The sequence below is a fragment of the Vidua macroura genome, chromosome 2 (genome assembly GCF_024509145.1).
Source record: "Vidua macroura isolate BioBank_ID:100142 chromosome 2, ASM2450914v1, whole genome shotgun sequence".
In the NCBI taxonomy this organism is placed as follows: domain Eukaryota; kingdom Metazoa; phylum Chordata; class Aves; order Passeriformes; family Viduidae; genus Vidua; species Vidua macroura.
This window is the reverse complement of record NC_071572.1, coordinates 76,161,740-76,279,413: the sequence shown is the minus strand read 5'-3', so window position 1 is coordinate 76,279,413 and position 117,674 is coordinate 76,161,740. Positions and strand designations below refer to the sequence as shown.

General features: G+C 42.2%; 2 protein-coding genes across 6 annotated transcripts; one reads left to right on the top strand and one right to left on the bottom strand.

The window, feature by feature from the left end:
* Nucleotides 1-1,812: 1,812 nt before the first annotated feature.
* On the bottom strand, nucleotides 1,813-14,175 carry AQP11 (aquaporin 11). 2 transcript variants are annotated; one of them, XM_053970021.1, is made up of 4 exons: nucleotides 13,823-14,175; nucleotides 13,077-13,721; nucleotides 8,857-8,973; nucleotides 1,813-3,192 (listed from the first exon to the last, which is right to left on the bottom strand). In XM_053970021.1, exons 2-4 carry the CDS (start codon nucleotides 13,669-13,671, stop codon nucleotides 3,140-3,142), a joined length of 765 nt encoding a protein of 254 aa, XP_053825996.1. In that variant the 5' UTR covers nucleotides 13,672-13,721; nucleotides 13,823-14,175; the 3' UTR covers nucleotides 1,813-3,139. The 2 variants fall into 2 exon arrangements, with proteins under 2 accessions (XP_053825996.1, XP_053825997.1); XM_053970022.1 differs by having other exon boundaries at nucleotides 13,077-14,175.
* A 25,811-nt stretch (nucleotides 14,176-39,986) lies between these two features.
* On the top strand, nucleotides 39,987-116,131 carry PAK1 (p21 (RAC1) activated kinase 1). Of its 4 annotated transcripts, none has more exons than XM_053970905.1 (16): nucleotides 39,987-40,161; nucleotides 66,670-66,748; nucleotides 82,465-82,675; nucleotides 87,605-87,705; nucleotides 89,111-89,258; nucleotides 90,359-90,396; nucleotides 92,322-92,438; nucleotides 92,752-92,926; nucleotides 95,885-95,948; nucleotides 96,826-96,874; nucleotides 99,114-99,226; nucleotides 104,563-104,680; nucleotides 105,124-105,223; nucleotides 107,018-107,214; nucleotides 108,779-108,916; nucleotides 110,799-116,131. In XM_053970905.1, the coding sequence occupies exons 3-16, from the start codon at nucleotides 82,486-82,488 to the stop codon at nucleotides 110,883-110,885; spliced, it is 1,635 nt and encodes a 544-aa protein (XP_053826880.1). In that variant the 5' UTR covers nucleotides 39,987-40,161; nucleotides 66,670-66,748; nucleotides 82,465-82,485; the 3' UTR covers nucleotides 110,886-116,131. The 4 variants fall into 4 exon arrangements, with proteins under 4 accessions (XP_053826880.1, XP_053826881.1, XP_053826883.1 ...); XM_053970907.1 differs by lacking the exon at nucleotides 39,987-40,161 and adding an exon at nucleotides 76,595-76,624 and having other exon boundaries at nucleotides 66,728-66,748; XM_053970906.1 differs by lacking the exon at nucleotides 66,670-66,748.
* Nucleotides 116,132-117,674: the final 1,543 nt, after the last annotated feature.

Here is a 117,674-nt window from a genome sequence, read left to right as displayed (position 1 = left end):
CACTTTGAAGTTGACCTATGATAGTCTGGGGGGGGTTGGGTGTGAGGTGTTGCTGTGTTGGTATATGAACAGTTTACTGGCCCTACACTCTGCTTACACGTCAGCATGTGATTTGGTTCCAAGGTATGTGCTAATTATAACCACTCTTTGTTGAATATTCGTTAGGAATGCCAGTCAAATTAGGGACGTCTTAACAGAGCTGTGAACCACTGATGTAGCTGAATGAATGAGGTATTCAGCACGTTGTGCAACAAGACATTCTACAGGAATGTCTTTACCAGCCCCTTTGTATACATACAAACGTACTCATGTGAGTGTGTCCATGTTATTGTTAGGGATTCAGAGTTACAAAGGATACAGAGTTGATTTATGCACTGGTGTTTGGAGAATCTTGGCATGGTGAGATTTTGGAACAGGTAAACCTCTTACCGGCACCATAATTGAGGCAAAAGGCTCATTGAATTCTACGTCACCATCCACTGTTGAAGCAGACTGGTGGGGGTTTTTTAGTGTGTGAAAATCCGAGTTGGAATGTGGTGTGTCTGTTGTTTTCCAAGATAAATGGCAGCCTGTTACCTACCCTGGCAGATGAGTAAAGTTAGTTCCAGGGCAGCTGGACTGTTCACAGTTCCTCTCGGCACTCTCACTACATCAGAAGGAGAATTTGTATTGTACTAATGTAGAGCTCCAGGAGCAGACATCTTGTAATGCTTCCAGTTAAATCAATCGAGCAAGATTAACGTAGGTGAGGTGGAAACAAACCTGGATGAATGCTGAAGGTAGCATTGAGAAGTATCTTGTGTGGATTGACAGATTTTATTTTCAATAAAACTTTTTGTGTGTAAGTGTTCTGGACTTCATAAGCATTCATTAGCTCAAATGTAAAATACTCCCTTTGTGCCTGCATTACCAAAACCAGTTAAATTCTTCAGTTCCTATCTTAGGTTTATTTTTCATTATTTCTGCTACTTTTGTTGTTTTTCTTTTGTTTTGCATTAATTTATTCAATTTAAGGCTTGTCTAATTCCTAGTGATTTAAAAGAATATTATATTCTAGTGCCTGTAATAACCTAGATTTGTACCAATTTCTTTTAAACTGTATGTTGTGCCAAAATAAACAAGGCAGACATGGAGAAGTCAGATCTGATTTGACTTCTTCACTTTATGGATTTTGCTCTTGCAGGCCATCAAAAACAATGTGGAAGTAGGGCCTCTAATCTAACAAGTCTTGGCTGCCTGTAGGTTTGTATATCTGTTTTCTCTTACCTGTTTTTATGCTCTGAGGTTTATTTTTGAGACCTTTATCCTGTGGGCTCCATGGCTTCAGAGGAGACATCAAATCATGTAGATTTTGAAAGACTTGTTTCCATAAGAAATGATCTGATAAAGTGGGGGGAAAAATTTATTAGGTATGGATCACTTTAAAAGGAGGTAAAAGAGATAAAAAAGCAGTAAAGGAAGAAAGGGAAGGTAGAAACCCCCAAAAGGATCTGTTTTAGAAGCAGAACAAGGTATAAAAATATGTATTTTTTCAGAGGATCACATATTTTCAGGGTCAGTGTGCTGGTGTATGGTCCTTGCTATGGAGAGTTTTAACAAGGCCAATTTTCCTTTGGTAGATGTATTAGCACTACAGTTGAAGAACTGCTGAATGATAACCTAGCTGTTCCAGTTCTCTTCAGCATATTAGCAGGCTAATTTTTTTATTATTAATAACTGAATACAGGGTCATGGATAGGACTCTTGTATATAAAGCATGTTAATATAATTGATTTAATTTTGCAATATAATCATACAGATACCTTGGAAAAATAAAATGAGAAAAGATTTTATTGCAACAAGGAAGAAATTACATGGAAATATTTACTTCCCAAACTCTTCCAAAAAAGATAGCTAACAATAGTAGCTGTTAAAGACTTCATCAGTTTACTGTGAGAACCCCCCCCATCTGATTCCTTTTCTCTTAAAATATGGTTTGTAGGGTGACTTGGATGATGAGGTGAGGGACATGATACTGAGATCTTTGTAGAATTTGTTAACCATCTCTCCTTTCAAACCAAGTAACCATAAAAAGAAAAACTGAATTTACTCTTAAATTTCAGAAATACATTTTGGCATGTTTAAAAATTAAGCTGCAGCCAGAAGAAGAAACCTCGGGCTATAAACAGAACTTCAGAGGGTAGTACCCATCAGTGGTGTTTGCCTCAGCTGAGGTTATAAAGGGCATGCTTGTGTGTGTAGCTTTCCTGTAGGTTTTTATCTCTGTTATTTATTCTCCTGTATTGCAGATTCATTTGTTTTTTAAAGAAGTTGGTAATAGCTACATAAAATCAAGGACAAATTGATTACTGCATGATTCATCCCTATATACCATGTCTATGTGAAGAGGCAGCAGTAATTGCTGATAAAAAGTCGAGGGTTTTTGCCTAAAATACCATTTGATGTGTGTGTCTACAGAATGTTATGGTATTTTATTACTGCTTTTCCAACCAAGGTAAACATTCAACAGTCTCCAATGGGACAGGATGTGACAGAGCCTTCCTGGAAGGAAGTGAGGGATTACTTACCTGCACTCAGGTATTAAAATTATCATTATTAAAAGAATCTTGGTCATACAGGCTTTTAATTTTGGTGTAGGGTGCCTCTAGAACAGAGCTGTGGAGACTTTTCTAGGGAGTAGTGTAGCCTTTCTTCCTCTCAGAGGTAGGTATATGGCAAGTAGGAATATGGTAATGTCAGTATAAGAAATCTTCAGCTTCCTTTTTGCAAGTGCCTTCAATGGGAAGAAATCCAATAAAATCAAACCTTGAAAGGACGGGATATTTCTCTAAAATGATTTTTGCATGCTAATAAAGGTCAGCAAATGGCACTTATGGCTAAAGTGACAAATTTGTGTTTTAACAGTCCTTCACATTCATATGGCTTAACTAAAAATGGTGGGAGATATTCCCAAAATCCCAATCACATTTACAAAATAATTATTTGAATACAAAATGGTAAGTCAAATATTTCAAACATGAAATCTGAAAATACAGCATAAAGATGGCACAGAAGTCTGTCAACAGTTCTCTGAAAGCTTTATGTCTGCAGATGTTGAAAATATTTTTTAATGTGCTCCCAGATTTCTGGATTTGAGGTCTCAAGATTTCCGAGGAAAGATTTCATCCCATATAAAAGCCACGAGTATTGTACCTGAAATGAGAAGTTACAGAAAGGACCTTTATTTAAATGAGTTTGAGAAGGACACAGTACTGGTATGGAAAATAAACATTACATTCAAGTATTTGAGTCTCTAACACAATACAGCAGTACCTTTTGGAAAGGAAGCTTCAACAGGCCGTGCAAGTGCACCCTGTGAGATAATCTTGTTTTTCCTAGTGCAGTTAATGCTTTGATCTGTGTAAGCCAAGCCAAAGGCAGAGAGTTTGTCTGGGTGAATCCAACACCTTCCTTTTCCTAATCAGGGCTGCTTGCTTTGTGGCTGGATGTATAAATGACTGAACCAGCAGCTTAACTTTCATCCCTCACCCGAGTTTGTTAGCTGTGCCTGTTTTGCTAACCACATCGTTTTTAGGCGCTGCCAAGTGGCTGTGGGATAGTGGGTGTTTTTTTGTAGATCATTCTGATTAAGGGTTTATTCTGAAGCTAAAAAAATGGTAGTTAGATATAGTGTATAATTCTCATAAAGAAACTTCTATCTCAAGTTGGAAGGGACCCATAAGGATCACTGAGTCTGAAGGGCATCCAGATAGTTTATTTCCTGCAGTTAAAAAAAATCAGTTCATTCTTTCAGAGATGAAGAGGATCCTGCTTGAGGGTGTTCCCCACACATAAGCTTGTATTTATGAAACTTCTCAGATCACAAAAAAAAAAGCTTATTAAAAGGGATTCTGTTTAGTCCAGTCTGCCACTTAGTGCAGGACTTTGCTTATGCTGGATGGGTCAGTGAGACTTTCCCTGGCTGAGTCCCAAAAATCTCCATGCTGGAGACTGTAGCATTTCTCCAGGAAACTAATTTCAGTGCTGCTGCACCCTTCCTTCTGAATGTTTGCCTGGAGTGTAAGCTGAACTTCCCGTGCCCCAGTCTGTGGCCTTGCTGTTACTTGTTGACAAACAGAATGGGTAATCTCTGTTATCCTTGTAACTACTCTTGAAATAATGCTTGACTGTCCTTAAAACATGCTTTCATCTTATTTTTGCAGCCTAAACAAGTCTGGTTCCCTCAGCCTGCCCCCTTAGATCAGGTACTCTAAGCCCTTCATTGTCTCTGTGGTCCTCCACTGCCTGGATCCTGTTTTTTGACACATTGCTTTTGAACTGGGGGACTCCAAATCACCCATGTTCCAGATGTCACCTCACAGGCACTGACTAGAAGGAGGCAATAATACACCACCATACTCTGTATGATATTGGCCACCAGCCACGTGTCAGCCCATTGATTGTGACAGTTTGAGGTCAGTGGTTTAGCCAACCTTTATTCCATCTAACAGTCTTTTTGTGTAACCCCACTTTGAACCAAGAACGCTGTGGGAGGTGGTCTCAAAAACCTTCCTGAAGTGAAGGTACACTTCATCCCTGCTCCTTTGTTATTCCCAATGCATTCATCACAGAAGGCCGCCAAGCTGGTCAAGCATGGATTGCCCTCACTAAGTCTGTGCTGACTGTTCCTGTGTTCGTGTTGTCTACATGGTTGGAAATGGATTCCAAGACTAAATAATCCACCATCTTCCCACTGGCTGAAGTGAGACCAACTAGCTTGTAGTTCCCTGGCTTCCCTCTCCTCCTTCTTAAAAGCAGATGTACTATTAGTACATTTCCCATTGGCAGGAGCCTCCTCCAACTGCTGTAATTTCTCATAAATTAAGGACAATTCCAACATTGGCCACCTCTACCTTAATTTCTTGGTAAATCCCACTAGAGTCAATGGATTCACAATCACACATGTTGTTCCTATTTACTGTTCCCTATTTATTGCTTCCTTTCCAAAACCTTACTGATTTACATAGAGGTTTGGGAGCAAATTTTACTTGGGAAGACTGAGTGGTACCTCAGCCTTTTCCATGCCACCCCTCACACTAGGTTGTCTCCCCCATCCACCGATGGATCTGCATTTTCTCTGGACTTTTTTTGTGATTAGTATATTTGTAACTCTGCATGTTCCTTCTCTTAGTTCCAGTTGAGCTCTAACCTTCCTGTCTTTGTTTCCAAGTACCTGTGCAAAGCTCTTATACTACTCCTTTGCTGCCTTTTCCAGTTTCAGCTTCTTACATGTTCTCCTTTGTTGTAGGGAAGCTCTTTGTCTAGCCAGCAGGGAAAGGCTTTTTGTACAAATTCCCAGTCTAACACTATGTGACAGATTCCTTCTGCACATCTGAATCTATTACTGAGCTCTCATGAGCTTTTTCTAAAAATCACCTTTTCCCATTTATAGCAGTTTCCAAGGGAATTACTACTGACTTAGCAATTCCCTAAATAAGCAGAATTTTGTTTTGAAGTCCAAAGTCTGGACAGCTCTGCTATTTACCTTCCCAGTCTTCCTCTGCACCCTGAACTGTTGAGAACTACAACCCAAGTGGCCACATTCAGGACCCATTCTTGTCTGTAGGCAGGTCAAGTTCAGCGTTAGCACTCACTGGCCCATTAGGATTTGAATTAGACATAATTACTGACAGTTTCTAGGAACTTAATGGATTGCATCCACTCATTGCGTAACAGTTTTTGCTCTGTCAGATGATGTCTGTGGAGCTGAAAACCCCTATGAGAACCAGGATCTGGGAATAGGAGTAGTTTGTTTCCCAGTTGTTTGTTGAAAACCCTCCTCTGCTTCCAACTTCCTGAGATACTGAACACTTCACTAGACACAGACTTGGAATTCTTGTTTCTTTGCTTAAGTGTTCTGAACTTGCTGGCAGCCTCTCCTCTGAGCAGAAAGGTCAAAGTCTCACCTACTGCCTTCTCCCTTGCTTACCTCCTCCATTTACATCTACTGCTAAGTGAACTGGATGGTCTTTAATGCCCTCACTCAACAATACAATTCTATGATATGCTAAGCTGGCACCTGTCCAGGAAAGAGCATTTCATTTTATTGACCTCATAACTGTCTTGTCACCAGCTCTTCCATTCATAGCTGCCATCTCCCTGGTACTGAAAGAGCAGCATTAGCTCAGTCCCCATCATTACTGATGGTATAATCATGCCTGGACAACTAACATTAATTCCTTTGGCAGTAAAACAGAAACCATCTTTGTTCCACTGGTACTTAGTCTGCATTCACAGTGCAGAACTTAGGCCTGCCTGTGTTAAGTTATTAACATTTGCTGGCATCTATGTTTATTGCAGGAATCCAGAGTTTAATGCTGCTGGAGAATCACCTTCATCAGAACATCAGTGAAGCCATTTTGAAAAACAAGTAATTAACTACAGTTTCAAGATTAAATTCCTGAAAGATCTTAAGCCACCAGTAGATTTTTTTATCCTAAAAGAAAACTTAAATTTCATCCTTGTCTTGTGAAAGTGATAATCAATCTTCCTCTTCTTCCAATTGTCCTTTGCTTACAGCCAGATCAGGATTCAGCTGTATTCTGAACGCTCTCCATATCCTTGCCCTCATGGATTTTTGCCACAGCCATAAATGAGAATACATTGCACTTTCCACTGGCAATTTTCAGTTTCATGATCTGTTAGTCCATGGTTCTACTGTGAGGTAGTTACTATAGCAAGACATTAAAAAACCCTTCTGAAAGAATTTCCAAAAGTAAGAACAACTAATTTAACCATCTGAGAGGCTGATGCTGGAAGAAGTAAGACATCAGATCAGCATATCATTGTGACTCTGCCAGTTTCTAGGAAGTCTGAAACAGCATTTCTGCCGACAAATGGATTCTGAAAGTAATTTTTACAATTTAAAATATCCCTTCCCTCATCACCTACTTTCATGATTCTGTTTAGAGGGTCTTTCTACAAGAATTTATCATAATAACAGGTCATTTTCCTAGATGCCTCATCATTTTGTCCAATCATGAAAGAAAACATTATATTCCTATTATTTTCTTATTTTCAAAAAGTGTCAGAAAAAAATCACTTCATGTTAAAATTTGTAGATTTGCACTCTTGTATTCATCAATTCAGTATTCAAATACAGCAATCTCCTACTTGTACCTCAGACACTACATTTGTTTTGAACTCTTGATTTATAAGGTCTCTTAAATGTATCCATGAAACATCCTCACTCTGTAATGAGATATATTACCACCAATAGATTACGCAGTCCTTCAGGTGATCCACAGACCTGAGATCTGTCACTAAATGTTGGCTACAGTAGTGATCCTGTGCAAGAAGTGATGTGTCCTGAGTACTCACATCTTTACAACTGCTCAGTCTGGAGGAGTTCCTTTCCCTCATAAATCAAGAGACAGCATTCAATGTATTTTGTGTGTATATTCTAGATGTTAACTAATGACAAACCACTGTTTATGAATTTTCCTAGAAAGGTAACATTGCTCCCTAACCATATTCTAAGTTCCTCAAGTCGAGGGTACATTTTGGTTAACAACTGTTGATTTTCTTACATCAAAAATCACCTGAGGTTTGCTGCAAAGCGATTCTGCAGGACACATCATGGCATGTAAGTAGAACATGGGGTTTCAGAATGCCTCCTGTTTCTTTAAATCACTTGCCAAAAGATTAAATCTCATATACTTACAACCTGGGAAATCTTTAAATGGTTATGAGGTTGAAATCAGTTAATGAAAGCTAAAGCTGAATTGTGAGAAATATTATGTGGTCTGTCAGGACCCAAGCAATGATGATCAGCTTTGCCTATGACATTTCATTAATTACTCACTGAACAATTATCAAGCTTACTGTATTATTCAGTCATCCTGTTTAGAGATCTAATTCAACAAGATTATATTAAAGTGAATTTTAGTTAGGTTTAAACTTTCATCTTTGTTTTTGGCTGACTGAGAGTCAAGGCAAGTAGAACATGCACAGACATGAACTCAAGAAAAGGAAGTTTTTGGTCATAACAGGATCCCTTTCCAGTGTTTCCTGTGTATATTTTACATCCTGTTCTGCCTTCATCACTGTTGTACCTTCTAATAGGATTAACAGTCATGAAAGAACTTGGGATTAGTAGACTGCTTCCTTATATACCCTAAGCAGAAAGCTCAAGATCTGTAGGGACCAACTGTAAACAAACAACAGCATGAAGTATCACATGAAGTCAAAATCAATAGCTTCCAAATTAAACCATGAGTTAGGAAAAACCTAGTTGCTAATGCTTCTTATTCTTAAAGAGCAGACTGTCCAACAGTGACTAGGGGAAAAACAGAATGAGAACGGCAAAGTTTAGACACTATGGGGATAAAAGATTTGATATCATAAAAGTGGTAATTGAGAAAGCGTATTTAAGGCACTTGTCCCAACACCTGTGAGTAGGGTTTTTTTTTTTAATTTATCATCCCCATGTTTTTGTAAACTGCCATAAAACAAGACAGACACTGTGTGGTAACCAGTATGTTTATCTTTTTGAAGTTAATCAGGCTGATACTTAATTTCAAGTAAGGACCACATGATCTTTAAAGGTCCTTCCCAATCCAAATAATTCTATATTTCACTAAACAGTGCTGCAGACATTCTACATAGATCATTAAAAAAGGCAAAAAATACACAGCCTGCATTTGCAAAACAAAACCACAATTCTGAATGCTTTCAACACATACATTATAATTTACTATTTTCTGGATTTATTTAATCCAGAGTCAAACACTCTCAAATAAAGTACACTTAAATCTTGATTTATAAACCATGTACTAAATAACACTTTCTCAAACACATAAAGTATTAAGAACTTACCTAAGCATGGTGCTAGCCAATATACTAGTGAGTAACTCAAAAATTTGTCATAGAAACAATCTGCATGTAATGAAAAAGCCAGTGCTGGGTTAAATATTGCTCCTGTGAGATTTCCACCTGCAATAAGAGGTAAACATCATGAAATCAAACCATCTTTTAAAATATTTACTTTAAATTCAAATGCACCATACTACAAGAAATCTACACCCTGCAATAAAATGAATTAACAGAAACAGTTTGAAGAGGTAAAACTCTTCTGAAGTTGATGACTTCTGGATGACTCAGTAAACAGTTTAACTGTTTTGTCAAAGGCTTTAAAACATGTGAAGGGTAAGCTATAACTTCCTTTATCTCTTTCTAGCAAATAATCATTAAAGAGACAGGTCTGGCTAATGCTGAATGTTTCTATTGATAAAACTAGAAGCTAATTCCGTATCATGATTTTAGAGGAGACAGAAATTACATAAGCCATTACATTATAGCCTTGTGTCACATGAAACACATATGCAAGATAAAAGAAAAAACTGTCAAGTAGTGTTCTTGCTAAGCTGACCTCTGTACTTTCTTATAAGAATACCAGAATTATTATATCAATGTACAGAATTTTAGGATTTTCAGATGGTATATGAACTGTGGGAAAATTCTACATGTTGTTCAAAGAAAACAGAAGCAAGTGCCACTCCACTCTCTTGTAGAAGGAAGCCAAGCATCTTTCCTTGCCTCTGATTTCAGACGTAAATGAAGTTGCCTAAACATTTTCTAAATAACAAGATCCAAACACATTACACTGGGGACTAAACTGTAATCACACTGCAGATGAACCTGGAGCTACGCGTGTTTAATTCTGACATACGTTGTTCCTCTCACTGCAATTCTGCAGAAAAAGCATTACTCATAGCTTAATTACCTGTATTCCTGTACTGTTAGCTACTAACCACCCCATACCTGTTTTATCTATTAACCTACTACCATAAAATATTCTATAATTGCATCTGTATAATTCCTTACAGTTTATTCTTGACTTCTCCCCAAATAAGCTTGTATGAGCTTTGAATTTACCCTTTGTACAAATACGCTGCTGCTGTAATCCTCATTTGCTATGACTGTGCAATCATTTATCCAAAGTTTTAGTAAGGTCTTCGTCATTCTTTTCTTCTGTATTTCTCTTTCTATTATTATTATCTTCTCTTTCTATTATTATTACCTTCTCTTATTACTTTTTTACTATTAATACAGTTCAGGAAAATTTTAATCTTTGACTACTCAGTTTACTGTGGTTTTACACTTGTTCTCAAGAACAAGTCAGATTTACAGTCTGTTTTTCTGCACACTGACATATTAGCAATGTCCATGGTTGCCAGGAAGCTCAGCTACAATAATTTACTTTGCTTTAATCTGTTTATGACTCCACTGCTTCTGCTGTTATGTCCACAAACATACAGTTGAAAGCAGAATTTCACTCTCAGGATGCAGCTGATGAACATTAAGCATTAGACAGTCTTAGCTGCTGTATTTCTTCAATATTCATTACTAATAACTACTGGAATATCAACCATAGACCTGGGGCACCACTATAATCTTACTTAAAATTATTCACTTAGCACCTCAGTCTGTGTACCAGAAAAGACAAATTATTTTATGGCAGAAGAAGTGTAATCTCTTTGATGGTGTGGTGCATAAAAACTTTAAAAGGGGAAGTAATGCCACACAGCGCATGAGAAAGTAATTTTACCTTTTTGCCTTTATTAAAGACCAAAATTAGGAAGAAACTCAGAATTAAAAATATGTATGTCATTTTGTACCATGATGCATTAGGTTCAGAAAAATAACCAATTTCATATGATTCTGACCTAACTGTAATGCTGCCTGTAAATGAAAAAGCCCTCAAAAGATGGGGTTTTTAACCTCTAAATACGTACTTTCCCAAAGAAATTACACAAAAATATTCTTTACTATCCTGTATATGGTCTGCATCCTTAGCTAATGAATCATTATTAAGGGTAATATGTAAAGACATAATTTTCTTTTTTTTTGTCTGTATTTAGTAGAAAAAAGAGTGTAGCAGTATTGGAGTTTCTGTGTACAGTATGTACTACTATCAAAATTTGGTTTGTTTAGGACTAAATGTAAAAAAAAAATCCTATTTTTTTTAATATTTTAAAGTATAAGAAAAACTAAAGTAACAGCTTGTCATTTTGAAACAACAATATAACCTGATGTTATTTGTTGGAGTATGGTGCATGGCAGACCTGTAAACAGGTGCAGATTTCCTGAGAAAGATCCAGTCCAGCTAAATTATGCATCTGTCTGTCTTCACAGCCTGCAGATGAGAGCCCACCCTGCTGGAGGCCACTGTTTGTGACGCCTGATTTGTAAGTGACTCTCCCTACTGCGTGTAAGCAGCAGAGGTGGGACAGACATGGCTAGGGCTCTGCCGTGACATCCACAGGATATACGGGGTATGTGCAGCAGGCATCGTCCATGGCCACTTTACTAGGCTCCTCGTTACTGCCCCAGCCATGACAGGATCTGAAAACCTGTATCTTTTTATAGTAGATAAGTAGACTGTAGTTTAAAAGAAATGCAAAGAAACATGACCAGGTAGCACAGGGTGTTGTGCACATGATGCAAAGGATGCCCGAGGTTTCCTCGAAGTGCATGCAGATCGATTGCACTGAGGAGTCCCAATAAGTCCAAGTTTATGGCATAGAAGGGCACTTGATACATTCAGCCTTCATGTGGAATACTTAGCCTTCTCCTGGTAGGAAAGATAGGAAGCTGTCCAATGACACTGGGAGTGAATTCTTTGTATGAATTAGCTAAAAGAAAGGCTGTGTGACACGTGTTATTTTATATGACTGTTTGCTAAGCTGGAGAAGAATGTTAGGAATCAAGAATCCAGATTTCTATGCTTGTAGAAGAGGGAGGAGGATATTTGGCTACACTTCCACCAAGCAACTCAGAAATACATTTAATGTCCTCAAATGCACTGACACCTTGCTTCTGCTTTTAGAAAGTAGTTCAAATTGCTAAGTTAATTCTCAAAACTCCCCAGCGACTTTTATCTTTTAGGTATTAGCTAATTTCAGCTAAAGATAATGAGTAAAGATTTTTACATTACTACATCTGAAAATGTGACTGTACACTGTTCTGGATGCTATTATGTTAAATAGCAGTAATACAGCTAAGTCTTTAGGACAAGGCATCAATGAAATCCTGGATGTTTGCAGGTAAGAGAAGTGATCTCCCCCTCTTTCAAAGGGATTTGGTAATTCCCTAGATGACTTTTTCTGTGGTGGGGGCAGTAGCAAGAGTTCTGTAATTGTCTCTTTCACTTCTCCAAGCTACACAATCTCCTTGCTAGTAGGAGTAGGACTCCCAGCAGGGTAGTCCTCAAGTGACCTAACAACTCTTGTCACTTCGGTGGGGACAGGAGGGAACATCAACAGTCAGAAGAAAAGAGTTCAGACCAGCTCCCCTCACCTCTCCCTTCCCATTGGTCCAGAGGGGATGCACAGGTGACAGCATCTCAGCTCTGGGAAGCATGAGGTGACAATCAGGTAGTGAAAGGCAGGGATATGGACACACATGGCATTACAGACAAGGGAGGCTCTAATAAAACATGCACCTATTTTTTTTCCTCTTCTTTTTGCATTTGGTCTCATGAGGTATTATTTCTGTATGCATTCCACAAATAACCATTCCTACTTCTGATTTAAGGAAGTAGTTAAATAAACTGCATTGATACAAATTATGCAATATTTAAATGCAGAGCTTCCATATTACCTACCAGTCTGTACCCTGCTCTTGCACAATCAGCACTTTCTCCTGATGCAGCCAGCGGTGCTCTCCCAATGTCACTTAGTAATCAGAGCATATAGTATGAAATCTCTCATGCTGTATAAATAGTTGGATTATGAAACAATCCTTCACTGAGATATTTTAACACTTAACCACATGTACTTGCAGACCTGACATCACTTTAACTGTGTAACTCATTTCATTCTTAACCCCATACCTGCCTGGAATGCAACCAGGCAAACTTTATATAAATGCCAAATGAACTTTGCATATGTAGGACGATACAAAAAGAAATCATCAAGGAAAGTGTAATTTAAGAAAAAGCATTTTGCGTCTTAACACTTCTAAGAAAACAGTAAGAACCCCTTCCGTTACAAGTTTATTGCAGGAACAGAAGAAGAAAAAGTAAAAAGACTAACCTGCATACACGAGCATGGTGATGAGAAGAGCAATTAAATGGACTCTGTATTTGGGATTAACGCTTTCGGCTTGCAGGACGGCCAGCTGGAAAACGACAGAAAAGAGCAGTTCTATGCAGAACGCCTGCATCTCTGTAGTCTGCATGGGGCTGCTGCAGCCCTGTGAGAGTGCTCCAAGATGTGGCTCTGCCATCTCCAGGCTCCAGATAAAGTGCATGAACACTCTGGCGAGCACTGCAGCCATGAACTGAGCGGCGATCTTGAGTCCCCCCATCCTGAGCGACGTCCCGCCGCCCCACACGGGCTGCAGGGTCCCGCAGGGATTGCATGTGCTGCCGGCGAGGGTCAGGCCGTGCAGGACGGTGAAGCCGTAGGTGAGGGTGAGGGCGGTGTGCGGCTTCGGCTCCACGTTGCCGAGCAGGCTGAGCTCGTTCGTGCAGGCGCAAATCTGGAAGGTGCTGAACATCTCCACAAGGAAAGCGAAGAGGAGCGGGCGGGAGCGCAGCCGGCGCCGAGCCAGCCTTCGGCACAGCCCCACGGTCACCACGACGCCGGACATCAGCAGCAGGGAGCTCCCGACCCCACCGACAGCCATGCCCGGAGCTTCACAGGCCCGAGGGCTCGCGGAAGGTCCAGCCCCACCACCTGCGGGGAGAAAGCAAGCAGCAGAGGGAGGGAAAATGCCCCCGCTTTCCCTTGGAAGTAGGAACCAGCTTCTGTTGGCACCTGCCAGGAGCCTGACTCACCCTCCGCTCGGCGGAGCAAAGGGCAGGGGTGAGGGCAGGGGGATCCCGCTTCCTGCCAGGGCACGGGTTAGGACAGGGAAGCTCTTTCCCAGCGGTGGAAAAGCACGGCAGGGGAACGGGGGCAAGGGGGCTCTGCTGCCTCCTCAGCCCCTCCGCCGCGGGACGGACCGGGCTCCCTTGCCCCCTCAGCCTGCCGGAGGGCAGGGAGCGGAGGGAGGGCCTCGGCTCCCGGCCGCGGGGGAACGGGAGGGGAGCCGCTTTCCCCGGCGGGATCGGCGTTGCGGTGTGTCCGTGGCCGCGGGAGCGGTTCCAGCCCCAGCGCGGAGCCGGGCACGGGCTCGGCCGCGCCGCCCCCTCCGGCGGGCGCTGCGCACCGCGCATGCGGGCGGGGCGCGCGGGGCGCTGAGGGAGCGGCCGGGCGGGCAGGGGGAGCTCGGCGGGGCCGGCGCCGGCAGCGCCGGAGGACACGGCCCCGGCTGTCCGCGGGGATCATCCCTCGCCCCGCGGTTTGTAGCGAGCTCGAGAGAGAAACATTGGTTATTTATTTAGAGTTGCGCAAGCCTGCGTGCTCGACGGTGTTCAGCAAAAGGAGAACGCCAACTATCAGAACTTTTTTTTACTATTTACACATTGTAGCACACACGGGAATTACAGAATCACAGAAACAATTAGGTTAGAAAAGACCTCTAACATGACATGAATTCCAGCCTGTGACTGAACACCCCCATGTCAATAGACCATGGCACTGAGTGCCACATCCAGTCTTTCCTTAAACACCTCCAGGAACGGTGACTCCACCACCTCCCTGGGCATTCCAATGTCTAATTACCCCTTCTGTGAAGAAATTCTTCCTAATGTCCAGCCTAAACTTCCCTTGACACAGCTATGCCCTCTCATCCTCTCACTTAGTTACCTGGAAGAAGAGACCGACCCCCACCTGGTCTTCTTTCAGGGAGCTATAGAGAGATAACCCCCCCCGCCCCCAACCTCCTCTTTTCCAGACTAAGCACCTCCAACGCCTTCAGCCACTCCTCATAAGATTTGTTCACCGACTACAAGCTGCATAGTTCTCTTATTTATTAGTACTCTATCTTCTATTGGTTAATGATTCTCTCACTTCTCATGCTAATTAGTCTGCATGCTGAGTGTGTATCTTTTTTTTGTGAGTTGGTGGTGAGGATCTCGCCCTGCCAGAATTACATTTTACCCAGTTGGAGCTGATTCAGCACAGTTACTGAGTTGTCTTTATAGTTTCTTCCTTATCTTGTGAGTTCTGCTAAATGTCCTTGTGGCCCATAAATTCTGTGTTGTGTCCATTATCAGCAGTACATCCTTCTTCCCAAAGCTCCCCCTAGGTCTGAAGTCATGGAAACATGTTAAACTCTAAACCTTTACGAGGCAATTTTACTGACAATTAATTTGTGTTTCTAACACCTGGGCATCACTTAGCGCTTGTTGGCTACTCTTGTTTCATGGATAAAATCTCCCTTCTTGTTGATCAGGCTTGAAATATACAAAGATCAAACATTAAGGAACATCATTTCTTAAGAAAAATTTTACATTTACCACATTTTGTAACAAGAGGGTGTTTCTCTGCTGTATTTTTGGGAACCTGGTGGTGGAAAAAGCAGGTGCACAGATTGATTCAGCCTCTTCCTCCCACTTGCTTGCTGGTAGAAGGGTGTTTGACAGAGTGCCCGGAGGAAGCAGGTGCTGATTCTCAGGCTTCTCCAGTGGAAGCAATGCTAAAAATAGGCATCAGCCTCATTCTGCTGAATGTGGTAACATTGGCATTCATAGCAGGGCCCAAATGGCATCAAGACTGTCCTGGGAGAATAGGCATGGGCTCCTTTAGGATAATTCTTTGGGCCTGGTAACTAAGATGGGTAAGCCCAGCATGAGGTAATTGGGAAATGCTTCCTGTCCCTGTTAGGCTGGGGCTGAGTTTTCCTGCAGTCTCTCCCTGCAATGCTATTTTACAGTATTTGGAATGGATTGTACCTCTTGCCAGAGTGTTTTTCTGGTGGTAAAAGAGAAAAAAATGCCCGAGCTCTGAGCACGTGAATGGTTGTGCCATGTGCCATTGGGCATACTGATTTAGTTTTCACCCTACTAAAACAAAATTATATGTGTCTTGTGGTGCTTCTTCCTACTTTTCCTCCTCTCTTTTACTGACTGGCAATGTGTTTTTAGGAGCGTCCAAAAACTGATTTTATGAACTGTAAAACTGAAGCGCTGCAAGCAGCAGTAAACACTGTGCTGCTATTCAATGCACCTGCAAGGAGGGGCAAATGCTGAACGTTTTTCCAGGATTCCAATATCCAGTAGTTTTGCCACAAGGTGGCATCAATGACAGTGTATCAGACCTCGCAGGAATGACTTTTGCCCGATCAAGGTCCGCAAGGAGGCAATACACAAATCTATTACTTTCAAGCAAAACAGCCAGCTTTTAGTTGAAGGTCAACCTACCAAAAAGATCAAAGTTGAAACATACAGAATTGTTTCTCTAGAAGAGAGTGACATGACAAGCTCTTCCTCATTTCCTGAAATGTAGAACCATTGAGACATCTGGGCTTAAGAAGTCTGGTGATAAAAAAGTATTTGGAAGGTGCATTTGGCTTTGAGAAATAGGGTTGTTTTTAACCGGAGAGGGGAAACACAGCAGTTGAACAATGATGATATAAAGAGAGGAAAGGAGAGAATGACAGAGCAGTTAGTATTTGGCTTTTACTGTTTGTACAAGATTAGACGTCAAAAAAACCTGAGTGAGGCAAGGCAGGAGACACGACTGTGTTGTCATTACATAAGTCTCAAAACACCTCCATGAAAACTATGCATTGAAACAACTGCTTTTCCAGCAATGATGTTCTGTAGATGTGATGTGGAAGAAAAACACCCCGGTCTCTTGGACAGTTACTTGTGTGTATGACCAGTCATGAATTTGTCATTTTAAAACAGACTAATAAGATATTTGATTTACCAGCACGGTCTCGAGGTGGATTACTGGAGTGTGGATTGGAATTGATAGTGTCTTTTAGTTATCTGTACGGCCAGCTGTGAATATTTTACTTCCTGGTGTACATATAACTATTTTTTGACCACTAGAGGGTAGTGCCATCCCAAACAATTGCTTTTGGTGTGCTCCTGTAGGAGCTTTATTTTGTATTTTGCCACAAGGAGATGAGAATAGTAGATCTCCTGTGTATAAGTTCAAGCCCTTAATTTTTTAATTTGTAAAAATGAGTGTTCAAGCCTGAAATGTCTCTTAAAATTCACTTTACAACATACAGTTTTTTGGTACTGAATTAGTTAGGCTTCATCAGTTTCTTCTTCTTGGTGGCATTGGTGGCTCTGTCTCATTCCAGGCTGTCCTTGTATATGCTCTCTCCTCCCTCAACAGGATTCCCTCATGCTCCTGCCTGCTCTGTACCAGGACATATATAATTTCCCTCTTGTCTGATTTGTCCCATTTTCTTTTCTCCTCATTTCAGAATCCCTCCACATCCTTTTCTTCCATGTTCCCTTCCATGCAAATCAGTCTTTGTATTTTCCTTCCTATTTGTTTGTATTCCTCCTTTCCTTCTTTGCCCAAGCCCTTGTATTACCTTTTTTTTCTGTGTGCAGTTAACTGTTCTTAGCTGTGTGTATGGTTTCAGCCCCTTTCCTTCCTAAAATTCCCTCATCTACTTTCTTTTTCTATGGCAGGCTGAGTCATTCAGAGGGTATCAACATGCCAAGAATTCTTGGATGGGTTTTGCAGGGGTGAAATTGGGCATTATCATGCTGGAAAATGCTGGCAAATGCTTCCATCCACATTAATGTTAATGAATAATTGCAGAGGAGCTGAATCTGTAGGTAAAATAACAATAAACCAGGGAATCTGTGTGCCCTGTTTTCTCTGTTGTGGTTCAGCTGGTTTCTCCCAAAATTAGTCTGACATTTAAAGGTGCATTGGAAATACAGAGAGTAAAAGTAGTCATAATGCCTCCAAACAGAAAATCCTTGTTGAGCAGGCCCTGGCAAGCTCAGGCACAGCTTCAGCACAGCATTTCTTAGCAAGCAGCTGTGGAGGTTTGGGACATTTCCCCTTTCTGGCTACTTTTCACAGCAGTTGGATGCCAGAGGCAGGATTTGCACCAGAGGGCAGCTCTGGTGTGCAGAGAGAGATCCCAGTGCATGTAGGGAAGAGCCGGGGATCACAGCAGCAGGGGAATTGTTCTGTACACAGGAGTCTGAGCTCTTAGACAATACACCTGGGAGCCTTTGATTTCAGGGCAAGAAATGCCACTGCCTGTGAGGGCTCTTGCCACAAGGACTTGGTGAGAGTATTGTGTGGAAATTATAGAGACTCTTTAAAGCTCTGCTGATACCAGCAAATTAAACAGCATCGGGGATGTTCCTGAGCACCAATCTCAGCTGTTTCTACTGATTCTCATAATCCTTACATGGTTTTAGCCTGGGCCAATGAGTATCCCAAAATATTCCAGGGTGTGGGTTAGGGGATACATTACAAATAGGCAGACTGTGCTTTCATGGACTTTCTGAAGCTTTCATAGGCTGGACATTGGATGCCCTGTGCCAGCTGACTGCAGGGGCAGAGACTGGTCCCATACTTGTTTAATTTACTATTGTGAGTGTAATCACAGTGACTAGGCCTGGCCACTGGACTGAAAATCTGTTTTTGCAAACCCTGTTTTGTTTAGACACCAGGAACTGAGGGGACCTTGCTTCCATCTGTTTCCTTACTTTGCCTCCAAAGGTTACTGCCTCATACAAAAGGGCCATAAGGTTTATTTGCTCTTCAGTCATGACTGGCCACCTTGTACCTCTACCACTGACTTAGCAGACCACTGATTTTCGTTTTCTGATCATGCTGATGGCTTTGATGGGGAGGACTTTTATTTTTTTTCCTGTAAGTGTAACATGCAATGTTATTTTATGAGGTGAATCATGGACAAAGGAAATCTCTAAATCACCTGTTCATAATCTCTGAGGTAACAAGACATATACAAATGAATATAGATAAAATCATTACTTGGGAATGCCCTGACTCATATGCAGGACCTTGAACTTGGCTTTGTTGAACTTCATGAGGTTTGCAAGGGCCCACTAAATCCACTCTAATAAAAAAGGATAAAAGTTTAAAAAGCTAAAGGCAGAGGAGAAGCTTCACATTTTTAGGGGCTCTTGTTTATCAAGGCTCCTTTTCTTTTTTTGTTTGTTTTTCCAACCCCTCTTCTGGATTATGTAATATAAAATAATCCTTAGCTTTGCCTTTCTTAAGTGTTGCTGTTACGTGCCATAGCCCATTCATGATAGTGAAGTGACACTTCACTATCAAAAATTGTAGTGTGCAGTCCTTCATCTTTTGTTCCCATCATGTTGCTTTCCATCTGTTTGAAGCTTGTTCCAGAATCAAACTGCTTGACTTAAAACAAGATCCTGTATTGAACAGGGAGTCCATCAAGTGAATGCTTGTTGTCTCAATATGTCTGCTGCACCCATCTTTCAAAAGAATTTTTAAGTTGCTTATGAACATACTTTATTTGATTGTATGAGGTAACATAGAACCATATTTTAAGAACTGTAAATGCTGAAAAAACAGTAGAAGGCTCTGAGCTGAAATGACTAATTTTCAAGTATGTTTAGGACTACAATCTCCAAAAGAACCAACTGAAATCTCTGCTTCTATTTAATATGCATAGTGCCATAGATCAACAAAAATTGTCATTGTTTTGCTTTCTTTCTACCTGTGTTTGTTTCCAGGAAAAAAAATGTGTAAGTGCAAAACACAATGTTCTGCTGAACTTGTAAAGAACGATCCATTACTGAATTGTGTTTGCTCTCACTAATATTTAGCTTTCTCTCTATGAAGTACCATGAAAACCAACAAATAAATTACCACTGTGATTTAGAGTAGCTCCAATTAATATTTTTGTACCAATACAGTTTCTAGGGTCTGTATTGTCTCATGTAGCACTAAAATATATTTAGCATGTCTTTGTGTTTTGCAAGGCTGGGTTAGAGGCTTGAAATCCAGCAGTCTTTTTAGCACACTGTCTTTACACTCTTTGGAAACTTTTCAACCTGGTTCACACTCAATATTGTCTTTCTCCTTCATGTATCTGGGTTGTGGGTGGCATTCACTGTACTGTGTGTGCAGGAGGGCTTGTGCTAGTAGTGCTCCCTTTTGCACTTGTTACCAAAGCACCTTGAATCCGAGTTTGATTGTAGGTAAATTGTGTATTCAAGAGTAAATCATCTCTCTGTATGATGTTGGTGCACACCTGCCAAGTGTCCTTCTGAACCAGTAATCAGACATCACATTCCCTCAGCATGTATGAAAGCATTTATCAAAAAAGGTGTTAGCAAGCGTGCCAGAAATGTCTTTGTGGGAAAGAAATGAGTTCTTTTGTTCTCCCTCTCTCAGTTGTTACTGATAATGACTCGTGTTGCTTACAGCCCTGAAAGTACAATAGCAGTAGTTCAGAAAGCAAAAGGGAGCTCTGCTATTCTTTATGAACAGGTGATGAGAGATTTTGAGAGGAGGCAGCCTATCTTAGAAGGATTTGAACCAGACAGCTGCAGCAGCAAGCTTGACCAAAGGTGAGTGGAGAACCAGATATAAAGGGAAAGATCACAACTTTTAGTTGGCTCTGATGTTGTCTGCCTCTGGTCTGCCAAAGGAAAGATTGTGGAACTGTGGAAAAAGAGCATGACTGATTTATGCCTGTTTTTATGCTTGCACCTTCACCTTGAGCTGTATCATGCCCATGTCCGTTGTGGTTTCCTTCAGAGAGAGCATTTTGTAAGTTTGTCTTTGTTGGAATTCCTGTGCATTTGTTCACTGTCTGTTCATGATTCCATGAAGCTGAAACAAAGGAGAACTTCAGTATCAGACAGGAAGATCATTTTGAGTAAGTGACTAGTGAAGTTGTTGCTTCTAGTACTAGGAGACATCTCATGCTTGTTTATCATTGCATTCACGTATTTGCTTTGAATGTTTAATAAGAAAGTTTAATAAAGTTTAACACAACTGTGTTTCTTTCAATTCACTCAAGCAGATATAGTATTTTTTTCTATGGGGGATTATTTTGTTTTCTTATATTTTATATTTCAATCCATGTATTTTTTTGCAATGCAAGAAGAAGTGTTGAGTGGTATTCCTTCTATAAAGAAGTCATAATTCTTTTGTGAGAGATGAGGTAATCTGGTAGCAAAGCATGCATGCTAGTCAAGAGATGTGCAGTCTAATCCTTATTGCATAACCATGTGCTGTGGACTTGTTTTGAATCCAGCTGAGCCTGTCTGCAGCCTTCTACTTGTCAACTGTCACTGTCAACACTTGGGTGTATGGATCATCATTGCCAAGTGGCATGTAGTCACATCTCAGATGGGATCTCAATCCCTCATGTAATATAATTAATTAGAAATAACAGTGATCTTGGAATATTACATGAGCATTAAAAAGTGTGTTTCACAGCACTATTACAAGATGCAGTGAAACATTGCTCATTTTACTGGGCATTAAATCAACAGATTGTTAAATGCCTTGTCTAAGATGACAGGAAGGCTGTGGATTATGTGGAGCCTCTTGACTCCCAGGTTTTAAACTTGATCACAAAATCAAAGTATAGGCACCCTTGACAGATACTCCTTCCAGCCACTTCAAATTATTGGTAAACACAAGAACTGTGACACCTGAAGGGTGTAACAGAGTTCCTGTGTGTAGAGCACACAATCTTCCCCAGGGGACTGGCTATGATTTTGTTGGGTTTTCTTTATATTCAACTGCTCCTACTGCGGTGTTCTGGGCCTACAAAGAGAGCAATGGGTTTGCTATGCGCTGTGGACATGCTGGGCTCAATCTGAATCAACTGGAGCTTTGAAAGTTTTCATGAGGGTAAGATGAGGGCACTGAGTATCAAGAGACCCTTTTTCCTCAGTAAGATGTTAGACATCATACTTCAAGACAGATAGTAAGACATAACTTGAAGGATAACACTGAGACAGCAGATCTTAGAAACAAGTATTGTGTTGAGGCTGCTGCTTCTCAGTTATTCTACCTTTCTATGAGTTTTAACCTGTTGAAAGGTGCCACATTGAAGTCTCTCAAGCCTGAACGTCCATGTCAGCTAGGGTCAGATTCAGCCAGTGCATAACCACAGACAACTGCTAATTTTCTGTAATGCCACTGGTTTCCCAGAATTGAAAAAGCTTTTGTTATAAACACCCATTTTCTCCCACCTTCTTTGATTTCTAGCCTGCAGGATTTCAAAAAACAATTCAATATGTGACTGAAATGAGTTTCCAGAGTTCTTTGGGAAAAATAGTCCTGAGAACCATGAACAGATGCCTTTCTTCTTGGTGGATAGCGTTTCTGAAATTCACAGGTGAAATTGTTTCATTTTAGTTACCATATTATTGAGGAATTGGACTGAAGTGCCATAACAATTCCCAGTCCACCTAGGGGCCAAGTAAGCATGAAAAATTACACTTTTAAAGTTTATAGAAAAAGTAACAACTGTGCTAACTGCTTAGATAACCACTTAGATCTAATAAAGAGAAATGTCAAGAGAACAGTGATACAATACAAACAAAAACCTATAAAAGCAATAAATCAACAATATTTTCAGGGCTAATTTTCAGGCAAGACAAAATTTGCTAATTAAATTTAGCAATGACATAAAATTGAAAGACAAAATCACAACAAAGAAGAACTGGAACATCATGTAGGAGGGCTGCATAACCTTGAGGACTGGAGTAATAGAAGTCATATGGTCATGTACTGGGGACTAAGGAAAAAAAATCTGATAGAAGACAGGAGATTTGCAGAAAGAGTAGAGGTAAAACATCTGGATTCAGTTACCAGCTGCCAGTGTACTGTGGACAAGCTGTAAGATGTTCCTAGATGAAGGCAAATCTTGAAATGTCTCTTGTTGCTGTTTCGGAATACATGGAAGAAGCTAAAGCTCCACAGAGAGATGACCTGTTCAATGTAAGAAACAATATTGATACAGGAACAAATGGAAAGATGTGTGAAATGTGAAGTAGGTGATCGTTGCTAAGCCAGAAACCAAATACATTTATTTTCATCTTTGATTCCCATGCTTCTAGTCACAGAGAACACAAATTCAAGATTCAAAGATTCCTTTCCAGTCATGTTATCAGTTACATTCTGAGAATCACAGCTGAAAAATGTGCATGCTCATTTACTGTCAGTAGTACTTCTCCTTCCTAAAATACAACAACCTCCAAAAAATCTGGGAAGTAATCTTAAAGAAAAGCCAAAGTCAAGTTACCAATTGCATCAGGGTTCATTAGGCTGTGCCAGAGCACCACTGACCCTACATAGTTTGTCTAAAAAACAAGCATAAACAGGAAGATGGGTTTTAATTAAGCTGAGGATCAAAAAGAGGATTTCAGTAATGCAATGTCTCTCCCAGTCTGCTCTCAGCAGAATCTTCAGCCCAATCTCTGAAAAGTGAAATTGGACCCAAATCGGACAGGGGAAAACTGACTTGCATGTAAGAACAAAACTGAAACTGAAGGTCAGGAAAGTGAGAAAGACATATGTTTACTTTCACAAGTAAATGTACCTTAAAAAGACAGAACCTGACCCTTTCTTAATGAGCTAGGGCTTAAAACAAATCTTGGTTCTGTAGGATTCTGCATCAGTGTTTGCAAACATGCTCACTCCAGACCAATTCCATAATCTCCAGCTGGTAAACCACCAATAACAAGGATAATAAATGCTTAATATTTCAAGACACAGACTTATAATGAACCAGGGAACTAGACTTGGTAATACTACATGGAAATTGAATCCTACTGGTTCTAATGAAAAGGGAGCATGGAGGAAAAAAAAAAAGATAGCCTTTTGTACACTAAAGGATGCAATGCATTTAAAACAAAACATATTCAAAACATAATAATTTACTGCATGGATCCCATTGGGTGAAGCATTTAATAAGAATGTGTGAAAACCTAATTCCCTCAGTGTTTACAATCTGAGATAAATCTAATGAACTGATGTTAAGAGTCAGTAGACCATAACATTGCAAATTTCTTCAGAAATGTGACTGATATCTTACCAGGGTAATCACAGCTCATATGGAGACCACAAAAAAGCATAACTTGCAAAAAAATAGTCAATTTCCTTTAATGACTTGTAATTGGGCCTCTGTTTGAGACTACCTATTTAGTTTTAATTAGCTCTGATGCTTTTCAGCCACGGGTCTGTTTTGGACTGACTCATTCCTACCTCCCCCTGAAATTTCAGCCAGAGATGTTTACAGCTTCCTAGTATGAAAAGGGAAGAATAAAAGAATAAATTGTTTTTCAGTGTTAAAATATCTTGGAAGTCCAGATGCTTTTGTGGTGTAGTTTTTTTGTTACTTGTTTGATTTTGGCAATTTTTTTTTTTTTTTTTTTTTTTTTTTTTTTTTTTTTTTTGTTTGGCAAGAGGGTGGGCTATGTGTCAGGTCTGCACTTCTTGTGCCTGTGAAAATTGACCTAAATTTGGCCAAGTCAGGAGCCTTTAAAAAAGAATCTCGCTTCTAATGTTCTGAGGAGTTGTGCTAAACTTCAACAGTGAAATGAAACAGTGGGTGGGAGAATGACAGAGGCTGGACGAAAAGATGGGAGAGAGGGGACATAAACAGGAAACTAGGACTGGCCTTATGAAGGTGTTGGATTGGCTGTGGGGGAGTAGAGAAAGATTTACCTAAACAGTTTGATGTGCGTGGGGACAAATATATTGGACAAACAAAACAGAAATGACAGGATGTATGGGAAGTGAGAAACTGAGACTGAGCAAGAGATATTCCCTATAGGACTGGAGAGATTAACTCCTCCATCTTTTAGGATATTATAAAAATAAGAAAAAACTGCTGAGGTGATGAAAATTATAGAATAAAGTAATATTTTTCCTCTTCAGCTTTGGCCAGATTACAGTGAATGACTTTGGAACATGCAAGAAATTGGGGAAAAAAAGGAATTGAGCTGCTGTTGTTTTAAAAGGTGGATTACTGACATATCTATGAGATATCTAAATTATGGTTTTGTAAGTTCATTGTGGTAAGCTCTGTATTTCCAAAGGAGACTCAGCTTACTTAAGACTCAGATTGCATAAACTTGGTGCCTAAAGACAAATTACATCAATCTCCTCTTGAGTAAGTGTTCTTTTTTGAACTAAATGAGGAAGCTGGGACCTGTGGAAAAACAGCACCAACTCAGGTAATTAAAATCCACCATAAGGAATATATGCTAAGGGCAATAATTAAGGTGGTGCACCTGACATTCACTGTGGCATTTTGCAGCCTTCAAATGCTTAGATTTGCAAATTTCATGAGTGTTCTTTCAGCCTCCTTTTTGTGTGTTTAATTAACATTGTATATTGTTTGTATAGAGGTAGAGCCTGGAAGCCCTAGGCAAGGATTCCAAGGCTTTGCAGTCACAACACAGAAGAGCTGTCAGAAGCCCAGATTTTTCAGTTACTACTGTCTTGGGCTACATTTGAAAAACTGAGATGTATGAGCTTTGGCTGGGAACACAAATAGCAGTGTGTAGTCCACTAGCACACCTGATTTGTCCACTAGCACACCTGATTTGTCTTAGACCGTGTGCTTTTTTGAACTGGAGACATGTTCTTTTTGCACAATCTTTGCTGACCTTTGTTACTACCTTAGAACTCTAAATTCTGTGCTGATAAAGATGGTTAGTAATAATTTGTAGCATAAAACATTTTAAAATCCTTACGCCTCGCTGCTTAGAGCTCCCCAGCTGGATGTTTCAGGCTGAGTGCTGTTAACAAACAATAGAGATTGTAATTTTGTTTTGTTGTAAGTGCTTGTGGTTTTGAAGACATCCATTCTTCTCCTTCTCACAGAGCTCAAAGTGACTTGGGCATGCAGTGGTGACTGTGAAAGATTCTGGCTTCTATGCATTTCTTACAGTATTAGATAAGCTGCTTGGTTTTGTAGCATGTAAACCAAGCAGAATTGTCTTCCCTGAAAATGCTTCAGTGAGTGTCACTCCTTGCCTCAGGCAGGCAGGCAAGCCGTCAGGGACAGTCTGTCTGTCTTGTTCTTCATCCAGCAGTCCCCTCTGACTGGGCTGTGGGAATTGGGCCTTCTCAGGTCAGGGAACTTGTCTGAGGAGCTCAGTCCCTCTGGATGTCAGCTGTAGTTCTGCTCCAGCTTTCTTCTGGTCTCCTGGTGCAGATCTTGGAGGTCAGTGCATTCTATGGCAGCTCTGTCTCACCCTTCTTCTTTAAAATTATTTGGTATGTTTAATACAGGGAGGTTTTGTGATACACTTTGCTTTCTGCAGCATTCTAGAAGCCTGGATAAAAGATTTTATGAAAAGAAAAAATAGAAAACAGTAGGCTAAATATGTTGTGATTTGATTGTATGGAAGTCTGTAGACTTACACCTGGAGGGACTCTGGTCTAATATGTGTGGCAAACGTGTGACTGACAGGAGAATTTGGCTCAGATTGAAGGCATGTGGATGAACTGCAGGATCAAAACTTTCCATTCCAATTGGAATAATAAGGAAAGTCATTTTATGTGCTCAGACAAACTTTGGTTTCATCAGCTGCCTTCTTTTGATCTTCAGTAAGTACCAGTGATCATCCTTTGTATGATTACTTTGTTAGACAAGGGAGAAGTGCTGGTGTAGATGTTCCTAATGACATCCCTCTCTGCCACAGAAGGTGACACCACAGCAAACAAAAATAATGGGCATAGCTAACAAAACAGTTCCCTTGCAATCAAAGTGTAAATAACACTTTGACATTATGACTTCATTGCTATATAACACTTTCTTTGGAATTGCATTGCAAGCAAAAAGGCAAATTACTTTAAAGAAACCCCAAATTTCTGTGGAGCAGAGGTCTCAAGCATGCTGTTTCTCCATTGGCCATCCTGCAGAGCAACCAGCAAACTGCAGCTTAGCCCGTAAGCCTCTCAGAAGAACTAATCTGGCCTTGATGGAAGCAGAGGCTTTACAACAAATCTGGAGACTTTAGAAACAAATGGAGATCAGGTAAGAAGTAAAAGGAGTTAACCAAAATAGATAGTATCACAACAAGAGTATGTTTATTTTGTGAAATAACTGATTTTTGACAAGGAAAATGGGATCTCTTGGGACTTCAGTGAAGTAGTTGGTGTATTGCCACAAACATAACTGAGCTAAACAGGTGAAAGTGTGGATTAGGGCAAGAAGGGTGACATAAACAGGTGAGGTCAAAGTTTCCTACTTATTTGGGGTGTTGCATGATTGTGAACCCATTAAACTGGTTGGTTTGTGTCATATTGTCTATGTTAAACTAACAGCTTATGAAGGAAAGATTCATGGAAAATATGCAGGTAAACAGCAAAAGGGGCGAACCCCACTCTGGTTTTGCCAAGCTCTATGTTGACAACTAGCAGCTATGAGGGTGTTGTCACTGCATTCGTGTAGGCTGTGCACGGGGGTTTTTGGCTTATTTGGATACATAAAATTGTCTGTGACTTTGTGCTTGACATGGTCTGCTGGTAAGTCCTGGGCAAGTGAAAATTCTGCCCTGTATACTGTTTGTAAACCTACAAAACATCTTTTTTCTACTGTTTTATAAAGTAGACCAAGACTTAATTAACTGGTTTTGGAAGCAGTTTTTCAGAGTGGAGTTAAAAAAGCAATCTCTCCTTCCTCACACCATGCAAAGCAATAATTTCAGCTGTGTTTCTGCTCATCCTGAATACCTTCAAACAATTGTGCTGTTAAAATAAAACCAAACCAAAACAGACCTAGAAGGCTGAAGAAGGGGAACACTTTGGAAGTAGAGAACTTCTATATAGGCTTTAAGGACTTGGGTTGCTTGCTGAGCTGATTTATTTTTTTAAAAGGACTTAAGGTAATGCATTTCAGTTTATTTTCCCTTACTAAGTAAGCCTTGTAACCTGCTGTTTTTGTGATTTTCTCAGTCATTATATTACCTTCCAGGGTTTGGGAAAGAAAATCGGGAAAAGATATAAGCACTGGCAATCTCTGATTAGAATTGGTTTAATAACAGCAACCTCCTTACTTCTTTTTCAACACAAATCTTCAGTTCTAGATTTACTTATTAAGCCTGAGGACCATCTGCTGAAGGAAGTTTAGCTCCTTTAGTAGGAAGGAACCACATGCAATTCCTAACTAGGCTAACAAAAGCTTAAGTGGACTTATTAGTGGTTTGAATATAGTAGCATACAAGCTGAAGATAATTTTTTTTAATAGCTCTAGTTGGTATATGTACATGGTGCAGAACAAGACAGAAGTGGTGAACTCTTGTTATCCTACTCCCTGGCATAACATAAATGACTGTCAAGGATACTGAGCAGAGGAGGATTTGGCCCACTCAGCTTATTAGGTTGTTCTCCTGGGTATATTTGCACTGCCTGTTTGTTACAGAGATTAGTCATGTATCTGCAATGTTGGATGGTTTTCCTCCATTTCTGCAAGAGGATGTGCTGCTCCCAGTGGAAATAAATAAATAAGCACAGTAACTCCTGCTTTTTGCAGTACCAGTGGGTGGTTTGGATATGTGTGTGTGTCTTGCTGGAGCTGTGAGTTCAGGCTTGACAAATTATTACCGGGTCACTTAGGTTGGAAATGATTACTCGTAATTAGTGTTATGGTGGTACTTACAAGCCATGGCCTTGCCATTGTGGGTGCTGATAAAAACATCAGATGGAGGCCTTGATCTTGGTCTGTATAAGATGTGGTCCAGATATGATTTTCATGTATGGACATTTAGTGGGATTTTAATGACTGTATGCCTAGGCTGGCTGCATGTTTTGTCTGCTTAGTTTTTAAAAATGCATCAGCCAAAGATTGTGGCATCCCTGGTGACTGTGCAGATTATACACAGGCTAAGAGCAGATAGCTGTTTCCTGTCTTTTTCTATTTGTGAAGAAAGACAACACAATGAAAAATTAGGATGATTAATAAAAGAAGCAGCATTTTTAGCATACCAATTGCTTCTTTGTGGTTGAGCATGATGGCACCATCCTTATCTTAAATTTTATTATGGAGTCTGCAGTGCTATTCTTGTGGATTTTGTGTAGTTCTTCTTGCCAAAGGAAAGCATGGGAGGAAGCATCCCTGTGCTTGAGGGAGTTCCAGCCTGATGAATAGCAGATGAAACCTGGTGATACCTGGTACCCCCATTGCTCCAGATACACCACTATGCCCTGCTGAAGGGCATTCAGTGAAGCTGGAGATGCTGCAGCTCCTAGAGGGAAACTTATTTGATCCATTTGAACAAGAAAATGTAAGCACCATCCCACAGATATGATCTTTCTGTGAATGTAACTTATTGAATTTGTTTATTCTGGTGGTGTCCTCTGGCAGGAATATCTAAGGATCAAAATATAAATTTTGAAGCATTATTTTATTGGAACTTAGGTGTATAGGTTCAAAAGAATTGTCCTTGAACATCGCCAGCCCAAGTGATTTCTTTCTGGCTGGCAAAGTTTCTTGCTTTCTGAATTTTACTTGGCGAGCAGTTCAGCTCCTGTGTTGCTCTTAATTCTTCATACCCATGATCCTCAGAGTAGGCATTCCTTTATTTGCATCCACTGAGGGTTGTGATCTGGAAGCTGTGCCCCAGACACACCTGCGTCACAGGGGACAGCACTAACCTGAACACACATCACAGCACTCACAGTCACATCAGGAAACAAGTAAATAAATAACCACCGCATTGTAGTTAAGTAGTCAAGATAGCTTAGACCCTGGGGTGTCTTCTAACCCTTATGCTCCTTTTTTTTTGGCATAGTAATTTCTAAATAGTTTATTGCACTGTGACAAAATTCCTGTAGCAATTTTTCTTGTGATTATTTCCTTGGGCACTTTCCTGCTTTTTCGCAATTCTACATTAATCTTCGCTTCAGGCACTGCTGGGTACACTCTGGTGGTTATTGCTGTGTCAGTTTAAGATGTGGCTGCTCATTCTGCCCCTCTGGTGTGGGGTACTGCTTCACCTCACAGCTGTCAGAGTGAATAGGTGTTGAGGTTTCTGCCTGATGATAAAACCAAACGATTAGATAGTTGATAAAGATGTATCTGAATTAAGACACTTGGTTTTGGAGAGGAGCAGGCAAAATGCAGGCATGCATTTCCTTCTGCTGACTTTGGTGGAGGGATGAGTGCACCCTCATCAAGTCTGCAGATGACACAAAGATGTGTGGTGCAGCTGATGCACCTGGAGGATGGGATGGCATCCAGAGGGACCTGGACAAGCTCGAGAAGTGGGTCTGTGAGAGCTTCATGAGGTTAAAAAAGGCCAAGTGCAAGATTCTTCATGTGAATTGGGGCAACAGCTGGTATCAATAAAGACTAGACAATGAATGGATTGATTGCAGCCCTGAGAAAAAGACTTAGGAGTGCTGGACATGACCTGACAACACTCACAGCCCAACTGTGTCCTGGGCTGTATCCAAAGCAGTGCAGGCAGCAGGGTGAGGGAAGGGATTCTGCCCCTCTGCTCTTGTGAAACCCCACCTGGAGTGTTGAATCCAGCTCTAGGGTCCTCAGCATGGAGAGGACATGGATCTGACTAATGGTGCAAAAATTATCAGGAGGTTGGAGCACCTTTGCTGTGGAGACAAGCTGAGACAGTTGGGATTGTTCAGCCAGGAGGAGAGAAGGCTCTGGGAAGACTTTCCAGTCTCCTGGAGGGGCACCTTCCAGTGCCTAAAGGGGCTACGAGAGAGCTGGAGAGGGACTTTTGACAAGGGCATGAAGTCAGAGGACAAGAGAAAATGGCTTTAAACTGAAAGAGGGTAGATTTAGATTAGATACCAGGAAGAAATTATTCCCTGTGAGGGTGGTGAGGCACCATCACACATTGCCTGGGAAGCTGTGGCTGCCCCATCCCTGGAAGTGTTCAAAGCCAGGTTGGATGGGGCTTTGAGCAACTTGCTCTAGTAGAAGGTGTCCCTGCCCATGGTAGTGGGGGCTGGAACAAGATGAGCTTTAAGGTCACTTCCAAGTCAAATCATTCTATGATTCTATGGGAGCTCCAGCCTGAGGTACCGGCTAACAGCTGCAGAATGGAAACATCTTAAACTGATGCAGCTGTTGCTAAGTGACTGAGCCAAATATAGCATTTTAGTTTAGTATTTTAATTTAGCAAATTTCACACATTAATATAGCATACAGGTGTTAATTTATTACATTAGCTATGAATATGTTTACATTCTTTTTTTTCACTTTGCATTTGAGACTGGCAATAATGAGAGGAAATAAATTGAAAATTAATTTGTCTGATTTCACCTTTTTTTTTTTTTTAGCTGATCCTGTGGTATCGTTTGCATCTTGCCTTCTGATTCCTTAATTGCAGTTTGCACTTGAGAAAACCATATAATACTTGAATTGCAAGCTAGCCTTAGTTAGAAGCAAATAACATAATTAATTGGGAAACCAATCAGGAAGCATTCAAATCTTCCTTGGTGCCGTGCCTCCTTTAGTTGTACAGCTTGCTTCCTTCTGGATGGCAAACGTCAACGTTAAGATTAGCCTGGCACGGTGAAAGCGCTTACTTGGCATTTCATCACCAGAGTGAGCACTGCTGGATTTGTGATGCTGCTCCTCTGCCAACGTCAAACGGGTTTAGGCACAGCAGCCCTCACATGTTCATGCTGAAACCTGGTCGGCTCTGAAACAGCGTGTTAAAACAAGAGCCAACATTTGATGCACAGCTGAGAACTCAGAGACTGATACAGATACCTTGCAACTGGATACCCATGAGAATTAAAGAGCTGAACTGAAAGAGATTAAGCAGCTCTTTGTACATTCTCCCCTGCGAAGCGTAAAGAACCGAGAGCTTAATTGTTTTGTAACCACTTGTAAACTAAAGGGGAAAAATAATTACTTCAGCACTGGCTTCTTGAATATGGTTTTATGGAAAGTGCTCTTCCCAGAAATATAGCCACACAGGCAAAATAAGAAATCCTCAATACACAGATTTCACAACAGAGCATTGTCCATCCTGAAGCTTAAATGTTCCCAAACCTGGTTTCCCTTCAGCAAGTAGCTTTGCCCTCCTGTTTCAAACACAGTCCGCACACATCAGCAGTTGGCTCACTTTCTGTGCTGTTTTTTGAAAATCATTTACCTTGGACCTCGAGGCCCTTTTTCTCTAGACAGCCATTTGCACCTTCATCTCTGTGTGTGATAAAGGCCACTGTCACCAGAAAATCAGTTTCAGTGTCACAGTTTCCTGCAGGGCTGCTCTCTGCAACGCAAAGCCTGTGGACAGAGGCTGCCAATTGCAAATGGCAATATTAAATGTTTCTTCCCTATAGTTCACCTGCCTGCTGAAGATTAGTTCTCTGAATGACTGCAGGCCCAGGTCCCGTCCACAAGGTTTATATTTGCTGCAGTTGGAAGCTTTCAGAGGCAGCTTAAAGGATTGATTTAGTCTGAGAGCAGAAATGGGAAGTAGGAACTCCTGAATTCAAAAAGCGTTATTGCAGTAGTTTTGCTGCAGATCCTAAGGCTATGGATTGAGCTCTTCCCTCATTTTTCCCATCTGCAATACAGCACCTAGGATGGTTTGGTGATTAATTTATGCTGATGAAGTTAATTACTTGGTAAGTATGTAAAAATTTGATGAGAATCTCTTCATATCCCGGAAAATATGGCAAAAATAAAGGCAAAATAGCCATCCCTAAAACTGTTAATTAACAAACTGAGACAAGATGGTGAGATTCAGGATAGAAACCTCATCAGAGATCTTATGGCCAATTACAGCCAGTGCAACTTGACATTCCTCTGATTGCAGAGGCAACTTGACAGGAATGTAAAGTTAGATGTTGGTATGTTCCTGAAACCTTAGTTTTATCCTGGCAGTTTTGCAAGACCTATGTGGTATGCTGAGGCAGGCAGTGAAAAAGCTCAAGGGGTTGTATGTTGTTATTTAGCAGTTCCTGCAGGTATATACAAGGAGTCAATAGGAAAGGATTATGCAATAAAATAATTTATTAAGATTCCTGTGTCCTGCAGAACAATCCATGACTCATCAGCAATTTGGACAGCACTGAGATGTACATCATATCAAAGGAATTCTGCAGGGCCAGCTCTCTTGGCAGGCTTGTGTTGTGATCTATATCTCTAGTGTAACTCTGGTTATAGTGTGACCAACCAGTATAATTAAATTATCAGTGTCACTGTCCTCAGCCAAATTGCCCCTGAGCTTGTATAGCTCCCTCTATTGGGTTAACTATCAAAGTCACTCTCTACCCTGCAAAATGGGTGTTCCATCTCTCCAGCTTTTTGATGAGTTAATAACTTCAATGATCTTGCCGTTTCTATGATATTTTGTCTGCTCCAGGTCAGTTCAGATTATGTTGCTGAAGACCTTTACTTTGCACTTTAATAAAATTTTACTGCACTGATGTTTGAAGCTGCCATGAAGTCTCAAATTCAATGCAGTTTTTCCAAAACATTTTAAGTCAGCTACTCTATAATCTTTCTGTTATGATCCACTTAGGTCCTCTTGGACACAATGCAAATAGGTAGAAGTAAAGGACAGAGGTTTCACATTTTCAAAGCTTGCTTGTGAAACATTCGAAATGCCCAGAGACACCATGTCTGTCAGTGCTCTGCAGTTTTTGGTTGCTATTCATGTAACCCAGTGAGGCAGAAGAGCAGAGATAAGGGAAAGAACAGGGGAAGATTCCTCTCTGCAGTTTATTCTTCAGGGTTTTATTCAGTCCAGTTTTAAATGGCTCAAGCTACTGAAGTGATTCAAGCTATGACATTTTGGCAGGGTGTGAAACAAAATCTGGCAGAGGTGCTATGACTGAAGGGCTGGTTTTGTACTCTGAAATATGTGTCAAATCTTTCACTGGCTTCAGTTAAAACAGGATCAGCTCTTCAGAGTCATTCAGTTTGAATAAGCTCAGCAAAAACAGCAAAAGAATCTACTTTTGTGGTGCCATTATGCTGTTACAATCTCTCTCAGCCTCACCCTCCTCTGTTTACAGTGTCTTTCCACGCAACTAAGACTTTCTGCATAGAAAAATGAGCTGCTTTTGTTAGGTTTTGAGTAATAAATAACCCTGGATTAGTAGTCTCCGTCTGATGTCTCATTCAGACTGTCTTTTGCATTACCTAGCTATGTTTTTAAGCCCTGACACCGGAAGTGAAAACCCTCCAGAGGCATTCTTTGAAAAGTCAATAAAGAGAGGAAAAACTAATTGATTTTTAAATTATCTTTATTATTATTTTCCTTGTATGGTAGCCCATTAAACTTGGGGAGTCCCTAATGAAAGGTAAATTTAGCTCTCTCTTCTTTTTCCACACTTGCAGAGTTGTGTCCCCTTGATGTTATGCTTTCTTTTTTATTTCTCCCCACTTATAGGTAAAATAATTTTTTAAAAAAATAGCATAGTTCAGAATAATTTGGATTGATTTAACTTTCAGTAGTGTTATTATTGTTTTCTTACTGGTTCAACAGGAATTGTTGAGCCCAAGAAATGTGTAAATCTATTTCTACCATGTTCTTCCACGCTCTCACAGATGAGGATTTTTCTCATCATAAACCACAATAAAATGAATGGAAAAGTGATTCTGAGTGTCTGTTATAAAACCATTGCAATTCTGTTAGCTGAATCCTGGAAGGAAAATCTGTCACAGACTTTTCTGTTGCGAAACCTGTTCTAAGTAGTAAATTTACATTTTGGGCAGTATTGTGTTATTTTTTTCTGATTTCTTTATATTAAGGAGAGAAAATTAGAGTCATGGTTCTGAGACAGTGCAGAGAACCAGTTCACACCTGAGGCCAGGACAGTCACCCAAACAGTTCTAAGAGGGCCGTGCCACACAATATCACAGGCCAAGTCCTTGTACTGGTGGCTGAACAAGAGCCAGCAACCATAGATTGTTCTGTGCTTTCTGCAGGTATTTTGTCACCTGGGAGACAGGCTGTTGTGCTTGAGATGTTTGCCTGCCTGCCATTACTATGCTACTTTCCACACTTCCTTCACTGGCAGCAATTCCTTCATGCTCCAAAGGCCCAAGTGAATGAGCAGTATTTACAACCTCTCCCTTCCCTCCCCTCCCTCTCAGCAGTGCCCCTCTTGCTCTCCCTGGGTGCCTCATTCTTTGTCTGCTGCTGCCTGTGTTTTGTAAAGCAGAGCTGCTGCCATGATGGGATGCCCAGAGAAGCAGTGGATGCCCCATCCCTTGGAAGTGTTTGAGGCCAGGTTGGCTGGGGCTCTGAGCAACCTGGTCTAGTGGAAGATATCCCTGCCCATGGCAGGGGAGTTGGGACAAAATGGTCTTTAAGGTCCCTTCCCACCCTAACCATTCTAGGATAACTTCCAGTCAAGATGGGACATGGATCCCTAAAAGTGTGTCTAGACTGTGTTCACATCCTTGCCTTAGGTTGGCTGGTGGGATTAGGGAGGAAAGGGACTTTCAAAGTGAGGTGAATGATTAAATAAGGCTGGGAGGTGGAAGGAAGGGGAAAGGAGAGGAAGTAGGAATGAGCAGATGTTTCTTGATACAGGTGGAGAAGAATAGGGGCAGGCAGGGATGGGTATTTTTTAGACTGCAGGCAGAGGGAAGTTTGACGTAGGGAACCATAGCTATGACTGCAGTTGGGAGATTGAAAGACAAAATTCTGAACCAAATTCCTGGTTTTGGAGCACATCAGTACTGTTTGTAATATCTGAAAACAGGCTCTTCTGTTATGGCACTCATCTCCACAGATTCTTGCACAATGTAGGATTTAAATACAAACAGTCAGCCTTGGTATGAATTCTTATAGCTCCAGTGACTGACACAGTGTGTTTGAAGTTTATACCTCCATCCACAAAGAAGAGCTTACAGCATTTAAATCTGTTTTTTACCTAAGATTACCAGTACCTAGTAATATTTTTCCAAAACCCCAACTATTAAGATCATTGAGAGAACATATAAAACCTAAGCCAAAGCCAGGATTCCGTACAGCTTCAAAGAAACTCACAGCACAGGGTAAAAACTCCCCCCTTGCTTTTAAGCTTGAATTAGCAGCATGCCTCAAAACTCAGATATATGTGCTTAAATTCAGCTGTTAGCTAATGAATCAAAGACTGACCTCACTGTTAAGCCATTGCCCATCTGTATTTTATGACTTCCAGAGATACACAAGGCTTCCAGAATCAGTCATTTGTGGCTTCCCTAATATTCCCCGACTTGCTGATTGCTCACCAAAGCACTGAGTGCTCTTAGCTGTCTCTGTGCAATTTCCTGGCTAAAGGAGATCTGGAATGTAAAAGTGTGTTCATCACCAGAGGTTTTGCAAGATTCCAGGACTTCAATGAAGCGGTAACAGATTATTTAAAATTGGAATGGCATGAAGGTTCCTCTGAGTTTTCAACCAACTATAGGGTAACTTAACCAACAACCCATAAGAAGAACCAGAATTATTTGGGATTTAAGCATCAAAAAAACCCAAAACAAAACAACAAATCCCCCCCCCCCCAAAAAAAAAACCACCCCAAAAACCACCCCACCAAGTTGTAATTATAAACTGCTATAACTGTACCAGACAGATCCTGACCCTTTACTGTGAGCTTCTCAGTACAGAAATGGAAGACTGAGTGGCAAGTGGGAACGTGTACATTATGCCTTAACCATTTAGCTGGAGTGAAACAACTGCATACAGTCAAATACTGAGACATGTTTTTGCATAAGCTGATTTTTGACTTCAGTGTTAAGATCAAAAAAGTTTAATGAAGAGCCAGCTTTGTTAAGACGGTGACCCTGGTTCTTACTCCTGTATTTGAACTCATTCTAGGGCAAAGAAATCATAGCAAACCTTTCTACAGGATGGTAGGAGGTGCATGTCCATGTTAAATATGGATCAGAGGTAATGTGCTAATAGAAATGTATATAAAATATAAATGTAATTGTATACATTTTGGAAATTATTTCAACTTCTGTTAGCATGGGTATTACATACCATCTAACATCAGGATATATAAGATAGGAATCAGATGCTACTCTGTGCTAGTCAGGTGTTCTGGGCCTTTTTTTAGCTTTTACTTTGCTTTTCTGGCATTAAAACTCCCTAAAATTTACTGAGGAAATGAAAGATTGCTGCTGTCATGCTTTTGTGTGTTTGTTTAGCAAAAACATTTGTGCATCATAGATTTCTGTCCAGAAACACATTCCTCACTGCTTTAGTTACTGCATTATCTGGACAAAATGAAAAGAAAATACTTGTGATCTGAAAGTGTTTTACATACATTTTGCAGAGCTGTACAAACTTATATGATATGTAGGGCAGTGATGAATCATAGTCTTCTTCTTCACTTCACACCATTATAACAACATTACTTTGCTGGATTGACTTCTGATTTACTGGGTGAGAAACCTTCAGGCAGTAGTGTGCTGACCCACCATCACCTTCAGTTTTGCTTGTTGGTGCTTGCTGTTTCTTCATCTTCACAGTATGATATTTAGCTGAGAAACTTTGTAATTTTGTGTTGTATAACTATAGGACTCAATTTTTTTTGGTCTTTTTTTCCTTTCCCTACTGCTAAAATCTGGAGACCTGTAATTAGTTTTCAAGTCTTTCATGAACTCTGTTTTCTTCCCTGTAGGCTGAGTCCAATTTGTCTGTTTGCTTGAGCAGATTAAATGAGTGGACAGGTTAATGCAGGTGACTAAGTGGGCACATCCTAACAAGTTACTGTCCCTCAGCTCAGCTTCAGCTCCTGTGAATTCATATGCTCTTGTGTTCCTCCTGCATCGTGTCAGCCAAGGTATTTGGGGATTTGATATGGGTAAAAACACCTAGGAAAACTCCTAGGTGGACCAGTTCTTTGATCCCTTCCATTACATTGCTGCACAAATAGCTGTGTTGACACAGTGCAGGGAGTAGCTCAGGAACAGAGATGCACAGCAGAACTGTTCATACTGGTGCTGCCGACAAAGAAGGAATCATCAGGCTGTGCCCCACAGCAGTGTACTGCTTGTTCTGCTGTGTGTCTGAAGGGGAGGAAAGCGCAGCTCTTATGTGATCGCTGAAAAATCGATTGTTCAACAGAGTTGGTCTTTGAGACTGGGGTCTGGTGCCAGGCTTCTTCCCACAGAACATAGGAGACCCTTTTGAGGTGGAAGAAATCCCCTTTTTCCTCCATATTGGAAAAAGGCCACTTGATTTGAACCTGAGTGCAAGGCAGGATGGATCCTTTGCCTGAAAACCCCTGAACACTTAGCTGTGAGTGCTTAGAAGTGCAAATAAAAAGATTTACATTTCACTCATTCCTTTCTGAAGTTCCAAATTCTGGTTTGCAGTGGTAGCTTTCTATCCTGTTCTTATGCTGTTCATGGACATCTTCCTCCTTTTGTTTAGGAACTCCCTCTGAAATATCCAGCAATAGTTTCAGACAAATGAGGCTTGAGCTTCGGGTAAATTCAGAAAACTCTAAGTATTGTAATTCCTGGATATCTCATTAGGATTTCACATTACTACAGAATAGGAAAATAGCAAAATGTAAGGATTCTTAAGGTTTTCCTTGGCAGCAAATATACAAAGGTTTAATTGAAAGAATTTCTGAACTGAATTAACCTGCATATTGATTGTCCCCACTCAGTTGTCTCTTCTCAAGGCTGAACATGGCCAACTCCCTCAGCCTTTCCTCATAAGAGAGATGCTCCTGTCCCCTCATCATATTTGTAGCTCTTTGGTCAGGTGCTTTGGGCAAACACTATAGTTATACAACCAACTCCAGGAGCTCCATGTTTCTCTTGGACTGAAGAGTCTGGCACTGGTCACAGCACTCCATATGGACCTCTCCAGGGCTCAGTAGAGTGCAGTACACCCAGTGTATGTGGACCAGGCCTTAGGTCAACCACTGCAATTTCCTGACTTATCTATTCTCCATGTAGTTGAATGAATGTATTTGGTAAAATGTCTTGTCAAACAGGCATGTTTATGGAGTATTTTGGGCTGTTCTCTTGTCTGGCTTCAAAATTTACTTTTTTTAAATTGTCAGCGTTCATCCACGTTTCTGAAAAGGTTTTGAGATTTCAAGCATGGTACAAAAAGGAAGTCACTCTTCAGCTCTCAGTTCAGGGTCGAAGGGTAACTCTTGGGCTTTAACTCCAGCTTTCATGGAGCCCCCTTTATGGATCCAGCATTTAAGGTGAGCTGCATGGCTTTTGCCTCAGTTCATTCCCTCCCCCCCAGCAGCAATCCTGTAAGCTCCCATGTATCTCTGGGATTCTTGACACAGTCTGATCCTGTATTTGAAGTGATGGGACTGATACATATTGCCCTGAACCACAGAAAAACCTGGATGTTGCAACCAAACTGCGAGCAGAGGATGCTTGAGGAAGCTCATGCAATCTGCCTGTGTGTGTGGATTTTACTCCGATGTTAAATGTATCCAACAGAGGGAAGTGCTTCGAAGTGCGCAATTCCACAGCAGGTTCAGCTGACTGAAATCAGCTCTGTGGCATTCTCACTCTCCCTATCAGTCCCAGACTCGAATTCTCGCTTCCTCCATTTGTTTACTTTTGCGATGTTAATTTTCTGTTGGTTTAGCTCCCGAACAAACTTATCACAGGAACTGATAAATGTTGGACAAGGGGGAAGGGCGAGACTGTGGCAGCGCTGTCTTAATCTGTCGTGTGTAGGGGCATGCTGTCTCGGTATAAAGCTTGTCTCCCTTTTGCCTGTAACTACCTGCTTCACTTCAGCATTTCACCTTCGTACCTCTAGAGAGCACGTCCCGAGAACACCTCACCTCTCTTCTCGAGAGCCCTGCGCTGTACGTGCAGTCAAACCCCTCCTCTTTTTCTCTCCGGGCACAGCACAAGAGCTGAGCCGAAAACTCCTGTTAACTAGGGTGACAAGTTTCCAGCAGGCTGTGGATCACGGGGAGAGGGGACACCCGGATCCCGGCAATATAAGGTATAGACGCCTCGGCTTGTGCAACACAGCAGCAGGGCAGAGCCCATTTTATTCTTGCCTTTTTTGGATCTGCACGCACACAGACCTCAGCACAATGGAGCCGGCTCCACGATAGTGCAGCCCGATACGAGCAGCAGAAATAAAGTCATCGCAGCGCGGCTCGCCAAGGCTGCAATTGCCGGCGATCCACTCCCCGCGTGGCAGCTCCGCTGATGGCGTGATCGCCAAAGACTTCTACGTCCCAGCCAGGCCAGCGCCGCTCCCGCCCTCTGCCCGGCGGAGCTGCGGGGCTCCGGGAGCCGCCGGCAGCCGCAGCACGGCCGGAGCACAGCCCGCGGCTCCCGGGGCAGCGCCGAGGCGCACCACGCTCCTGGGTCCCGATCTACTGCGCCGCGAAGGTACCACCCCCCTCCCAAAAAAACTTTCCACCGCGGGCCACTCGGCAGCGATGCCGCGCCCCGGCCGCCGCCGAGCGAAGAGGGAAGGACCTGCCCCTACCCCTTACCCCCTCCCCGCTGCGTTCCCCGCCCCGGCGGGCCCGGCTGCCCACCTTGGCGGCAGGGGGGCTGCGGGGCGGGCCCCCCGGAGCCAATGGCCGCGGCAAGGCGGGCAGGGTGCGGGGGGCGGCGCCGGGCCGACAATAGGGGCGGTGTGGGCAGCGGGGCCGGGCGGGGAGCCGGGGGAGAGCCGGGCAGCACCTTGCGGCGGGCGGAAGGTGAGTGCCGCCGCGCCGGGGAAGGGGATTTCCTCGCTTGTTTTGTAACCGGGAAGTTTGCGCAGGGGTTGAGCGGACGGGTGCGTTCTTCTTCTTCAGCCCTTCTCTTCTCCCCTCCTTTTGAAATTTTCTTTTAGAAGAGGGTACTGATCCTGCCTTCCCCCTCCTGTCTCCCCGCTCCTGCCTCCCCGACTCATTCATTTAACAAAGGGAGTTGTTCTGAGGCCCCGGGCTTTGCGAGCGGGGAGCCCTTCGGGGCCGCATATTTGGGGTCCCGGCGTAGAGGTTGGGGTGGAATCGGGGCTCAGCCCACAGTTTTTGCCAAGCACCCTGTCTGGCTTCGACTGGAGGGGCGGGCGCTTTGGGCAAACACAAAGAATTGAGGAGCTGGACCCATGCTGGGCGATGGGGTGATGAAGCCTCGGGCTTTGTGTGGCTGGTGAAGGAGGGATGGAGAGCTGGGAGCTTGTCTTTTAACCCCTCCGCCCGCATGTGTGTACGAAACCATGGCTTTTTTGCTAGTAAAGTACTTAAAAGCAAAGCTGAACTTAGGGATCGTGGCATAATTCAGATTGGAGGGAACATCAGGTGGTCTCTAATCCAGCCTCCTTCAAAGCAGGGGCTTCTGCCTGGGGAGTGGGGAGCAGTGAGGGGACATCGGAGACGGGTGGCACCTCTGGGTGCTCTTGAGTGCACCTGGGAGCTCGGTGGAGGAGGCAGCACCAGCAGGACGAGACTTCACTGGCAGTAGTGCTTCTGTCTTCTGCTGTGCATGGAAATGCCCCAATCCACAGCTCTCCCATGCCTGCAATCCCTGGTCTTGCTGCTTTTGTTATCCAGAGGGCTTAAAATTCATGACTGTTGGGAATAGCTGGCTCCATCCGTATGTGTGTCACGGTACATCTGCTCCTGCTGAGCATTACTTGATTCTTATTTCAACATTGCCTCCAGGAGTTTTTTTCTTCAGGAGCAAGATTTATAAATAGGTGTCAAAACCTGGCTTTGGCTTGGGACTGGCTTGAAGCTGTGTACTTTCCGTGGTAATTATGTATGAGATATGTATGTGTGTAAGCACAACCATAAAGTCTGTTGACTTAGTCACACTTTTCATTTTTAAAGTGAAAGCAGGTATTGTAGCAGGGTGAAACGGCTGGGTCAGGCAAAGATGGAAGAATATTTGTTTGTTTTCTTTGCTCACAATTACTCTTTGCCCGGTGGCTTACAGATGCCTTTCACTGAACCACCTCCCCCTTCTCCATACCTGGAGTTTCCTGGTGTTGCGCACATTACCTGGGCAAGCAGGGAGCATCTTCCTGTCTGCTGCTCCCATATCTCTTAGTGTGGGTGTGTTGGTCTTGCTCTCAGCTTTATAGGGTGAGGCTGGAAAAACTCCTCCTTGTGGAACAGTTTGCGTGTGTGTCCACTGGATGCTTGGAGACTGCTTTTCCCTGTGCATTTTTTTGTGGGTAAGTCAGAGAAATGAAGCTCATCTCTGCACAGGGAACAGAAGGTATGGTGGGAATTTGAATATGTCTAAATACTGATTCTATTTAACTCTGCTTTGCCTCTCTTGTGCCACAGAATATGCTCAGCTGTACTGTATAACAAAGCTGGAGTCTAAGACTGGACAATAAACTGCCAGGTGATTTTTTTTTTAGCCTTTTTGAGTCCTGCATCTTTAAACGGGATGATATAACTGTCATTCTTTGATTTGGAAATGAAAGCCAAAAATAAACTTGAAGAGGAAAATGCTCTTGTAGCATGATAGCAAGAATGCTTTTACTGGTTTCTGAGGAATACTATGTGCTCTGGATGTTGCTCAGAAAAAAAAGAGTAGGGAAGAGTGAGGCTTTTAGTTCATGCATTTCTGTGCATCATGTGGATATAGGAAGAAATACGCGACAAGTCCAATATAACTGCCACAAGTGGAAATATATTGCTTGTTTATTGTGTTTCTGACTGCCTTGCTTGAGCTGGATTGAAAACTGATGCTAGCTCTCTTTGCTGGAGAGGTCAAAGAACTGTTTTATTATCCTTTTCCAGGTCTCTGAAGGGAGACCTTTTCTCTCAGCTTTGATTTCAATGCATGAATTTCACCAGTTTGCTGACTAGTGTGTCTTTTTATAACTGTGAGCTGCGGTATGGCTTCTTTTCTTCTTTTTCCCTTTTGTGCACCTGTCTCACTTCCTTGGTGTGGGAAGGTTTGTAATTTCAAAAGCTTGTTGCTATGGTCCAATTTCCTTATATGCTTAAGAGTGTACAGAACAACCTAGAGCTGAAATAAACTTTTCTCAGTTGAAAAATACAGAAATGATCCAGTGCTCCACCTTCAAAGTGTTCTGGTTTTACAGTTCATCCTGTCAACAGCAGATAACAGAAGCAAATAGACTTTATAAAGAAACTGACCAGTCTTGGTGAGGATGTGCAATACACAGACTGAAACTAGACAACTAAAAATCAGCCATATTTCTTAAAAGCCTAGTCAGCCGTTAGCCCTCTGACAGGTAAAAGAATGCCTACTGTTGGCTTTTTACCTCTATGGGAAGGAAGAATAATACTGTGTAACAGAATTGTACTGTGTCAAAGAATATTTTTCTATACTTGGCAATGAGCCGAACTAATTTTCTCAGCCTGATGTCTTGGCTTGTATAGGGATTGAGGACAATGTAAGCGTGATCTGCTTGAAGCTGAGGGCTTGCTCTTACGGAGAAAATAGTCCAGTGTGTGACTCTTTTTATGCACTTGCACAGCTCTCACCTGGGAGGAGCTGCTTTGCAGCCCTGTTCCCAGAGATGGGAATGGCTAGGTCCATTCCCCTTGGTGGCAGCAGAACTGTGACTGTCAGCCAGTGCTCACTGATGTAGCACAGAAGTCAGTGATCAGTTTTTCCCATCTGTGAGCACCCGATGCTCTTTGGGAATGAATAGGTCAAAAGTACCTGATGCTGCTGGTACTAATCAGGTTTTTATTTGAACTGAAGTTCAAGTTGAAATTCCTGCCCTTGGGTGCAGTTATGCACAGCATGTGCAGATGTGATGTTGTGGCTGTAAGGGGTGATGACTGCTCCTGGCTTTGTGCAGGAAAGGGAACTGACTTTTGTCCTGCCTTACCTCAGGCACATCCTCAGAGCCACGGATATCTTTAGATCCTTCAATGGTCTGTCTTCTTTTTGGCACATGACAGTGGGGTGCATGTTGCAATTTCAGGGCCCTTCATAGGATCCATTTGATGAAAACATGGATGCTCCAAGCTCAAAACATGGTTGCTCTGAGCTGAACATGTCTCCCCAGGCTCCCAGTGTTATCTGCAGAGAAAAAGGCCCTTTTAGGATATGCCTTGTGTCACCCTCCTGTAGATATTTTTAAAATAGGTCAGAGAGTTGCACTCTGAAAATGCTGATTCCTTGTTTAGTCTCCCTGATCTCCTCTGTCTCCCATGTCTTGTATTGTACATTGGAGAAGCTCAGAGGAGTTTTACCTGCTCCTCTCACTTTGAGGATGCAGGCAGCATTGCTAACAAATCCATCAGCAAAAACACTGTTGTAGCGTGGTTTTCAGCCTTTCTCTTCATTTTAGCATTTTTTTTGTTGGGATGGGGAAGAGGAAGCAAAAAAAAAAAAAAGCCATCTGAGAAGTGGATTTCCAGGGGAATTTGAAGAAAAAGTCCAAGTACTCAGTTCTGGTTTGTGTACTAATCCACTCTTTCAGGCTGGCAATCCAAGTGTTCCGGCTTCCACTCGTACACTATCAATCTCTTGCGTGTAGTCTGAGATGCAGGTTAAACAATAACTTCCTCACCATAATTTCTTTCCTTTTTGCAATCTGTACTCTTTGGACCTGTCATATAGCTAGTTTGTTTTACTCTTAAGCTGGTATAACTGCCTTCAAGCCATGCTATTTCTTACTTCCTGTCAAAAGTCAGAAGTGGTGCTGAATCAGCCAACCTTGTATCATCTTAAGTTTAAAGAGAGGGAGAGAAAAGGATAACTGGTGTAGAAAAAAAAGTCCTAATTTGTGAAAATTGGGCCATATCATAAGACTGCAGAAGTAGTAACCAAAGGTACTTTCTGGAAAGAAAGAATTTCCACCAAAGTAGCCCTTTGTAATCCCAAATACTATGTGAGAGACAGTGCACAAAATATATTGTGACTGCCTTGAAGCATATGACATCTAGCTGCAAACAGTTCCTTGATCTCAGTGGGCTTTTAGCTATGGGACTGTGAGCAGGTCAAGTGGGGAGTATCTGCTGCAGGCAGGTGGGACATGAAGACTTGTCTCATGCATTTTTTTTTTTTTTCTTCTTTTTCCATAAAGTGTGTCCACCTGTAATCTTAAAGAAAAATGGGAGGAAAATAATTGCTGTTCAGATTGTGAGTGTTTTGGGAATGAAGTCTTCCAAGTTTACCTTAAGGCTTTGTTTCCTGCCCTTGTGAGCTTGCTGTGTGTAGTTACAGTGTCTGTCCATGGTTTACTGCTGATGGCATTTGATGACTTTCCAGGTGGCAGCAGAGAGAAGGAAAATCAAATACAATAGGTTAGGAGACAGCCTGAGGTTTGTCAGCCTGGCTTGCTAAGGTCACAGCACCTCTTTGAGTTACTCACTCTAAGCATCAGTAGGGCTTTGAACTATCACCTTTCTTAATGACTGTAGTGGCACACCAGTATTTTAGATGACGCTTCACTTACAAAGCAAAGCCCATTTCTCAGGGCTGATGTTCTATTCATGAAATAAGAGCTGGAGTAAGAAATATTTTTAATTGAACCAGTGGCTTGCATCATGAGGTTTTTTTTTTTTTTCCTCTTTTGCATGTAATGTAATGCAAAATACCTTGTCACTTATTTAGCATAAAGAAATCACATAAATAAAGATAGATTATTATTGGTACCTACATATTCCCAAAAGCATATTCTCTGCTGATCCTAAAATAAGAGTGGCTTGGCCTCTTAACCCAGTCTCTTCTGTGGAAAGAGTAGAGAAGTGATTCCTTTTATAAAACTTGTATTTAATTTCCCCAGCTATCTGTAAGTAAACATTATGCAGTTTTGCCAGCAAGTTCAACTTGAAGGCTTAGTTGAAGGCCAGGATGATTCTATGATTTGCCTTTAGTCGGTATTTCAAGAATGCCTTATTTCAATCATGCTTTGAGAGGATAGAAATGACAGCTGAATGTGTAATTCATGGACTTCCAGAGTTCAGACTTGTTTCGGGTGAAGCAGAAGCTGATTTCCTTCAGCAGCAGAAGGGAGGGATATTCCAACCCGTCTTTCCCGATTTTCTGCACGCTATTGAAGATGTTGGAGTCATTCAGCTCAAGGCCCTGTGCTTACCTGTGTGAGGTGTTTGAGGCTGTTATGGAGCTCTCTAATGCCAGCAGGTGTCAAGGTAGAGGAGGGAAAAAAATGAGGCCAGGCTCGTAATGTATCCTCTGCTTTTCTTGCTCATTAAACTGGTCACCTGAGCCTGAACTGCTGTGTCCCTTCACAATAGAAGGTAGATTGGTCAGGTAACAGCTGCAAAGACCAGGGAGTGCCCAGCATGAAGAGGAATTAGCAGCAAATGGACACATCAGGATTCAAAATGCAATATTGATTAGCTCATTAAAATTAATAAGACACTCAATTATCAAAGTCCTATTATATTTTGCAGTTCTTCTGGAAATAGAACAATTTATATGTCCTTATCCTTTCAAGAATATCTCTCACAAGACAAATTCTAATGTAATTTTCTTCTGCAAACCACAGAATGTGTTAACTTTTAATAGAGCCCAAGTTCGTCAGTGTTTTCGTTAGTAAAGCATTGTTTTTGGTAGGGCAATGTTTTTAATAGGCCCGAAGATGTAAGCATAGTACTAAAAAGTTTATTTTATTGAGAGTGATCTAAATTAGTGTATAATTGGGCTAATGATGTTTTAGGTAGGGTCAAAAACTAAATGGCAGATATTCACATACTGGCCAATTTTAGCAAATCAGACAAATCTGTCTCAAAATACAGCGCACAGTGGGGGAAACCCTTTTATTCAAGCTCAGGAACTTAAGGAACAAGTATGTGAAAGGGCATGTTGCTCCTAAAAGGGAAAAGAGTCTAATTTTTTCCAATTCTTCAGAAATATGTATATTGCCTCCATAGTACACAAATGCAATTTTTTAAGCTACAGATCTAATTGCCTTATGGAACCTTAAATGGCTTAGAAATGGATTTCCAATGTGGATTTCGATGCTTTACAAAGTATTGTGATTTTTTTAAATATATCTTTTTATTAAAGGCTTTGCTTGAGAGGGTTTGAGCCACCTGACTCAGGGCAATTCTTGCTGGAGTCAGAAATTGCTCTGAAATACTCAGTTTGCATGCAAGAGAGAGGCTGGAGGAAGATAGTCATAGAACTAAGATCCTGGAATGATTGCTAAGTGGATGGCACTTCTTATGGATGTGGTCATTGCTACTTCTTTTTTCTACAGACGTTTGATTGATTTTTTTTGCCGCATTGCCCAGGAGAGCTAATTTTCCTGCTTAACCACAAAATGTTAACCACAAGCTTATAGTTCCCACCCCTGTTTTACCCTGCTGTTGTGCTCATCTTCAGACCCACTTTGGAGTAAGATGTGTGTTCACTTTCAGTGTTACTTCTCTGGTCTCGTGATAATGAAAAAGCTTTGGGAGCTGAACTCAAAGGAGGGACCCAGAAATGAAATGGTGATAACACCACATAGTCCTTCATCAAAACCATCCCCTTTCTGATAATCAAAGTCATTGGTAATGTTCTTTGATAAAATGTATGCAGTTGTGGGTGTGTGTTAAGGTGTTTGATGCTTTCTGTTAAGCTCCAAGATTCTGGAGATGTAAAAGCTATGCAAAAATATGTGTCATAAAAATGAGACTTCTCCCACTCCTATCTGTAGAGAAAAATGACAGAATTTGATCCAAATGTGCCTTGAAGACTTAAATAAAGAGATTTAAGCGCACAGAGGCTTTGGTTTGAGCCTCCAGTTCCTAATTTTGGGTGAGGAAGTGACGATATCCACTACCTCTTAGCCGTGAGTTACTAGCATTATAATTTAATACTCCAAAATCACTGAAGTCTTCACTGAGTAGCCTTACAGAAAGCCAGAGAAGTTGTGAGGGAAGGAAAGAGAGGAAACTGCAGTACCAGCAGCAAGTATTGTCTCACAGTTATCTTGATCTAATTTTAATTTCTGGCTCATCAAATTTCTTATTATTGCATCAGCCTATATGTCTTGGTAATCAGGTCTGGGAAAAATTGCAGTCTCTTACATTTGTGTGTGCTGTAAATTCTTCTGTGCAATTTTGACTCCCTTGGTAGCAGAGAGAATGAGTAAAAAGGCTGTACCATAGTCACAGCGATCAGCAGGAGTCTCATCCGCTACCATGCCACAGCCAAAAGACTCTGAAGAAGTGAGACTGGAAGTACTTTTCCAGGCCTGCTTCAATTCCTTTGCATATATTCCTAAAACAGATTTTAAAGAGTATGAATAAAATTAAACGGACATTTTATCTGGGGCTGTGACCTCCGGTGTCAGACTTGTGTCTCTTGCTGTTTCTGGGGGCCCTGACAACAATACTGGACTTAACTTGCAGCGTGTATGGGGGGAACAAACTTTTGTATTCTTCCTGTTTGGTTTCTTTTCTCTGCTTCCATCCCTTGGTCATATCTCTTAAAGCATTGTTTGTTAGTTTGTTGGTTTTCCTTTTGCCTTTCTATAGAAACCTTGTGCATCTCCTGCCTATCTTTACTTTCCTTGGCCACTCCTAAGACTGATGAGAAACAGATTCCTCATACTTCTGTGATCCTGAAGATACTGGGCAAGCACAGATGAGCAGCAGGGAGGTGAAATATTTTGTCCTCCACTCCAGTACAAAGCATCTTCTTTGTGGCTTGCGGGGAGGATGAAGACCGGACAGGGGAAGAAACCCACTATCTTCTATCAAGCAGGTAGTTTTGGTGATGAGGTATCCGGAAATATTTAAATCTGTTGATTTCATTAGAAAGACTGAGGAGGTAAGGGTAGGGCTTGGAATGACAAAAGCAGGACTTGATTCAATAAGAGAAAGCAAACAACTCAAGATTCCTTCAGGGCTCTCCTGCAAGACAGAAAATATGCAACAGTCAATTCCTCTGTGTAGGCTGTCTTTAATGGAGGCAGACGGTCACAGGCGGTGTTTGGATTCCAGGTTCAATAAAGGCACATCCTTCCGTTAGAGTAGCAAAACAGTGCCACTTGTATGGATTCAAAATCCATCTCCAAATGCCTCAGTGGCTTGTCATCGAGTGACTCAGTGCACTGTCATAGTAGGGCTTCTGGCTTTCACATCCAAGTTATACTTGCTGAAACAGTGTCCTGCCAGCTCATATTAACAGTCCTCCCTCCCAAGCTTGTTTCCAATTGACTCATGGTGAAGAGGGGATTTGGGGGTGTCAGGGCACAAGAAGGCTGCAAGGGCAGATCAGAAATCTCACTACCTTGTAGACTTCAGAATGCCAGCTTTTAATTTGTTTTGTGTGCCTCTGAAACAAGTCTTTGAGTTGCAGAAGAAAGACATTCAGAAGTGATGAGCTGTAAAAAATTGCAAGAATTTAGTAATTTACTTTGTCCAACCAAAAATGTCTTTTCTTGCAGGCAAAGGCTTCGTTTAAAGTTATTTGCTACTTTAGAAAAATGCTAATGTTGAAATGCTTTCAGCTTGATTTCCTTTATCTCCTGCAGCTCATTAGATGATCATCAAGATAATTTTTTTTTTCTTTGTTTAATTCACATAATCAATTTTATTCTAGGTGATCTTTGTGGTTTTTTAAGAGCCAATTCTTCCTAACACTAGGTACATCCTGCAAGAGCCCTTCCTGCCTTCTGATCCAATACTTACTCATCCTGGGACCTAGTCCAAATGCCACCAACAGTGTTTGTGTGGGCTTTTTTTGTTTGTTTCAAAAACATTTAATCACTTGATGACATATGGCAGCATTAAATGTGTAAACATGCAGTTTAGGATGTAATGGTCATCAAGATGAAAAGAATCTCACCTGAGCAGCAAGTGGCTTTCTGCTTTTTACATCATACCTGCTTTGAATTTAGCATTACAGTGGATGCTTTGTGTTTCTGATGATGTTGCTTTTTGAATCCCACCCTGTTATTTTGGCTCAGTGTCGAGGAGCAGTGACTTCAACAAGGTGATCTCATCCAATGTGTGGTGTAGCTGTGTTTGTTTTTGAAGGCTTGAGATCCTGTTCCATCTGCACTTCCTGTAGCTGTAGGTAAATCATCTGAAATCCAAGATGATGAGCATGCCTGATCTCTGTGCTCTGAACCTCCTTTCTCATGAATTCATGTGCTTCTCTTCCATGATGGGGTTCTTGTCAGCATTTTTTTTACCCAGGTATGAATGGGGTGAGCAGGGAAAGGGTTCTCTATAAAAGGGTTGTCTATAACTTGTGCTAGTTTCAGCACAGAAACTCTCTCTGTGAGGGCTCTAAATTGCTAATGAATTAACTACAAATTTTGGAGGAGGGTGTGGTTGACTTAAGATTCTTCTCGACTAGCATATGAGAAGCTTGTGTTTTGCTTTTTTTCTCAAAACCAGCTTGCTCTCCCCTTCTCCCCAAACTATAAAGCAAGGATGTGGTCATTGGCAGCTGTTTTCCTTTTGATGTGGTCAACTCAACATTAAAAGTATAATTCTGAACTTGCATTTTCTTAGAGACTGAGTGCATGATGAAAGGACAGGAGGGATCTCTCTCCACCTGCTGGGAGTGTGCTCTTTGCTTGAGTTTCTTAGGAGCTGAGGTTGGAGGTTGAAGCTTGACACAGCTGAGCTCATCGTGGCACACAGCCATCCAAAGGCAAGGGTGCTTTTCCCTTTCAGCACTTGGCTGTGAGCTGACCTGGCAGGAAACTTTGCAAAGCAGTATGAGTGACTGTAGCTGTGGTGTAGTATTAAAGATCACAGAGCTGCCTGCAGGTCTGAGGGCTGGAAGTAAGGTCTGTGAGACATACAGTTAGATCTAGCGGCTCCTCAGAACTTACTTGAGCATAAGTAAATGCCTTTTTACTCTGTCCTTGTGATACCTGCTGTGTGTAGCCTTTTATTTTGCTTATTTTGTTCCTATATCCCTCTGTCCCCAAGCTCTCTGAACCTAGCACCTGCCCAGTCAGCTCCTGTGAGACCTGCTTATGCTGCAGAACTGAAAGTCCTTAGTGCAGAATGGATTTTATATAGATTGGATTTTAAATGGATTTTATATAGAATTGCTTGGCTTGGAATGACCTTAAAGATGATCTAGTTTCAACCCCCCTGCCATAGGCAAGGAACCTTTTGCTAGAGCTGGTTACTCAAAACTCCATCCAGCCTGGTCTTGAACACTTCCAGGTATGGGGCATCCACAGCTTCTCTGGGCAACCTGTGCCAGTGCCTCACCACTTTTATAGTAAAGAATTTCTTCCTAATATCAAACCTAAACCTACCCTCCTTCAGCTTAAGCCCACTCCCCACTTTGCCCTATCACTCTTTGTCAAAAGTCCCTCTCTAACATTCTTGTAGCCCCCTTTAGGTATTGGAAGGGGCTTTAAGGTGTCCTTGGAGCCTTCTCTTCTCCAGGCTGAACAACCCTAACTTTCTCAGCCTTTTGATTTGGACTCTTTAGCTGGTTCTCTGTCTTTAATAAATGTCTTTGTGAGAAAGACCCTGACAAAAAATCATGACTGGATCATGTGTTTCTCCCCATCCTGTTGTTCTGTGGCTCTGAATTCTGCTTTGATTCCATATGAAGGAATAATTCTTGTAATCCCTGTCATGCTGTAGGGACTTCTGTGCTTTGCCTAGTGAGTTTATTTGTTAGCGTAGCAGAGCACTTTTGGGATTTTCTCATCACCTATCTGGATAATGTCTTGTGTCATGTAAGTATTATATGTATTCTTGAGAAGTTTTTCGTAATTGAGAGAACAATTATAAGCTGGGCCCAAACTACTTCTGGTGTTCAGCTGGAACTGTATTTTTACTCTGAGACAGAATTAAGTTGCTAATACTGCAGCCAGTCTCACAAAATTAAATAATCCTACTGTTTTGCTGTTCCCCTTACACCTTGCAGTCCTCCACTTCATAGCCAAAGTGCTATAGTGTAGGAGTTGTACAAATGTTTGATGGCTTTTTCCTGGAGGTGCTGTGATTCTTTGTCACTTTCTACCTAAACATTGCCAGTAAATGCTCACAGCGAGAATAAAACACAACTGTACTGGCGAAATAATCTGCTTAGTTCTATCATATAGGTGTAAAGGGCAAACAGGGAAGCAGCAAGCACAGGAGGAGTAGGAAAACATATTTCTAATATAGCATAATGTCATTTTATCTCTGAATACCCTGCAATATATACAGAAAGACTTCAGCAACATCTGTGCCTCAGAATTCATAGCCAAGATGAAAACAAAGCTTTTGTCTGGCAGGAACTGTGCAGCAGGTATTTGGTAAGATCTGCCTGGCATGAAAGAGCAAAAGCCAAAAGTTGTGGAGGGTTTTTTCTTTCTATTTTTTCCCTTTTTCTTGTCTTTCCCCTGCTTTCTTTTTATTTTCCTTTTTTTTTTTTTTCTTTTTCCTCTCTCTAACCAGGAGGCATAACTCTCTCAGTAGCCTGTGTGTTTCAGTGGGAACATTCAGGGACTGTCTTAGCAGCACTTGAGAGCCTAACCTTGAGAACAAAAGTAGTGTTTCATGTGGTTACGTACTAAAAGATGTGGGTAGGCATCTAGTGGGAATCCAGAAAGCGCGTGGGCACTTGATTCCCTCGGAAACTGTTGGGATTTGGCACCTAAGCTGGTAAAGTATTTTAAAAAACTCTTAAATATCTTCCTGAAAATTGGGTCTGATGTTGCTAATCAGTGCAAAGGATGGGGGGATTTTTTTATTGTGATGTAATGGTGGCTTTGATCTTTGTTACTTTCTAGTAGATTAACAGAAGAAAGTTGAAGGAAAGCAACAGGAGTGACTTTGGGATTGGAGGGATTGACGCAATAGGAAGATAAAAGCTATATACTTGTGTAGTTTTTATAAAATGAGTAGGAGGGCAGGACTGCTATGGGCTTCCTAAATGCCAAGGAATGGAGGGTGTGGAAGAAAGAAATGGAGTCTCTACTCTGCAAGTGCTCGTGCAGCCAGGTAGCCTCACACACAGCATCATGCAAAAGGAGAATGTTCTTAGAACCTTGTGAATGTTACAGGGATGTGCTGCTGAGGAACAGAAACACTTTGTGTGGCAGCAAGGAAGGTACCTGCTTTAGTACTTCAGTCAGGGTAAGCCACTAAAATCTGCAGTTGTTTGCACCTCAGATTGGTTGGCATCTATAAATGTCATCACATCACACAAGAGCTGCTTCCCATTTGTGCTGGCCTTCCCAGACAGGAGGAGCTTTAGGAAACTCTTGTCCCAAACCTGGATTGTTAGTGCTTGGATCTCCACCCTTCCTTACAGCTGGCTGCCATGGTGACAGTTTAATCTCACTGATCTCTTTCACCAGGAGGGAAAAGCAGGGTGACAGCTGCTCCAGGGCACAGGCTGGTAGGATGGGGACACCAGGTAGGTAAAACAGTCTGTCTTGGGACTGCTCTTCTGAGATATTAGGACATCACTTATTATATCCACTAGGACATAAATAGTATATGTGTGAGGATATAATCCAATAAGATTTGGATATCTTGGGGAGTGCTTGATGTCAAAGGTGTAAAAAAGCTACTTGAAGATGATAAAGCATTAGCAGAGAACACAGAGTCTTAATTGCTGGAGGTGTTAGGGATGTTCCCGTGTCAAGTGCACTTTTTGTAGCCAATAGATCGATAAACTAATTTGAGATAATTACTAAAAGAAAAATTAGACCAAATAGAGAAATGTTAATAAGTCACCAGAGCTGGATGGCATTCAAGAATCCTGAGGAGCTTGAATGTAAAACTGCAGAACTGCTGGCCAAGCTGTTTAATTTATCACTACAGACAGCCACTGTGCCAGAGGATTGGGGAGCTGCCAGTGTGATTCCCAACTATAAAAAGTGCTCTAGAGGGGATCCTGGGAACAACACAACAAAGAGTCATGCTACCAGGAATGGAAAGGATCTCTGAATATATAGAGAAATGTTAACCATTAATGGGGAAGTCAGCGTGGCTTCTGAAAATGAAAATCCTGCTTCCCAATCCCATGAAGTTCTGTGGGGTGTCAATAAGGAAGGCTTAAAACGGATATAAGATGTTTAGATTTTCAGAAAACTTCTGTCAGCACTTTAAGCTCCTGTAAGTTTGGAGGAAAGGATTTTTTATGGTTTGAAAGCCACCTGGATAATAGGAAGTAAAAAAATTTGGGACAATTTCACATCTTATGATGGAGAGGGAAACATCACTGCAGCAGCAACCACAAAGGCCACCATCCTCATTGGGAAAGTGATGAATGGCACCATTTGGCTTTGGTATAAATGCTCAGTGCAGCCATGTCTTGTGGGTGATGTGCAGTTCTGGTCTCCACATCTCTTGCAGAGCACAATGGCATTGCAGAAAGGGCAATGAAATGGGCTGCCTTCCAAGAAGAAGCTAAAATAGTTGAGACTGTTCCATATGGGAAGAAAGGAAGGAACACAGGTTTAAGTCACAAAGTCAGCAGGTAAAGCTAATATGAACCATCAGCTCTCATGCTTTTACAACCAGGGAACTTTTGATTAAACATGATGGGCTTTGATTTTAAAATAGGTGGAAGAACATACTAGTGTAGTGGAGAATTGGTGACTGTAGCCTCAGAATAGATAGAGTTTGGTGACAGACTTTCAAGCACTCACCTGTGCAGGGCAAATCCCACTTGCACTTTGCAAGACTCTTGCCTTTGCAAGAATCTCTGCATGACCCTTCCTTTCCCCAGGGCTCTCCTGTGCAGTTTTTCATAGGAAGCAATTATCCAAGTGACTGGCAAGTGTTTGACACTCTCTTGTGTACACAATGAATTTTTTCTTTTTCAATTATAAGTGACTTATTCCTCATAGAAGTAATTTTTTTTTTTAATGTTGCCTTCAGCAGGGTGTGCATGTGAACTTTATTTTAATTAAGGGTGAGGAATCTGTTTTACATAACTATATCCCAGATTCTCATGAGAGAGTGAAAACAGCCCTGAGGGATTGATGAAAAGGCCAGTGAAATCGGGTTGCCTCACCGATGGGAGGCCTGATTTCAATCTCTTAGGTTTTCTGTACCTGTGGGACTTGCTCCAAGCTGGTTGACAGCCAGAGGAATTGAACCAATGCAGAGGCACTGCCTCCTCACTGCTTTATTTTGGGCCACTAATTTGTGGTTCTGGGCAGATACTGGGATGGCTGTTGCAGCTCTGCCTGAGGTTGTTGTCCCTGTAGTGGGAGTGGCCACATGGGATGTGAATCTGCTTCCAAGCCCTTTCAGCCATGTCCTGTTGCTGGCTCAGACGATTTCTGCCATGTTGCCTATTGCCAGGGTATTGTATTGCAACGCTTGGTTTACCCATCTCCTTGGAATAGGGGTGCCTGTTATGATCAAAATGTGATCCCCACCAGCCAGCTGAGTTGCTAATTTACTAGCAGTACTAATGGGATTGGGTCATGATGGTTCTCTGAATCTTTGAGAAAGAAAACAAATGGTGCTGGAAGTCACAAACAAATGCTGTTGGCTAAAATTTGTTCTGAGTTGTAAAACCTGAAAGGGACAGGGAGTAGATGAGTAAAATGTTTCTGTACCATTAAGGAGGGAAAATCCAGGGTGTGTGCATGGACTCTTGTTTATTTATTTTCCTATTAAGAAAAAAAAGTGATAAAGGTGTTAAAATTCAGCTGTTGCTGGAACTGTACTGGAAGTGTGGAAGTGGGGCATACAAATAAAAGAGGATCTCTTTCACTGTGCACAAAGAGAAATATGAAAAACAAACCACAAACTCTGTAAAAAGGCTAATGAAGTTTGTGAGTCAAACCTGGCATGTTGTTAACACCTGCTGCTTGTTTGTGATGACTGAAGCAAGCATCCCTTTCAGAAATTCTGTCGTACTAGAGATAATTTTGTTATCAGAACCTCGGTGTATTTGAAGAAGTTAAACTGGTGATAGATTGCACAACTGAGACCTTCAGCTTGATTCCTCCTGAATCTGGAGGTAGCTGGCAATTCTTTTCTGATGCCAAAAGCCTAGAGAGATTTGGCATGATGCCACTGCATGAGGACAATGTTGGTTTTGTTCTTTTTCTGCTTCTGCCCCAAGAGCTGGCTCTAGAGAGTGTCTAGAAATTTGGCTTCTTGTACCAGAATCTTACATGAATCAAAGGAGGGTTTTGATGCTCAGCTCCTAATGTTTCATAGAAGTGGCAGTTCATGCCATTGATCTGAAAAGTGTTTAGAAGTTAAAGTTGCTGGGAATTAACTGGTGATGCTGGTGCTTTGCAGCCCCAGGTGGGCATCTGCCACCAATCTCCTGGGGAGGAGGAAACAGATGAGCAAGGAGGTGGGGCAAAGATAAGCCTGTGGGAATAGATGTCCTTCAGCTGTTCAGCAGAGCAACATAAATGAGTGCACTTTAGAGAAAGGAATGTGCTGGTCGTGTCACAGCTTGGATGTGCTTTGCTTTGGGGTGAGTTCATAGGTTGGAGTGTGTGCTTCGAGTGGAGGTCAACAGATTGAGCCTGATGTGAGATGAGTGGGGAACAAGGTCAATGTCAGTCATGTCAGTCTGAGGGGATGTGCTGAGGGCTTTAAGCACCTCAGAGTGCAGAAGCTGTAGAGAAATGTCTGATGGTGAAATGTTTTTCCAGAGAAAGAGACCTGACCATTTCCTTCATCTTAACAGAACATGAGGAAATGGCCTCAAGATATGCCAGGGGAGGTTTATATTAGATATTAGGACATTTTTTTTTTTCCCAACAATGTTATAAATCATTGGAACAGACTGCTTAAGGAAGTGGTGGAGTCACCATCCCTGGAAGTGTTCAGAAAATGTGTGAATATGGCACTTGAGGACATGGTTTAATGGTGAATGTGGTGGTGGTACTGGGTTGATAATTGGACTTGATTTTAAACTTTTTTTTCTAACCTTAATGACTCTATGTTTCTGTGACATGAAAATTCCATTCCTGGCATAGGTGGTCAGAACAAGAACACTATAAGCTGTGCCAGGAGCAGTGATGCAAATCTCTGCTTTATGCAACTTGTACCCTATGGGGAGTAGGGTAAAGTGTTGTAATCACTTAGTAGTTTAAACCAGGAACAAATCTGTGAGGCTCGTTCAGGTGGAAAGGCAAAAGAGAGGTGAGCAGTGCCAATGTCTCTGATTGGGAAAGTTGCATAGAAGATGGGTAAGGATGGCAGAGCCCTGCCAGTTCCTCCTGCTCTCTGAGCTGTTTCCATTCTGAGTGTGGTACCAGCTGCAGCAGCTTCTGACTGGCAGCCTGTTCCAGCAGCAGATCCCTGCTTTGTGCCTTGCTTCAGAGTCACTTGCAAAATTAACAGAGGGTTGGAGGGTTGCAAGTGCAGAACCAGAACAGGACAGAAGAAGATGTGTTTCCTCTCTGCTGTAAACCTGTGTGACCTTTCTCAACTCACTTTAGCTATGTCCTCAGTTTATAGAAGGGTAGTGGAGCTACTGTGCACTTTCAGGTGTTCTGTGTTATCCGGCAAAAGTTATTCTTTCACCCACATTAGTAACGTTTTATCACTGAGTAGTGTTTTATGCATGAATGGTTTTCTGTGCAATGCTTAAAATTTAGAAAAAGGTTCTGAAATTTTATGAGGCCTTTGTATAGGCAGAGTTGGCCAAGGAGGTGGGGGAAGGAGGTGTTGTATGCTTTTCTGGAGAAACTCCTGTGCATTTTCTCTTCCAAAATAATTTCAGGCTATTTATTTATATCAAACCTTCATTAATTCATTGTACATTGTGAAACAGCAGATAGTGGGTTCTTTTGGAAAGATGTACAGATTAGAAAACGCTTCAATGCATAAGCCATAAGCAAAGAAATAAGAACACCCTAAGGAATAATATGAAGTGTGATGCTTTCTGGGCCTGCTACACAACTGCAAAGCAGTGGGTGAAGTCATATTTTGCCCACACAGCTCTCCTAAGCCTCAGTACTTTGAGTTTTACTTTGCTTGCTTTGGCTTCTGAGGCAGCTGGTGTCTGGAGCTGAGGCACTCCTGTGCTTTACTTAGTGTCCCCAAAAGACCTGTGAACTTAGCCAAGCTTTTGGGCTTGAAAGAGATGAGCTGTGTAGCTTGAATTGCAACTGGGTGCCTCTAGTTCTGGGAGGCTGTAATGACTGCGACCTTTTGAAATCTTGTTCAAACTGTTTTTGTTGCACTCAGACAGGAATGTTATGTTCTTTGTTCCATCTCCTAAAAGGCAAACTTTTCTGTATAGGCCGCTTGTGGCTTTTAGAGTTTGATATATATGGGTCAGGGGAGGAAGCAGGCGTAGACTGTTGGATGTTTTCAAGCTGCTGAGAAAGTCCTTCTGAGTGCATGAAGTGGGTTTTAAGATCCCAGCTGGATTTTTGCAAATAACCTCTGTCTTGATTAGGGAGAGAAATAAGCCCCCAAATGTGGATTGCTTCCAATTTGTGTGCACACAAGCAAGTGGGCTGACTGTTCACTGAGACAGACCTGTGTGGTAAAAGGTTACTTCTTTAATTCCGAACCCCTTCTTCTGGAAGGAAGCACGCAACATTTCAGCTACCATTACTGAAATGTCTTTTTTTTTTTTCAAGCAGAATAAAAATATGCATTCAGTAGTTAAAATTGAGGTAAAAGTTTGCATTGTGTCTTGGAAGGGCTCTTCTTGATGCCTGTACACCTTTAGGTACATGTCTTCACAGAATCACGGATTGGTTGAGGGAAGGGAACTCCACAGGTCATCTGGCCCAACCTGCTATAATCAAGCAAGGCCATCTGCAGCCAGTTACCCAGGACCATGCCCAGATAGCATCTGAATATCTCCAAGGATGGAGACTCCACCACCTTTCTGGCCAGCCTGTGCCAGTGCTTGGTCACCTTCACAGTGATAAAGTGTTTCCTGATGTTCAGAGGGGCTCTCTGTGTTTCAGTTAGTGCCCATGGCCTCTGGCCCTGGCACTGGACATGACTGACAAGAGCCTGGTTCCATCTGCTTTGCATCCTCCCTGCAGGTGTTTATGGACCTTGAGGAGATCCCCCTGAGCCTGCGCTTCTCTTGGCTAAACACTCCCAGCCCTGTCAACCTTTCATCATTGAAGAGATGCTCCCCTCAGCATCTTTGCAGCCCTTTGCTGGGCTCTCTCTGTCCTGTGTGCCTCTCATACAGGAAAGCCCAGAACTGGACCCAGCACTCCAGGTGTGCCTTCACCAGTGCTGAGGAGAGGGGAAGGATCATTTGCCTTGAACCTGCTGGCAGTACTTGGCCTAATGCAGCCCAGGATGCCATTTGCCTTCTTGGCTGCAAGGACTCACTGCTGGTTCATGCTCGGCTTGGTGACCACCAGGACCCTTAGGTCCTTTTCTGCCTGAGTGTTTTCCATCTGGATGAACCCCAGCACCACAGTAGGTGCCTGTGGTTGTTCCTGAGTGCAAAACTGTGTTTCTACTTGTTGAACTTGATGAGCTTTGTGTAGGCACACCTGTGGTTCCCTGGGTCTTCTGGAACATCAGGATTGACATTTGCTTTCCTCCAGTCTATGGGTGCTTATGCCAGTTGCCATGATTGATCAAAAATTACTGAGCCTGGCCTTGCAATGGCATTCCTGGATACATCCTGTTAGGGCCTGTGTACTTATTTAGAGTCTCTATCTGTAGATGTGAACAGAAACTTCTAGAGAAGGGCTAAGGCTTGGGAATCAAGCTGCTCTTTGGTCCTCCTTTCTTCTCTTCTTTCCCTCTCTTCATTGCCTGCTGACCTCAGTCCTCAGCTACAGCTAGAGGCTCTTTGCTTGCATGACAAGGCTATTGTGGGTTTGGCTTTAGATTTAAAGCCTTCAGATAATGTGGCTTAAAAGCCAGGACACCTCTTTTGCAAAGGTTCTTGTGCTGTGTGGGGCTGCTTCTGAGGTGGTGTGTCATGTACATATGCAATTTGGTGTGTGTCTCCTGTGCAGTGTTTGCTGTTTATTCCTGGCTGAGGAAGGGAGTCTGCCACAAGGACTGGTTGTGCAACTTCAGCTCAAACTGCCTTAACTCACACTATTTACTTTGGAAATTACAGTTTCAATTGCTGCTGATAACCCAGCTGATTGTTACGTTTTACATTTAGCACAGTTTTTTTAGTTCTTTCCTTAATGACTTATGTAAATAATTTTAGAAGACTTAGCATTAATTTTGGAGAAGCTGGCGTATGGGGCTGCGAGGCTAGCAGCAGGTGCTGTAAGTAATCACTCTTCTAAATTAAGCAACACTTTCTGAGGCAGTAGGTTAATTTCTGGGTAAGCAGCCTGCATACAGATTCTTGGAATCAGCTGGATCTTGACCCAGCAAGTGACTCAAGGCTTTGTGTAGGTTTAATTGCTTGAATTATCTCACTGAAGCCTTTCATTTTTAGAGGAAACTGGGGCTGTGCTTGAATATCTGTTGAAATTGTGTTATCACATTGAAATCTGTGTCACCTGGCTTTGTGCTTCTCTTTGTAGCTCAGTCTTCACTGCCACTGGAGGTGTATTTGGAGCATGGGCAATGTCATGGCTTAACCAGGTCAAGCTGCCTGGAGCCAGGATATCCATCATAGAATGGTTTGAGTGGGAAGAGACCTCAAAGATCATCTCATTCCAACCCCCTGCCATGGTCAGGGAAACCTTTCGGTAGACCAGATTGCTCAAAGCCCCATCCAACCTGGCCTTGAGCACTCCTAGGGATGGGGTATCCACAGCCGCTCTGGGCAACCTGTGCCAGTGCCTCACCACTCTCACAGCAGATAATTTCTTCCTAATATAAAATCTATACCTTCTGCCTTCTGTCAGTTTGAAGCCTTTTCCTCTTGTCTTATCACTGCATGCCCTTGTAAACTGTTCCCCTCCAGATTTCTTGTAGACAATATTTGGGTACCGAAAGACTGCAGTGTTCATGAGTAGCTCATGCTTATGGTGAAGTCTGTGCTACTGTGGGTTTCTTTCATTAGTACAAGAGAAAGTAAAGTAGTGCTTGAGAGCTTTATACCATTTCTTTCTCCACCTTTGTGCCTGTGAGAGGATTTCTGCAAAAATATTTCCTCCAATATGTCTAGTGGAGCTCTCATGGGTTCTCTAAGCAGTAACTATTGACCAGATTGTGCTCAAGTGCTGCCTGTCACTTTTGTATTGTCACAGCTCTGGCCAGCATTGTTCTTGCTCAGGACTTGGAGATTGCCTGCAGAAGTGTGACCCACTCGTTGTAAAACCACTCTTGAGGCTGATGGGGCCAGTGGTGTGTTTGACTTGAAAACTTAAATGGTTTTTCATAGGCTCTGCAGAGATCTGAGGAAACTGGTAAAATCTTAATTACTGTTACTACACAGAGTTTGATTTTGGAACACTTTGTTTAACTTGTGGAGTGTGGAGGAAGGTGCAGTTTTTACAAGCTCAAGCTCTCTTTAAAATCTATCTTCCTGTGTGAAGATTGTGCCAAAAAGTAATGTGAAAGGTGGAATTTCTAATTAAATGGAATCCCGTGTAAAGAGGAATAGAGAGGAAAAATGCCCTTCTCTAGGGATTCAAGATAGGAGAGAATTTCAGATAGCTGGAGAGAAAGAATGGATTTTTGTTGCTTCTATACGACTGTAAGTTGGGACTTGCCCTATCTTTGGCTTAGAGTTGGTGCTTCCTGTGCAGTTGGATGTTCAACCTAATATCGAACTGGTTCTTGAAATAGTATATCTGCTAAAAAGGTCTGAAGCCACTTCCTGCACTCTTTAGCTTGATTTTTTTGCTATGGTCAATCATCTTCAGGCCAAAATGCTCTTAGGCTTTAAAGTCAGTGTTGGGATTCAGTCCTTTCACATTTTAAAAAATGAATAATCCAAATAACAGGCATATGAAGGTAGAACTCAATTATTGTGGACAGTGTTACAGAATGACATGGCTTTTGAAATTTTTTTTAGAGGTCTGTAATCTCTTCTCACTTTTTAGATTAAAACTTTACTGACTTCTTTGCTCTGAAATGTTGAAGAGAAACAGTTTTCATGTGCAGAGTGTAACAGACAATATTGTATTTCTCTATAATGGAAACTAGTTGTATAAGCAACTTGGTTTTTTGATAGTTCAGCTTTGCTTGAAAACCTGAATTCTCATGTAGCTCTGAAGGCAAACAGTCCTCTTCAGGTGACATTCTGGTTCTGTGGGAATTGGGACTGAAATATTTTTAAAAAGAAATTGTGAAGAGGAAGTCATACACACTGACTCTCCACTCTTTATGGATCTTCTGACAGTGGATGCCTTGTGGGTTTAACAGATGATCCAAATGCATATTGATGCATTCAGATGATCTCAGTGTATTCTCTGGGATGCTGCGAGATGTCTGTAAGCTTGGAAATGGAGAGGGGCAATGGGCAGGAGCTGAATGGACAATGAGTTGGTGATGGGAGCATAGAAACATGCTGATCTTGGACAGGCTTTTCAAAAAGGGTCAGAATTTGAACTCTCTTGAATTCTGTGGGGTAGAAGGCAGGGAAATCTTCTTTTCCCAGATGAATTAGCTCTGTGTGGGAATTGAAAGCATCAGGTAAAGAAGTGACAAGATGTTCTACAGATGTCTGAAAGCTTGGCTTTCTGAATGGACTGCTGAAAAGAAAGCGGAGGACTAAAATTCTCTGCTCCAGAGTTGTAGATTTGATAGGTAGTTCAAATAGGTAATTTAAGAATATTGTTTTGCGCCTTTCTCAATGACTGCCCTAAACTCAGTCTATCCAAGTATTTTTTCCAAGAGGCATGAAGAATTTGTAATACTTTCTGTTATCAAAAGCAGGACTTAAAAGAGTCCTGCACCATACCAAAGATATGAATGCTGTGTTAAGGAATTTGGACATATTAATAAAAACAACATATTACTCTACCACTCTCTCATCTGAAATTAAACGTGTCAAGCAAATTGCTGAAACAGTAGACGGAAACTTGGCAATTATGTTTGTGTGGCAATTTGATTCTGTTCTCCCAAAATACCTCTGGAGTGCATCCAACTGTAGCTCTGCTCTGATCCCAAGACTAGCCTGCAGATGCTCTGAACACAGACATGTAAGCCGCAAGCTCTGGTGGCCTGATCTGTGTAGTTGCTAGAAAGCTTCAAAATCTGCTTTGCTCTCGGAGGGCTTTCCATTTGGGAAAGGAACTGATACCATTCCAATTTTAACTCTGGAAGAGGAAGGGAAAATAGAAAAGCTTCAGAGAAGCAAGTTTTTGTCTAGACTGTGGAGCCAGCTGGGTGTCTTGTTCTGTCTTGTCAGGCTGCCTTCTTGTTTGGGGCTTTGACTGAGTGGTTGACAAGTGCATTAACTCTGTGAAAATAAACCCGCTTTTGGTGTGGCAAATGAACCCTGGTCTCCTGTGACCATCCCCTGCCACAGTTGTTTCAGCACTGCTTTACTGCCCCATAAAAATGCATAAGCTTCTCTTCTTGTCCTTTCCCAGTTATCATTTGAAAAACTTTCCTCTGTTTTTGCCTTAAAAACTACTTCTGAAGTGAAAGTTCTCTTCTGTTTCACTGACTATAAAGTGTGCATGATAATTACAGGCCATTGCTGTGTTAGCTGAGATACTGCAGTGTTTCTGCAGGACAAAACCCTGCTCCAAGCAGGAGCAGTTCAACTTCTCTCACTCAAACCCCAGGGGCCAGGGATGAGGAATTTCCTCAGTTTTGTGCTCAGCAGTGACAGTGGTATCTGTGTGGACACAATTTATTGCACTGTAAGTAATAGTTTAATGGCCTTGCATGCGATAAACGCTGTTTTGTGCTGCTGTGTAGTTTTCAATAGTATGTCAGAGAATTACTTACGCCTTTTAATCTGCATCATTCAAGAAGGCAATATTTTAAAAATGCGATTATGATATCAAGGGTTTGTGAAGTGAAGGGCTTTTGCTGCTCCAAAGATTTCCAGTCTAGAGAATGTAAGTCTGACAACTATGGGATTTTTTTTTTTTTTGCTATTTGATTTAGTGGTTTTTTTAATTCTTTGAATCAGGCTCCTTTCCTTCTCCTGTATTTGGATCCTCTTAAAAATTACTAGTTTCAGGGAAAAATGCAAGCATACCAAATAACCTGTCATTTGCTAACTAATTGCTGCTTTTAGAGTGGTACCAGTCTTGTTTCTTCAGCAATGTGTCTACTTAGCTGTGCTCTTGCTCCAAAAGGAGTCATGTTTCAGTCTCTGAAAGCCACACTGTCCTTGATTGTCTTTTAAATTTTTTTTCTATCCTTTGTTTGGGTTATTTCTCTTGGTTGGTATCAGGGAGATGCTGTGGTAGCTAAAGAGGCTGTTCCTCTTACCTGTTGTATCCCAGTTGCTGCATTGGTTATTTATGAGGATATGACCTGACTTGCACCATAGGTGTTGACCCTGTCTTGTGCAAAGCCCTGCTGCCTCCAGGGATCCAAATAAAGGATCTTTTTAAGAATTAGATGCTACAAACCCTGTACTGTTGTCTGTAAAACCAGGGGCTTCAGTTTGGGCAGGACCCAGGCCCCCCATTGAGAGCAGTGGTACTGTACAAAGCCTTTGGCCCCTGGAATATCTGAGTTCCTCAGCTCCCTGCAGGATCAAGTCCGGATTGGGTTGAACAGGGCTCATAGACATGTTTCTCTCGGGAGAAGCACTCAGCTCGGCCACATACTTACCTGGTCAATATTTGCTTAGTTAAGAGTGGGACAGGGATGGAAATGTTCATCAGCCAGCGGTAAACTGGTTTCCTGAGCATCAACACCACTAGATTTGGGTTCAAAGGCACTGTGTGGGCAGAAACTGGCCTCTCAGCCCTCAGTGCCTCCTGGCTGTAAACCCATCCACCGTGTCCCAGGTCATGTTGGGGATGGCAGTAGCTATTTTAGGGCAGTTCTGGAGGTATTGGGTGAAGAAAAGATAGGAATTTGGGTGCTGGAAAAAAGTTCTAGAAAAGGAGTGTTATTTATATGCACAAGTTAAATGATACCCTGGATGCAACTGCTTTGTGGTTGGGGTTGTTTTAAAGTGTGGTTTGTTTGGCACTGAATAGCTATCAGAGAGGTGTTTTTAGCCACTGTGCTTTTAAAATCAACATGCTAAAGCCCCTTGGAGTTGTGAGAATATGTGCATATGCAGACTGGTGTTGGTTGAATTCAATTGTTACAAAACACACTCTTGGAAACCTCATCTGGGATGGTGTTAGCATATCCCTCACATTTTGCCAGTTTTCAGAAGTTGTCAGGTAGTACTGTGTGGGAAGTGTTAAAGGGATAGATCCTGAAATCCTAATTTGGGCTAAACTCCCACTGTTTTCAGTGGGTGGCTTGATGGCATTAAGGCCAAGTACCCCTCAGCTATTACAGATGACCTTTCTGTCTTTAAAAGTCAAGGAGACTGAGACTTGATGCCTCTGTCTTGTACTAGAGATCAAACTGCAGGATTGCAGCCCTTGGAGTTTGTACATGTGCTAAGATTTGTGAACAAGAAGTTGGTTAACCAAAAACATTTCCAGTAACTGTTCTTTAGATTCTCAGTAGTGCTGGTGAAATGCCAGAGATCTGGAAACAGAAATTAGCCGGTGATTTAGAGCAGTTCATGGAGAAGACAGTCATTCTGTAGGGCAAACACTGATGTTCTGAAAACTCTACTTTTCATAGATCCAGAATATATAACCCCATGTATTTTAAATTGAAACCTTTAAATTCTTCCAAAATACCAGCACAAATTTATTGAAATTGTTTGCTCAGATAACCGATTTTTATTTTTTTAGGAGAATGTTTCTACGAAGTGCATGCAACTTTTGTCAGTATATGGTTTTCCAGGAAAATTGAATTAAATGTATTTTAGAAGTCAAGAATCTGAAAGTAGGTACCTGAAGTTCCTGACTGTCACCAAGTGATTGAGATCATAAGTTGTTCTGGCTTTGTCTCTCTATGCAAGAAAGAAGGAAGATGTGTTTGTGTTGGCAACACTTAAGAAAAATCAAACAATATGTCAACAGTAAGAAAGGAAAAAGGCCCAAATCTCTTCAGAAAATGTTGCTGTGCAAACCTTGGCTGGCAGAATGTTTGCCCAGCTGAAGAGCTTCTTTCCTGCACCTCAGTGGAGCATCATCATTAAAGTGAAGCACACTCTGTATTGTTTTTCTTGCCCATTTCTCCGTAGGTGGTCACTGCGTATTTCATATTTCACTGCCTATTTTCATATTTCAAGCTCAGGAGGGCTCTTCTGTCCCATGACTGGGATTCCAGGGGGGAAGAAGGGTTTTCAAATCCTTCCATGCCCCCCTTTACCTCTGAATTCCCCATCAGGATTGTGTACACAGCTCTCTTTTTCTTTTCCTTTTTTTTCTCTTCCTGAGAATATGTTTATTGTGCTAACTGAAGTTGCTGAAGCACCTGGAAGGGATTCATCTCATGCTGTGTGCTCTCTAACTACCTGAATTGCCTTTCCTTTAAAGAGGTGGTTGACTGTCAGGAGGAGGACCAAGCAGAAGAAGTTGTTCTTTGGCTTTCTCCCCCTCTTGTGCCTCCAAGATCACAAATGAGGTCTGTGAGAACTGGGACAAGAGCTGGCGTCTCCCGAGTACTGGAACTGTACTCCACACACGAAAATTCATAATGAGGGTAACTGACCCCACCTCTTCTGCTGATTTTCTGCTCAGGGTTGTCACAACCATTTTTAATTTGTCTTCATCACTAAACTGGGGTCTTGGATACTGAGGAGTAAAAAAGTGCTTCAGACAAGTAGTTTGATGATGTGTATCTCTCTCCTTTAAAGCCTCCCTGTCAGTTTGTGTGGCTTGTAATTGCAGGTTGGCAGGAACCTCTCTGGATAGTCTAGTCCAATTCCCCACTTACTGTGGTGGCAGCTGAAACAGTCAGCTCAGTGCCATGTCCAGTGGGGATTTGAGCATGCCCAAGGATAGAAATTCCCATTATCTTCCGGAGCAACCTGTGGTTTTCTGAGTTCTGTGGTTTTGTGTTCATCTCCCCTCATTCCCACCCAGAAAAAAAAGTGTGGTTTTGTTGTGGGGTTTGTTCTTACATTTAAATGGAATTTCCTGTATTTCAGTTTGTGCCCACTGACTCTTGTCCTGTTGCTGGATACCACCAAGAGGAGCCTGGTTTCATCTTCTTTACACCTCCATCAGGTATTTATGCACATTTATAAGACCCCTCTGAACTTCTTCTTCTGCAGGCTGAAGAGTCCCAGCTCCTTCATCCTCTCCTTATACGCCAGATACTCCAGTCCCTTAATTATCTTCGTGGACTTTTGCTAGACTCTCAGCAGCATGTCCATGTCTCTGTTGTACTGGGCAGGGAAGGACTTGTCCCAGCACTCCAGATTTGTCTCACCAGCCCTGAGCAGAGGGGAAGGATCCCTTCCTTTGGCCTACTGGAAGTTGTTTTTCCTAATGCAGCCCATATGCTGTTGAACTTCTTTGCTACAAATGTGGTTTGGAGGCTCATGGTCAACTTGATGTCCACCAGGAATCTCCGGCCTTTCTCTGCTTTTCTACTTCCTTTCTGCCTGTTGGCTCCCAGTCTGTGCTCCTGAGCAGCAGGGCTTTGCATTTGCCTTTGTTGAACTGCAAAGATTGTTGTTGGCCCGTTTCTGCAGCCTGTGTACATCCCTCTGAGTGGCAGCATGCCTACCTGGTCTGTTAGCCACCACTTCCAATGCTGTATCATCTTCAAACTTCCTGAAAGTGAACTCTCTGCTGTCACCCATAATCTTTCCTTTATAAAGAATTTAGAGCCCTGGGTGAAGTGTTTAATGAATCAGATCTCTCAACAGTTCTAGAAAGTACATTGCTGTTCACTTGGGAAAGTCAGAGAGAGATGAGGCAGCTTCAGTAGCACTAGCATAACATTAAATGCTGTGCATTGTAGTAAAGGACTTCATTATTATTATTATTATTATTATTATTATTTAGGACTTTAATTCCTCGAATCTCTGATACTTCATGCAATACCAGCTCATGCCCTTTTGTAACACCATAGCAACCTGCTATAAATGTCACTGTAATGTGGCTTGTTGGCCAAAAGCTGGACAAGGAATGCTTTCTAGGGCAGGAAATCCATGGGGTCAGTAAAAAAAGTGCAGTAGAATGAGGGAAAAATCCTACTGTTATTTTATAGTATAGCAGGGCGATTTTTCTTTTTCTCTCCAAAACTGTGCCCTAGAGGAAACAGAAGCAGCAACCAAAATTCTCTCAGTGCTTTATCTATATCCCCCTCCCCCAAAACCTACATCCTAGGCACGGTCTAAACCTCTGGGCTAACAGATGGTGTTGAGGGGGGGAGGGAGGGGGAACAATTTGCATCTAAATAGCTGAGATAGAAAAGGGTCATGTCCCACAGACCAGCCCCACTCACCTGCTGTTTAAATCCCCCTGAGAAATAGGCAAACATGCTTAGATTTTCAACGTCTGCATCAGCTGTACTTACTCTCTGAAACTTTCTGCCCTAAAAAAGCTGCAATCCTCTGCATCTTCTATATGGATTCTGTTCTGCCCCCAAAAGGACGAACTTTTAAGGCTTTAGTTCTTTGAATGGATTTGACAGCTGTGTCACTTCTGTTCAGCCCTCCCATCAGAGTGACTGCTGCTGTTGGTTGGCGTAATTAGCACAAGCACTAATGATACAGAAAAGGTTCAGAGCAAATATTACCTCTTCTGTCAGCTTGCTACTCTCATGGCTGCCTGATTCCTCCTTCAGAGGTGCTCTTGCCATATGGTCCTGTGGACTCATGACGCAATATTCTGCGCTGGGTTTGTGTGTGTAGGTGGGATGGGCTTTGGCTCTAGTGACCACCAGGCTGCAGCTCAGTGGTGATCCTGATCCTGCAGGACTGTGGTATGGCATTAGATGGCTGTGCTTAATCTTGCAGGCATGCAAAGCCAAGTTGCTCTGGCTTCCTGACTGTGTCCTGTAAGAATTTCTCAGGTCTAAGACCTTGCTGCTTTGTAATGATTTTGTTTTGGAGTGTAAGGGTCATTTGCCCACCTCTGTTACACATTCATGGAGACTACTCTGGGTCTACCCCCCAGTCCTGGCAGCAAGAAGTACGCTTTTGTCTCTTCAGGCAGACTTTCTCAAAGTTTAAGGCTGTGGAAAGCCTGTAATAAGGAAAACCTCCCCAGTTCTTCATCATTGTGTACACATTCACCAACCGGAAACCATCCTACCTTATTTCCCAATGATATTTGGAGAGGCAAGAGGGCTTTGCAATGAAGTTTAGTCTTAGTACAAAACACTAAGATGAGCAAAACCTGGTTCTACCCATCAGTTCCTTGGACTTCTACACTGACATGCTAAAAATAAATAATGTGACAATAGTCCAGGTGGTTCAGGAACTTTATTACTTTTGTCTGTTGACAACATCTCTACTTCCCAAGAAGTAGAAGGCATTAAAAGGTTGAGTTTGGCAGACTAGAAGGCTCTGCAGGATAAGGAGTGGTGAAGATGATGTCTGGGGACCCACCACTGTCTTCTGTGTGTTGATCTGGTAGAGTAAAATGTCTGCAGTGGAGGATTTATATATCTGGAATTGCAAGACCTTGAATCTCTTCTTTCTTCAGCACAAGCCTGGAGGGAGTTGGTGAGGGTAACCTTTGCTAAGCTGCTGGGCCCTCCCTCCCACATGTGTCTGAGAAGGGGAAATGGCCTCAAGAAGTGTGTTCATTTTTCTTTTCTCATTTAATTCCCAAGTATATTTCAGTATTGGGTAGTAGTGGTTGATGTGCATTAGGGCAACATGGATCTGGGCAACAGCCTTGTTTACATGCCTCTGAGGAATAAGTTTATTTATTTTATAATTTAATATAGATTCCAGTTAATAAAAACAAGATCCGGTGTATGAATGCTTACAGAAATAACTGGGCAATGCACAATACCAAATTATATTAATTTAGAGCAGTCTGTGGTACTTTATAATGTTCCACAACTGTTTTTCTTTTTAGTACTTTGTCACTTGAGGATAACTATGTTTTATAAATGGTCATATCACATGATACATACTCACTGTCTGGGAGTAAACAAAATAAGTGAGTTAACTTGGGTGGTGCAAGTTATATACACACATGCACACATAAATGTGTGTGGATATACGTGTTTGTACATCCACACTCTCTTCTGTAGGACAGACCTCTGCCCTGCTCCTTCTGCCCCCTTCCCCAGGTCAGTGATGCAGGCGGGTGACTGGCTCTGGCAGCTCTGCTGCTGGTCTTTGCTGTGGATAAAATGCTTGTTGTGCAGCAGGGCCCCACAGACCATGTAAGGGCAAATCCAGAAATTAAAGATGCTATTGGAAATATTTATTTTTTCTGTTTTTTAAAAACAAGACAATGTAAATTGTGCAGCTGTAGCAGAGGTGCGTGTTACTTTTTGACAAAGGAAGCAAAAGGGGGAAATATGAGGAATTGGGTGCCCTTTGAGGTGAGGTTTGCAGGTAGTGTGATGAAGACTGGGGAAAATGGATTTCACAGAATCCTAGAACAGTTTGTGTTGGAAGGGACCCTAATGATCACCCAGTTTCAACCCCTTGCCATGGGGACTGCCCTCCACCTTGCCAGGTTGCTCAAAGCCTCATCCAACCTGGCCTTGAAGACTTCCAAGATCTGATATCCATAGCTTCTTGGGCAGGCTGTTTCTGTGCCTCACCACCCTCACAGGAAAGAATTTCTGCCTAGTATCTGATCTAAACCTGCCCTCTGTCTTATGGCCATTCCCCCTTGTCCTGTAACTCCATGCCCTGGTCCAAAGTCCCTCTCCAGCTCTATTGCAGCCCCTTTAGGTACTGGAAGGTGCTCTAAAATCTCTGTGGAGCCTTTCCTTCTCCAGGCTGAACAATCCCTGTTCTCTTAACCTGTCTGCATAGCAGAGGTGCTCTGGCCCGCTGAGCATCTTTCTGGTCTCTTGTAGTTTTGCTCCAGCAGGTCCATGTCCCTCTAACACCGAGGTCCCCAGAGCTGGATGCAGCACTCCATGTGGGGGTCTCACCAGAGTAGAGCTTAAGTAGAGAATCCCCTTCTTCACTGCTGGTCACAGTGGCCTGAGATGTAGGCTGCTTTTATTTTAGCAGGTTTCTTTCATTAAGTGACTTACCTAGTGGCTGACTGACATTGGAACATTTATTTCTGTATCTTCCCAAGCTCTCTAACTGGGAGGAGGAATTTGCTGTACAGAAAGGACCATTCTGGTAGTCTACAGTGTTACTTCAATCCTTCAATCACTTTCTCTGTATGGAACTGAAATACTAAAGAAAAAGATGTGCTAGATTGGAGCCATGCCTAAAGCAATTCTTGGCATAATGGGATTGTTTTACTGATTTCTAATTAAAATAGAATTCTAACTAGATTGTTTTGAGCATACATACAACTCTAGTTTGTTGTTGTTGGTCTAATTGCCTCCTAAATTAAAGATACCAATTTTCTAATCCACATTCTCCCTTGGGATACTGGCTTTAAAAGAGGGTGTGGAATGCTATGTAAATGATTTACAGGCATGAAAAATAGAAAGTGGTCTTTAAAGACATTAGCCAAAACCTAGGTGTTCCCCTTTACCTGTGATGTCTTGACAGAGAGACTGATTAATTTTTATTTTTTGGTATGTATTTATTTCTCTGTCCTGACAGGTCTTCTAAATGGATAGAAATGTAGTCTGAGAAAAATGCCAATAATCTCAGCCTTTGAGGAAAAAGCAGTTAATGAATCTTCAGGGAAATACCCAGAGTCCAGATGCTCTGTGGGGAAGAAAAGGTTGGGAGCCAGAGTACCAGGGGCTGGAGACAATACATCACCTCAGATCTAAGATGGAAGCTGTCTGCTGACAGCACAAGATATTAAAATGACAGAATTACGGGCTTATTTGCTTAAGACTACTTTTTTTGAGCCCATTTTAAAAAGTCATTATTTGGGATTTGACTACTTCTATTTAAGATATCCTGGTTAAATTTTGTCAGAAATAAAGCATTATATTTTTGCAGATTTTTAATTATTTTTACAAATTGAAACCCTTTGGGGAAATTTCACCTGTGTGGGATGTAAATTCAAACCATGCTGTAAGTTTAAAAAATATGTATTAGGCTCAAATCCAACTTCTATTTTTAAAGCTAAAAGGGACCTTACAAAGTAGAAGGCCACAAGTTTAGATGTCTGTTTTATAATATTTTAATAGATTAGCAGAGACTGACAAAACTTCTGCCAACGTAGAATATTTAAGCTCCTCAGATAAAACTAGATGTACATTGAAGAGTGTTCCCAGGAAAACAAAGCGTTATTTCCAGCCTGAAGAGATTTTTCTTAAAAATAAAAGCAGCCAAACATGCGTATGTTGGGAGGCTGTGAATCAGCACCTGCAAATACCAGCAGTACAAGAATAACCAGGAATGGAACAAAAAGTTGGATGGGGCCCTAAGCAACCTGATCTGCTGGGAGGAATTGGTGCGCATGTCAGAAGGGCTGGACTTAGTTGATTTTTAAGGGCTCTTCCAACCCAAGCCTTTTCTATGATTTTGTGAAAACGTGGGCCAAAAGAAACAACTGGAAAGAGTGGAAGAAGCAACCTCATACTTGCAAAGGAGACAGTTCACTTAAGCTCTTTTGTGGTCATGCTCTGTTGTGGATTGATTTAGAGGATCTCCTTTCCCACAGCAAATGTATTTTACTTCACTGAATCCCTCTGCAATGAGCATAAGAACAGGAAAGATGGAGTTAGTGCAGGTGTTGCCACAATATGAGTATGAATTGTTAGTAAAGAGGAAGGCAGCACTTGCCTTTGAGACAAGTGTAAACGGCGTAAAGTGAAGGGGGAAAAATTGGTTTGGGAAGTGCATCCCCATGCATTGCTCCTGGGTAAGCTCAGGGATCAATGGGATTTCTTGAGAGCTGTGCAATAGCTGTTTCCAAAACTGACTGTCCTGTTCATATCTTGAGTTTTTTAGCAAACAGAGCTGGTACTGTAGAGGTGAGAGGTGAAATTATGGTGTGCTAGTTACAGAATTTAAAGTATCCTTTTATACTCTCGCCTTGGATAGGAGAGAGGGAGTGTGGTCAGGTAACCTGAGGTGGGTGCTGGGTTTGTGTGGCCAAAACACCAAGAGAGCTTTGGGTTGTGGGTAGGTACCATATCTCTGACAGCCTGCTGCAAACATTCTTGACTCTTAATTGCTGAAATTAGGGGAGGATGATGAGAAAACTGCCCCTGGACTTGCTGTATGCTGTGCTCTTCTAATTCTTATGCTGGTGGCCTTAGGAGCACGTAGCTGTAGGACTTGAGCAAGGTGACTTAAAGCAGTGGGAGGGAATACTGTACTGAACAAAATGCCTTAACTCATACAGCTCCCTAGAGCATCTGTCTTTGGTTGTTGTCTTCATTTTGGAAATCGGTTGAGTTTTATCTACCACTTGGCAAAGGTACAACATTGTCTGTAGAGCTTCTTGTCTGCCCAGTAGTGACCATAAAAAGATTTTTAGCATTTTAACTACACAGAGGACAAACAACAACCTGACAAAACAGTCTTGAGATGAATAAAACATGCATACTGGCGATCCATCGTAATCCATCCATCAGTGAAATCCCAATTCTGCTGAATGTGCAGTTCATATTGTCCCTAATTGCATGATGTAGATGCTTGTCCACTGGGAATTGGATGGAAATTAGCAAGTCACTTGCTTCAGATGCTGACAGGGCTGTAAATGGGAGATCAGTCAGTCTCCTCTGGGTTGAGTTTTATGGCTGCAGTGGTGCTGCTTCTTGAGAAAGAATGAGTTTTAAATAGGTAGCAGTGAAGATCCATGTATCCTACTGAAAGCTGCTTAGGTCACTGTAGCAAGTACAGAGGGCAAGAAGATCTGTACCCCAGAAAAGTCTTGCTCAAAGATGTTGAGGAAAACCTTGCCTGCTATATCTAGCCTTGCAATTAACTCCTACTCCTAATTGCATAGTGCCTTAAAATGGGCCTGCCACTGTAATAACTGATGTTGTTATATTTTCTTTTGTTCAGTGGAGTAAAAATAGTTCACTTGGCTCATGGGCTTTATTTAACTGAGCGCTAATGCAGACTTGGTTTTAATATAATGCAGAAACAGCAGTTCCTTTGTGCCAGTCCTATAGAGCTTTCTTTTCTCTACTGGCATACAGTAAGTATGATTGGAATCTGAGTAAATGATGTGATAAAAGGCTTGATGGTGCTTCCTCAAAACAAACTGCTGCTCATTAAATTAAACGATGGTGATTCTTAATGGACTAGTTAGTGCTCTGCGGTGCATTTGGTACAAGTAAGGAAGTCTAGGGATGTGGGACCTTGCCATTATGGCTCCTCCTCTATGTTCTAGAATCATAAAGCAGGTAGAATAGGGAGTTTTGCTAGATAGCATATAATTATAAACACAGAGGTGATGTTCTTGCAGCAAAGACTACTGTGACAGTTTAATTAGGGGAGAAACTGTAAGCCACCTTAGGCTTTTTCATTTTGCCTTGTACGTGAACTGCTCATAAAGCATTTCATGTATTGCACTTGAATCATTGTTAACCTGAAGCAGATTTATGTGCAGTTCTCAAATTGATTGTCGTCACTGATATTAAATTAGCTCTTGCAGAGCTGGATATTTGATGGTGCTTGTCTCTAAATTCAGTTTGTCTACAAAAACCTCATATTTGATGCAGAGCTTATCCTGTCTTTGGAGAACTATTCATTATCCCCTCTTTTCTCAGCTTTGAAGAACCAAAACTTTTAACAAAGAAACATGAAACTGAACCAATCTTTGTGATTTTATTTAATTGAAATCTACTGCCAGTATGAAAATCCTGGCTAGTAATTAAGGGAATGTGACAGCTTTGCCAGTCATTACATAAATACTATGGAGCACTGGGCTTCCTACTGTCATTAGCTGCAATGAACACAATGGAGCTATAGACAGGAACAAGAATTACTCTGATGATAAATGTTTGCATTTCCAATTAGCACTGAACTGTTGTGGCATTTTCCCCTCAGTCTAATTGAGGGTCTTGGACTAACAATAATTGGGTTGTCTTCTTGCTCTTTACTTTCCCAGCGACAAAGGAGTTGAATGAGTTTTGCTCTTAAGAATATTGGTTACCTCCTTGCAGGTCTCTGTGTCTCAGTGTTTCTTCGCCTCAGAAAAAACTCAGCTTTTACAGGTTAATGTAAACTTTCATCTATTTATGTACTGTGGCTTTTTGCTAACCACTGCATTGCAGTGTCCTCTGTGTCTATGGGATGTTGTTGACTTGATCTGACAATGTTCTCATTTTCTTATATATTTCTTACCCCCACCCCCATTGCTAAATGACAGATTTCTGGATTTAAAAAGGTGCAGTTTTTGAAAATGCTGACATGTATTTAAAGTGTGAATACATTGTACTGGGAATTATTCCACATTAGGAGATAGCAGGGCTTAATTCTGAGGCCTGTGTTCTATGTACATCTTCCTGCACTGGAAACTTTTGAATGGAATAATGATTAATGATTTGGCTGCTCTCAGTTGGTGTTACTGCTAATGTGTAGTTAGGACTCTGAGCCAAGTAACTTAGGCAAGAGTAGTGGGGGTGGGTTTTACTGTGTGCATTAATATATTCTCTTTATGCTGCATCTAGTTATTTCCTCTGGAGTACAGATTTCCTCCAGGAAACCTGCTTATATGAGCTTTGGATATGCTTTAACATAAGAGGCCTTTATTTTTGCCACCCTGCTTAGCAAGCTCTGACTCCAGCGCCTACATTGACTTGTGTGGTTGAAGCCCTGCCCTCCCGTGAGCAAAAGCGGAATGGGAGCCAAGGCTGCTCTGTGCTGTGCTGGAAAAGGGAGCCTGTCCTGACATCTGCAACAGCGAACTTGCTTGTTCAGGCATGTAGCTGGGGGAGGGGAGGCAGCTCTTCTGGAGGATGATTTGTGGGCTGAGAACTTTTAAAAATGATAGTCTTGGTTCTTTCTGTTGCAGCTTGGATTTTTTTTTTTTTCTCCTTGAATATGGATGCAATTTATTTCTCTTGGGCTGTTTAAAAGCGTTGTTTGGAGTGGGTAAATGCTCAGTCAAAATGAGGAGGCTGCTGCCCAGGGATGGGATCAGGCAGAGCTGATCTCTACAGTTCTCCAAGCTGGAGTACTGGAGTGCAAGTAAGGAGAGTTCATCACGTGTTCCAGGTACGTGGGCATAGCTGGCATTGATTGTGAAGTGGTTATTGTTTGACACAGCCATTTATTTGTGCAACAGCTGAAGCCAAATCTAAACACGGCATTTTAAGCTGGCATTGCCTCTCTGTGGTTTTGGATTCAAGCCTCATGTGGTGAAAAGGGCTTGACCTGCCTCAGCGCTTCTAAAACCCTCAGTGTGTCTGGGTTACTGTCACAGTGGTCATGCATGGGCCCACACCATGGAAGCTGGTGAGCATTGGGCCTTGATTCTTTCAAACAAAGCAGAAAGAAGCTTCCTTAACTTGAATGAAAGGAGAACTCTGTTGCTAGGAATCAAGTGGTTATAATTAGTCTGTTCTTCTTTAGAAGCGTATCTGTGCAGTAGGATGGGTTAGCATGGATATCTGCCCTGGGAGAGATTTTACAGCTCTCCTGCCCGCTGCAGTCAGGTCCACATCCTTCTGCAAAATCTGGGCTAGGGAATCCCACCTTCCATTTAGCCCAAACTGCTGGGGTTGAATTAAAGGCTTTTTTTTGTTAAAAAGGACCATCCAGACGTTTGGCTTTTAAAATTCCAAGCCATGGAATTGTCCAGCTTTTCCTGTTGAGTTGTAAGTGGTCAGTCATCCTTTATGTCTGGCACTATGGAAATAATGCTGACAGTGGAGCAAGACTGCAACTGGTAGTTGGCCATCTGCCATGAGAGTGTCTCCCTTCCCCCTCCTCACACCCACCCACCCACTCATGCTGTAGCAATGGATGCATTCTCTTCTATGTGTATACTGATGTTGAGAGATTATTCTTTCATTTAATTTAGCAATTTCATCTGCATCTTTAGGTGTTGGCAGCACCTGCAGGGATCTAAGAGGTAAGTTCTAAAAAGACATCAGCAAACACTGCTGTTTTGTAATTATTTATTTGAACTTTATGCAAACCTGTTGTTTAGTCTCTTGGGGTTTTTTGTTGTTTGTTTGTTGTTATTTTTGTTTTGTTTTTGTTGTAGTTTACATGTAAATGCAGGGTCTGGGCTGGTGCTTTGCTGTTCCTTGGCTTTTTTGGTTTAACTGGCACATGTACACAGAGCTCAGATGTGCAGTGAGTGGTTGGGGAGACAGCTCCATGCTAGGGTTTCTGAGGGTTTTTTTAATCACCTCTAAATGCAGTGATCGGTCTTTCCTCCCTCGGAGTATGTGTGTTGCAGCTGCCTTTTTTGTGTCAGCATGTGTTCCAGGTCCCATCTGCTGTTGGGTGGAGGAAGAAGACACCTCTTGCCTCTTTTTCAGGTGGAAGGCGTGGGGTGCCTTTCCTTCAGCGTGAGACTGGTGTTTGAGACTTAGTCCCACGTAAAGTAATAAAAAACGAATGACTGTCTTTTCATCCTGGGTGGAAACTGAGCTGGTAAACTCTGATGTTACTTTTTCTGCTGGGATTTGCATGGAAGCGTGACACACAGGGAGGGAATCTGCTACTTGCAATGTGTTTGAACAGAGCAGGGCACAGCCTGTGCTCTTTCTCACCAGGGCAGTGTGAGGGGGAAGGAGGAGATTTTAACTGTGTGTGTGCGCACAAGTGATTTCTAGCCACGGGATGGAAGGATGGAGGGATACTGGTGCAGAGGTAAAACACTTGTTCTGATCAGGATCAATTCAATTAAAGGTTAAGACTCTCTCTTTTTTTTTTTCTTTTTTTTTTTTCTTTTTTTTTTTTTTGTGGGCAATACACCTTTTCCTCACCCTGCCAACAACAGAATAATAGTGTCTTGGAAAAATGTGAGAGTTCCTTCTGATAGTAGGCAGAGAGGAAAGAGCAGTTGCTGAGCATCTTCCTCGTCCCTGTCTTGTTTAATATCGTTTATTCATCTGTAAGTTGTAGTGAGTAACTTAAAGCTACTCTCTTGCCAGACTGCATGAATTATAGATGTCTCTTTTATGAGTTTTCATGTTGACTCCTGCAATTAGTATGCATTGGACGTAGTTATCTGTATGGCATCTACTGTAGCGTAGGTTTCAGCCTTTCTGACTTTTTAATTGCTTTCTGTTTTAGCAATCAGTCATCTGTCTGTCTTGCTAAGGAATGCAAAAAGAACACAAGCAGCTTGATAGAAACTTAGAGTTCAGTGTGGAGCAGCAGGTTTGAAATGATGTGCTTAAGTTAAGTGGAAGGAAAAATGACATACTGAGAGGGTCTTTGTTCTCTCTTTTTTCTGCTTGTGTGTGTGCTACAGTAGGGTCAGAATGTCCCACCTACTTTTGGGTCCCACTCTGTGAGGCGAATGTCTCAGGAGGCTGTGCCTGTCCTACAGTTTATGCCTGTCGTTTGGACATAAACTTCATTATTTCCAAGGCATGTAGATGTGGCACTTGAGAGTGTGATTTAGTGGTTAACACAGTGGTGCTGAGTTAATGCTCAGACTTGATGATCTTAGTGTCTTTTTCAACCTTAATGTTTCCCTGATTATCTTTTGTGTTATATCTTCTTAACAAAGATCAGCAGACCTGCATGGATCTTTGCATGTGTGAATGTACTCCGAGCTCTTGGATGCCACTCTTGGCACCTGTGGGTGCTGTCTTGTGTTCAGTACTTCTGCTTGTTCTATCTTCTGTCTTTTTCCTGTCTGCATAAGTGTTTTGTAGGAGAGTTTGTCAGGTTTGCTGTTGGACTCTGTTGAGTCTGGGGCAATGATATGTAGCTAATGGGCAGCAAAAGTTGATGGGAAGGGACAGGGTTGCATTGAAGGCAACCATAACTTGACTACAGTAGTCACAGATTGCAGTATGTAATAAAACTTTTCATGATTACTGTGTGCTGAAACATCTCAAACTTTCAGTACTCTCAAATGTCTGCAGAAACAATAGTCCTACATTACAGCTATGCCTTCCTAGTGGTGTCTAAGGAGTTTGGTTTGAATGCTGGTGTTTTAATATATATAGTAGTTGAGAATAATTGTGTCTGCAGCTAAAATGTATTCCCTCATCTGACTCTGGTTGAAAAGTTCATGTGCTGTTTCATTGCTTCCACTGTTCACTTAATCACACCGTGGAAACCTAAGATGGATTTCTCAAGGCAGAGTCGTGCTGGTGTGAAGAAGGAAATAACTCAGTGCAGCGATGCTTTGCATTCCTGTTGGAATGGATTGTGCCGAGCTGAGTGACTCATTTCAGTGGCCTAGCGCTGATGTTCTGCCGGCTGGGGAAACGACTGCCTGGTGCTCTGAATTTGAGCAGCGCCTACATGAGGGGGGTTGTTTAAAGCCTGCTTACATGTGAATTGGTAGGAGATTATTTTAGGAAGAAGAGAATTTGCACAGCCAATTGGGCTGCAGTGAGGGAGATGGCTACCTCTGTAACCACTCCATGGTGCTGGTCTCTCAGCTCTGACTTGGGGGTATAATTCTGTCAGGACAGGGTTTCATCTGCCTACTTCGAAGCCAATAGAAGTTGAAAGTATAATGATGTTGCATGTGACCTCTGTATTGCAGTGGGAGGATTCACTTAAGCAAGTTTTTGATTTTCCCTTTAAATATATAGTGGCACAAGGCTTTTGAGAACCCTCTAGTGCAGCTATTACAGGGGATAATTTCTGTGGAGTCTGACTCTCTTAGTTTTGTGGATCAAGGGATTTCTCTTACCCCCCCCCCCTCCCCCCCATTTTCAAACAGCTCATATAACTCCAAACATAAGACTTTGAAGAGAAAGGTTTATGAACTTGAGTGATGGAGAGAAAATGAGAGGGTGTACTGTAGGCTTTGCCTACAGCAAAGGTGCAGTTATCAAATTGGCGTGAAACAATATTGCTTGTAAAACTATGTAACTTCTCAGCAGTTGCTTGCTCTTTCAGGGAATAATGTAAGATAAACAAGAGTTTGTACTGCCAGTTTCTATCCCTGTGGTAAAACAGTAATTCATTTGTGCGCTATCCTTTCTGATTGAGGGATTTTGAAAAACTTTCTTACATTGAAGAAACTGAGAGCGGATGTCCCTGGGGTTTTGCACGGTGGAACTGAGAGGGAGGATGCTTGACATCCAGAGATTTTTCTTATACTCTTTTTTTTTTGAGGTTTTTCTTTATGTTCTTTTTCTTTCTCCCAACACTAGGCCAGCTTCTGCCTGTAATCTGTGTTTTTTTTTTTTTTTTTTTTTTTTTTTTAATTCTTCTTCTCACTTTTTTCTCTCCAGTCTGGAGAAACATACTGCTCTGTTTTGGTCTGATGTTGCATCCATTCCCCAGCTTAGTAAACTTTACTCTGTCCCCTGCTTAGTTTCATGTCTCTGACAGCAGGTATATTGACCTCTGCTCAGTGGGAGAGGGACTCAGAAGTGAGTCAGTCTCCATCCCAGCCATGCCTGCAGCTCCCAGAAGTTTGGCTGATGGGGGAATCTTTGGTTGCACCTTAACTCAAACCCCTGTGGGGGTAAATCAGGGTGTTAGAGCAGCAAATGTGGTGCTACTCTTGGGGAGGTCTGTTTGGCATGCACAGGGCTGCTAACATTCCTTTTCTTTCTGCTTCCCTGTTTGCAGTATATTCCTAGCACCTTCCTGGCAATTTGCTTTTTTGTAGTTAAATAAGATCAAAGCAGAGAATGCATCTCTTATGGGACACTGCTGCTTGTGGTTTCAAATGGTTTTGTTGTGCCAGTTCAGTTCCAGCCACTGACACTGTGATGTGCAAAGCCCATCAGGAAGGCCTCAGTATCTTCATGTTTCACAAGATATGTGTGCAGCAGTGGCTGCCAAAATGATCAGTTGGGTTTTAGCTTAGACTTTTTTCCACTGCTTAGGCAGGGAGAGTATTCATTTGCGCCAACCACTTCATGGCTGGCACTCCAGCTGTCACTTAGTTCTGTTCTGTTTTATACCCGAGAATGGCATGAGGATGAAGTGTGAATGGTAGGACATGCACAGGGCACATGCGAGGACACGCCCAGACAAACGCACAGATAATTTCTCCCCACCCCTCCCAAATGCCAAAGCTGTCCCACCGTTAAAATCAATCCCCAGATGCTAGTCTGTCATTTAATTTTCCATTGCATAGCTGTATTGGAAGGAGAATGGGGCTAGGGTCAGACCTTTTACGAAGTTCCCTGTGTGTGAAGACTTGTCCAAAGCCTTACAGGCTGTATAACACTGCCAACCCTCCCGTTTAAGGGCAACTGTGAAGAAACTGGGAATCAATCGAGTGGAAGCAAAGCTGGGGCTGCAGGCCAGCCATGGCTTGGCAGGTGACAGGGAAACTCTGCTCTTGGCAAAATCTGGCACATTGCTGCTGAGTGACTTCTGTGGGCAGTGTTTGCCTGCCTTAGTTCCCCACAGCAGCAAGAGCAGTGTGCTTTCCAAAGCTTGCCAGTTACACTGAGAATCAGTAGCTTGGCTAAATAACTTTCAAATAACTTTGAAGGCTGGCTGGGTGCTGTGTGGCCATAGGATTGTGGTGTGGTGGTGAGATCTGTTCGGTGTGACTCAGTGTCACGCTGAGTCCAGCCTATGGAAAGTGGCTCCCTGGCAGTCAGCAGTGATCTCAGCTTTGTAATTAAACTTCTTACTTGCAGAGAGCAAACAGCTTCTGACTTTCTGCCACCCTGTAATTCTCCCTGAGTGAAACAACTTCCCTTACTGCCTGTGAAATTGGTAAAGCTGTTGAATTGCTTTTTCCACCCAAACAGAAATTGTTCCCACTTCAGTCTTTATTCAGCAGTTAACTCCCAACTTACTTTTGAAAGAAAACATAGTGCAGATGAATTCTAGTTTCCAGAAGGATCTTGCTGCAGCCGGACTGTGCCTGGAGTAATGCTGATCTCATTTGGGTGGAACAAGTTAGTTGTTGCAGAATAATCTATTACCCTGTTCCCAAGCTTCCGTCTTTAAATCTGCACAGCAGGGATTATTTACTTATGGATTTAAGTGTGTATTGGGGATCTAGTTTCGTTTGACCCTCCCAACAGAAGAACATGCAATCAACTTCCTGGCAGCTGGAGTTGCTCCTGAAGTGTGCAGTTACTGCAGGAAGGCCAAGGCTGGCTTGGCACAATCAAGGGCTGTGGCATCTGAGTGGGTACAGCTCAGGGCTTTATGGCCACCTCTGCCTCTGAACTCGCTCAGCAGCTTTTTAGCAAAGGAGCCTGAGCAGCTCCTGAGCAGTACAAAACTCTGAGTACAAACTTCAGTCTCCGTGTTGTGCTGTGCTGGAGACTGATGCAAACCTTTTGACATATTTTTTTGGGAGAATTAGCATGAATCTGAGAGGTATTACAAACACAGCAACTTGTTGGCTCCTCTCAGGTGTCCTTACTCTTCACTATGTCATATTTACCTTCTCACCCTTCACTTCTGCTCCATGGTTTGCTTGAGAATTTGTTGTATCCTGAAACAGGCTTTTCTCAGTGATCAATAATGCAAATGCTTGAATAATAGTCTTATTAACAGAAACAAAAAGGGATCTTGAGTGGAATTTGTTGTGCTGACACAAATTTTTATACTGGGTTTGTGTTTCTATCATTATCCCTGGAAGTATTCAAAAAGCCAGTGGATGTGGCACTTGGGCGTATGGGCACATGGCTAATGGTGTACACAGCAGTGCTGGGTTAATAGTTGGGCTGAGATTGCAGGTCCAGCTGCAAATACCTGCTTGTGATTTACTTGGTAGTTTGTGGTTCTAGTCTACAATAAATAATTAATTTTGGCTTCTAACTTGTTTTCTTTTCCAATTCCTAGTAACAGCCTGCCCAACTGAAGATGTCTAACAATGGAGTTGAAACAGAAGACAAACCACCTGCTCCTCCAATGAGAAATACCAGCACTATGATTGGTTCAGGAAGCAAAGATCCTGGGACTTTAAACCATGGCTCAAAACCTCTGCCTCCCAATCCAGAAGAAAAGAAGAGGAAGGATCGATTTTACCGATCTATTTTGCCAGGAGATAAAAGTACAGTATTTTATCTCTTCTAATAAACATTCTGTCTGAATGTTGCTCTGCTTGAACATAGTCAAGCACTCAATGCATAGTGATGGTTGAGGTTTCAGAAAACATTGTGTGTTTGTTTCCTGCACATCTGTCTTGGTCATTTCAGGGTACATAAGGTACAATCTGTAGATATGTTTTTTCTAATGTTTTTTTTCCTGTAACTTTGAATCCATCTCACTTTTTTTCATAAGATCATAGAAAACTAGAATTATTTGAGTTGGAAGGGACCTTAAGGATCATCTTGTTCCAAGTTTCTTGTTATAGTTGGGGATATCTTCCACCAGACCAGGTTCCTCAGAGCCTTATCCAGGCTGGCCTTGAACACTTCCAAGGATGGGGCAGCCACAGCTTCTCTGGGCAACCTGCACCTGTGCCTCACCACCCTCACAGTGAGGAATTTCTTCCTAATATCTAATTTAAACCTGTCCTCTCTTGTTTTTAATTTATTTACTCTTGTTTTATCACTCCATGCCCTTGTCAAAATCCCTTTGCAGGTCTCTTTTAGGCCCCCTTTCTTGTAAGTGTTTTTTTTTTTTTAATTTGTTTTGACTTTCCCATAAATTATGAGAACAGTGTCCCTGAAAATCTGGACTAGCTGTGGGACTAGCTCTGTTACTTCCCAGACCATTGTCCATAATGGTCTTGAAAATCATAAGGTTTTGTGCCAATTATAAGCCGGCCAATAAAGCTGGCATTGGCAATTGGTGGAGAGCAGAGGGAGGTCTTTTGCTCGTTTTGTAGTTTTAAACAGCAAATAATTTGAGTTATACAAGACTAATATGCAATCTCCTACTAGACCTGTCATATTTTGCCTCATGGCCATTACTCTGTTCTAATGTCTGGGTCAGCCATTGTCTTACTTGCTTTTAAGAACAATCTGTCACTGAAAATTCTTGCATATTTCTTGTGAACTGAAGGAGATTTTCATGTTCAAGGGACTGTAACAGATGGAAAAATAGATAGGAACTGTGAACTGTACATGAAATTCTAATTTTTAGGATGAGGATATTTTAAAAAACCTCTCTCCTATGAATCTTTTGAAGTGATACAAAAAAAAAAAAATCTCCATCCCCTAATATGTGCTGGTTTCTTTTTATATCTGACCTATTTTTTTGGAGTTCCTCTTCGTAATGCATCAGCTTTTTCTGTATTGCAATGGTTTCTAAGCACTGGGTGACTAAAGTCAAGACTAAATATCCTCAACTCCGTGGCCTTCAGGTGAGAGGCTGCCTCCTAATTTTTATTAGTGAAAAGACTAATTGAAATTATAGTTTCACTAATTTAAATAAGCAATGTGGTAGATCATTTTCTACAAAACGAATGTGGCATTCATTATTATCCTTATCTGATACTTTTGGCAACTTTGGATTGTTTTGCAAATGTAGGTTTTGGACCTGCAATCCAAAAATAAAAGTCTGCCGTGTCTGGGTTAGAACTTACCATTATGAGTATGAATCCTAAAAAAGCTTCAGGATTTTTGTGTTGACTTACTTAAAGGAGAGGCATTTTTAAATCTCTAGAATGAACTGTTCCAGAGATCAAAGAAATCACCTGAAACTTGTAAAGGAGTAAAAGAAGTAGAACCTGAAATGCTAGCTTGAGTTGGATTATGAAGAACTATGAGCAAGGAGAAAAATGAAGGTTTGGGGAAAATCAGCAGACAGACTGTGACTGATCCAAAGCTGCCCATGTTTACTGAAGATTGGCCAACATGGCAGATGCTTCAAGACATGAGAGATTTTTGTTTAGCCAAGCCCAGCAGAGCCTTCTGTTGCAATACACCTGCCCAAATGAGAATGGTTACTTCTGTCCTCTAATTCCTGTTGAGCAAAAAATTCCTTTAACACTGTCACCTTCACTTCAAATTGGTTGATTTCCATCTTATGAAAACTTCTTCTAGTCTCATGATGAGAGCTAAATTCCTATTGTGTCATGCTGCTTAAATGTAGAGAAATTCTTCAGTGTTCACAGCGCTTCTCTTTGGTTTGTGCCTGAAATCATTTGAGTGTTATTTTTTAGTGTGGCTGAACTAAAAGGGAGTTTGGTTTCCATTCAGTTAGAGGAAAGTAATTTTGAGCAAATCTGTGCTAACCCTGTGCATGGGCAGAGGTGTTGTATAAAGGACACATGGGGCATAAATCCAGGGCCTCACGCATGTTTGCACACTTGCATTGAACTATACCCCTCCAGGCAGCTCTGGAGGTGTCATGCTCTGCCTGCAAAATTTAGGATGTAATTTGTAGTCCTCATTTCCTCTGTCCAAGCCTAAACCACAAACCCAGTATTTAAAAAACCTGTTGGCTTAATACTGAGTGGGTCCTGCCCAATAGGATGCAGAGCTTGTGTGGCTTGTTGCTCTCAGCAGGACTTGTGAATATTTTGAATTTTCCTGGACTCAAGGGACTCGTCAGTGCCTAACTGAGGGTGTCAGTGTGGCTTGAATGGGGCACATTTATCTCCTTTGAACTTTGCTGAGCTCAGTTGCAGCTTCAAACAGAAGAAAGGTTTTACCCGCAAGGTGACAGTGTGCAGCAACCAGGAGCCCGTTCCATGGTCACTGGGAGCACTGTACTCCATGTTAGCAGTGGTGAAAACCATTCTCATCTCAGTGTGCTTCAGGATGGCCTCACTGCATGGTCAGACATCGTGCTTCAGAGTTGCAGCTCAAGTTGCCAGAACATTGTAAGGAAAATTTATGGGAGGCTCTTGTAATGGCGTTGAACGTGGAAGGCTGTGAATGAGAAGGTGATGAGGTGTTTGTGGGAATAAAGCCTTTGGTGATGGTAGGTAGGTCGTCTTAAATATATTATTTCTCTTTTGTATTTTTTTAAATTAAGATTCTTCAAGTATTTTTAGCTCATTGCAAGGATAATGCAATCACTTTAAAGGGACTTGAGTGTTTAGCAAAACTGGGAGTGCCTTTCTCTTTAGTTCTTTTTCCCTTATACCACCTGCTATGACATAGCATATATCTGCTTACAAAGGCAGTTGTATTATTAGTGGTTTTATAATGTTTAGGCTTCTAGATCTGTCAGATCTGCCTGATTATGGAAATAAAAAAAAAAAAACACGTAAGACTTCTGGTTAACAACTTAATGCCCTTAAGCTTTTTTAGGAATATGTTCAACTCTGCTGTGGCAGCTGCCCTGGACCATGTGTGGGTGTTCATAGTCTGTGCGGAGCTCTTGCGTAATGGTGCTGGTAGAGGTGTCCTCTTCTTCCTCACCTGAGCAATGGGCTTCTAGGCTGTGTTGGCACCTCAGTCTTTGGCTTGGAAGAGTGGACTGATCCTGCAGGCAGACCTATGGAATATGGTGGCTCTGATGGCACTCCCTGCACCTCTTTGCCTCTCGCTTTCCATCCGGCGCTAGTGCGTGCAGCAGCCTCTGTGCCTGCAGATGCTCACCATCTGCTAACCAGCAGCTGCTCTTGTCTCCTGCTCGCTCCCTTCTCAAGGATGGCTCCTCCAGCATTGCTCTTTTCCCCTTGGCAACTCTCTTGCTCCTCTGTGACTCAGCTTCTCTCATTCCCTTTGTTTGAAAGAAGGATCAAAAACAATCTGTTCCATCTTTGTGTCCCAAATGGAGCATCTGATCCTTTTCTTTCTCCAAAATTACTCTGTACAACTGTAGCTCTGTAATGATACAGAGAACAGTGCCAGAGCTGGCACTGAAGGAAATGGGATTCAGTCCTTTGGGGCCTGCCCTGAGCCTCTCTACACAACCAACCACAGCAGTGTCCTAAAGAATTGCTACACTGAGTGTTAGCCTTGCAGGCTTCTCAAAGTACCTGGGGTTTGGCATTCATGTTGCCAAAAGTGCATTGGGGAATGTCAGCCACAAAACAAATTCTGTTTGGTTTTGGATGAAAAAGGGGAACAGCTGGGAAATGTGAGTGGTTTACTCACCTTCTCCTGGCTCCGGTGATTTTATAACTGCAAGCAGCAGCAAAGCTGACTAGAATGTGGTTCTTCCTTAAACTAATCTCAATTTCTTGGATACAATAAATGCTAAAAGGAAGGTGGAATCTTTAATAGATAATGAATATGGATGAACTTAATCCAGTGCATAATGATAATCTTGTTTGAAGACCTCACTTTAAAATTCGCAGGGTGCATCTGCTTTGATATATTTCCTTCCCTGTTTCTTTGTGACTTCTGCTCCTCACCTGCCAGATTCTGCTATCTCACTCATGTCTTCAAAGCTGGTTATTATACCATCTCTAGTCAATTTTGTGAGCAAAAAAAAAAGCAGATGTGCTTTTGCTCACAAGATTTTACAGCAAAATCCCACATTATTTTTAGATTTCTTCACAAACTTTTGAGGAAATAGGATGGAGGAAGAAATTTCTAAGCAGTATTTGTAGTTAATTTTGTCCCTGGCTTTTGTATCAGAGGCAAGTGTATATTTAAAAGCCCATAATACTGTTTTGTTGGGTTTTTTTAAAGTTGCTTAAAAAATCAAATAAAAATATGTGTTCAATACTGACTGGCTTCCAATTACTGCCACTGTAGAGCTTTTTGACTCTGACCTGTGTAAGTTTGAGTGGATATTTTAGATAAATAGCTCTCATGCTGTTGAGTCTAGATATACTAGTTGATACTTTACATATACTGAAAATATCAGTTTCCTTCTTTTATGCTTGTCCTATGCTAATGGACTTTTATTTCTGTTGTCCACTCACTATGGCTGCTCTTAAGTGTGGAAAGAAAGTTTTTAAACTTGGTGTTTTTCTGCTTCAGATCAAAATCCTATGGCTAGCAAAAATGGGAGAGGGGGTGATTGTGTAGGTGAATTAGAAGCTATTGGGGAGATTTTAATTCTTGATGCATGTATGGATTTTTTTTTTGTTTGTTTGTTTGTTTTTTTTTTTTGTTTTTGTCTCTTGCAGCCAATAAGAAGAAAGAGAAAGAGCGGCCGGAGATCTCCCTCCCTTCAGACTTTGAACACACGATTCATGTGGGATTTGATGCAGTCACGGGAGAATTCACAGTAAGTGAATCTGGAGGAAAAGAGAACTGTGTGGTTTAGCTTATTGCTAGGAGGAGCCAGGGCCCATTAATCTTTTATATATTAATGCTGGAAGGGCTATTACCATCGTCTAGTTTGATCTCATTTGAAACACATCTGTACTAATTCATGCTGAAAGACTGTCAAACTTGGCACATCCCAGGAGCTCAGGCTGCCAGCGAACTTTTCCTTCCTTGATTGTTTGGCTGCTGTGGTCAGCTAAACATGGTATATATCTCTTCCCTTCCCTTCTCTTCCCCGCCCTTCCTCCCCTATAGCTGAAAGAGCAGTCTGTGTCCCCCAAATGGGGCTCTGAGAGGCCTCCTTTAGGAGGCACATAGCTGTGTACAACCACTTAGGACAGAGCATGTATGTGCTGCCCTAAGGCTAAATGTCAGATGCTTTTATGTGTGGTGGGTTTTTTTGTTTATTGACATACAAAATACTGTAAAGACAGTTGTATTTTCACTCTTATTTTGGTTGATATAGTGTTTCCTAGCAGCAGAAGTTGTTTGTGAACAAGGTGTTTCTACCTGTCTGTAATATGCTGCTTTTTCAGGGACTTTATTCCCCTACCCTGAATCATGTGCACACGTGTTTTGCATGGCAGCCTCTAGACTTGCCCAGGTTACCCCACCTGTACAAGTGGGGCATTACCTGAGGGATGCATCCAGCCATCCTTTTGAACAGGGAGGATAACTTCATTGCTCATGGATCCCGGTCTCTGCCACTTTGTCCATACAAACTGTTATCCCTGCTGGTGAGGAAAGGCACAAGTCTGACTATTTTCCAGGTGTGTTTATTTTCTGGCTGGAAATGATGTCCCTATAGTGAAATTCTGAACTTCAGATGTGAAGTTAACACCTCTGCTTTCCCAGCTCTGGTTACAGAGGGCACCGCACTGCTGTTACTGTTATGCTAGTGCTACCAGAAGACCCAAATGAGTGTTCCATGCCCATTGTGCTGGAGGCTGTGCAGTGTATGTTACCTTCTGTTGTCTTTCTTGGGTATATATAAGTATGTGAATACCTGTGCATAAAGGATTTTGTGTTTTGTTTTGATTTTTTTTCTTGAGGCTTTTCCCAGACTACAGCAATTGGTTCTTCTCCTTTCTGGTTTTTGCATTTTGGTCTGCAAAGGACCTGGAAGTCACACAGAGACCCAAGAGCAGAGTGACATTTACATGCCCAAGTGTGAGGCAGTGGCAGGGAGGCACACATTCACCACTTCTTTTTCTTTCCTCTCCTCTCCTTTTCTGTCCTCTTTTTCTCCCTATGTCCCTCACAATACTGTGTAATTCCAGAAGCTGGGGCAGAACTGTGGCAGTGGGCTTATGTTTTGTGCACATTAGACCAGCTGTGTGTTACCAAGGTGCCTCTTCCCACAGGGAATGCCAGAGCAATGGGCACGTCTGCTGCAGACTTCCAACATCACCAAGTCAGAGCAGAAGAAGAACCCCCAGGCAGTGCTGGACGTGTTGGAGTTTTACAACTCCAAGAAGATCTCCAACAGCCAGAAGTACATGAGCTTCACAGGTACATGGTGATGGTCTCATGTGGCTGCTTTGTCCAGCTCTCCATGGTCAGGGCATGTGGGGCTTCTTTTGTTTAACTGACAAGTAGGTCTCTCTTTTCAAGGATAATGTGAATGAGATTCTCTGGCTGCTCAAGCACCCTTCTTCCTTTAATATGCTGTTCTCTTAATCTGAATGCCCAGCATAGCTGCAAAATAGGAGGTCAGTCAACTGGCTGAGCCTCCCAAACACATACTTTTTCTGATGCTCACAGCCAGCATCTGGAAGGTAGATCCCAGACTGCTGGGGCTGGGTTCCTCCTGATGAAAGTCCCTGGAGAAAACAGGCAGCTAAATTTTGCACCAATTTCAGTTTGCAGGGTGTGGATGTTGTTTTTTGTGTACTTGGGGTGAGAGTCTCTTTGCTCCCATGTGCCTTGGTTGAGGAATATGCCTCAGCTGCCTGGGTGCTTGAAATTTGCTGGCTGGGTTCCTCTAAAAGTTGAAACTGCCAAGGTTTTGTGCCTCTTTCTATGGGTTATCTGCTCTCTGAAGGACATCTCAACCACCACTCCTTTTCCTTTCAACTGCAGCTCCTTCCCTTTCTAAATATTAACCCCTACTTTGGTTCTTTTAGGGGGATAGAACCAGATCTGGTACTAATTAGGAAGACTATGAGCAGCGATAAAAACACAAATATTCCCCTGTTTGCCTGGATAGTCAAATGAGAAGCCCATCAGTTGACTTGTGGGGTCCTCTGTGCTATTTCAGGAAGTTTAGGTGGCTGAGACTGAACATTTTGCAGTCGGGAGTCAGCTGCAGTGCCTCTGCTGGGGACTTAGTCCACTGATAATATTTTGTGTACATGGATGGAGGACAATATTCATTCAGGTTTTGCTCTGGGCAATTCCACCCTCCTGCTGCAGGGATTTGCGACCCTTGCATTTGTCTGCATTTACTTGCCCTCTGTTCCTATATCTTCCAGGGTTCAGCTGGTTCTGGGAAGCTGGAGTTAGGGAGCAGCCTTTTTTCTGCCTGTTCTAAAGGCCTGCCTGTCCCTTGCTCCTCTCCCCACTGCTGCATTTATAACTCATTTATAACAGTATTATTATCTGTCTTTCAGATAAATCAACTGAGGATTACAATTCATCTAATACATTGGTAAGCCTCACATTCTGTCTCCAGTTTGGGGATTAAAAAACTTGCAAAAACTAGTTAATTACATGTAAACTTGTAGTTTGCTTAGTGTTCTAAAATCTGAACTATTTATATTTGTATAGTGAGTACATGTTTATAAAAACAGGCATGCTCCTTTAACTTTTTTTTTTTCAACTGGTGAGGAATAAAGCTGATGGAAGTAGAATTTTTAGTGAATAGTAAATTAGTGAATTAATTTGTAGAAGTAGCTCTGTTTTCATAGAAGTTGGTCTTTTTCTACACCTAGAATTTGATCACCACTCTGCTGTCAGGTTTTATTTCTCGATAAACATCTGTTTTATAACAAAGTTTATTTACTAACCTGCAAGGTCTGATTTACTAAAGCTAATGTTGATTAACCAGACTAATCTCTAGCAGAACAGGAAATAAAAGGTTCTCCTCCTCTCTGCTTGACCTTTACTCAGTCCTTGCCAGGGCAGGCACTACTCCTATTTGCTTTCTTAGGAGACGTGATAAATTTTTGTATGTGCCTGTGAGGTGGAAGAAACAAAACTTTCACTTTAAGATGATTCATAAAACCCCACAATTCCCTCAGCTCTTATTTCTCATAGCCATGTCATTGCCTAGAATTTGCTTGTTCTGCTCCTTTCCAAAGGCAGCTTATTCAGATCTGATCATTTAGGACTCTGTAAAAAGAAAAGAAAAATGTTTCTGCCATTGTTCATTTTTACACATCATTGTATGTCAGTCCAGAAGTTTCAATATCTGAGGTTGGATTTTTAAGTAAATCCTGACAAAAGCAGTAGTTACCAGTCTACTGAGATACCCAATTCCCTCTCTCAGGCTAACCTTTAATTTTGGGGGTATTCAGGAAATCCCCAGTACATAATTTTTCCTTGTTTTTGACAAGCTAGGTTTTTGTGTTATGTCAAGTGCATTTTGACAATTATTTGTCAGGATGATGATGACTTCAAGTATTTTAGGCTCAGTAAAATACTGTGTTGCTTTCCCCCTCTTTCTGAGGATTTTAATACTTTTCCCCCCACCACTGTTAGGGAGGTGATGATGCACAAACAGAACTGGTCTAGTGGGTTGAGGACCTTACCAAATTTATTCTGAAATGTTTGTAGTATAAAGGATGGAATGAACTTGTAATCCAGTTTCACATGGATACATTTAAAAGTGACTTTCATTCCTAATCACATTATTGCAGAAAATTCCATACAATTTTTTAACCACTTATAAAGCTGTTTTTAAACAAAATAATTGTTCCTATTTTTCCAGAAATTTTTTATGTTGAGAAGTAGCTTAAAAATATATTTGAAAATATTTTGCCAGATTCTGCTTCCAAAATCTCACATTAATTAATTAGTTCTCAGTCACCATACCAGAGGTGATGTTAACTTGACCTCCTAACTTTTGGAGAAACCATTAAGAGTTTGATTTAAATTCTAGCATTTAAAGTCTGAAATCTTCATTCTGAATGGTCAGGGTTTGAAGCAAGCAAAAAACCATAAGAGACAGTATAAATAGGGACAGATATTTCTAAACTTGGGTGTCCCAGAACTTGCTGGTCAGCTGTGTGGATGTTGGGAAAGCAGTGAAAGAGCCCAGGTCTTCTCAGGTCCTTGGGAAGAGGATTGCTGTCACTCAGGCAGATGAGGAGGTCTGTCAGGCAGTGTTGGACTGCACATCCATTTCCCATGGAGACCCAGGAACCTTGGGTTTTGAATTTTTCAGACACTATAACTCACCAACTTGTTCTGATTGTTTTTCTGCACTTGCTTCAGTGCAATCTCTCTTGGGATCTTAATCTAATGTTTGATTTTGTTTATAATGTGATTGTTTATAATTTGATTTTAATGTGATTGTGAATTTGTTTGTGTGATTGGGTTTTTGGTTCTTGCTATTTGTGCAACTCCTTGCAGAATGTGAAGGCTGTCTCTGAGACCCCTGCAGTGCCCTCAGTGTCTGAAGATGAGGATGATGAAGATGATGCAGCTCCACCCCCTGTGATAGCTCCACGACCGGAACACACCAAATCTGTGAGCAGAAATTCTTTGTTCAGCCTGCACTGCTGCAATCACAGTCAGGCCTTGCCTGTGACTCTTTGTCCCTCTGCATGGCTTGATGCTGAGCCCTTCTTGGGAGCAGGAGGGAGGCAGTGGGAGCCACTCCTTCTGGCAGAGTACCTTAGTGTTGTCACCTGCCTAGTTGTGGGGGGCATGAGTCCTTGATTAGTGATGTCAGTTGCTAACAAAGCAGCTATAGAAATGCATCCCTGACAGCAGCAGTAACAAGATGAATAGAAGTGTTTAAATCTTCACCTGACTTGTGTGTTTTTCCCAACAAAATTAGATATACACCCGCTCTGTGATAGACCCTCTTCCTCCGCCTACCAGAGATGTGGCCACCTCTCCTATTTCTTCTCCCTCGGAAAACAGCACAACAGCACCCGACATGCTGGTCAGGAACACGGAGAAGCAAAAGAAAAAGCCAAAAATGTCAGATGAAGAGATACTGGAAAAATTAAGTATGTCCTTCTTCTTTAAAAAAGTTCAACTCCTGTGGAGTTGGTTTCTCAGAATGTCAATAAGCTGAAATGTTTCCCCGTTTTGTGATCCCTTACCAAAGACATGGGCACATGGTCACAACACAGAATTGGGGGCAGATGTAAGGGGTGAGCTTGAATTTAAGCTGAGCACCTGTGATACTGGCTGAAGTCCCCAGGGAGCTGTAGATCCTCAGGCTCTGCAAAACAAGCCCTGAATAAATAAGATCTATTTAACTATGAAGTCTGAGATCATTCCACATCTTATTCTGTAGCTCTGAAGCATAAACGATTATATTGCGATGTTAGACATGAGGTGTCTAAAAGAATGAGAGAAAATTAATGCATCCCCAGATTTGCCTTCCACAGTATCATGGTGTAAAGTGACTTGGTTATTTTTAAGTGCTTTCACATTTTTGTGGGTAGCCAAATTGGTGGGTTTTTTTCTGAGAAAAATTCATCCAGTCTCTCAGATGTGTCCTCACGTCTTTAACAGTTCCTACCTTCAGTGCAATTGCTCCTCTGCTGCCTGGTGGTTTTGGGTTATGCTGTGGCATATCCAACAGCTGAACCAGCTCTTTGATGCAATTGATTGCTATCCTCAGCCTGGACCAGGTTTTATTAGAGTATTTCTAATTCTTTGAACTACTAATCCTGTATTAATTACCTCAATGCCTTGCTTGTCAGTTGACTTACATTTTGTTAGCACCTCTATGATAAGGCTGGCCTCTTACATTTGAGGGTATATTTGTCAATATTTTAGGAATAGGAATCTGATAGTTAGATGAAGACTGAATCTGAGGATACAACTTTAAAAATTTTTTTGAATATTAAAATGATATCTGAGTAAATCATTTCTCTAAATAAAGCCTAAATTGACTTGATGGCTTATTAATTGGGACTGCTTGCTGTTGGAAAACTCACACCCATTATTTCAAAACACCAGCTTCACTCACTCAATTAGCAGGATTTTTGTATCATTAAGGATTCAAGACATTTTTGTGACCAGGCAGGGCGAGCAGCAACTGTGGCAGGAAAAAAAGTGCTATTCTAATAAAAATACACCCACTTCAGTCATGCAGAGAAGTACAAGTGCTACTTTTGGGAGTGTTGAGAAGCAGATGTACCTTCTGACACCTTGCTTGCTCCAGGTGTCAGCTTCTATATGTGGGCTAGTCAGAAAAATGTTATGAAGTTTTAATCTTTAGTCTTAATCTAAGTAAAATGTCTTTCCACTGGAGGCAATGGAGCTGTACTTGTGCAGCCAAGCAGCCAAGCCTTTTGACATTTTAGTTTGACATGTAACTAAAATGATAAAAATCATAAAGCAAAATATATATTTACACATACAAAAGATATGCTAAATGCATGCAAAGGTTAAAAGGAGGCTGCTCAATCCCTACCTCTCAGCAGAAACACAGCATTGGTGCAAACATTAATGAATCCTCACCTGACTCTTTGGAAGGTAGGAAATACTCCACCATTTTAGAGTTATCAGCATTAAACAGGGCAAAACTGGCAACTGCCACTTGTCACCACAGCATTCTGTCCAGTCCTTGCCTTGGGGAAGCATTTGCAGTCTGAGCTTCTAGCCTGTGTTAGGCTTTGAGGGAAAATTTCTGAATATTTGTCCTGAAATACCAGTCCCAGGGCAGACAGCATTGCTTCTGTAATTGTAGAGTGGGTTTTGTAAAGCCAGATTTCTCTTCCTGCCCTCCTCTCCAAACATGGGTGATATTCCCTACTTCTACCTCTGTCTGTCCTAAATCCTCTGGGTTGGCTGCTCTTCAGTGCTGTCTGAAAATAGCCTTCTCTTGCTCTGCTTGCTACTGGATTTCTTGGCTTAATGACCACGAGCAGTTTCTTTGCCAATACACATCGGTTTGGGCTCACAGACCCTGTGGGAGCAGCACCATATGTTGGCAGCTTCGGTGACTTGCAAACACCAACTCGGATGCAGCTCTGCTTCCCTTGATCCTATTAGCCACCCTGGTGCTGTTAGAGAGGAGACTGGCTCCCAGAAATGGGAGCTCTAGAAATTGCTGGCTCTGGTTCCTTCATCCTAAAAAGGGTGTAATTCCTGCCTGCCACAGGGGAGTTATCAAAATCAGTTTAAGTTTGCAGCCACTTGCAGCCCTGTGCTGTGGAACACCAGGCAAAGTGCTTTTCCTTTTGAGGAAGGCAGTGATAGACTTTCTTTTGGTTTTGGGAGAATGAGCTGAGGTGGACTCAAGTTGCTCTCCAAAACCAGAGGGATGCTGGTAACTGCTGCTAAAACCTGTGCTGACTGTCAGGTTCCTGGAAGAGCAGCTGAGCATTGCCCAGGACAGGCAGGGGAGTTCTGGCTCTGGAGGATCTCTCTACCTTCTCCTCTGACTCTTGCAGCCCAGTCACTGGGTCAGTAAATGGTTGTGGTTGTGCTGGTATGAAAACACCATAAATACTTTTTTTTTCCTGCTACAAATTGTCATGGTGTAGGGAAATCTTTGACTAGTTTTGTAACAGACTGTTGCCTCCAAGATGATTTGAGAGCCCAGCCTCCAAATTCCAAGACATTGCAGTGCCAGGGGCATTTTAGATCATCCAGGGTGTTAAAGCTGGGAATGACTTTAAGTAGCAGGTTTCCAACAAATAATTGCTTTTGCATGTGTCAGGCCTGTGTATCTTTATCCTGCACCTAGTAATGACTGCCAGTGAAGGTTAAATGTTCTTAATGTGTGTGTCCCATCATTTCTGGAGGGAAGTTCCTGGGGAATGCTGCACCTGGGATGTGTTTAAATAACTGAGGACTTCCTTGGTGTCTGTGTGCCTCTGGATTTCTGATGAGTGGTTCATGAGACAGACCATACTGTGGTCAATGGAGCTGTTCTTACAGCTAGCTCTTGTAGCTGTATGAAAAAAGGACTGGAAGAAAATCCTCTTGTTTTTTGTTTTTTGTAGGAAGTATCGTGAGTGTGGGCGATCCAAAAAGGAAGTACACAAATTTTGAGAAGATTGGACAGGGGTTAGTATATGCTTCTTCTCTGTCCTAAACCTTTCATTTCCTTATGCTAAGAAGAAGTCACCGAAACCAGGCTAAGTTACCTTGCTGGAAAGGCTGTTGGGGATACTTTGGAAAGTTTATTTTGTTTGGTTGCTTATTTGTTTTCCTCTTTTTGGTTTTGGCTGTTTTTCTGAGTTCCACATCCCCCCAGATCTTTTCCTGTTTCTGGCAAAGTCACAGGGACTGGGTTTTTATGGAATTGTGTTGTAATATAGGAAATTATGCCATTAGATGATCAGGTTGATAAATACAGCTACAAACAGGGAAAGAACTGCAAGGCCATCTTCAATTTACAGACTTGCTTCTGCATCAGCTCTCCTCAGGGCATGCGCTATGCCCCTCTAAGCAAGGTAGGGAGCAAGTAGAGATTGTAGGAGAGACTATACTGAGGCAAAACACAGATCTGCAGTCAGATCCACATGCTGAGGCTCAAACTCCTGTTTTCCTCACTACAAATGCCCCATTTGTTTACTTCAGCTGATGCTGTTGCTCTGTTATCATTGGACATCCTGCAAGCCAGGGTAGTGTGGTCATGCCACTTGAAATGGAATAAACTCACAGTCCTACAGTTTGCTGGTTTAGCAGCAAGGGTTTGGACAACCATGGTGTCCCTTATTAGGAACCTTTCTCCCCAGAAATCCTCTGGCTTCTGCCTCAACAACAGCCTTGTCTCAGAAATATTTCAGATTATGTTTACCACTGGAATTATTGCATGTAAAGGAATGGGATTGAGAACACTTCAGAGAGACAAGTGGGAAGGGGCATGTGTTAAGCCCTCATTTTTACTTTGAGACCGTAATAAATAATTTCTTTTTCTTTTCTCTGTTTTTTTTTTTAGAGCCTCAGGTACAGTTTATACAGCAATAGATGTAGCTACAGGACAGGAGGTAAGTGCTGCCAGAGTACCACAGCAGTGGATTTTGGATTGTGTCCCAAAAGTACAAGTTGATGCTACAAAATAAAGACTGTCTTTCAGGGATTCATGGCATCTTATTTTTAATGAGGTCTTTATTTACTTACTAATGAGACATGGTTGAGTGGTCTGAGCAGAGAACTGGAAAAAATGACTTCACAAGTTTTGATTACTAAATAATTTCATATTTATAAAGATTCTTTCTGTGATTGCAAAGGCTAGAAGCAAATGTTTGGACTGGGCAGTTCCTCAGTAAAAGTTTCTCTCTTCTTCCCCAAGATTGCTACCTGTCTCCATACAAGCTCTTTTATTTGCCCTCTGTTCCTTCGCTTCCTACACTTATAGGACTTAACTTGCACAGAAATAGTTCCTGTCCCACCCTTTGCCTGCTTACTTTCTGTCCATGAAATTGTGAGACAAGGAATGCCTGTCTTTTCTTTTTTCCCCTCACAAATACTAAAAAGTGCCGTACTTACTGCCTGCATAATAAACTAGTAGTGATGGATATGCAGCATCTAAGGAAACCTTTAATTCTAGATGGAGGATTTTTTAAAATATGAAAGTTTGTGTTATTCCAGATATATTTATGGAAGTCTGCAACAATGTATGTCTACTTAGCATTTGTACAATGTAAGGGTTACTCACCAGTAAATTTCATGACTATGCTTTTTGCTGAAATTCCTTCACCTCCTTTTTCAGTTCCTGAAGAATTAATACACCTTAATTGCAGCCTTTAAGGAAAGGTTATATTTATTTTGAAGCAGAAGAAATTTTATAGGAGGGGGAAGTCCTTTGATGGTTTTCTGCTTTCTTTCTGGACCCCTTGGGTGACTCCCATGTGAAAATTCTTAAATCATTCCTGTTACATTAGTGTGATCAGGTTCTGAATTTTTAAATCTGCATTTGGTTTCACTGTAACTTTGTCATGCTGTTGCTTGTTCCTTTCTATGAAGTGCACTGAACTCAGCAGCTCAGTGCAGGGAAACACTGGGAATATCTTTATCTGCATAAAATGCCTTCCCTTTCTTCATCTTTCATTCTTCTCTCTGGTCTTTTACAAAGAGCAGCCTGGGGTTTTTGTTTTTGTCTTCTTAAAGTACAGCCCTCATGACTACTGTGAAAAAGCAGCATGTTTGTCTGCTCTTGCCTTCTCGTGTGTTGGGATTTTTGTATAGTCTTCCCTACTATATACTATCAAAATGCTAATTGTATCCATCTATATTGGCACTCTGTGACTTGTTTTTTTTAATCCTTGTTTCTGGGAGTTACTGTAGTAGCTGGCTCCAGTCCATTCACCCAGTCCTCTTTCTCTGCATGTAGCAGTTTTGTAAGGGTGTTTCACTTCTTTCCCTTTGCCTAAATATTGTACCAAAGACAGTTGAATTGTAACCTCTATGAGTTATCTCTGCCTCCAGCTGTGGTGAATAGGATTACTGGTTTGAAGGCTCCTCTGAGGGCCAGGGCTCTACAAAGTACTGGTAGTGTGGAAACTTGAATACAAGAGTTACAAACATGTTGTAACCTTCCTGCTCTTTGCAGACATACATGCAGAGCAGATATCTTAAAACAGGAGGAAAGCTACTAAACCAAAGGGCTGCAGCTGACAAATCCATCCCTGTTGCCCTTCAGGCATGACTGGACATAAAGCTGACTCCAATTCATTTATTTTCAGCCCTTTATTTAAACATTGGTGCTTCTCTCCCCCAGGTATTGTTGTGACGAAAGAAATAGAATTACTACCTTGAAGTACCAAGCATGGTTGTGTTATTTACCCACCCTACTTCAGATTTCTAGAAGCTGAAATTTGCATGGGAGCAGGGAAAAAAACACCAAAAAATTTTAGAAACATCAAATTAAAAATAAAATTAATAAGAATCCTTTCAGAAACAAAAAGTTTTTGACATACCAGTCAAGGGTATCCAGAGCAAAGGGATCTCTTCTTTATTACCAAGAAACTGTAGATGGAGACAGCTATCCAGCTGTGACATTAAGGTCCAGTATGAAAATGGCAATTCCCCTTGTTCTTTTTTTCATTAAGTATCATCCAGCATATATGGAAATGGACTGGCTGCAGGAACCTGTGGTAGCTAATGATGAAAAAGTGACCTCATGATCAAAAGGTGTTTTTCCTCCCGTGTGTGGATGTGGGACTAAATCGACTGGTTTCTGGGGACTCCTGCAATAATGCTCTATTTGATCTCTTTTTCCTGCAGGTTGCAATCAAACAGATGAATTTGCAACAGCAGCCCAAAAAAGAATTGATTATTAATGAGATCCTTGTGATGAGGGAAAACAAAAACTCCAACATTGTCAACTACTTGGACAGGTATGTCAGTGTTTGAAGGGCTCACAAAGGGACACTGGAAAACACTTTCTTGTCAGTGTCTTAAGGGTTCCAGGCTCAGCTTAATGCAAGTGTAGGACAACCTTGCACTGCTTAAAGCATTGTAGTAGTGTGGGTGGCCTGGCAGTCTCTCTCCAGAATGAGAAGAAACAAGTATCTGAACCAGTGTTAATGGGATGTCTAGGCTCTCTTCAGAGATGCTGGCCACTAAGGTCCTGTCACAACTACATTTTTCATCTCTCTCATTTGCCAAATTTGATGCAACAAACTTCCTGCTTATTTCCTTCCTGTTACTAAAGGAGAAACAGAAACAGTTTGAAATGTAATATTTCTATTTGCTTTCCTTTTCTTTTCTTTTTTTTTTTTTTTTTCACTGAGCAATGCTGGTGTTCTGCTGCCAGAGGAGCAGACTGCTTCCAGGGTTAGATGTAGTGCTGTCCCTGTGACTGTCCACTGAGGTTTTGCACAGTAGCGTAACAGCAGTGAGGGTGAATGACATGTGACACACAACCTGAAGTCGGGGGAGACCTCAACACAGCTTTGTAGTACTTTAGGGGACTTTTAAGAAGAGAGAGAGTGAATTTTAAGGCAGATAGTGATAGAACAAGATAGACCAAATCTACCCACTTATTTCAGATAAAAGGGTAGATTTAGGTTGGGTATAATGAAGAAATTCTTTGCTGTGAGGGTGGTGAGGCACTGGCACAGCTGACCAGAGAAGATATAGCTGTCCTGGCAGTGTTCAAAGCCAGGTTGGGTGGGACTCTGAGCAGACTGGTGTAATGGAAAGTGTCCCTGCTCAGGGCAGGGGTGTGGAACTAGGTGGTTTTTAAGGTCCCTTTGAACCCAAAGCATTCTATCATTCCATGATGCTGAAAGCCCAGCAGGCAAAAAGCATTTAATGTGTCTTGAATTCACCATCAACATCACAGTGCTGCATTGTGTCAAGCCCGTGTCACTTGTTAAAACTATGGCTAGTTCCATTAGAGCTGCAGCAAGATTTTCAGTCTGCTGCACTCAAAATCTGAATGTAGCAGTTCTGATCAACCACAGGTTTGCCTTATTGTAAGGGTAAAGACTGCTTGGATAAGGTGGGCTGCAGACTTTAATCTCAGCAGCTTGGGATTTTTGGAAGATACAACAAAGGGATGTGACCTAGGATCTCTGGAAATTTGAGAGAGGATTTGCACACTTTTTTGCTCTGTGTGTATATCAAAATCTAATCAGCTGTTTCTTTAATAGGTTTCTTTTACAGCCTTTTAATGTCTTAGCCAAAAGAGGTAGTACTTATGAATTGCAGCAGTTGATTTGCTGATTTTTTGTGGTACTGTGTCCCATACATAGCTGTAAAGAGCTACTTTGTTGAGGAGACAGAAAGTCTGCTCCTTAAATTTTTATGACAGAGGTGTGTGTGCAGGGATCTGATGCTGGGCACACGCCCTCTTCCTAGAGAGAGAAGAATGTTACCAGTGTAAAATGAAACAAGTGGTCAAGAATTACATCTGGGCTAGAACTGTTATTTTCCTCTGGCTCATTAGAGGCTTTGTTTTGACAAAACTGTTTGAGAGACAGGCTCTTCCCATTAGAGAGCATCGCTGTGTACATTCATTTGCCTTGTCTAGCCAGTGCATCCCAGCTGCAGGATAGCTCCATGTCCTGCTGTCTTGTTCAAACTTCCAGCAACAAAAGTTGCTGCTTTTGTCCTCCACTTTCACTAATCTTTTTCAGAGGGGTTAGCTTTTGTTTGAGTGCTGCACATGGACAGAAGAGCAACTGGGATGAACATGGGGGTTCTTGTGCCTATTATGCCACTTCAGCTCTGCAACTGCAGGATTCTGTTGCTGGGGAGCTGTGTCCCTCTTACCCAGCCTAAATGTGCCTGTGCTTCCCAAGTGCTGAATTAAGCTGATATTTGGATGCCACTTACTGGCTTCTGCCTTCTGCTGAAGGAGGGGGAGGAAGATGTGCTGATCACTGCGGGGCCTGGTTTCTGCTTTCTGGTTCTGTTACAGTCTCCCCTTCTGAGTCCATAATGGGAGCGGCAAGGTAGTCATTGGCATAAACCAGCTCTCTCAGCTCCTGCCCTTATGCAAGGGTTTCCTGTTCTTTGTCCTCTGTTAACTGCATGGCCTACTTGCTTGTGGTTAAGCAGCTTTTCTGCTGCAGTCGTCGTGGCCAGTGTTGCACAAAGGTGTGCTGTGATATTCAAGATAGTGACATGGCCTAATTCAGCTGTACTTAGGAGGTGGATTTAGAAGCATCTGGCTCTGAGGACAGTGACACTAGTCTTCTGTACAGACAAACAGCCACTTATGCTGAGTTACCTGCTGGAGGTGCCAGTTCCTTTCTGCTGCCTGAAAGAGGCCCTCAGAGCCCTGCTTCTGAACTCAGCCATCTAAACATGGGCATCAGATGCCCAACGCTAGGCAAAGCAAACTCCTGCCCTTTAATTTTGTTTTAAACAACTCCTTAACTTAATAAACCCCAAAATAAGTGGTAGCCTTGTTTTACCCCAACCCCAAAATGTAGTAAGGATTGGTGGTCAATGAATAAAGCTGGAGATGTAAGACAGTCATGCTACAAGAACACACTGGTTTCTTTCCAGGCTACATTCATGTTTGCATGTTGGTAGCATGTTACTGGTGCAAAATTCTGTAATGACTGAACTTGTGCTTCTGAGCGACTCAAATTCCATCAGTTTCATCAATAAAGAGTGTGTATTTGTGATAGAGAGGGCTTGGTGAACAGCTTCCTAAGGTATCTAAGTGGAGGCTGAGGAGCACCTTACGGGATCAGACATTACTCGCTCTTGCAGATGGATGAAGAGAAAGCTGTAGACCATCTCCTTCTTCCTCGCAAATTTTCACCAGGTTTTTCTTACTGCCAATAAAGCCATTGGGTGGGTGACAATATGTTACACCATGCTGTCCCTGATGTCGCATCAGAGCAGCGTGTAGGTGTATGGACTTCCTGGTGGTGTCTCTAGAGCTGCTGAGAGAGTGGGTTTGAGTCATGCCAACAGTGGGCAGCTCAGTGACTAAGATTGGTAAGAGAGTGGAAAGATCCCTGAGACAGTACCACCCTGGAATGACATTCCTTTGGTGACAGCTGGCAGGGAGCCACTGTTAAGTTCCCCTCCATGTCTGTTATGTCAAATTTATCAATTATTGAGTTGCCAGGATCTTGGCACATGTTTGTGGCTGCTCATGGATCAGCTTTGGTTTCACAGTGTGGTTCTTGGCTCGCTCCATCTGTTTTGGCTGAAGAGAGATACCAGCTTGCTCCCAGCATGTGGAACCTGAGATTGTCATGCAAAGAGCCCATTCTGCCCTCATTCTTACAGTCAAGTGCATTTGGGCTGCAGAGAGTGGATTTGGGCTGCTACTGGCAGTGAAGGGAAACCTTGTGATGTCCATGGTGGGTGATGTGTTGAGAGGGTGCTGATAAAATCTGAAGAGAGCCTGATTTGGCAGAAATGAAGAAGTAGCTACAGCATAGGAGCAGGAAGGAAGAGTGTGGATAGAGTTGGGCTTTCAGAGCCCAACAGAAAGTAAATGACCCACAGAGTTAGCAGGAGTGCTTCTGAAAGCAGTCTTGCTGCTCCTCTCTCACTCAGAGGGGCTGCTCTGCAGGTGGTACTGCTCTTGCTGGAGTTGTAATGCTGGGAAGAAAAAATGCCAGTGCATCAGCTTCTGTTCCATAGTGGAGTTTGAGACCTCTCTGCTGCAGGAGCACAGCCCTGTGCCCTTGGGCTTTGTATCCTGGAAGAATCTGCAGATGGCACCTCCCTACATAATCCTCAGCATCAACAAACCAAGACACCCACTTTGTCTCTGGAATTAAAAGCTGTCCATAACTGTAACACTGCTGTCATCCAGGTGTAGCTCGGACCAATATTTAGGGGGATTTTTTTCATCAGCTTAGTGTTGTCAGTGTGTCCTTTGTGGGCAAATATTGCACCTTGCTCACTCCTGTGATGTCTCACTTATCTCTGTCTATTTTCCATGCAAAGCTTAATGGCTTCTTTCTCCTTTACTGTCACTTTCTACCTAGTTGTTCCCTAGTACCTATCCCAGTTTTGGCATTTGGCTCCTGGCAAATCCATTCCTCAGTAGGATCAGAGTTTTACGGCAAAGCAAATGTATCCTTGATGAACTCTAATGCCAGATGAAGCTTTTAATTACATTCTCTGTCATCTCACTTTTGACTCATTTGTCCACTCACTTGAAAAATGACAGGATAGGCTGAAAAGGTGGGTTTTCATACTGATGATTCCTTCCTTCAGGAACGTGTCATCCTGATGTATTTATTGGTCATGGAAGTTTGTGTTGATGGGTCCAAAAAGGGGCAGAAATAGTTGGTGGGTTTTTTTTTTTATTTGTTTGTTTTTTCTTTGATTTCTTTTGTTAGTTTGTTTTGGGGTTTTTTGATTCTTTTTTGTTAGTTTTTAATGAGTTATTGCTGAAGTCTTCATCTCATGTCTTCCACTTTTAAACATAGGTACACACACTCAGCAGAAAGGAATATCCTAAGTGACTGAGAAAAGTTACTCTCATTTCAGCTGTCTCCTCCCCATCTTCCTGTGAGCCTTTTTTAGAAAAGACCTGCCTTTTAGGAGTTTCATTTTTTAAGTCTTTAGAATTGCTGTTTCATTCAATAAGGTGTACTCCTTTGCCTTTATGAATGGTTCTCAAATTTTCAGACCAAATCACAGACCAGTTTGATAATGTGGAAAAGATTGAGGTGTTTTTCAAGTGCACAGTGCTTAAAAAAGAAGTGCTTTCTTGTGATTGATTGTGGGTAGCCAACTTTTGTGTCACCCGGAACTGTCCCTGGGCCTGAGGCAAAGCAGTCAGTTGCTTAGGACAGCAGGATGCCAGGAGTAATGAAACAGCCCCCAGCCACCTCGTCTGGTGCAAGAGCCCTCAGAAGCCATTGCTGTGTGCCAAATATCTGGGTTGCATGCTTGGACCCCATCCTTGAGTAGTAGCTCTTTGCCTTCTCTCCCAGCAGTGGGAGAAGTTGTAAGGTCAGGTCTCCATCTTGGTCTGCATCCTTTCCATGGCAGAAAAATTCAGCCTTGCTTTTATGGACAGGAAACTTGTAGCCAGCTCTCCCACTACATCTCTCCTCATCATTCTGCACTCATGCTTCTCTTTGATCATTCAGGTTGTGATCAGATGCTCCCACGCACAGAAAGTACCAGGAGCACGTGGTTCCCCAATACTGTTAATTGCAGCTCTTGTTTGTATTGAACTTGTAAGAGAGCTTTAAACCCCTGTGCATTCTGGTTTTCAAACCTAGCGTGGGCTCTTCAGTTACCTTGTAGGAGAAGAGCTCTGGGTGGTGATGGAGTACTTGGCAGGAGGCTCCCTAACCGATGTCGTGACGGAGACCTGCATGGACGAGGGACAAATCGCCGCCGTGTGCCGGGAGGTGAGGCAGCACTCAGAGGGAGCTCTGGTTGGGAATGGGACACAGACTTTCCACAACCTGTCACTGACTCCATGGAAATGTTTCCAGCTTCTGTAATGTGACAGTCATTCTTTTAGAGGATGGATTTCACCTGTGAGGATGCAGCATACAATTCTAATGCAAGCCTCATGTTTCACCCCAGAAGCAGGAACTAGAGTGGGAAATTGGGGTGGGATCCTCTTGGTTTTGTCTGTTCTTCAAATCTTTTGGGACTAACTTGTCCTCCTAGGACCTGCTGATCCCAGTGTGACGTCTCTCTGTGGCCCTGCACATACCGAAGATATGAAAGGTCCTAACACACTGTGCCCTTACTACCAAAAATGCATAGTCTGTTTGAGTCCTTTAGTTGGCTGTGACTGGTGAACCATTTCATGCGCAGTAAGAATATCTCAATTATTTTTCAGTGTCTCCAAGCCCTGGAATTCCTCCATTCAAACCAAGTTATTCACAGGGACATCAAGAGTGACAACATCCTGCTGGGAATGGATGGCTCTGTCAAACTAAGTATGCAGGGAATGTTACTGCTGATGACTTATCAACCCGTGCCAGTTATCTGCTCTGGGCCAGGCATTTTAAGGAGATGGGTATTTGAGATGCTTGATGCTGTCATGATGAACAGGCTGTAGAAATGGTACTGTAGATATTTCTGTGGCATTCGTTTTAATGGAGATTGGCAAACACAAATCCTTGTGAACTGATACCAGACTTGAAGCGAGGCTTGGGCTTTGCTTAGCTTTGGGCCATCTGTTTATGTGAACTAGAATAACAGTATTTTAATGCTACTCCAGTCCAGAAAGCTGGGTTGGAAGGTGTAAGGCTAGAAGTCTTTATTTATGAACAACCTCTTCAGTGTGGAAAATACTGCAGGTACTCAAGGGGCAGGGGAAGTAGAGGGAGAATTGAAAACTGTGTAACTAGAAATCATTTAATGTTACAATGCCAACCCAGACTGGAGCCGAAATGTTGTCTCCTCCTTGTGGTATCAGTAGTAATGAAAATCTTGAGACTGTTCTTCCCAATGGGTGCTAAGGTAGCTGTTGTGCTTGTCATTGTCCATGCAGAGATAACCCTGGAAACCAGGGAGATATGATCTTCCACCTATAGTTCTAACAGAATGGTGCTCCCTTTTTCTTCCTCTCAGTTCTGTTGGCTTGCACCCAACAGGCATAAATAAATCTATTTTTGTCGGCAGCGACAGCAGATATGACTCAAAATTCACAGAGTGCAGATATGCTGAGTAAGAAGGTGGGGTTTTTTGCACATAACTGCTGTTTAAACTAAAGCTGAACTTTGATAGAGCCAGGTCTCAGGAGCTTTAGTAATGAATAACTGATGGGGGCCAAAGTGCTCTATTCTTATGGAATAACTTCTTTGAGCACAATGTGCTGGTACCAGACTGTAGTTTAAAGTTAGATAAATCCCTGTGGATATGATGCAGTAACCTTCTGGATCTGAGCTGCTTGTTGGTTCTGCTGGAAATTTGCCCTGTTTATGAACCATATGTCCTTTCCTGGTATTTACCCTTGATGAAAACTCAGCTAGGAATCAGTCTAATTTTCATAATTCTCCCTAAAATTAGACCTGTGATGCCACAGGGGGTCAGGATGGGCGGTGCATCTTGCTGTGTTGATTCTGCTGGGCTCACAAGAACAGATTTAGTTTTCTTTTGGTGAGCCAAATATAAATAAAACATAGGGCTCAGCAATCTTTATGTGAAGACCCTCCACCTTTCTCTCTGTTCAAAGAAAATAATCAATATGAATATAGGTACTTTAAATTTATTCTGAACACTCTTTGCTCTATAAAATAAATGCTGCTTGAAGGATGATATGTCAACGGGGGAAGTAATACCCATGGACCAAAAATATCACCAGACAGTACAGCCTGTGGTCTGGGGGGTGTATCTAGATCAGACTTGCATTAATTCCTGTTTTCCCATACCCAGGAATGGTCTTTAGGCCATATATTACGTAGTGTGTAACATCTGTGTTTTACTGCAACACAGGTGAGTGTCTTAACTTCTGTGTGTGGTTATTTCCTGATCCCCATCTTTCACACAGAAAAGTCAGCAGCTCTAGAATCCTCATGGCCATAGAGAGCCGGGTTTAGAAACTTAGCTCTAAACACCATCCTCTGTGTTAGCCACAAAAACACTCCTCCTGTCACAGTTGCAGCAGCAGCACCCCAGACAGTGCAGCAGGGTGAAGTGTTCTGTAGCTCTGGTGTCAGTAAGAGTTGTTTTTGGAGAAACTTGCTGACTCCTATGTCTTTTCCCTCCACCCTATTTTAATTTTCCAGCTGACTTTGGCTTCTGTGCCCAGATCACTCCTGAGCAGAGCAAGCGCAGCACCATGGTGGGCACGCCGTACTGGATGGCCCCGGAAGTGGTGACGCGGAAAGCTTACGGGCCCAAAGTGGATATCTGGTCTTTGGGGATCATGGCCATCGAGATGATCGAAGGAGAGCCCCCCTACCTCAATGAGAACCCTCTGAGAGTAAGCAAGTGCTTTTCTCCTCAGGTCTTCACTAAGCTGCTGGTGGAACTGAGCTCATGTGAATCCTCTGGTGTGGTTTTGTCACCTCCAGCCCTGTCTAACTCAAAGGATCCTGTGGCCACCTAAGATGTCATAGTGAGAAGACTGAGATAGTCTTAGTTAAAAGCCATGGTTTGCTCTGGGTAGCAGAGATGTGGGTTCTTCTCTGAGTTAGATCATGCACACTCATAATTTCTCACTTTCTGGGATGCTATAGAGGCAGAAGTTCTACCTTAAGGGAACAAAGCAGTCATGTGTTCAAACTTTCTACCCTGTAAATGAGAGAATTCTCCTCTGAGCAACCTGGTGTAGTGGAAGGTTCCCTGCCCATGGCCGGGGTATTGGAACTAGGTGATCTTTAAGGTCCCTTTCAACCCAAACCAGTCTATGTTTCTGTGATTATATTAAATTCTATTCTGGTAGCAATTTTTTCCTAAGGGCAAATTCTTCCTCCTTGCATGCTCCAAGTAAAATTCAAAGTGTAACAAGCCTTTAGACGGGGCTTAAGCCTCCTGATGTCTTTCCTTTGTTTAATTATTAACAAAAGGAGATACGCTGTCAGGATGTAGGGACATCACTGCTCTTAATATAAGCTAGGTTTATGGCTTTTTCCCCAGTTATATGGGCTGGAGGAATCTAGAAAAATTATGTTTAACTTTTTTTTCCCATCTCTTGCAATGGAGGGGATTTTTGGGACAAAAGTGTAGCAGCCAAGAAGACTATAAGGAATAAAACAGTGCTGAGTTAAAGTAACAATACTTTGGCTTCATTTAACTCAATTTATGCCAATTCCCAGGCTATCAGACTACTCCCATGGGACATGTTGAGTGATGTGCTCAAAAAGCTTGTATATTAACAAGTCTCTGACAGATTTCTGCTTCTCTTGAAAATTAATCCAGGAAGTTTCTCACATGAAATCCTGAAATGGATGAATTTTCAGTCTCTTGTTTCTCAGAGGAGGATGTATATGAGTGCTTTATCCCCAAGCAGCAGCAAAACTCTTTTTTCCTGCAGAAAAGATGCCCAAGGGTCTGCTGGACATTCTTCATAAGGAGCCAGCTGCATCTTTATAGTGTTGATGTTTTAGGCCTTGTGCACTCAGGCAGAGTACCAACAGAAAAAAATCTATTTAGTCAGGGTTACCTTCCCATGAGGATATAGTCACTACAGGAGTAATGATAAAATTGTGCCAGTTAACTTCCCTATGTAAACAGGGTCTGGAATGTTGTTTTTGTCCTTGTAATCTCTTGAGAGGGCTGCAGGATCCAAATCCAGATTACAAGGGTAAAACAATAAAAGATTGGATCTCATCCACAAAAAAATAGGGCTGGCAGCTATTTGCTGCCAGCTATTTGCTGGCAGCTGTTTGCTGAAATGTAGCCATTGATTAGTGACCCTGATAAGGTGGGGTTTTTTCCTCCCTATTGAACTGTGGGGAGGGAGAGGAGAAATGGGTGTCTCTAATCCAGAGACGGAATCTAATCTTCCTAACCTCCTGTTTCCCGGGTGCTTGCTTTTGTCTCAGGCCCTGTATCTCATTGCTACTAACGGGACTCCAGAACTGCAGAATCCAGAAAAGCTTTCACCCATATTCCGAGACTTCTTAAATCGCTGTCTTGAAATGGACGTGGAAAAGAGAGGTTCTGCAAAAGAGCTGCTACAGGTAGGTGGTGGGGAGCAAGACTGAAACAATATAATCACACAATCCTGAGTGAGGCTGAGTTTAGGGATGAGATCTTGTTTGAGGTCTTAAATACTGCATCAGCTGAAAGCACAAGGTAAGGTAACCTCTCAGGGGAAAACAACTGAAAACCACAGCTCTCAAAGAAAAATCTATAATAAAGAGATAACAGACTACTCCCTTTCCAGTACTGGCTACTGGCAGCAGCTGTGCAGCATGTTCTGTGTCCAGACTCAAATAATAGCTGTGTCCCAGGCCTGCCAGATGCTGAGCCCTCTTATTCCTGTGGTTTCTTCAGGTGGCTGGGAACATCTGTGTGTGTTGTCTTGTCATGCTTGTTCCAACTTGGACAGCAGGAAGGCTTCTAGCTGTCAGATATTCTGGCTGTGTTCTTTTGGGAGGAAGGATCACGAAGCTCTTTGAAGTGTTCATGGCTTCAATTAACTGGAGCAGTTCACTTTTACTACATTTTGCCTGATACTACTCCTTACAGAGGTGGCGGGACAAAGCTTGTGAGATATCTTAATTATAGAACAGCTTGGATTGGAAGGGACCTTAAAGATCCTCTGGTTCCACTTCCCCAGCCATGGGCAGGAACACTTTCTACTAGATCAGGCTGCTCAAAGCCCCATATAACCTGGTCTTGAATAGTTCCAGCGATGTGGTATCCACAGCTTCTCTGGGCAACCTGTGCCAGTGCCTCACCACCCTATAATAAGATATTTCACTGAAAACCTGGTGTCTTAGTCTGAACTCACAGTGAAAGTTGAGGACCAAGCTGCCAGGATTTTTATCAACATGGATGAGAGGAGTGTTTTGTGCGTTCTTTCTGTCAAATTTGCCATGAGGGTAGAATATGTAAGTCTTTATAAAATAGATCTATGATAAGGAACACTCAGACCTTAAGTATCCGACAGTTTCTGTTTTGTTTTCCTTTCTCTCCACTAATTTGTGTAGTGGGCTCAGACTTGGATGTGTTGCTGCCTTCTGTAACTATAATGAAGCATAAATGTCTGACAGTATGGTGGTAGCTGAAAGATCATTTTTTCTTCTGGACTTTTCAGTCCTAAAATATCAGAAAGAAGTTATGTTCTGTTCCTCAGAGCAAGAGAACATTCTGACTGTAACACTTCAGCCTGTTCTTAACTACCCTGTGGCCTCTGAATTTTTACTTTTTATTTTTTTCCATCTCTGAAGCATGTTGCCTTGGATGATTGATCTCTTCTGGTGCTCAGAAGTCTTGTGGTTTGTTGCTTTTTGTTTTCAGAACAGCTTGTGGACTTGCCCTTCACTCTCACCTGAGAGCTGTTTTGATAATCAATATTGTTTTATTTAAAGAAGAGCCCCTCTATAGGAGACTGGATGGTGTTGTGTTGCAAGCTCTTTGCTGCTCTCCCAAATTTCAGCTGCTTTGCAAATTTCTGATATCTGGTAGAAGACCAAGGCAGTGCTTTCTCCAGACCTGTGACACTGGGGAACAGGGAAATGAGAGGTGATTCCTGTATGGAGCCCTCTCTTTTGTGTCTGAAACACATGGGTTGATTTTAGTACACCTTCTTTTCACACTGGATTTCACTATAGATTTTACAGCTTTATAATTCCCTAGGGGAATTTGCTGAGTTTTGTTTGATCTTGAACATACGCAAACATTGGATAATTTAGCATGTGTTGGGTGCAAATCTCTTCATAACTTCAGGCAATCCCCAAAATTTTGTCATAGAATCCAGAGCTTCTGGATTCATGTGTTCAGAGACTAGAGTAGATTTCTTAGATTTCATATGGGTTTAGGTGAAAATGCTTAGAATTGCCACTTCTGGGGCATGTTCTGAAAAATCTAACCATTTCTCTTTTTGTTTTGTCCTAGCACCAGTTCTTGAAAATTGCAAAGCCTCTATCCAGTCTCACTCCTCTGATTATTGCAGCTAAAGAGGCAGCCAAGAACAACCATTAAAGTGGTGAAGTCAACACAGTCATTGCATCAAGACTTTTAGATGTTCATTTCAGAGACTGAATTACTTGCCCTTCTCCCCTTCTGCTCCTTCTTCACAGGGGTGTTCTTAAAACTTTGACTTGCTCTGAAGGGTGGCAGAGGCATCGTTCGCTGTATGTGGAAGGGCGCACAATGGGACATAGCTGATCTTACGTGGTGAACTGTCCTTCCATCCTTGTGATGGGGACGAGAGGGGAAGAATACTTCGTATGGATGAGAAGATCTTTCTAAGAGCATCTGAACCTGACCTACATGTAGTGAAGCCAGTTTGTTTTCATATTTCTTATTGTGTTTATTTTTAAAAATAACGTGGAGCCTTATGCCATGTTTATCTTAATAAATTAAATCTTTTGCTGGCTGCACTTTGCCTGCTTCTGCCAAGCTGCTGTTACTCCGTGGAGGCTGCTCTGTGCTTTGGATGACTCGAGGAGGGAAGGAAGCAGGCAGCAGCAATGTGAACAGCTGTCAGCTGAGAAGGGGAACGAGGGGGTGAAGGTGCATCCCTCCTGCAGCACTGCTGGATGCTTCGAGGAAGCATGGATAAAGCCTCTGCGTGCTTCCTGCAGCCATTGAAGAACTTAATTCATGGATGATCTCTTTGCCAAGTGGTGTGAACTGCCCCCTACTCCCTCTTTCCCCCTTTAGTGGCAAATCTACTAGTTAAACAAATGTCAAATAATTTTTGTTGTTCTAGGAAACAAATTGCAGGGAAAAAAATGACAGAGAGGTCTTTTAGGGTTATTTTATCAGTGCTGTGAGGCTTTTTAGAGATGCTGCCCTGTGTGATTAACAAACAGAGCAGTTACTATTGTAAAGACAAGATTTGTCAGCAAAATATGTTGAAAACTCTTGTTTCTTAGAGCAAGTCCAGTGGAAAACAAACTGATAATGGATGCTGCTTTCTCTGTGGACATGTGGGGACACAAATTTTTTGAAATGGTTTCTTTATGCTACTGATTCCTTGGGTTGCCAATAGTCTGTAAAACAACAGGAAACCTGGAACTACTAGAAGAGGGACTGGTTGTAAACACTGGGCTTATGTTAAACTGTATACTGATTTTTAATAAAGTGACTGCTGTGTTTCTTAACTCGGGGATAGAGGAGAGCTGGAGAATTCACTGTCACCAGACAAATCTGTCATTGCTCGTATGGTCACCAGGTACTTGGATGTGTTGGATGAAGTAATTTAACCTTGTTTTTTACCTCTTCTTCTGCAGTCCTTTGGGATAGTAAGTGGCTCCCAAGGGCCACTTTACACATAGTGAAAATGATACAAAAATGTGTATTGTAACTATGGGAGCTGCTTTCTCTGTACTGCTTTGGTCACATAGGGGGTGAGTTTAAACCTATTCTGGAGTAACCTCTCATCTTTCTGTTGGACAGAAATTCATTACTTCATGCTGAGACCTGCTGCTGGCTCAGCCCTTTCCTCCCTGGACCTGGGCTTTAATTAAACATATTTTTCTGATGTGGCCCCGCGGTTCATGACAGCTATTACGCTAGCTTTACTGGGTGTAGGTACTTTGTGAGTTCTTTTGCTTCTCAGGGGCCTTCTCCTATCCTTTGTGCTTCAGGGCAGACACTGTTTGATAAAAGGCTGAGGGGTGAAGTCTATTCCCCTAATTTGCAGCCTCTCTCCCTCTGGGTGTTTGTACTTCTTCTCCCAGTATTAAGTTTCCTCTCACAAAGCTTGTATCCAAGGATGAATTCCGTGGGCAAAACAGTAGAGCTGCCAACCTGGCAAGGGATATGATCTATTGATGAGCTCATCTGCTTGGAGAGATGGAGATTGTGGAATGGAAGGCCACTATGCTTGAATAATTCCCTTTGAAAAAGACTTTGTATTCCCTCTGGAAGACTCAGGATGGCATATGTGGGAGGAATACAATTAGTGGCTAGATCTCTCTTGATCTAAAACCTCATTTGACTGGCAGATATGACAGTTGACTACTTTTCAGACAGTGCAGGGTTCAATTTGATCCACAATGTGTTTAATGTCTCTGACTTCTCTTTGATTCCCTTCCCCACTCCCTTCTCTGCATCTCATTGAGATGAGAACCTTAATGCAGATGTGCCCTATCTGTAAGCATGCACAGGAGTTTATTTGCCTGCAGCAAGATTTCTGCTAAACTTCCCCAAACAAGACAGAAAAGGTTATTTTTATGTGTTTTAAGTTGCTCTTCTGGATCTTCTATTGCATAATGAAAAGGGATCAACAGCGACTGTTTATTCTATTCCTCATCTTACAATGTGCTTCTGTCTCGTTGACTTCCACATGGACTCAGTCATGCCTGGTTTCTGTTGGCTGCTGGAGAGGGATGTTGCCAAAAGTCTGTCTTTCTGCTGGGAAAAGTTGCAAGACTGTGCCCATGCTTGTGTGTCATCTTGTCCCAGGCTGTTTTGTCCCCACTTGTGATGGGTGGGTGGGAAAAGGAGGCGATTGCTACAGTGTGCCTAGACCTAGTTTCTAGTTACCAGATACATTGTGGTTTTATGTTCTCAGAAAATCTTTAAAGATATTTTCTAAAAATTGTAATTAGCCTAATCTTAAGAGAATGGGTTTATTTTGTTCTAGTTGTTCTGAAATGCACCCTTTCCTCCCCTCTCCTTTTGTGTGTGAGTCACCCGGCACCAGCACCTCCGTTAGCTTTTAAAGAGCCCTTCCTGTCTACGGCACACTCCTGTCTAGAGAGGGCTCTTAAATAGTGACTTTCTGACTTAAAATTTAATCTCCAGAGGATATTTTCCAAGAATATCTAGTCCCTGCTGTTACTTGAAAGTGACTACAACTTGATGGCTTCTTTGGTGCCTTTTTTTCTCCCTAACTTTCTCTTATGCCTGAGTTGAAACCATTTTTAATCACAGCCCTTAATTATTAATTTGCCTGCTAATATTAAAGTTCTTTCTTCCATATTAGAACATTAAATATTGACTTGTTTTGACTGTCCTTTCAGAAAGCTGATTTCCTTTTTGGGGGATCTCAAGCAATCTTATACCAGAAATAATTTTGTATCCTACCATTTACAAAGGGCTTGTTGGAGGGAGAGGATAAAACTCATCTTTTCTTAAACACAGAGAGTTATCTTATTTGAGTATCAATTGGTATCTTCAATAAGACTTTTCCTATGTTTCAAGAATGGGCATTGATTCTTTGTATTACCTTAGTTATTAGGGTTTTTTAGGGTTTAAAGGTTTTTTAAACAAACAATTTTGACTTCTTTCGAAGAGTTTGTGTGTGAAAGAGGTATGGAGACTACGTGGGAAGAAGGCAGGTTATTTGGACAGCACTCTCAGGCACATGGTGTAATTCTTGGAGTTGTCCTGCTCAGGGCCAGGAGTTGGACTCAATGATCCTTGTGGATCCCTTCTAACTCAGGATGTTCTGTGAGGCTGAGAGTGAAGAGCCAGGACAGGGCTGGAGGGCACAGCAGAACTAGCTGGTTGCAGCAGCAGTAGCACACCTTTAGCCATCCCTGAAATGTCTTCATTGAATGGATGTGTTTTTAGGGAGCATAAATCTGACTGAATTGTTGCTACAGGCACTTCTCTAGGCAGGCATTATGCTCCTACCAAACTGCCTTCCTCTTTTAAACAAAAGGGGTGCAGGGATTTCTCCAGCAAAGGAGGCTCCTTGAGAAAGGAGGTTTCCATGGAGACACTTACTTGACTTAAACAATCTGGCTAAGGCTTGAGAAGAGGTTTGGTGGGTAGACACCACATTGACACCACTGTTTTGCAAAGCAGCTGGAATTGCTGCAGTGTTTTGTTGCCAATTTGGTGCCCCTTTTCACGGGGCTGGTTTTGAAAAAGTGCTGAGAATGAGAAGTGCCTGGTCAGGATTGTGAGGTGTATAAAAGTCTGACTCTTCTTAGCTTAGCTGAGATGTCTGTTAGCATCCTGATCCATCTGTCTCAAAATGCTGCAGGTCGGTGTAAGTAGGGCACGTTTGCAGCAGAGTACTGTGCAAGAAAGGATTGCAATGGTCTGTAGTAGGTGCTTGCTTTCTTAGAACCCACCCTTCTTGGTTGACAGCAAAATGGGTTCTGACCAGTGTCCAAGAATAATAGTTGTTTGAAGCCCATTCCTAATTAAGAGCATAGTCTGTTTGTTTGGTGAGTGACAACATCTTCAATGTTAAAATTGTTAAAGGTGAACTGATTATCTGCTCATCTTTTCTCCATAAAACAGTAAGGCTTTTTAATGGCTTCTTATTTCAGCTGTAATAGAGAGCCTGTAAATGTATTTTGGGGTCATAAGCCAACTGGATGGAGCATATGTATAATGAATGCTGTAGGATCTTAGTTTTTTGCTAATGACAGCTCACGGTGGCAAAGGTGAGACCTTAGAGGAGCAGCTGCGAGCTTTGACAGGGAATGGCCAACAGCAACAAAACTGCAATGCAGATGGGAGCTGGACAGAAACTTGCTGCCAGAATGGAGCCTACAGCAAGTGGTGGGAGAGAGGCAGAGTTGGTCCAAAGGGTAGGATAAAGCAAAGGCTAAAACTTCACTTGCACAGTTGCTGAGGAAATTCAGGGTGTGCCACAGCAGCCTGCTGTATCTCAAGGCAGCAGTGTCTCTGAAGGAGGGGAGCAGAAAGGAACCTGGGAAGGGAAAAGGTGCTGAAAGTGGAGAGTGGAGCAACAATATGGCTCTGAGTCACAGCTTGTGCTTAAGAGCTGGAGCTAATCCAGGAGGTTCACAAAAAATTACAAAATTCAGCTGAAAAGGAAAAGTGGAGCTAGAATGGAGGAGATGGCCTTGATGTGCCAAGGAACTGAAGAGAGAGGAGAGATTTCCTGAATGTGTGAAACAGCAGAAACTAATTTAACACAGGCTTCTGTGGATGACAAGTAGCTCATTCCCTCCTGCCTTGTAGCATCAGTGTCTTGTCTTTTTGAGATCAGCTCTGCTTTAGGATCATGTCATCAGCCACCCAGTTTCTCTCTCATGTTTGTAAAGAAGGCTTTTTGCTCTGCGCCTACTGAGTTCTGACTGCAGCTCTCTGCTGTTGGTAGATGTCTTTGTGTTGTGTCCCACCTGGAAATACAGAGGCTGTTGCAGTTTTAAAATCTGCTGGGTAATGTACTTCTCCCCATGCTGCCTTGGCATAACTTCTGTACTGTACTGCTGGGTTTGTTTAATGTGCCAGGTCAGCTCAGCCATTTTAAAAATAAAAATTGAAACCTTATATAAAACCTTGATTAATTATTTGGTTCTGCTTGACTTGCTTTTTCAATGATCCTTTCAGTGGTAGTAGAAATGAATGGGAGTGTTTGAAGGAGGGGTTGTGTTTCTCTGACCTGTTTTAGATTAATCAGATCTTATTTGATTGAGCAAAGTCACTACAGTAAAAACTGTTGCAGCAAGTGTGACTTTTAACTTGTTTGGACATAGTTAATATTCTGGAAAGCAGACTGGGAGCAGGATCTAGAGCACAGCTCAAAGAAGAAGAGAAGGAAGCTTGGATGCTTGTTTTCTCTGCAGGTGAAGTTTGGTGTCTGAGACTCCTGGTCTCAGGAGGAGGAAATTAGGGGTGGGTTTGAGATGGGTATGTGCACTCATCTTCCCAGCATCACTTTTTTCTTTTAGAGTTGGTATGATAAAGCTGATGATAAGAACAGGAGTTCATCATACTGCGTGGGTATCATCTGACCTGGATGTTTTACTCTGAAGTCTGAGAAGTCCAGGCTGTTGCTGAGAGGTTTCTCTGGAATGTGGGGGTGAGGAGCAGTGAGAAGCTCTGATATGCTCCCATGAGTCAGCTGGGTGCTGAGCCAGGTTTTAGAGAAGTCACTGAGAGACAAGGGAACACCTTGAATGGGGGACTTGACCAATTGGAATAAGGAAATCAGTGTGACTCCATAAAATCCCCTCTGCCTAGAACAGATGCTGGAGCTGAATACTGCTTTCCATCCATTGCTTCTCCAGGTCTTTTTCAGCAAAGCCAGAGGAGATACTCATCAAGTTGTGTTTTACAAAGATGGGGGCCCCATTGTTTGAGCAAGAGGAACATTGCAGCTCCACTGGCAGGGATTTGGGGTGATTCTCTTTGCCATGCTGTGGTAGCAGCCCATGTTAGATGTCCTTGCCCCATTAGAGAAAAGGAATCTGACTGGGCCAACACCACCTCCCCTTCATAGAATGCTGGGGTTGGAATGACCTGAAAGATCCTTTAGTTCCAACCCCCCTGCCATGGGCAGGGGCACCTTCCACTAGACCCAGGTTCCTCAAAGCCCCATCCAACATAGCCTAGAATGCTTCCAGGGATGGGGCATTCACAACTTCACTGGACAATCTGTGCCGGTGTCTCACCACTCTCACAGTGAAGAATTTCTTCCTAATATCCAATCTAAAACTTCTCTATTTTATTTTGAAGCCATTTCCCATTGCCGTGTCATTCCATGCCCTTGACCAAAGTCCCTCTCCAGCTCTCTTATAGCCCCTTTAGGTACCAGAAGGTGCTCTAAGGTCTCCACAGACTCTTCTCTTCTCCAGGCTGAATAACCACCCTTCCTCCAACGCTTCACAAAGCAGGGTACCAGGAAAACTTTGCTCAAGGTAATGTATGTCCCCCCAGAGTGCCCCTAAAAATACTACTGGATTGGTGTCTGGCGGCTCTACCCCCTACCCCATGGAGGGAGCATAGTGTATTCTAACTAGTATTACCCATGATTTCTGGGGAGAACTTTCTTTCTTGGAGGCTTCTTCTCTTGAGACGAACTTGGTTGAGTTGCCCAGTGGTTGGGTC

Bases quoted from the DNA above. Each gene is read 5' to 3' on its own strand.
- AQP11 (XM_053970022.1), bottom strand. From the start codon at position 13,671: ATGGCTGTCGGTGGGGTCGGGAGCTCCCTGCTGCTGATGTCCGGCGTC. The intron at 8,974-13,076 runs GTTAGTCTTTTT...CTCTTATTGCAG, and splicing joins CACCATGCTCGTGTATGCAG to GTGGAAATCTCACAGGAGCA. The intron at 3,193-8,856 runs GTAAGTTCTTAA...TTCTCATTTCAG, and splicing joins TTGGCTAGCACCATGCTTAG to GTACAATACTCGTGGCTTTT.
- PAK1 (XM_053970906.1), top strand. From the start codon at position 82,486: ATGTCTAACAATGGAGTTGAAACAGAAGACAAACCACCTGCTCCTCCA. The intron at 89,259-90,358 runs GTACATGGTGAT...TCTGTCTTTCAG, and splicing joins GAAGTACATGAGCTTCACAG to ATAAATCAACTGAGGATTAC. The intron at 92,439-92,751 runs GTGAGCAGAAAT...CAACAAAATTAG, and splicing joins GACCGGAACACACCAAATCT to ATATACACCCGCTCTGTGAT.